Source organism: Megascapheus bottae, chromosome 30 (genome assembly GCF_031878675.1).
Source record: "Megascapheus bottae isolate mThoBot1 chromosome 30, mThoBot2.hap1, whole genome shotgun sequence".
Classification (NCBI taxonomy): domain Eukaryota; kingdom Metazoa; phylum Chordata; class Mammalia; order Rodentia; family Geomyidae; genus Megascapheus; species Megascapheus bottae.
In genome coordinates this window covers 1,952,149-2,073,001 of record NC_143538.1, presented here as the reverse complement: position 1 = coordinate 2,073,001, position 120,853 = coordinate 1,952,149, and the positions used below count along the sequence as shown (strand labels likewise).

The following is a 120,853-nucleotide window of genomic DNA, read 5'->3' as shown; positions in this document are numbered from 1 at the left end:
TCTTGTCCCCACGCACTTATCATAACACGCCATTGTCCTGGTGAATTTGGGGTTTTCTTTTCATCGAGCGCCTTTCATTGAGAACAGCTGTTGTCCTTAGAGGACCCCCACAATCCTTTCCAAGTGCATTGTACTGAACCAAAAAAGGGGGAGGGGGCAAGAGAAGCATGTTCTAGGCCTTTCTGAGCAGGCAGAACACCTGGGGACTGTAAAAGTTTTACTACCGAACAATAGCCCAAAGGCGAGGCTGAGAAACTGGGTCTTAAAGTTGCTCATGTGGTATAGTGCCTGCCTACCGACTGAGAGGCCATGAGTTCAAACCCCAGTCCCACCAGAAAAAACAAACAAGGAAAATCACACTTTTCCTAACAAGCTAAAAGGCAAACAACTGGGGACATTAACTGTAGTTCTTCAAGGACTGATTCCCCTAATATTTCAGGACTCATTCATTTATTAGAGTGTTTGAGACCAAGTTTTGATGTGGAGCCCAGGTTGCCTGTGAGCTCACAATCCGACCTGGGCCTCCCAAATGTAGACCCATTATGGGATGGTTTCCGTAATTCAAAAATCTGTTTCATGGCAGGAAGCTTTCTGACCTTTCTGCCCAGAGTATCCAGAAACTCAGAAAGCAGTACCAGGAATGATGCAAACAAAAAAAACCACCCAGCTTTGCATAAAGTTAAAGCCAGGCCCCCTGCCTTTACCATACACAGCCAAGGAACTGTGTGTGTGTGTGTGTGTGTGTGCGTGTGTCTTCCAGAGAGCACCCACATTCTGTTAGAGTACACACGAGCCCTTCTGTCTATCTGCTTTCTTGCTTGCTCAGTTAATAAAGTTCCACGACCAAGTGTACTTACTATATAGTGACTTGTCCAGAAATTCTTATTCTGTGATTGAAGCTAAGGACCCTAAGTGTCCATATATTTAGAATGAAATTTCTCTAACCCTCACCACAATCTGGACACTCTACTACACTTGGCTTCTCCTCCATCCCCCGCTATCCCCTTTCCATCGTGCTGGGGATCGAATCCCAAGACTTTTTTTTTTTTTGCCAGTCCTGGACTTCAGCTCAGGGCCTGAGCACTGTCCTTGGACTTTCTCAAGGCTAGAGTTCTACCACTTGAGCCTCAGCACCATTTTCAGCTTTTTTTTTTCTATGTATGTGGTACCGAGGAATCGAACCCGGGTCTTCATGCATGCTAGGCAAGCACTTTAACCACTAGGCCAAACTCCCGGCCCCCCCCTTTTTTTTTTTTTTCTAGTCCTGGGCTTGGGCTCAGGGCCTGAGCTTTATCCTGGGGTTTTCTCAAGGCTAGAGCTCTACCACTTGAGCCACGGCACCACTTCTGGCATTTTTTTCTAGGTATGTGGTACAGAGGAATAGAACCCAGGTCTTCGTGCATGCTAGGCAAGCACTCTACCACTAGGCCAAACTCCTAGCCCAACATTTCTGGACTCTTATCTCCAATGAACTGGTAATAAAAAGCCAGAAGTGGAAGTATAGCTCAAGTGGTAGAGTGCCAGCCTTGAGGGAAAAAAAAATAGGTCAAGGGAGAGAATCCAGGCCCAGAGTTCAAGTCTCAGTCTTGGCACATGCACATCACACACACACACACACACACACCGCAAGCTATTTTATAGATAGGAAACTGAGAAGTGCAAGGTCAGAGCCAGTGCTAGGGTTTCTCTTCCTGCCTTGTTGCCCCTACAGTAGCTCTTTTCCAGGGGTGCAGAACCCCACCCTCTAGGCAGTCACCCCTCCTGCCCCTGGGCACAGCACACCTTGAGATGAGTGCTGGCTGACGGTGGGCTGGTGTCTAATAGCTGTTTCATTACCTGGCCTGCCATTGCTTCCTTTATTAATAGCTCCTGGTTTCCATGGAGACACAAACATCCACCGAGTCACGCACTTGGGTCCAAACAATGAGCCATGGAGCCAGACCCTGGGTGACGCTGGGCTGTTTACACCAAGGGCTTCCTGGTGGAACCAAATAGTCTAGAATATTCCAGCCAGGTGTGTGTACCACCTGGGGGAGGGGGAGGGAGAGACCGGGAGGCCAGGAGAAAGATCCAGCTACAAGAACCACCAGGTGTCTCATGACGAAGGGAATTGTGGGAGTTGATGTGGTGTGAGGGCTGTGGGCAGCTGGGGGAGTGGAGGTCAGGGCCTTGGGTTGGGGGGACAAGCAGAGGATGTGGTGTGGTCGGGGAGCAGTGGCCCCTTTTGTTGCTGTGGGGCCTGGCGCTCCTGGCTTCTTTATCTGTGGAGATTCACCATAAGAGGTCTTGAGATTGGGGGACCCAACAGACTTCCTTTCAGGCCTCAGGGTTCCTGAGAGAAGGAGGGACAGCTCAAACGTCCTTCCATTCCTGTGGGCCAAGTAAATGAAACACTAGCAGGTTTCCATCGGAGGAGTGGCTCAAGTGGTAGAGCGCCAGCCTTCGACGGAATAATAAAGCTCAGGAGCCTGGCGAGGTGGCTCACACCTGTAATCCCAGCTACTTGGGAAGATGAGATCTTAGGATCCTGGTTCAAAACCAGCCCAGGCGGAAAGATGGGGAGACTCTCATCACCAGAGCCAGAAATCGAGGTGTAGTGGGGCTTTCTCTTCTTGCCCAATTTTGGGACACAGTTACTAGTAACAACAGCATTCAAGACTGAGCCAGCTCCTGTCCTCTACTTACCTTGTCTTTGATTCTGAAACTTTTTATCTTCCCTATTCTTAGGGGCAAGCGTCTCAGGTGTTTTGTTTGTTTTTGTTTTGTTTTGTTTTGACCCACCTGCAGTTAAGTCTTCCCATCTTCTGTAAAACCCAGTAAAATACTCAGCCCCACTCACTCTCAGTAGTGGTTTCAGTTCCTTTTGAAACTGTTCTGTAGAGTCACCCTCTGAGAGGGCTTGGCTTTTCCAGCCCACATGGGTCAGCCGGGGACTGCTCTCTGCCTGCCCCCCTCTCTCCATGCTTTACCACCTGAGCCACAGCTCCACTTCTAGGTTTTGTAGATAAGAGCCTCATGGACTTTCCTGCCCAGGCTGGCTTTGAACTGTGATCTTAAGTCCTGGGTCGTAAACTCAGGGCCTGGGCACTGTCCTTGGACATTTTTTTTCTTGTATGCCAGTCCTGGAGCTTGAACTCAGGGCTTGAGCACTGTCCCTGGGCTTTTCTTTTTCCCCCTCAAGGCTAGAACTCTACCACTTGAGCCACAGCACCACTTCTGGCTTTTATTGTTGTTGTTGTTGTATGTATGTCACACCTAGGAATCAAACCTGGGTCTTTGTGCATGCTAGGCAAGCATTCTTACCATTAGGCCAAACTCCCAGCCCCTGGCCTTGGATACTTTTTGCTCAAAACTAGCGCTCTGGCACTTGATCCACAGAACCATTTCCAGTGTCTTCTGTGTATGAGGTACCAAGGAATTGAACCCAAGGCTCTGTGCATGCTAGGCAAGCAATCTACCACACTCCCAGCCCCTGATAGGGCCCTTTTGTGCATACCAAGCAAGTGTGCTCCCTTACTGAGATCTTTCTCCAACTCCTTTCCAACTTTTTTTTTTCTTGGTGTCTGTCCTGGGACTTGAACTCAGGGCCTAGCATTGTCCTTGAGCTGTTTCACTGTAGGCTAAACGTCTACCACTGAGCTGCAGCTCTACTTCTGGCCCTTTCCTAGTTAATGGGAGATCAGTCTCATAAGACTTTTCTCTCCAGCTGGCTTTGAACCACAATCCTCAGAAAACTCTGAGTCTTCTGAGTAGCATGGATTACGGGTATGAGACACTGGTGCCTGTCCAATTATTGACATCATATTTTCCATTAATTCCTACCAGATGCACATTAGTCTGTGGGCTAGGTCAGGTGTGAACCATGTCTCCCTGCCTCAGTGCAGGCCGCTTCCTTGTTTCTCTTCATGCGTCATAGTTCCTTCTGGATTATGTTTTCTAACATCTAGGTTACGTTTTGCTTTACTTTCATTTTTTAAAATATTTTCCCGGCCAAGTGCTGGTGGCTCGTGCCTGTAATCCTAGCTACTGAGGAGCTGAGATCTGAGGATTTGTTGTTCAGAGCCAGCCAGAGCACTGAAGTCTAGGAGACTCTTACCTCTAATCAACCACAAGAAAATGAGGTAGGGTGCTAGCCTTGAGCTGAAGAGCGTATGGCCAGTGCCCAGGCTCAAAGTTCAGGCCCTACAACCCACTAAAAACAAAAACAAAAAACAAAGGACCAGCAGTGTGGCCTAGTGGTAGAGTGCTTGCCCAGCATGCACAAAGACCTGGGTTCGATTCCTCAGCACCATATAAATAGAAAAAAGCTGAAAGTGGTGCTGTGGCTCAAGTGGTAGAGGGCTATCCTTGAGGAAAGCCCAAGGACAGTGCTCAGGCCCTGAGTTCAAGCCTCAGAACTGACAAAAAAAAAAAAAAAAAAGCACCTGAGACTTTTGTCCCCTGCTCACTTCAAACCACCATCCTCCCATCTTAGCCTCCTGAGTAGCGAGGGTGACAGGCTTGAGCCACTGGCCCCAGGCAAAATCTGAAGTTTGCACCTTCTGTTTCAACACGTCTCCGGTTTTGTGGACAAGACTTTCAGTTTTCCTTACCAGCCCACTCTGGTAACGCCGTCATCCGTGACTGAACTGGGAGGTGACTCTGGGACCCACTGGGAGGCAAGAAGGAGGACACAAAATTCCAGTCTCCTTTGACAGGTGACTCAAAGTTCTAGAAGTCCCCCCCCCCCCCGCAGGCATTGTTTGCTTCTCATTCTGTTGTTTGCCTTTGGTTCACTCCTAGAGCTCTGAAAATGTTGAGATTCCTTCAAACTTGATGTATTCAGGTATCTATCCAGAGCCAAGAAGAGGAGGGAGAAGACGGGGGGACACAGAGGGTGAGAGATACAAAGTAGTACTCACTGATCCCCGAAGCCTGAAGGCAGCAGGGGGTCAACCAGTAGTGGGAGAGCCAGGTCCACAGCTTATCTCCATTCATCTCTTCTTTTCTTTGTGTGTTTGTGTGAGCGTGCCAGGACTGGAATTAGCACTTAGAGCTTGAGTGCTGTCCCTTAGCTTTATTTTTTATTTATTTATTTATTTTGGCCAGTCCTGGGGCTTGAACTGAGGACCTGGGCACTGTTCTTGATACTTTTTGCTCAAGGCTAGTTCTCTGCCACTTGAGCCATAGCACCACTTCTGGCTTTTTCTGTGGATGTGTTACCAGGGAATGGAACCCAGGGTTTTGTACACACTAAGCAAGCACTCTACCACTAGGCCATGCTCCTGGCCTCCGTTAGGTGTTTTCCCTCAGTGTTGATTCTCTACTACTTGAACCACACCTCTGTTTCTGGCATTTGGGTGATTCACTGTAGATAAGATTCTCACAGACTTTTCCTGTTCAGGTTGGCTTTGAACCTCAGTCCTCAGTTTCTCAGTCTCCTGAGAAGCTGGGATTATAAATGTGAGCCAGCACAGTCTTTTAATAAAGCAAGCCAGGCTGGGCACGGTGGCTCACGCCTGTCATCCTAGCTACTCAGGAGGCTGAGATCTGAGGATCAGGGTTCAAAGCCAGCCTGGGCACAAAAGGACCTGAGACTCTTATCTACAGTTAACCTCTAGAAAATTGGAAGTGGAGCTTAGCTCAAGGATAGGGTGGTAGCCTTGAGCAGAAGAGCTCAGGGACAGCGCCCAGGTCCAGAGTTCAAACCCCAAGACCCACCAAATAATAGTAATAATAACAAATAAATAAAACAAGCAAGTTCTTGCTTGAGGTCAGTGTGACTGTGGTGACAGTCACCCCGTGAGGCGATCCTGGGTGTTGTCAGTGGGGGGGAGTCACGTGGCTCATATTTCGTGGCTCACTGGCCTTTGGGGAGTGGATGCCGGAAACAGTTGGAGGATACAGATATCTGAATCCACTGCACCCAGGCACTGAGGAGAAAAGGAGGAACCAGAAACTGGGTCAAGGGTGACAAGATGTGCTCTCCACTACAAAAATGTCCAGCTAAGCCGGGTGCCGGCCTCAACCTGTCATCCCTGCTGAGATAGGAGGATCAAAGTTCTAAGCTAGGAAAATGTGAAAGAGATTCTTTTCTTTTTTTCCTCCTGTTTTTTTTTTTTTCTTTTTGCCAGTTCTGGGGCTTGAACTCAAGACCCGGGCACTGTCCATTCAAACCACAGCACCATGTCTGGCTTTTTCTGTGCGTGTGGTACTGAGGAATAGAACCCAGGGCTTCATGCATGCTAGGCAAGTATTGTAACCACTAAGCCACATTCCCAGTCTTGTGAGACTCTTATCTCCAATTAATCACACACACACACACACACACACACACACACACACACACACACACAGCCAGAAATGGCGCTGTGGCACAAGTAATAGAGTATTAGACTTGAGCAAAAAAAAGAAGCTCAAGGACAGTGCCCAGGCCCTGAGTTCAAGCACAGGACTAAAAAGGGAAAAAGAAAAAAAGAAAAGGAAAGAAAAACTTAATAGTTGAGTGGTGGAAGAGCTTAAGGATTCTCTGGTCACTCAATGAGATTTTGGCCTTTCTGCTGGGTATATTAGTGTCGCTCTGTGTTAGGAATGTTTCTGGATGTCTCCAGGTTCCCTGTGCGCCACTCAGGCAGAGGTAGGTCAGTCTCCATGCTGGGTTCTTTCCCTTGTGTTTCCCCTAGGGCACTGACCTTTGAGAAGTCACCAAATTTGGAAGAGGCGTGGAGTCTTTAATAATCTCCCAGCCTCCCTTTGACCTTTTTTTTTTTTTTTTTATTTTTTTTATTTTTTTATTTTCCCAGTCCTGGGGCTTGGGCTCAGGGCCTGAGCACTGTCTTTGGGCTTTCTCGAGGCTGGAGCTCTACCACTTGAGCCACAGCACCATTTACCATTTCTGGCTTTATTTTTTATGTTTGAGGAATCGAACCCGGGTCTTTGTGCATGCTAGGATAGCACTCTACCATTAGGCCAAACTCCCGGCCGCCTCCCTCTGACCTTTCTTTCTCTTCTCCAGTGGAGAAGGCTTTCAGGAATAGGTCTGGGAAATGACCTCAGTGTACTGGGCTAGGGACGGAGGAGAGGGAGGTAGAGCCAACAGGAGCTGACTCATGGAGGTACCCTGATGACGTTCCTACAGTCTTCTAGAAATGTGGCGGGGCAGGGGGAGAGGGAAAGGGGGGGGACAGCTTTTTTTTTTTTTGGTCATGGTATACTTGAACTCTGGGCCTGGGCGCCATCCCTGAGCTCTTCAGCTCAAGGCTACCTCCCTACCCCTGGATCCACAGCTCCACTTCCCATTTTCTGGTGGTTAATTGGCAATAAGAGTCTCATGGACTTTAGTGCCCAGGTTGGTTTTGAACCGAGATCCTCAGATCTCAGCCTCCTGAGCAGCTCGGATGACAGGCGTGAGCCACTGCACCCAGCTGGGGCGGGAGTTTGGCCTAGTGGTAGAGTGCTTGCCTAGCATGCACGAAGCCCTGGGTTTGCTTCCTCAGTACCACATACACAGAAAAAGCCAGAGCTCTACCACTTGAGCCACACTTGAGCAAGCTCTTAGGCTGTCTTTCCCTCCTGTTCTCAGCTCCACTGTCTACAGCCTTGGCAGTGAGGTCGCTGAATCATGAGCACTGCCCACTGGCCTGGCAGTGGGCCCCTGCTGCCCTCACCATCCCGAAGAATGCTCTTTTTTTTTTTTTTAATTAACCATTTTCTTTGCAGAGCCTTATGATTTCAGCATGTGCAGTGCAAGAAGGAACTCAGAAGCGGGGCATGGAAGTGCATGCCTGTAATTTCAGCCCCTGGTGAAGCTGAATCCCCAGTCCTGGGCCATATACTTAGGGCCTGGGCACTGTGGCAGAGCTTTTGCTCAAGGCTAGAGCTCTACCACTTGAGCCACAGCACCACTTCTGGCTTTTTCTGTGTATGTGGGTAGTGAGGAATTGAACCTAGGGCTTCATGCCTGTGAGAGAAGCACTCTACTACTAAGCCACATTCTCAGCTCTATTTAGTTTTTTTGTTGGTGGTGGTAGTGGTCATTCAGCTTTAACTCTGGGCCTGGGTGCTGTCTCTAAACTCTTCAGCTCAAGGCTATTACTGTACCACTTTGAGCTATCGCTTCACTTCCAGTTTACAGGTGTTTCTTTGGAGGTATGACTCGCACAGACTTTTGTGCCAGGGCTGCCTTTGAACCACGATCTTCAGATCTCAGCCTCCCGAGTAGCTGATGGGGATGAGCGGACGGTGTGTGGAGGTGGGTGGCAGACCTGGAGTCTAAGAACCCAGCTTTCACACAGAGGAAGCCTACCTGTAATTCCAGCGTTCTGAAGGAGGCTGAGGCTGGAGGACCAGTCTGGGCTACAAAGCCAGTGTCTGTCTGGTGAAAAGGACAACAAATGGTGACTTCCTTTCAGCTACATGGGAGACCATGGCTGGGACCAGAACTCAAGAGGGCATCACCTGTCACCCAGCCAGAAGCCAGGTCCATTACAGCTCAGGAAACTGGAGCTGGTGCATATTCTCAGCCAGCATGGAGGAATCCCCCTATCAACTGTCAGGGTTTAAACCCCAGTCCAGATTAAAGATCCTCTTCAAATCCCCAGGCCTTGGAGATAACTTGAGTGACTCACCTCTGCTTGCTCCTGTGTTGACTTCCTGTGAGCCAGGGAGTTTTCATGATAGGAGACAGATTTCCCTAGCTCTTGTCACTCCCCGCTGGGCTTCAAAGCTGTTCACTCAGGCTGGACACCCACAGTGGCTCCCGCCTGTAATCCCAGCTACTCAGGAGGCTGAGATCTGAGGATTAGCTCCAAGCCAGCCCAGGCGGGAAAAGCCTGTGAGACTCTTATCTTCAATAAACCAACAAAATGTTGGAAGTGAAGCTGTGGCTCAAGTGGTAGAGTACTATCCTGGAAGAAAACAAAGCTTAGGGACAGTGCCAAGGCAATGAGTTCAAATCTCAGGACTGGCTAGCACTCTACCAATTCAGCCCACAGTGTTACTTCTGGCTTTTTCTGTGTTTGAGCATTGAACCCAGGGCTTCATGCATGCTAGACAAGCATTCTACCACTAAGCCACCTTCCCAGCCCTTGTCTCTTCTTGTCTTTTTTTTTGGGGGGGGGAGGGCAGTCCTGGGCTTGAGCTCAGGGCCTGAGCCCTGTCCTTGGGCTTTCTCAAGGCTAGAGCTCTGCCACTTGAGCCTCAGCACCACTTCCAGCTTTTTTCTATGTATGTGGTACCAAGGAATTGAACCCAGGTCTTCGTGTATGCTAGGCAAGCACTCTACCACTAGGCCAAACTCCCGGCCCCTCTCCTTCTCTTTTTTTATGCTAGTACTAGGGCTTGAACTCAGGTTCCCTTATCTTTTTTTTTTTTTTTTTTGTCAGTCCTGGGGCCTTAACTCAGAGCCTAGGCATTGTCTTTGGACACATTTTCTCTCTTTCTTTCTTCCTTTCTTCCTTTCTTTCTTTCTGCTTTTTCTGTCGGTCATGGGGCTTGAACTTTGGGCCTGGGTGTTGTCCCTGAGCTCATGAGCTCCAGGCTACTGTCCTACCCCTCTGAGCCACAGCCCCACTTCTGATTTTCTGGTGGTTAATTGGAGATAAGAGTCTCACAGACTTTAGTGCCCTGGCTGGCCTTGAACCGTGATCCTTAGACCTTAGCCTCTTGAGTAGCTAGGATTACAGGTGTGAGCCACTGCGCCTGGCTCTTGAATAAGGCTTGGCCTTGCTCAAGGCTAGTGCTCTGCCACTTGAGCCACGGAACCACTTGCAGCATTTTCTGTGTATGTGGTATAAGGAATTGAACCCAGGGCTTCGTCGTGCCTGCTAGGCGAGCACTCCAGACCCATGGGTTCCTTTATCTTTTTCTACTCAAGGCTGGCACTTTACCACACGAGCCACGCCTTCACTTCTACCTTGTTGGTAGTTCATGGGAGGTAAGTCTCACAGACTTTCCAGTCTGACTTGGCTTCACACATCTGTCTTCAGATTTCAGCCTCCTGAGTAACGGAGGTTACAGGCCTGAGTAGCCACAGGCGCGCCAGACTCTGACTTTGCCATTACATCACCAAGTACAACTTCTATTTAACCGACAGAAAAGACGTTTTCTGAGGGGGAAGGGGGTGATGTCACATGACTCATCGTGTTTCCCCACGCCCAGCCCCCTCCTGCCAAAAAGGACAGCTGACAGCCTCAAATGATCCCAAGCCCTGGGAAAACCTTTTGTGGGCTACTCAGCGGGGCTGGGGTTAAGGCACCCAGACAGGAAGAATCCAGGCTCCTGGAATGCCACAACATGGCCAGAACCCTGCACACATCGGTTCTGGTCCCCTTTTCCTGGAATCTCTTCCTCTGACAGGGCTGGCTTCCTGAGCAGGCGCAGAGTGCCCGATGGGGCCCCATGCTGTACCCTAATCCCAGCTTCTCAAGAGGCTGAGACCTGAGGATCAGGATTCGAAGCCAGCCTAGGCAGAAAAGTCTCCTCACCAATGAACCAGCAAAATGCTGGAAGTGGAGCTGTAGCTCAAGTGGTAGAGCACCAGTCTTGATTCTAAAAAGTAAAAGGACAACACCTAGGCCCTGAGTTCAAGCCATAGTAACCAAGCACCATGATAACAGCAAAAATAACGATGAAGCCAGGTGCCGTTGGCTCACACCTATAATCCTAGCTACTCAGGAGGCTGAGATCTGAGGATCACAGTTCAAAGCCAGCCCAGGCAAGAAAGTCTGTGAGACTCTTAGCTCTAACTAACCACCAGAAAACTAGATGGGGTGCTGTGGCTCAAAGTGGTAGAGCACTAGCCTTGAGCTGAACAGTTCGTAGACAATGCCCAGGTCCAGATTTCAAGCCCCACCAAAAAGAACAGACGCTTTTTTTTTTGTTAAGTTGAATGTGTGTGTGTGTGTGTGTGTGTGTGTGTGTGTGTGTGTGTGTGTTCTAATAATGGGGCTTGAACTCTCTGGGCCTTGACACTGTCCCTTAACTCTTAGCATTGTTTTGTTTTTCCTTAAGGCTGGAACTCTACAAATGAAGCCTGCTTTGTTCTGGTTAATTAGTCGTAGACTCTCATAGACTTTCCTGCCTGACTGCCTTCACGTGTCAGTCCTCAGATCTCAGCCTCCTGAGCAGCAGGAATGACAGGTATGAGCCACTGGCACTGGTGAGACATGCATTCTTATTTGGCAGTCCTGCCTGATGGTATCTTTCTGATATCACTCTCAATCTAGACTCAGCCTGGTTAGACTCCCCTTAATAGTTCTGACCATTCCCGAATTTGCTTCTCCTGACCTGGGTCTCCCCACAAAATGCTGAGCCCCTGAGGGCTGCAGCAGGGACTACTACACCCTACAAACATAGCTTCTAGCAGGTTCCTCATTAATTGGGAGCTGGAATTGTCTGGTGCAGATGAGAAAAGGCCCCATTTCCTACAGGATTCTGGCCTAAGGGAGGCCTCAACCCATTTTTCTTGCTTTACTGCCAACTCGGCCCTCTGTGCTCTCTTGTTCTAGCCAGTGGCTAAAGGCCAAAACTATCCCAGACCAAAGCCAAATATAAATTTGTTTTGTTGACCTGGAACTCACATGAGTATATTTTGTTTTTTCTCAAAGGTATTCTACTGTGTTTTTGTTTTAAAAGAACAGTTAAGCCAACTGACCTAGAAATTCTCACATCCAAAGAGGACTAGAGCCATATGAAGGCACAAGGAGCTCACCCTGGGCCCAGATATGAGGACCTGGAAAGTTGTAGGCCCAGTATGGTGTGTGTGTGTGTGTGTGTGTGTGTGTGTGTGTGTGTGTGTACGCGCGCGCGCACGGGCGTGCACAAGGATCAGGAGGAAGAGTATTTCTGACATCTACTCAGCCATTCATTCACTTAGCCATTCAATTGACCAGCCATCCATTCACTCGGCTATCATCCAATCCAGCTTTCCATTCACCCAACCATCCATTCGCTTGGCCATCCACGCCTCCATCCATCCATTTGCTCCTCTATCCACCTATCCAGAAATCCATTCTCTCAGCCATCCAAAACAGGGGTAATAGAGAGAAAAGAGTCAAGTTTCTAGTCTTACTTGGCTGGTACGAGGGTTTGAACTTTTAGGGTCTCATTGTTTGCTCAGCCAGTGCTCTGCCACATAAGTCACATCTCCAGCCCTGTTTTTTGCTGGTTATTATTATTTTTTTGCCAGTCCTGGGGCTTGAACACAGGGCCTGGGCACTGTCCTTGGACACTTTTTGCCCAAGGCTAGCACTCTGCCACTTGAGCCACATCGCCACTTTCAGCTTTTTCAGTGTATGTGGTTCCGGGGAATGGAACCTAAGACTTTGTGCATGCTAGGTAAGCACTCTACCACTAGGCCACACCCCCAGCCCTGTTGGTTATTTTTTGAGATTGGAAGTCCTGTGCCTGGTGGGCTTCAACCCATGTTCACCTGTGTATCAGCCTCCAGAGAAGTTAGGATTATAGCATGAGCCACTGGCATCCAGCTTGAAGTCTCTAATTTTTTTTTTTTTTTTTTTTTTTTTTTGCCAGTCCTGGGCTTGGGCTCAGGACTTGAGCACTGTCCTTGGACTTTCTCAAGGCTAGAACTCTACCACTTGAGCCTCAGCACCACTTCCGGCTTTTTGCTATATATGTGGGGTACCGAGGAATCAAACCCGGGGCTTCGTGCATGCTAGGCAAGCACTTTAACCACTAGGCCAAACTCCCGGCCCCTGAAGTCTCTAATTTTGTTTTTGTTGTTGTTGTTGTTTTCCCTTCACAACCTAGATTTAATACTGCTGAGGTGTTGATCTTCTTTGGAATAAAGCAAAATCCATCAAAAAAAGAAGGGAGAAACAAACAAAAGGCATCCACTTCATTCTGCTAGAAAGAAATCCCAAAAGCTCTAAGAAAAGTCTAAAGCTCATGATTATAATCATAGCTACTCAGGAGGCTGAGATCCGAGGATTGCAGTTCAAAGCCAGTCTGGCCAGAAAGGTCCCCGTGGAACTCTTGTCTCCACATAACCACTCAAAAACTGTAAGTGGAACTGTGCCTCAGAGTGGTAGAATGCTAGCCTTAAGCAGAGAGCTCGGGGACAGCACTCAGGCCCTGAGTTCAAGCCCTGTGATTCACAAAAGAAAGGAAGCTAAGGAAGGAAGGAGAGAGAAGGGAAGGAAAGAGAGAGAAAGAAAACAAAAGGAAGAGAGGGAGGAAGGAAGGAAATGCAAGCAAGCAAGCACTTCCAGACCTCTCTGTGGTGTCTGGCTACTGGCTCTCCACACCAGAAAATGTCCAGACCAGTGGACCTGGGCCCTGACTTTGCAGAAGGTGCTGTTGAGGAACGAGTGGAGTCTGGGCTTTGCATACAGATGGTTAATGCTTGGCTGCTCGCAGCAACTGGAAGTACACAGTGGGGGAGGAGAGGAGTGAGGAGCAAACGTTTTTCTAGTCTCAAGACTCAAAAACAGACTGTTTTGGGAACTGGTCCCAAACCACAAACAGCCCAGACAGAGGGATTTTTAAACCTGCCCCAACCAATCAGCACAGCTTCACTCCAGTGACCCTGCCTCTGAGAGCCAGCCATTCAGCAATGGCCTTACTCCAGTGACTCTGTGAAGGCCAGCCAATCCCCAAACAGAAGGCAGAATGTCTGCCAGGTCCTCAACACTGAGGCCGAACTTGATTGGGCAATCCCTAAACACCATTTCTGAACACCGGCCAATCCCTCCACACCAAGAGCTGAACGTCAGCCAATCCCTAAACACCATCTCTGAATGCCAGCCAATCCCGAAACACCAAGGCTGAATGTCAGCCAATCTGCAAACACTCAGGCTCTGTGGACAGTGGCCGATGCAGAACGCCATGCTTTCCATTCTCAACCTCAGCTCTGGGCTTGCTTGGCTCCTGGGCTTTGCTTTTTCGAAGTTTGCTTTCTCATTGTTGTGGTTCTTGCTAGGAATTAATTCAGCTTCATCTTTCCCCATGTGTGTCCTATCAACGTGACCCAGTGCTTATCGACCTGTCCACAGTACTTGATGTATGCACCTCCCTCTCCCCCACGCCCCCCAAGGCCATCACAGATTCTCTGGGTGCCTGGCAGCCTCTCTGAAGAGCGGCTTTTTTTTTCATGGTGGGAGGGGGACCAGTCCTAGGGCTTCAACTCTGGGCCTGGGTGCTGTCCCCGAGCTTCTTTTCCAAAGCTGGCACTCTACCACTTGAGCCACAGCCCCACTCCCTCTTTCCTGACTAGTTCATTGGAGATAAGAGTCTCATGGAGTTTCCTGACTGGGCTGTCTTCGAGCCTGCTATCCTCAGATCTCAGCCTCCTGAGTAGCTAGTATTACAGGCGTGAGTCACTGGTACGCCTGTACCAGTGAGCAACTCATCTCCAATTAACCGGCAGAAAATCAGAAGTGGAGATGTGGCTCAGACCGTAGCAACACCAGCCTTGAGTAGAAAAGGCTAAGGGACTGCTCCTTGGCCCTGAGTTCAAGTCCAAGTAGGCTGTAGAATCTGAGTGGTGGATCCAGCCTGCTGTGAGGATTCTGGAACACCTGCCCGATGTAGTCTGCCTTGCCACAGGCTTCCTGGATCCCCCCATCTCCCTCCCATCACAGCTACACACCCAACCTGGTTCTTTCCTACAAGTCTAGCTGCAGAGTCTCGCTCCTTGGGTTTCCCATCCTCCTTCCCTCTCTCCTCTCTCTCTCTTCCAGGACCATGCAAACCTCAATGGGATTGATTTCCATAGCATTTTGCCTGTGTTTCCCTGGTGAGCTCTATTCCTCCCTTCACAGGTGGGGAAGACCCCCCCCTCCCCACGATCAGGCTGGGGTGGGGGAGGGCTGCAGTGAGAAACACAAGATCAATAAGGTGCTGGGGGGTGATGCCCGTGGTCCTAGCTGCTCCGGAGGCTGAGATCTTGAGAAGGATTGTGGTTTGAAGCCAGCCTGGGCAGGCAAACCTGTGAGACTCTTTCCTCCAATTAAACAACAAAAAGCCAGAAACAGAGCTGTGGCTCAAGTGGTAAAAGTCTTGAGTGGAAGGCTGGGAAGGTGACTCAGTGGGAGAGTGCTTGCCTAGCATGCGTGAAGCCCTGAGTTCAAGTCCTCAGTACCACAGATACAGAAAGAGTCAGAAGTGGCGCTGTGGCTCGTGTTAGAGCGCTAGCCTTGAGCAAAAGAATAAACTCAAGCCTCAGTACTGGTGCACATGTGCACACACACACACAGTGGGGAATGAAAGAGGACGAATAAACCCGAGGTTTTAGGGGGGCAGTGTATAACCCAGTGAAGTTTCAGCAGAGAGCTCTGATTGGTGGACTTACCACAGGCATCTGGACACCGAGGCTTATCTGAGCAGCCCAGGCAGGGCATGACGGGGGCGGGGGGGGCATGGTGACCCCTGAGAGTTTTATCTGGGTGCCCCAAAGGGAGGAAGGTATATAAAGCAGATATCTCAATGGCACATACTCAGGAAATGACAAGTGAGTTGAGACTGAGTGCTGCTCTGTCACAGCACCAACTGATATTCAAAGTGCACGCATGGGAAAGGCCAGGAATTCACTGGCCTCCTTCTCTGTAGCTGGGTCTCTGTGGTCCCAGGGAACAGAGCTGTCCCCAGTGGCAGGGTAGAGCTGGTGTGTGTGTTCCTTCAATGTTCCAGGCCCAGCCTGTTGTGAAGCCTGGATTCACTGGCAGCTGGCAGCCCCCTCCCTCCCTGTCCTTGGCACCCACGGGCAGGGCCTTGTTTCAGGACAGCTTTCTTCACTATTGTTAGAGAAAGAAAAATGACAGACAACACAGCTGGCTGAAGGCTGTGGGCCTCTCCCTGATTTGTGGTAGCGGTGATCCCTAAGTCCTTGCCTTTCCCATCTTCCCCATGGGTGGAAAACACCAAAGAGCCATCAGCCAAAACTCTGGCAGGCAAACACACAAAGCAAGCAGGCTGCTCCCTTTTTATCCCTAGAGCAGCAGGCCCCGCCCCCTGCTCCAATTGGCTGAGCTCAGGTAACCTCCACAGCACAAAAGGATGTGACTGCAATTAATATTCATAACATTGTAACAGGATGCCTTTTTTTTTCCTTTGGTCTTGGGGCTTGAACTCTAGGCCTTGGCACTGTCCCTGAGCTCTTCAGCTCAAGGCTACTGCCCTACCCCTTGAGCCACAGCGCCACTTCCAGATTTCTGGTGATTAATTGGAGATAAGAGACTCACTGACTTTTTTGTGCCCTGGTTGGCTTTGAACTGTGATCCTCAGATCTCAGCCTCCTGAGTAGCTAGGATGACTGGTGTGAGCCCTCGAACCTGGTCTTAACAGGATGTCTTTTAAAAAACAAAAACAAAACAAAACAAAAAGATAGCAGGAAAAGGATGCAACTGAAACTTAATTCACAAGGGCCAAGCAGGAACTTTTTCAGAAAAACAATTCTCCTAAGATTGGCATAAAGGGGCTAGGATTGTGGCCTGATGGTAGAGTGCTTGCCTAGCATGCACAAAGCCCTGGGTTTGATTGCTCAGTACCAGATACACAGAAAAAGCCAGAGGTGTGGCTCAAGTGGTAGAGGGCTAGCTTGGAGCAGAAAACGCTAAAGGACAGCACCCAGGTCCTGGTTTCCAGCCCCGGTACCGGTACCGTGGTGAGCGAGTTGGGAGCCAGAGTGGAATCAAATTGTACCTTGATTTGCATCAGACAATGGCTTTATTGTCTTATTGTTTTATGGCCTTATTCTGTTTAAATGACCTGAGATTTACCATATGAATGTAACAGCTGGAAGTTCCCTGGTTTCAAGAAGGGATAGAAGCCTGGAGTTGACAATAAACGAGATGGCAGTTTTTACCTGGGCGGCAGACCTCCCGGACCCAAAGTGTTTGTCTCTCTTCTATTTTTTCCAGTCCCTGCCCCCTATTTCAGGAACCCCAGTTTGCTGCCGGTAGGCCCGGCACCCTCCTAGGGGCCCCTGCTCACAGCCAGGCTCAGGAAAGACAGGATGCTTCCATGCCAGGAACTGATTGGAGCTCAGGGACACAGCCAGAGGACAGTTACAGGGGTCCTGGAGTGCTGGGATCTTGTCTACTCTGGGTAGGAAGTGGCAAAGACCTATGCAAATAGGATGCAAATCAACTCTGCTCAACTGGGCCCAGCTGGGCCTGGCTTCCTCCTCCCTCCTGCCAGCAGCAATCCCAAACTTCCAAGATTCTGCCCATCAGGTCTCCAGTCTCTCCCTGATAGCCAAATACGCAGAAATGAAAGCCTGGTGGTGGTGGCTCTCACCTGTGGTCCTAGCTACTCAGGAGGCTAAGCTCTGAGGATCAGGGTTCGAAGCCAACCCAGGCCAAAAAAAAAAACAAAAGGCCACAAGACTTTTTATTTTTGCCAGTCCTGGGGCTTGAACACAGAGCCTGAGCACTGTCCTTGGGCCTTCTCCTCAAGGCTATAGCACTCTGCCACTTGAGCCACAGCACCACTTCCAGCTTTTTCTGTGCATGTGGTACTGAGGAATTGAACCCAGGGCTTTGTGCATCCTAGGCAAGCAGTCTACCACTAGGCTATGCTCCTGGTCCTTTTTTTTTTTTTGCCAATCCTGGGATTTGAACTCAGATCTCAGATTCTGGGCACTGTCCCTGAGCCTCTCTGTGTTCATGGCTAGCCCTCTACCACTTGAACCTCAGCACTACTTCCAGCTTTTTCTGTGTATGTGGTACAGAGGAATCAAACACAGGGATTCCTGCCACTTTACCACTAGGCCACGCCCCCTGCCCCCCCCTTTTAACTGCTGTGTGTGTGTGTGTGTGTGTGTGTGTGTGTGTGTGTGTGTGTGTTTTCTTTTTTGGTATTGGAGATTGAGCCCAGGGTATTGCAATTGCTAGGCACGTGCTTCTCCATTGAGCTACATCCCAATTCCACTGAAATTCTTCCCCCACACAGTCCTGAGGCTTGAACTCAGGGCTTAAGCACTGTCCCTGAGCTTCTTTTGCACTGGATAGCATTCTACCACTAGAGCCACAACGCCACTATAAATAGCCAATCAGAAGGGAATAGCCAATCAGAAGTAGCCAGTCAGTAGAGACTAGCCAATCAGAAGTAGCCAATCAAAAGTAGCCAATCGGAAGTAACTCAGCCAAAGGCATAAACCATGCCAGGAACTGATTGGAGCTCAGAGACACAACTAGAGGACAGCCACAAGGGGTCCTGGAGTCCTCCCAATCCTGTGTGCTCAAAGGCTTTGTTGGTTAGATGCGTGGTGTCGTCTCAAGCCAGCTTCATATCCCAATCAAGATACTAGTAAAATAATCCCATAACTTTGTTGAATGCAGATGCATTCACCTTTCTTCCTCCTGTTCTCCTGTCTTAGGAAATCCTTTTATCACGATGATCTCTTACTGTGTCATCAGCCTAGAGGAGGGAAATGTTAAGGAATATTCCAGTATGAGACTCAAATATGCTAGGTATGCTACAGGTTTGTGCAAGTCTGCTCCAAGAGCCAAGGCCAGGGCTTCTCCAAGGCAGGGGTGTGACTATGACCCAATCAGGAGAGAGGACTGGAAAAGTGGACAGCCCCTCTAAATAAAGGAATGGCCTGGAACCTCCAATCCGGAGCTCTTCAGAGCAGGGGCCCCACCCATCTCAACTCCAGGCGGGTGCATGAGGTGTCTCTGGCTAACCCGTAGCAGCCACACCTCATGGCAGTGGGGAGGAAAGCAGAACTGCTGGAAGGTTCTAGCTTATCCCTGAACAAGCCCTGATAAGGAGCTTCCTCTAAGCCCTCATTTCAGCTGGCTGAGATGAACTTCACAAGGAATGGGTGACCCCAGGGGTTTTTTCTTTATTTTTATTTTTTAATAAAAACTATTCTCTCCCCACTCCCAACCCCTGAGCTATGACTTGAATTCAGGGCTTCAAGCTCTCACTTGACTCTTTTGCCTAAGGCTGGTACTCTACCACCCGAGCCATAGCTCCGCCCTTGGCTTTCTGTTGGTTAACTGGAGATAAGAGGAAAAAAAAGCTGGAAATGATGCTATGGCTCAAGTGATAGAGTTCTTGCCTTGGAAAAAGCCCAAGGACAGTGCTCAGGCCCTGAGTTCAAGCCCCAGGACTGGCAAAAAAAAGAAAAGAAAAGAAAAGAAAAGGTGTGTGTTGGGGGGGTAGTTTGGCCTAGGAGTAGAGTGTTTGACTGGTATGCACAAAGGCCTGGGTTCGATTCCACTGTACCACATACATAGAAAAAGATGGAAGTGGTGCTGTGGTTCAGGTGGTAGAGCTGTATCCTTGAAAAAGCCCAAGAACAGCACTCAGGCCCTGAGTTCAAGTCTCAGGACTGGCAAATAAGTAAATAAATAAAAGTCTTAGAGACATTTCTGCCAGAGCTAGCTTTGAACCTCTATCCTCAGATTCCAGCTTCATGGGAGCGGAAAATGCAGGCGTTAAACCTCCAGCAAAATCAAAAAGTCTCCTGGCCCCCTCAGGCAGAATTTTTTTTTAAGCTAAAGCGTGGTCTAATGGTAGAGTGCTGCTTGCCTAGCATTCATGAAGCCCTGGGTTCAATTCCCCAGAACCACATACACAGAAAAAGCCTGAAGTGGCACTGTGGCTCAGGTGGTAGAGTGCTAACCTTGAGCAAAAAGTGTCCAAGGACAGTGCCCAGGCCCTGAGTTTAAGCCCCAGGACTGGAGAAAAATAAAACTAAAGCATGAATGCCAGCACAGGTCTGTTTCTGAGCTATCCTTATCTTCCTGAAAATAGACCTTCCCAAAGGAATTCAACTACCATAAATCAATTCCCGAAGGCCTCAGTATTTCTCAACCAGAGAAGACAGACTCGGGTCACCAGACTGGAGGCAAAATTTCACCAAGATAAGTAATTGTCAGAACTGACACTGTGGTAAAATTATTATATCTTTGATCTGCCCTCTTTGGGGCTCCTTCTCTTTACTAAGTCACATGTTTTCCTTTAAATGACCTTTCTCCTCTTCCTCTTTCTTTGGTAGGATGGGATATAAACTCCAAATTCCAAGGCCAGGAGTTTGACCTACCAGTAGAGTGCTTGTCTAGCATGAATGAAGACCCGGTTCGATTCCTTGGTGTCACATACATAGAAAAAGCTGGAAGTGGTGCTGTGGCTCAAGTGATAGAGCTCTAACCTTGAAAAAGCCCAAGGACAGTGCTCAGGCCCTGAGTACAAGCCCCAGAACTGGCAAAATAAACAAATAAACAAACAAATAAATAGCTGGATGTGGTGGATCACACCTATAATCCTGGCTACTTAAGAGGCTGAGATCTGAGGATCACAGTTCAAAGCCAGCCTGGGCACTAAAGTCCCTGAGACTCTTATCTCAAATTAACCACTAGAAAACTAGAAGTGGTGCTGTGGTTCTTAAAAAAAAAAATTCTAGACCCTTCCAGGAGCCACAGCTTTTCTATTTTAAGAGCAGAAGTGTGTGTGTGTGTGTGTGTGTGTGTGTGTGTGTGTGTGTGTGTGTGACTGTTGACTTGAGCTCTGGTGTTCCACCGGTTTTGTCCACTGCCTTGCTGGGTGGGTATCTTTGGGCCAGTTGCTTGCCTTTACTGAGTCAATAATACCTTGCTCTCTTCTTCTCATCCTCATTCGAGAAGAGAGGTCTTAGCTGTGTCAGCTTGATGCTTGCTTGCTGGAGAGCCTAAGACTTCAGGAACGCTGGGTCTCCAAGCCTGGCTACGTTTAGGAGTGACTCAATGGTTTTATCTTTACATGGTTGTGGAGGTGGCCAGATTTGCAAGTTTATCAGATCGCCCACTAGATTGGAAGGGTAGAGTAGCAACTCGGAGAAAAGTCTTATCAGTATTGAGAACAATTGGGTTGGAATGTGGTTTAGTGGTAGAATGCTTCTGAGCATGCACCAAGCCCTGGGTTCAACGTTGAGCTACTATATAAACATAAAAAATACTATTAAAGCGGCTGAGAGTGGGATTTAGTGGTGGAGTGTTCACCCAGCATGCACAAAGTCCTGGATTTGATTCCTGGGTACCACGTACACACAGAAAATATCAGAATAAGCAGTGCTGTGGCCCAAGTGGTAGAGCTCCAGCCTTGAGAAAGCCCAAGGACAGTGCCCAGGTCGTGAGTTCAAGCCCCAGGACTGGCAAAACAAAAAAATACCATTAAATGAGTTACAATTTAGAAAAATGATGATCGTTGGGCACTCTGGCTCATACCTGTAATTCCAGCTCCTCAAGAGGCTGAGAGCTGAGGATTGGTATTTGAAGCCAGATTGGGCACAAAAGTCCATGAGTCTCTTGTTATTTGTTCTTTTTGCAGCTGTGGGATTTGCAATCTAGGCCTGGGCGCTGGTCCTGAGCTCTCCAGCTCGAGGCTAAAGCTCTACCACGTTGAGCCACCGTGCCACTTTCCATTTTCTGGTGGTTCACTGGCGATAATGATCTCATGGACTTTCCTGCCCAGTCTGGCTTCGAACATGATCCTCAGATCTCAGCCTCCGGAGTAGCTTTGTCTCCAAGGAACCACCAGAAAACAGGAAGTGGTGCAGGCCTGGAGTTCAAACCCCATGACCAACCAAAATAAAAATAAATAATTCTTTACCTTTCTGGAGGACAGGAAGTCTAAAGCCAAGTGCGGCCCCTATGTGGCCTCTCCACCCTAGTTCTGATGGTGGGGGGTGTTGGGGTTCCGCGGACGTTCTAGCCTGGAGTCCTTTTTGTTTTCCTTCCAGTTCTGAGAATGAAACCCAGGGTCTTCCCCACCTGGCCGGGCAATCTACCCTGCTCCTGAGCATCCGGCTTACAGGAGTGAGCGCCAGCCCTCGGCTTAGGTGTCTTTTAAATGAGGCCCCCAGAACCCCGAAGAAGCGAAATCTCCTGGCCCCCCCTCACTGCTTTCCCTGCCCTTGCAGAGTTATCTGAGGACACTCAGGAGAGTAAAAGCCGAAGCACAAAACACTGTGGGGACAGAAGCAGGTCCACTCTCGTGAGGATTTACAGGACACTGCAACTTTGTCACGACTCTGTGAATCAGACACACAAAACCCAGCCTCGAGGGAGACAGATCAACTCTCCCTTCCAGTTCCTTTGCATTCTTTTTTTTTTTTTGCCAGTCCTGGGCTTGAGCTCAGGGCTGAGCACTGTCCTTGGACTTTCTCAAGGCTAGAGCTCTACCCCTTGAGCCTCAGCACCACTTCCGGCTTTTTTCTATGTATGTGGTACCGAGGAATTGAACCCGGGTCTTCATGCATGCTAGGCAAGCACTTTACCCACTAGGCCAAACTCCCAGCCATTCCTTTGCATTCTTTCTGAAAAATAATGTTGGCTGAGTGTCAGGGACTCACATCTGTCATCCCAGGATTGCAGTTCAAAGCCAGCCCAGGCAGAAAAGTCTATACGATTCTTAGGTCCAATTAACTAGCCAAAAAAAAAACCAAGCAAACAAACAAACAAAAAGAACCCTCTCAAAGGTCGAGAGGCTCAAATAGTAGAGCACCAGCCTTGAGTGAAACAAAGCTAAGTGCAAGGTTCTGAGTTCAAATCCCACTGTTGGTTGTGGGGCTTGAATTCAGGGCCTGGGTGCTGTCCCCATTCCCGAGCTTTTCCTCAAAGCTAGCCCTCTACCCCTTGAGCCACAGCCCCACTTGTGGTTTTCTAGTGGTTCATTGGAAATAAGAGTCTCACGGTCTTTAGTGCCCAGGCTGGTTTTGAACTGCGATCCTCAGATATCAGCCTCTTCAGTAGCTAGGATTACAGGCGTGAGCCCTAAAAGGCCTGGGAAAAAGGAATCTGATGCCAGTAGCCAGTACGGCACTAACTCCCCTCACCCATCACAAACTCTGTGCCCACAAAATTAAGAAAGGCCCCGGGAAATGCTGATTTGTTTTTGTTTGTTTTCGAAGGCAATCTATTTTTTGGGGGGGGAGCAAAAAAGCCCCCTTCCCACTTCCAGTGCTAGAATGGCACTTGTCCTGGCACAGCACAGACTTCTTTCTCTCCCCAGCCTGGTACCAGTGGCTCAGACCTGTCATCCCAGCTACTCAGAAGGTTGAGAATCACAGTTCAAAGCCAACCGAAGCAGGCAAGTCCAAGAGACTCTAATCTCTTCCAATTTAATCACCAGGAGACTGGAAGAGGGACTAGGGCTCAAGTGGTACAGTACTAGCCTTGAGCAAAAGAGCTCAGGGACAGCGCCCAAGTACTGGGTTCAAGCCAAGATGTCAGCTTCCAGAGTAGCTTGGATTACAGGTGTGAGCTACCCGCGTCTGCGTGTTACTTTGAGATGCTCTGGGGCTGTGGTTCTGGCAGAGCTGCCCTTAGCCCCCACACTGCTTGGGGTCTCCATGCTAGGTGTAGCAGGAGGTAGTACTGAGCGATAGCCGGTGCAATGGCCGTCACTTTGGCCCTGGGAGGAGTGAGTAGCAGGCGCTCAGGTAAACATGCAAGGAACGCCTGGGGGTTGTTCCTCCTGCAAGCCAGGCTCTGAGTTACATCAGGGCTCCCCAGGGCCTTCCGCCCTGGCAGCCAGATCCCCGTGGCCCTGCTGGTGTCCAGAGCCAGCAGAGGGCTGGCAAGGCGCCAGGGCGGGAAGCCTGACAAGTTTTCTCCCCAGATACATTTGGGAAATCAAGTTTGGTCTGCCTTGGGCTGGAAGTGGGGGGGGGGGGGTCTGATGGGGGAGCTTCAGTTTCCCCTCATGTATGACATCAGGCTGCTGTGTTAAGACCCTGCGCCTCACAGCAGGGGTGGGGGACAGAGAGAGGACATGGCTTTCTGTGTGTGTGTGTGTGTGTGTGAGAGAGAGAGAGAGAGAGAGAGAGAGAGAGAGAGAGGATTTCAAACGTTGTCTCCTGCTCCCACATGCTGAAGAAAGTACAGTGATTTGTTTTTCCCACTGGTCTGCTTCCTTCCTCCCCTGCTCCCTGAAAGAAGCCTTTAACAGCCAGGGCTGTTATCCCAGCTACTCAGGAAGCTAAGATTTGAGGATCACAGTTCAAAGCCAGCCCCGGCACAAAAGTCCAAGAGACTCTACACTAAACCACTAAAAAAAAAAAAACCTCAAATGGGGGGCCGGGAGTTTGGCCTAGTGGTTAAAGTGCTTGTCTAGCATGCATGAAGACCCGGGTTCGATTCCTCGGTACCACATACTTAGAAAAAGCCGGAAGTGGTGCTGAGGCTCAAGTGGTAGAGCTCTAGCCTTGAGAAAGTCCAAGGACAGTGCTCAGGCCCTGAGCTCAAGCCCAGGACTGGAAAAAAACAAAAACAAAAACCCACAAATGGCTCTGTGGCTCAAAGGGTTAGAGTACTAGCATTGAGCTGAGGAGCTCAGGGACAGCGCCCAGGCCCTGAGTTCAAGCCCCACATGCAACAACAACAAAAAAGCCTCTAACTTTCATCTCACTTTTGTTTAACTGCAGGCCCCACAGTAGGGAAACTCACACACAATTCCACATGCGGCCCGAGCCAAAAGAACTTACACAATCTCATTATTTCATATAACAATGGATGCCAAAGAGCCATGCTCTGTAGAGACAGTGAGTTACATTACATCTATTACTGAGCATTCTCTTTCTTCTTTTTTTTCCCTCTTTTGATAGACTTTCTTAGTCTCTTCTAGAAAAATCTCAAATAACATATGGGCACCTGTTAGGTTTTTCTTGGCTTAGGGGTATTATGTGTCAGGTGAGTTTGTATCTATGGTTTTTTTTTTTTTAAACCAAGAAACATCAGCTTGTTTTTCTGTGAACTGGATGCTCCGTGTCTCGTCCTGGGCATCTTGGGCTTGGGGAGGAGGAGGAGAAAGGAGAGGAGGAGACACAGCGCCGGTTTTCGGATGGCTGTTAAGCCCCTCTTGGCTTCCAGCTCAGCCTGGCCAAGCCATCCAGCCTCACTTTTTCAGGAGAAAGATCAGCGCAGGAGAAAGTTGAATAGAGACTTCTGAAGTTTGCCAGGAAGAACTGAAGAGCCTCCTTGTAGAGCCAAGGAGATAGAGATAGAGATAGAGAGTTAGAGAGAGAGAGTAGTTCCTTAGAGCTCAAGATTTTCATGGTCTCTCCTGCCTGGGCTGGCTTTGAACCATGATCCTCAGATCTCATCTGAGTGCCTGGATGACAGGTACGAGTCTCCCACCAGTGCCTCTACCAGTGGACCAAGGATTCTGAGGACAACGTGGCCGGCCAGCAGCCAGAAACCACGGCTGGCCCTGACAGCGGTTCCCATGATCACAGCCCAGCCTTTGGACTGCCCAGCTTTTACTGGCCAGCACTACCTGGCAGGGGTCCTGGCAGCCGAGCCCTGTGCCTGCCCTGCTGGCTGGAGCCAGAGCCACCTCTCCATCCTGCCTGCCCTGCATTCCCAGGCCCGGCTTGATTACAAGATTTTTCCCTGATAGTCAGTCAGGGATAGAAGCTGAGGTCTAGGAAAAAACACTAGCTCAGACTCCAGGAAAAACAAACAAACACGGTTCCGAGGCTGGTCTATCTTTCCTGGTCCTGAGACTTGAACTCAGGACCTAAGCACTCTCCTTGAGCTTTTTTTTCCACTCATCTTTACTACCCGGTTTCTGGGGGTTCCATTGGAGATCAAAAGAGTCTCATGGTTTTTCCCCAGTCCAGGCTGGCTTTGAACTGTGATCCTCCGCTCTCAGCCTCCTGTGTAGCTGGGATGTCAGGCGCCTGGGGCAGGTTGGTATTTGAGGTGACAGCCCACATCTGTCATTTTAGAGTGACCTTCCTGGTTGGTGTGACCCCAGTTTAACCTCAGGGAGCAAACATCAATGTGACACCTTTATAACCCGTAAAACTAACCAGACCCAGGCGAAAACAGCTTATCTACCATTCCTTTTTCCTCTGTCTATAAATCTGCTTCTAACAGCTCACATTCCTGACAGACACACGTTTACCTTCTGCTAGGGCACTGGTGCTAAGAGCTTCCTGTATTCATCCATCCACCAGCTCATTCATTCATTCATTCATTCATTCAGCTTGCAAGTCGGGGCAGTGAGACATGGAGGTATAGAAGGTCCAGTGACTCCGTGGAGGTCCCACAGGAAGAAAGGCAAAATGGTACTGGCTTGTAAAGTGGAGTGAAAGAAAAGAGGAAACTCGAGTGTGTTTCAGATGGGAGAGCGAGAGGGAGGGGAAAACCCGGAGGCTGGGGGCTCACCGCGGCCTGGCCTGGGTGGGGCGGGACAGGAAGCTGCCGTGGCTTCTCACGAGTCTCTCTCAAATGTGGTTCCTCTCCAAAACCCACCTGGAGCCCAGCAGCGGTGGAGGCTGGGATGGGAGGACTGAGGCTGGAGGGCAGTCTGGGGCAGGAAAGTCCCTGGTTCTCCAGTGAACCACCAGAAAACCAGAAGTGGCACTGTGGCTCCAGTGGAGAGCTGGAGCCTTCAGCAAAAGCAGCTCAGGGACAGCATCCAGGCCCTGAGTTCAAGTCCCAGGACTGGCAAAAAGAGCTTTTGGGCTCAAGGCTAGTGCTGTACACCCCTCCACTTCTGGCTTTTTTTTCTTCTTCTTCTTCTTTTGGTATTATAATTGAAGAGCAGAGTCTCACAGACTTTCCTACCCAGGCTGGCTTTGAACTCTTATCCTCCAATCTCAGCCTTCCAAGTAGCTAGGATTAGAGGAATGAGCTACCACGCTCGATTCTAGTACTCATTGTGGAGACGCCCTGCCCTGCATTAGGAAGAGTGGGCAGAGAGTGACAGGGAGACTGACTGGGGGCTTTGCCAGCCTAGACTTGCCCAAGCTGTGGGCTCTGAGGTCCCTGGCCCTGAAGCCCTCTTCCCAGGAGAGCTGCTGGCAGGCAGACAGTTCATTCCCCGCTAATTGAGAGGAGCTGCAGCTGGCTGGGCCGATGGGAGGGGCGGGGAAGCCGGGAGGAGAAGGAGGCTGGCCAGTACCAATGGCCGGAGCTTTCAAATTCATCCTTGGCATTATACCTGGGACCTGGCCTCTGTGTTCTGAGGCCATTGCTTGCTAGCAAGCCTTCATGGGACATGGGTGTCAGCTCTGGGGAAGATGATCTAGAAAGAGCCAAGCAGATTTTAGGCCTGCAGTAGTCCAGGCAGGCGCAGTACTGTGTGTGTGTGTGTGTGTGTGTGTGTGTGTGTGTAACTTGGCCATGTTTAATAAACTACCTGCGAGCACTGGTGGCTCACACCTGCCATCCCAGCTACTTAGGAGACTGAGATGTGAGGACCGTGGTTCAAAACCAGCCTGGGTAAGAAAATCCATGAGACTCCACCAGAAAACCGGAAGTGGAGCCATGGCTCAAAGGGCACAAGCCTTGAGCAAAAAAAAACAAAAAAAGCTCAGGCACGGTGCCCAGGCCCTGAGTTCAAGTCCCAGGACTGATACTTAGGAGAGCCTGGGTACTCCAGACTCCAGCTTCTCAGTGGCTGGCATGGGAGGTCACCCACTGACTCCTTTCTGCCCACTCTCAGCTCCACCTGCTGGAAATGGTGCAGCCACAGGGCCCCTGCCCCGCCATGCCACACAGCCCAGACAAGGGGCGGAGGGGGGCGGGAACCAGACCTGCTGGGTGTCTGGAGAGATGGGAGGTGACCAGGTGACTGCCACTCTCTGCCTGTGTGCCTCCTCCCTCCCCCGAGGCTCCCAGACTTCAATAAGGAGAGCCTATGATTTGGGCTAATTAATAGTTTAATAACTAGAAGGATGATTGCTTCAATTTTATGAATCTCTATTATCTGAGCCAGGCATTGTGTGAGGCGCTTTGCAGGCAGGTCTCTGCAATGCAGTACCCCTGGGCTGGAAGTTGCCTTGTCCTCACTCTTCAGTGAGGAAACAGAGGCTCAGAGAGCCTAGCCAGACCTTCCACATCACACAGCGTGTGTGTGTGTGTGTGTGTGTGTGTGTGTGTGTGTGTGTGCAGGTCCTAGGACTTGAATTCAGGGCCTGGGCTCTGTCCCAGAGCTTTTTGTTGTTGTTGTTGTTGCTGAAAGCCAGCGCTCTACTGCTCGAGCCCCAGCACCACCTCTGGCTTTTTTTTCCTGAGTAATTTATTGGAGATAAGAATCTCATTGACGTCCCTGCTTTGGCTGGCTTTGAACCCTGATCCTCAGATCTCAGCCTCTTGAGTGGGTAAGGCCTGAGGCTCTATACTGAGTCTCCAGTGCTCACGATGAGAGGGCGGTTGTTATGATTGTCATTTCTTTTAAAAATCAACTTGTTTCCTTCCCCCTGTCCTTCCTCCTAACAGTTATCTTGTGCCTGGTGAGTTTGCATCATTACTGGGGCTCAGGGGTCCAATTAGGTGATGCCCCCGAGGAGAAAGAATGAGGCAATCCCTGCCCCCAGAGGCCTCCCAGAGCTGAAGTTTTAATTAGCCTGAACTGCTCTTCCTGAAACTCTGACCTACCGCTGGCTGTGCCAGGCCAAGCTGCCAGTGCCAGGGACAGGGTCAGAGTCCAGTGCAGGGTCCAGGCCTGGGGGGGGTGGCTGCCCCCCTCTCCTCCCCTTCCCCTTTCCCTCCATCCCCCCACCTCTGCATTACTGAATTTAATCCCATAAATGGACTAATAAAATAGATTAAGTGACTTAATCCATTAAATGAATTAAATAAACAAGTTGATATTTGAAAAAAGCATTTTAAACCATTCCCAATCAATAGGACAAGCTATAAGTGAGTATTTATTAAATTACAAAGAAAAAAAGAAGCAATTCAGCTGCACAGCAGAGGCTCACCCTGTCATCTCAGCTACTCAGGAGACTGAGGTCTGCAGATCAGAGCGTAAAGCCATCCCAGACAAGAAAGAGGTTATCAGAGTGATTGTTTTTCTTTTCTTTTGTAGGTCACAAGGCTTGAACTTGGGGCCTGAGTGCTGTTTCCTGAGCTCTTTTGCTGAATGGTGGTGCTTTGACCACTTTGGGCCACAGCTCTCCTTGTGGTTTTCTGATGGTTCACTGAAGATAAGAGTCTCTCAGACATAGCCTGGGGCAGTGGCTCACACTCGTAATCCTAGCTACTCAGGAGGCTGAGATCTGAGGATCACGGTTCAAAGCCAGCCCAGGCACTAAAGTCCATGAGACTCTTATCTCCAATGAACCACCAGGAATTCTAGTCCTGAGCTTAGGAGATCAGAGTTCAATATTTATTACTGACAAAAACAAAACGAAACAAAAGAAAAAAGAAAAAAACAAACCTCAAGACTTCTCCCACCCAGGTTGGCTTGGGGTCGGGATCTTCAGATTTCAGCCCCCTGAGAGGAGCTGCTGCCTCTGGGCTTCCTCAAGGCTTTTGTGCCCCTTTGGCCTCTAGCCAGTGGTTACCAGCCCTTGTCTTGAAAAGGTCATCCAGGATGGGAAACCACAAGTGCAAGATCCCAGGACAGGATTGCAACTCAAAGCCTGAACCTTGTACACTGGAAAGCTCAACTCCTGTTTTCTCCATCTCAAGTCTGTTCCCCCAGGCAGAAAAGGGGACAGAAACCAGGGGCCAGGGAATCATGCTGTCATCCTCTCTTACTCAGGAGGCTGAAATCTGAGGATCGAGGTTAGAGGCGAGTCCAAGCAGGAAAGTCTTGACTCTTATCTCCAATGAACCCCCAACAAGACCTGAGGATCAAGTGAGAATAATAAAAGACTCAGGAGTAGTGCCCAACACCTGAGTTCAAGCCCCAGGACCAGCACGCGTGCGCACGCACACACACACACACACACACACACACACACACACACACACACACGAGGGGTGAGGGTCTGGGAGTTTTCATCCACAAAGACCCAGGTTCAATTCCTTGGTACCACATCCATAAAAAAAAAAGCTGGAAGTGGTGCTGTGGCTCAAGTGGTAGAGCTCTGTCCTTGAGAAAGCCCAAGGACAATGCTCAGGCTCTGAGTTCAAGCCCCAGGATTGGCAAAAAAATAAATAAATAAAATAAAGGGAGGTGGAAACTAACTCCCCCTGCTCAGCTTGGGCTTCCACTTCTCCTCTACCTCTAGGAAACTTGAGGGCTCTGAGTTTGTATCCTAGGCCCCAGGGACTGGAGTTACCGTGAAAGGATGACAGGGAGCATCCAGGCCATGCCCCTTCCCCTGGCGGGGGGGAGCTCCTGACCATGACCTTGGCAGCCGGCTGCCAGCATCCCTCTGCCTCTTACCCCCCACGCCCCACTGCAGCCTGCTGTAGTATCAGCCTGGAGCCAGAACCCTTGGGATGGGACGCTGTTGCCTGGCAACAAGCCCTGAGCAACAGAGAGCCCAGCAGCCAGCTAATGAGGGGGCAGGCAGTGGCCAACCACTGGTCAGATTCTGCCCGCCCCGGCTGACCACTGGAAGACAGTCCTCCTGTCTGCACGGTAGGAGGGCAGGTGTCCAGCCCAGGGCGATAGATGGGGTTGGCAGGCCCTCGGAGCCTTTGAAGTGGGATGGGGGTGGGGGAGGAGAGGGGCTAGAGGCCAGGGCCTGATCAAAACCAGGAGTGGACTGTGGCTGGAGAGAAGAGTTTCACAGCCTTTCCTGCCCAGGGCTGGCTTTGAACTGCGATCCTCAGATCTCAGCCTCCTGAGTAGCTAGGATGACAGGCGTGAGCCATGGATAGCTGGCTTTTACTGGCTTTCTCTGCTTGAAGATGGATGAGTCCTGCTTGCTTCAGTTCAGGGCTCCCCAGCTCTAGCCTGACCCCCCTCACCCAAGTTGGCATCTCAGAAAGATTTAGCTGATTCCCAGCCCCAGGCCCCGAAGGGAAACCAGGCTGGAAACCAAACCACGGGGAGGACCGATGGCTGCACCTAGGCTGGAAGGCGGTCATATCCATACATGGCCCAAACCCAGCCTGGAACTCAGGGCTGGCCTCGCTGGCCGAGGGAGGCCTGCATGAATCAGCCAAGGAATGCAAGGAAGAGACATGTTAGCAACTGAGTGTGCACGGGGAAGCTGGGCCAGTGCTGTCTGGGGAGGGACAATCAGGAGACGGGGACAAGCTGAAGGTTCTACTAGAAGAGGGACTCCTGGAGGGGGGGGGCTTGCCCAGCCCATCCCTAGGGGGTCTCTTAGGTCTGTTCCCTCCCCACCCTTGGTCATCTGCACAGCTTTGAGCTCAGCGTAATGGCCACAGGCTCTACTTGTTTGACTGGACACAGGAGAGTTCCCATGGTAAAGTGGTGTGTGTGTGTGTGTGTGTGTGTGTGTGTGTGTCACAGTTCCCAGGGGACAATCGGGTACCTCTATTTCTTGGTTCTCTGGACCAGCTTCCTCTTGGCTGCCATCCTGCCATTGGCTGAGGGCATCAGAGCCTTGTGACGTCACAATCGTGCCTATTTGACAGGTTGAAGGGCTTGCCTGAGTCACAGAGGATTTCTCTTCCTCCCCCCCCCCGCCCCTTCCTCCCTCCTCCTTTCCCCCTCCTACCTCTTCCTTGCTTCTGTCTTTGCTTGTTTCCCTTCTCTCTTTTTCTCTCTGTTTCTTCTCGAGACAGACTCAACTTGGTCATCCAGGCTGGCCTCAAACTCATGCTCTTCCGACCTCGCCTCCTAAGTGTCGATGGGATTACCGGCACAAACCCGTCTTTTTGTTTGAACTCGTGTTTTTGTTTGGCCTTTTCAAACTCTTGCTTCATCCGGGAGTGAGAATTACATGAGGTGAGCTCTCCTGTAAGCGGCTGGCACGGAATCAATGTCCCAATTAGGCATAGCCCCACCTGCCAACACCGAACTGGTCTTCTTCGGAGGACGGCAGAGATGGAGAAGGGTTGCACGGGCAATCTGGAGGCCTTCCTGGTGGAGGCACCTTCCATCGCTGCTGGGTCTGAACAGCAATTTTGCTATGTTGTCCTCTGGACAAGGCTCTGCCCGACTCTTTTGCTGCCTACGGGGGCATCCACCCAGGTCCCCCTCTCTCTTCTGTGGGGTGAGAGACAGCTCTTCAGAGACAGGAAAGGTATTTGTAGACAGCAGGTAGGGTGACCTCATGGGCGGGGCATTATGAGGAGCCATAACAGGGGCTTAAGTTCAGGCTGTTGACCTTTCACCTCACCTTTCAAAGGGAGTCAGGTGACTGCTGTGTGTCTGGGGCCGGGAGAGGCCGCCTGTGCTCTCCCAGGGTGGACTGTCCGTGCAGGGTTGGGGTGCAGGGTTGGGGTGCAGGGTGTATAAGCTCCTTTGAATTCCACTATCTACTTCTTCGTTCCCTCGGCCCAGGAAGCACAGCTAAGGTCAGACTCTTGCTCTCTGACCAGCCATTCCACCTGCCAGACCAAATGTGTGTGTGTGTGTGTGTGTGTGTGTGTGTGTGTGTGTGTGTGTGTGTGTGTGTGTACTGGGACTTGAATTCAGAGGGCCTGGGTGTGTCCCTTGGTGTTTTTTCCTTTGGCCAGACCTGGTGCTTGAACTCAGGGCCCGAGCACTGTCCTTGGGCTTTTTCCTCAAGGCTAGAGCTCTACCGCTTGAGCCACAGCACCACTTCCAGCTTTTCTATGTACGAGGTACCGAGGAATGGAACCCGGGTCTTCATGCATGCTAGGCAAGCACTCTACCTCTAGGCCACACTCCCAGCCCCCACCCCACCCCTTTTTTCTTTTTTGCTCAAGGCTAGCATTCTACCACTCAACCCACACCTCCACTTCTGGCGTTCTGCTGGTTAACTGTACATAAATGTCTCTTAACTTTGTCTCCTCCTGCTCCTCCTCCTCCTCCTCCTCCTCCTCCTCCTGCTCCTGCTCCTGCTCCTCCTCCTCCTCCAGTGTCAGCTGCTCCCCCACTTCTGGCACCTGCATGTGGCCCAGGCCTGTCCTGCTCTGCCTCAGCCTTGTCCTGACTTCCTGTTTCACGGGGGTGGCCTGGGTGCTTTTCTGACCTCATGAACTTGCTTTGCCTTTTGCCCTGTCCACCTGTCTTCTTCTGCCCTGCCTGCCCCTGGCCCTGCCCCTGCCCCTGCCCCTGGCCCTGCCCCAGCCCCTGCCCCTGGCCCTGCCCCTGGCCCTGCCCCTGCCCCGGCCCTACCTCTGGCCCTGGCCCTGCCCCTGCCCCTGGCCCTGCCCCTACCCCCGGCCCTGGCCCTGCCCCCGGCCCTGCCCCTGCCCCTGCCCCTGGCCCTGCCCCTGCCCCTACCCCTGGCCCTGGCCCTGCCCCTGGCCCTGCCCCTGGCCCTGGCCCTGCCCCTGGCCCTGCCCCTGGCCCTGCCCCTGCCCCTGGCCCTGCCCCTGGCCCTGGCCCTGGCCCTGGCCCTGGCCCTGGCCCTGCCCCTGCTCCTGGCCCTGCCCCTGGCCCTGCCCCTGCCCCTGCCCCTGGCCCTGCCCCTGCCCCTGGCCCTGCCCCTGGCCCTGGCCCTGGCCCTGGCCCTGCCCCTGCTCCTGGCCCTGGCCCTGCCCCTGGCCCTGGCCCTGCCCCTGGCCCTGGCCCTGGCCCTGTCCCAGCCCCTGCCACTGGCCCTGGCCCAGGCCCTGCCCCTGCCCCTGCCCCTGGCCCTGCCCCCGCCCCAGCCCCTGCCCCAGCCCCTGGCCCTGGCCCCGCCCCCGCCCCAGCCCCTGGCCCTGGCCCCGGCCCTGCCCCTGGCCCTGCCCCAGCCCCTGGCCCTGGCCCTGCCCCCGCCCCAGCCCCTGGCCCTGCCCCCGGCCCCGGCCCTGCCCCAGCCCCTGCCCCCCTGGTAAACCGATCCCTCCAGGGAGAGAGAGGTGGGAGTGAGGCAGGGGTCGGGGCGGCTGCCGGCAGCCCAGTCTCCCCCGCCCCAGCCCCGGGCTGCACCTGCCCAGGCTGGCTCTGCCGAGGGGGGCTGGCTCGACTGTCCCACGGTGGTCCCAGCCGCCCCGCCACGTCCCCTCCGGGACGGGGACAGCGAGCGCAGCCCCGACAGCCCCGGCCAAGAGCGAGGCACCTACGGTGCGCCCGGCACCGCCGCGCCGCGCGGGTCCGGGGCGCGGGGCGCGGGGCGCGGGGGGCGGAGGCGGGGCGCGGGGCCGCCCGACGCCAGGGCCCCCGGGCCGGCGCGCGCCGAGGCCGGGCACGCGGGGCCGGGCGCGGCGGGGGCGCCGGCACCCGCGGACCCGGGGGAGCGCAGGCTCGGCCCCGGCCGCCGCCCCGCCCCGCCCCCGGCCCGCCCCCGGCCCGCCCCGCCCGGGACCGCAGACGGCGCCCGGCGGCGGCGCGAGCGGCAGCGCGGCGCGGAGCGCGCGGAGGGCGCGGGGCTCCGGCGCGGCGGTGCCCGGGCGCGGCCGGGCGGGACCGGACCCCGCGGCTCCGGAGGATGCGGCCGCGGCCCCGCGAGGCCCTCAGGTAGGGCGCGGAGGGCGCGGGAAGTTGGGCCGAGTTGGCGGGCTGCGCCCAGGGCGCCCCTGCCGGCGGGCGCGGGGCGGAGCGCGCGGGGCCCGGGCTCGGGGCCCGTGGCTTCCGGCGGCCGCGGGGCCCCGGCGCGGCCGCCGTCCCCGACTTCCTTCCCGGCGCCCGGCGGGGCTCACGTGGGCCTCCGGGCGGGGCGCGGGGTCCCGGGCCGGGCGCGCACGTGCGGGCGGGCCGGGTGTCAGCCGCGGGGCGCACGTGCGCCCCCCGCCGCGGGGACGCGAGCCGGGGACCCGGGGTGCAGGCCGCCCTGCCCGCCCTGGAACGCCGCGCCGGGGGCCCCCGACCCGCCGCGGCCTCCAGCCGGGGAGCCGGGGCACAGCCGTCGGCCGCCCCTGGCCGGGGTGCCCGCTTCGGGGCGCCGTGCCGGGGGCCCCGGCCTCGTGGAAGCCCGATGCCACCCCTGGGCTTGTGTCTGGGAACGCGGTCCCCGCATGGTGGCTGCGGTCCGGGTGGGTGGGGCCCCCCTTCCTTCTCCCCGCCTTTCAGACCCTCTGGAGGCCCCCCCCAGCCTCTTGGGGATCCCCAGTGGCCTCCTGTCTATTGTCTGGGTGCCCAGGGGTGTCTGGAAGTCTCCAGAGCTGAGGGCTGGGCTGGGCTGAGCCCAGGGGGAGCAGCAGGCCCCGGGGGGCGCTGGGGGAACCGGGCCCCGAGCCAACACTTAATTAATCCACAGCTCCCCAGGGTGGAGGGGGGCTTAGCACCCTCCACACTGTACAGGGACCCCTTCTTGTACCGTGCTGTGGTGTGGGAGGGGGCACGGCTAGAGAGCGTCCGCTGTCCCGTCGTCTCTGGGCCTCTGGTCTTGTTGCTATCAGACGGTGTAGAAGGGTTGACATCCTCACCACAGGATTGTGCGTGCGTGTGTGTGCGTGCTTGCGCTCCTGGGGTTCGAACTTTGGGCCTGCATGCTGTCCTCTAGTGTGTTTTTATTCATGGCTGGTGTTCTTACCACTTGAGCTCTTTTCTTCTTTTTTTCCCTGCTGGCTCATCAGAGATAAAGACTCCCACAGACTTCAGATAAGAGTCCTGACAGACTTTCCTGGCCTGAGCTGGCTTTGAACTTCAGATCCTCAGATCTCAGCCTCAGCGCGCCAGCCATCCACCCCCTGGCTTATTCTTGCCTTTACTTGTCCCCTTGCTGATCTCACTTAATTCTGATCCCCTGGCTGTCATTGGCCTGGGGCCTCCAGGGAGGAAAGGGAACAGTTCTCGTTGGTTGGTGACAGAAGCCTGTGACACTTGGCCTGGGTCCTGATGGCGGGCGATTGAGCTGATTCATCCTTTCTGAGCCAGTGTTTGAAGGAACTTGGACAGGGACCTTCAGCCTGGCGGGGCTGACGGGATAGACGGCTGCGGCGACTCCTTGAGAAACCCTGTTCTTCCCCTCTGACCGCTCTGGGTCTCGGGTCCCCATTCTTTCTTGGCCTTGCCATCAATGACTTCCATACCGGTGGAAGTAGCTGCCCTCCAGCACTCTAGAAGGCTTGCAATGGCAGGGTCAGGGGCCTGGGGATGGAGGCCCGCTCTCCTCCGCCCTCCCCGGGTCTGGGGCCTTCCTCCTGACTCAATAGCACCATCTGGTGGAAGGCCTTGACCCTGGGGGGGGCGGGACTTTGTAGACAGAGCCCCAGCTGTGTCTCCCAGGGGACTGCCCGCCCTGGCCTGGCCCGGTTTTATCAGTGCTGCCTCTAGGGCCTGGATTTGAGGCTCTGTTTTGCCATTTTTGACAGGACCAATTGGGGAAGGGGGGCAATCAAAGGAGTATCAGGGGAAATCTGAGTTTGTAGACAATGCTCAGATTCCATGTCTGGGTTGTTAGGGGGTGGGGAACCTGTGACGATGACGGGAGGCCTGTTTCTGGCCACATCTCTTCCATCACCAGTGTCTTTGGGTCCCACGTGGTAGAGGAAGAAGGATGAGGCAGGCCAACTCTTTGCTCAGCCCTCTTGAGCAGTCACACTGCCGGGCAATTAGCAATGCACAGGAAGTCATACAACAGAACTTTCTACTGCTTAAAAAAATGGGGGGGAGGAGTTTGGCCTAGTGGTTAAAGTGCTTGCCTGGCATGCACGAAGACCCTGGTTCGATTCCTCAGTACCACATACATAGAAAAAAGCTGGGAGTGGTGCTGTGGCTCAAGTGGTAGAGCTCTAGCCTTGAGAAAGTCCAAGGACAGTGCTCAGGCCCTGAGCTCAAATCTGGGACTTGGAGGGGCGGGGAAAGATAGGGCCCCAGTGGCTCACGCCTGTCACCCTAGCTACTCAGGAGGATCATAATTCAAAGCCAGCCTGACACAAAAGTTTGTGCCTTGAGCACAAAGAGACTCAGGGACAGCGTCCAGGCCCTGAGTTCAAGCCCAGGTACTGGTACACACACAAAACAGAGTCCTCTGATTATACGGTTTTTGTGGAAAGCATCCGGAGTGCCCCAGTTTTGGCGGCTCCTTGCGGCACAATGGTGGCTGAGCTCCTGAGCGCCCCAGCTTCTCCCTCTCTCCCCTAGGTCAGTGGTGCAGTAGAGAAGGCTCTGGAGAGTTTGCCACCTTCCCCGCCATGGCAGAGAAACGGCCTTTGGGGACCCTGGGGCCCGTGATCTATGGCAAACTGCCCCGCCTGGAGGCCGACACGGGACCCGGGCACAGCTTACCTCTCTCTGTCGGCAGCCAAGACCCCTGCAGCTACAAGGGCGCCTACTTTTCCTGCCCCGTGGGGAGTACCCCCAAGGCAGAACAGTTGGCATCTTGGACCCCATATCCACCCTTGTACCCGGCTGGCATGGCCGGGTCTCCACTCCGGACGGATAACCTGTTAACCAACTGCCTGCTCTACCGCCCACCCACAGAAGGTTCTGAGAAGATGCCAGCCTCTGCCGCCGAGCTCCTGCCCTTCGCCCCCCAGGGTCACATGTACCCAGCACCCCCGCTGGCAGTGCCCAAACCCATCTACCGAAGCCCGCTGTGCTACGGGCTCCCCACGTGCCTGGGGGAGGGCTCGGCCAAGCGGCCCCTGGATGTGGACTGTGTAACCGGACCCCTACTGCCCTCGGCAGACCCGCCCTGCCCTCTGGCCCCGGCTCCTCCTGGCACATTTCTGCATGGAGGACCTGCCGGGGCACCTGGCAAAGATTCCTCTGTGAACTTCTCGGCGTGCCAGGCGTTCCTAGAAAAGTATCGGACGGCGCATGGCACCGCGTTCCTGCCTTCCAAATTCACTGCTCCTCACTACGGGGACCCTAAGCCAGCCTTGTCGGAGGGGCCGTCCAGCCCTTGGACTCGACTGGCTCAGCCCCTGGGACCACCTTGCCAGGAGGCAGTGCCCACCCACTACCCTCTGCCCCCTCTCCCCCAGGCCCCGCCTTGCCCTCCCGCCTGCCGCCACCCCGAGAAGCAAGACGGTTACAACTCCGTACTCTCCCTGCAGCCCCTCGGGGGGCACAAGGGGGCTCTGGGCAGCCCCTACCTAAGGCAGCCTGCAGTCCAGGCCCCCTACATGCCCCCGATGGGGCTAGACACCTATCCTTACCCCCCTGCCCCCCTTCCGACTCGCTCACCAGGCCTCAAGCTAGAGCTTCCTCTTGCCCCCCGGTGCCCAGTAGACTTTGTCCCTCAGACTCTGGGTTTTCCCTACGCCCGGGATGATCTGTCTCTCTACGGGGCGTCTCCCGGACTGGGGAGTGCCCCACCTTCCCAGAACAGTATGCAGCCTGTCACCCAGCCCAGTGCCTTCCCGAAGGCATGCCAGTCGTTGCCAGGCAGCCAGCCCTGCTCCAAGCCTGTGAAGTCTGCAGACAAGCCCGCGCGGGGTACAGGAGAGAAGGCCTGGGGGCCAGGCTGCAGGAAAGAGCAGTGCCAGGCACAGCCCGGTGAACCCCTGGGGGTTCCTATTGTCATCCCAGACAGCCCGGGACCACGCACGCCACCCGCACTCCGTCCCTGTGCCCAGGAGTGCCTGGCTCCTCCACAGAAGGAGAGTTCAAGGTCCCCGGGCTCTCCACCTATGCCAGTCATCGATAATGTCTTCAGCCTCGCGCCCTACCGGGATTACTTGAATGCACAGGTACCCCCGGCCTCAGCCACCAGAGAGAGCCAGGATGCAGACTCCAGGGGGAGCCCGCCTGCCCGGCAGGGGCCCCCAGGGGCTCACTGCCGTGTACGAGAAGAGGTGGCCCTGGATCTGAGTGTGAAGAGGCCCGTGGCGGAGGAAGCTGCCCCCGGCAAGGCCCCAACGCCTGAGCTGCAAAGCAGGCCCACGGCAGCTGTGCCAGAGGTGGGCGACTCGCCCTCACGTCTGCCAGGCCTAAAAAAGACCACCACGGAAGCTCCCACGCCACCGGGGGCCCCTGACGACGCACCACGGACCAACTTCCACAGCTCCGTAGCCTTCATGTTCCGAAAGTTCAAGATCCTTCGTCCCACGGCCTTACCCGCCTCCGTGGTGCCCTCCACGCCCACGGTGGCTCCCGCTTCCACGCAGACCGTGCCCACGCCTCCCTCCACGCCCGTGGGACTGCAGATCCTCACACAGCCTTTGCCCGTGGCCTGCTTCAACCTGGCCCTGCCCAGCCCGCCAGCCCTCACCATGGCTTCCTCAGGCCCGGGACCAGCTGGGTCCCCGGCCCCCACCCCTTCTCCAGCTGCAGGCCCAGCCCCCCCGGGCACCCCGCCCATCTCTTCTGCGCCCTCCAGAGTCTCCTTGGAGCAGCACTTTACCGGACTGCACGCGTCCCTGTGTGATGCCATCTCCGGCTCTGTGGCCCATTCCCCACCCGAGAAGCTTCGCGAGTGGTTTGAATCCACGGGGCCGTGGGGCCGGGCGGCGTGGCAGGAGTGCCAGGGCGTGCAGGGGCTGCTGGGTAAACTGCTGTCCCAGCTGCAGAGATTCATGTACACGCAGCAGTGCCCCTTCCCGCACGTGGTACGGGCCGGCGCCATCTTCGTGCCCATCCACCTGGTGAAGGAGCGGCTCTTTCCCAGGCTGCCTCCCGCCTCCGTGGACCACGTGCTCCAGGAGCACCGCGTGGAGCTGAGACCCACGACGCTGTCGGAGGAGCGCGCGCTGCGGGAGAGGGCGCTGCACGGCTGCACCTCCCGCATGCTAAAGCTGCTGGCGCTGCGCCAGCTGCCCGACATCTACCCCGACCTTCTGGGCCTCCAGTGGCACGACTGTGTGCGACGCCAACTGGGTGAGCACAAGCCTGCCCCGTAGCTGAGGGCCAGAGTGAGTGATGGGGTGTGCCTCTGTGTGTGTGTGTGTGGACACCAGGACTTGAACTCAGGGCCTCATGCTCTTGCTTAGCCTTTCCTGCTCGGGGTTGGCGCTCTACCACTTGAGCCACAGCTCCATCCATTTCTGGCTTTTAAGTGGTTCTTTGGAGATGAGTCTCACATCACAGTCTTTCTAGCCTGGACTGGCCTTAGATCGCAGCCTCCTGCACAGCTAGGATTACAGGTATGAGCCACTGGCGTTCCGTTATGTGGTTGGTTTTGAATGTTGTGGGTTCTTGAGTGGCCTCCAGGCACTTAGAGCCACAAAAGTGTCCCGTGACATGTAGGGTTGTTCGTTTGCCCTTTTTTCTCCCCGGTTCCTAGAGGGTACACAGCATGGTCTCTTTAGGTGGTAAGGGCAGACACCCACTTCTTTGGCCAGGACTTAGGGGTGGCACTGCTTCTTCTGAGTCACTGTGCTGCCCTCAAGGCCCTCACTACCTTCTGAGCCCCTTCTCCCACCTTCCCGCCACCCTGCCTCTATCCAAGCCCTTGAAGACCCTGTCGTAGTCACCTCGCCTCCTAGCTCTGGGCTTCCTCCATCGAGGCTCTTGGTGAAGGTGGACACAGGCTCTGATGGCTTGTCCTCGGTCACTAAGGAAGCTGTGGCTCATGTGGTAGAGTGCTGGCCTTGAGCAAAAGAAGCTCTGAGTTCAAATCCCAGGACTGGCTAAATGAATGAATGAATGAATGAGTAAATAACCAACCCATGTAGGAAAATCAGAGTGAGACTTATCTCCAATGAACCACCAAAAAGTCAGAGCGGAGCTGTGACTCAAGAGCATTTGAACAAAATAGCTTAAAAGGCCAGTGCCAAGTTCAAGCCTGGTACACACACATAAAAATTAAAAAAATTAAAAGTCAGGAAAGAGTTGTCAGAGGAGTGGAAGGGAGTGAGTGTTGTGCCATGTGTGGTCGCCTTGTTGAGGCCCAAAGAAGGCCGAGATGGGCCTGTGTCCTGGCTCTGACGGCATTCCGGATTGGGTCTGGCTGGGAAGTGGTGGCCTGGCTGCCTGCTACTGGCTAAATTTGGGGGAGGCCCTGTCCCCCTCCCTCCTTGAGCTGTAGGGGACCCCCTAGAACGTTACTCACTTGGTTTCTTTTGGATTCTTGGTTCCCTCCATAGTGGTTTTTCTCTCCAGAGTATCATGGTTCAAAGCCAGCCCAGGCAGGTAAATCCAAGAGATGCCCAATTTGCCAGCAAAAAAAAAAAAGCTGGAAGTGAGAGGCCCAGTGCCATGGCTCACGCCTGTTATCCTAACAGATCTGAGGATCACAGTTCAAAGCCAGCCCAGGCACTAAAAAGTCTGTAAGAGTCTTATCTCCAGTTAACCACCAGAAAACTTCAATTGGCTCTGTGGCTCAAGGGGTAGTGCGGTAGCCTTGAGCTGAAGAGCTCAGGGACAGACAGCACCTAGGCCCAGAGTTCAAGTCCCACAACTGCCAAAACAAAACAAAAAAAGACGCAACTGGGAATGGAGCTGTGGCTCAAGGGGTAGAGCCTTGAGCAGAAGAGCCAAGGGAGCATGGGAGGCCCGGGTAGAGAGTCCAGGGTGGTTTGGGAGCCTTGGACCCGTGTGGGGAGCCCGCAGTCTGACCTTGTCCCTTTTCCAGGTGACTTAGACGTGGAAGCTCGGGCTGTGTCCCCCTCACAACCCACGCTGGCCAGAGAAGATGGAGACAGCCTTCCCGCAGCTCAGAAGTCGCCAGCCCCCAAGGTCAGGAAGCCAGGGAGGAAGCCACCCACCCCTGGCCCAGAGAGAGAGGCCGCCTCTGGGGGTGGGTCACGTGGTCCCTCACCCCGCCCAGCCACCGATGCCAGCCCACCCCACCCTACACTGCGAGCTCGCTTCCGAAGCCTTCTGGAAACTGCCTGGCTCAATGGCGCAGCCTTGCCCACTTGGGGCCACAAGGCCCCGGGACCAGCCCGGCCCCCGCCGCAGCCCCATCTGCTGGGCAGTCCAGGCCAGCACCTGTAGCTCTTTCTGGAGCCAGGAGGGCGCCATCTTGTGTCCTGCCCAGTTGACTAGAGCCAGGAATGGAAGCTGGGGGCTGGGACCTGCCAGGCCGGGCCTAGAACCTCTGACCTTGGAATATTAGAAAGGACTCTTTCTTCTTCCCTAGAGAAAAGCCGTGGGCGCTGGAACTCCCCAGACCTGGCCTTGAATCCTGGCTGCTGTGTTCCTGGCCGCAAGGCGTGGGCAGAGGCCTCTGCTTCTCTCTCGAGCACTCGTTCCCCGTTTGTAAACAATAGGACAACAGCCTACCTCACTGGGGTGTTGACGGGGTGATGACCTGACTCGTGCTCATGGCGATTGTGACTCTTGTTTCTCCCCGTGGTCAGGCCCTCACTGTCAGCCAAGAGCCTGGGTTGGGAAGCCGGGGCTGGGACCGGCAGGCCCCTTTTTGCTGAAGGTCTCGGTGTGTCTTAGGATCTGGTTGTGTTTGAGCGGTACATTGTCTGTCTGTCCTCCTGGCCCTGCTGGGGTCCTTGATCTCTCCTGATATCAGGCCCCAGGCCTGATCTGAATTCACAAATTCACATCATCCAGCCATTACCCCAGGAAAGTTGTGGGGTTTTTTTTGGTTTTTTCTGGAAGGCACCTAGCCCCAAGGACTCAGGGACTGGTGCCCATATGGCAGGGGTAAGAGGGGCTGCTCTGTCCCCACAGGTCTCTGAGCTCTGGGTGGGGATCTCCGGGCTGAGAGCTGGGGTCCCTGGCTTTAAGGTTCTAGAAGCCTGTGCAGCCCTGGAGGGCAGGCTATTAAAACCTTTGCATTGTGTTTTGGAGCTGGGACCTGGCTGTGTGCGTGAGGAGGGACTGTGAGCTCATCTTTAATCACCTCTGGCCTCGCTCTGCCCTCCCTGCTCTCAGCCCTGCAGTCTCAAAGAACCCGCAGCACTGAATATCGTTAGTTACATCCATATTCGTGTATATACATCCATATATGTGTGTGTTGTTACGGCTGGGTGTCTGTGGCTCACGCCTGTATCCTTAGCTACTCAGGGGGCTGAGTTCAGAGGTTCGAGGCCAGGCTGAGTAGAAACAGCTGCTAGATTCCATCTCCAAAATAACCAGCAAAAAAAAGTGTAGGGGTTGAGGGGTGGCTCAAAGGGTGGAATGGCAATGGAACAGACACAAGCTCCCCAAGGTCAAGTCTTAGCACTGATAACCAAAAACAAAACACATCGTGTTGCTGAGAGCTGATGGGCCAGAGAGGGTAGGAATTTCTATAGCCCCAGAAACCAAGGCCTACTCACCTGGGCCTCTAGCCACCCACCCCCACTCCAGTTTCTCTTCAATCCACTGGGGTTGCTAGGCTGGGCCTAGCCAGGACTTCTCAAATAGAGCCACTTGGGTAAAATCTCCCCTGTGGTCCTGTTTAAAAAAATGTCTTAAAGGAAGCTGGGCTCCAGTGGGTCAAACCTGGCATTGTAACTACTCAGGAGGCTGAGATCTGAGGATCATGGTTCAAAACCAGCCTGGGCTTCATCTTGAATTAATCACACACACGAAGTTGGAAGTGAGTGTGGCTCAAGTGGTAGAGGGCCAGCCTTGAACTAAACAGCTAATATGAAGCAGTACTCAAGCCTTGAATTCAGGCCTTGCCACACATGTGACAGAGGGCAGTGCCCAGTCCTGTCCCCAAGGCCTCCCTGGAGGCCTGTTTTGGTTGGTCTGGCCCTCTTGGTTGGATGACGCCAAGCAGGATCGTGGCCTGGCACTGGGGTGGGGCTCTCCTGCCCCACCCCCTCCAGAGATGGAGGCATGTCTTTAGCCCCAGCCTGATCTGTTACCCCACTGGGAGTATTGACTGGCATGTGTCCGGTTCCTCGTGGGTCATCCCAGCCCTATAAAGTGTCCCCCCACAGCTCTGTCACCACGCAGGCCTGATACCCCAGCTCAGGTGCTTGAGCCTAGGCTCCTGGAGTGGGGTGCTGGCTGCCTTCTGCCCCGATGGTCTCAGGAGGGCTACACAGAGCCCATCTCAGATTGGGATGCACCCCCAAGTCCTCTGCTACCTGGCTCAGAGCCTGGGACTCCAGGCTTAGAGGCTTTCTCCCTGAACCCCACTGTTGCTCCTCTCGGGGGTGGAGGCTAGGCCCCAACACCCCACAAATCACCTGGGCCCCCAAGAGCCCCGCAGCCCCAGAGCTTTCTCCACACACCTAGGGCTCTGCCTACCTTCCCATAAGTCTGTGCATGTTCCCTGGGGGAGGGGGGTGAGGAGCTAGAATGGCACCATCCAGCCTTTGAGAACACTTCTGAAAGGCCAGGTTTGCTTGTTTAATGCCAGGCCTTGGCTTGAGCTCGTCAGGGCCTAGACGGTGTCCCTGAGAAAAGAATTCTGCTCAGGGCTGGCGCTGTTATACTTGAGCCACAGCTCCACCTCCTGCTTTTGTGTGGTTAGTGGGAGATGAGTCACAGGAACAGCCCGGCACTGGTGGCTCATGCCTGTAATCCTAGCTACTCTGGAGGCTGAGATCTGAGGATCAGAATTCATAGCCAGCCCAGGTAGAAAAGTATGTGAGACTTCTTTCACATGCTTTGGCCGTGAACAAAACTGCTAAGGGATGGCATCTAGACCCTGAGTTCAAGCCCCATGACTGACAAAAAGACAGGGCCAGGAGCATGGCCTAGAATGCTTACCTAGCATGCATTCCTGGGTGCCATTCCTCAGTCCCACATACAACAAAAAAGCTGAAAGTGGTACTGTGACTCAAGAGGCAGAGCCCTAGCCTTGAGCAAAAATTGTCCAAGGACGGTGTCTGAGTGCCCTGAGTTCAAGCTCCAAGACTGGCAAAAGAAAAAAAGACTTGCTTGCCCTGGCTGGCTTTGAACCATGATCCTCAGATCTCAGCTTCTTGAGGATTACAGGTGTGAGCCACCAGTCTTGGCCTAGAAGCATCTGACTTGAACAAACTCCCCCTGACTTGTGGGTCTCCCTGAAGCCATCCATCAGCAGCAGCTGAGCCTGGCTGACCAGAAGCTGGACTCCAGTCCTCCCCTGTCCTGGGCTGGGGCCTCTTTCTCTACGTGAATGAAGAGCCAGAGGCTGAGTGAAATCCCAAACCAGGACCCCACGTGAACACAGAAACCATAGCAAGTTTTCTTCTGACTTTTATGTACCGTGGAGGTGGGGCACAGAGGGCAGGGAGACCGGTCTGAAGAAGGGAGAAGGCCACAGGCCTTGTGTCGGATGCCTGGAGACCCGGCTCCTTCAAGGTGGAAGCCCCAGGCGGGAGGAACAGGGAGAGAGTGGGGTTCAATGGAAGGAGAAGCAGCTCCTGCAATGCCTGGAGAGGAGGGAAACACTGAAATCCCAAACACACACACACTGCCACCTGCCCACTCCTATGTGTGTGTGTGTGTGGGGGGGGAACAGGGCAGGAGACCTAAGGGGAAACTGAGCTAAGCTACTTGGAGACTGGCACCTCCCCATCCCATGTCACCTCCTCCAGCCAGCTGCACCCGCCTGGCCAGAGAAGGGTCCCCATACCTTGTGAGGCGGCACCTGGGTGAGGCCTTGGTACCTCAGGCTGGTGGGGGCCCCTCTACTTCAGCTCCTGGGGTGACAGCGCATTGCAGGGTCACACGCCCTGACTTACCATTCCGGTAGATTCCATTTGGCTCAAAGGCCAAGCCCGGATGCCGTCCCCTCCCCCCCAATAAAGTGTCCCCTCTGCCTAGCTGGACCTTTGCCAAGATGAGGATGACCACGGCATGCAGGACACGGAATGTGGAACTGGGGACTCCAGGTCCAGGCAGGCTGGATGCTGTGGAGCTGGCGGCGCCTGGAGCAGAGAAGCCATGTGTCAGATGGGCCTCCATCTTTGTAGTTCTGGGGTTGAGGAGGAGGCAGGGGTATGAGCTAGGGGTGAGGGCAGAAAAGAGGGAAGGCACTGACCATGATCTGGGCCGGTCACCTCCACCCAGAGGCCCTCAACTTCCGCTGGACATTGCAGGACCCTGTGCACGGACTCCCAGACGAGGGCCCGGGCTGGGGCCGGCGTGAAGAAAATGACCCCTACGTTGGCAGTCAGTGGTTCTGGCCTGGAAAGAAATTCCATGACGGGCTTCTGGGAGCTGGCGTCTGGCTTTCTGCCACCAATCCCCAGAGCCAGAAGCCAAACCAAACCATCTCACCAGAATTCCTGCACCACCACTTGGGCAAAGTTCCGCAGAGGCCTGAGGCCTGGGGTTAGCTGGGGTCAGGAGGAGAGGGCAAAGGTCACGGCTCTCTGCCAACTGTCTGGCCCAGTTGCACCCCTCCCCTGCCGCCCCCCTCCTTTTCTCTGTCTCTCTCCCCTTTGTGTCACCCATTCAGTCAGCTGCAGCTGAAGCTTCTGGAATTCCAGGCTGGTTTTGTTCTGCAAGGCCTTGGTGAAGGGTCCGCCCTGAATCAGAAGCCACAGCTCATACAGCTCCAGCTTGGCCTTCTCCCCTAGAACCGCAAGAGAGGGCTACAGTATCCAGGACCCCAACACCCAAAACCTGGGGTCAGCTTGTTTATTTTAATGTTGGTATTAGGGCTTGAACTCAGGGCCTGGGCACTGTCCCTAAACCTTTCTGTGCTCCAAGCTAGTGCTCTACCACTTGAGCCACAGCACCACTTCCAGCTTTTTCTGTGTATGTGGTACCAAGGAATTGAACCCAGGGCTTTGTGCATGCAAGGTGGTCTACCATTAGGCCACACTCCCAGCCCTGGGCTCTACCACTTCAGCCACAGTCCCACTTCTGGCTTTGTTAACTGGAGAGAAGTCTCCTGGACTTTTCTGCCCCAGGGCTGGCTTTGAGCTGTGATCCCCAGATCTCAGCCTTCTAAGAAGCTAGGATCACATGTGTGAGCCATTAGGGCCCCAGCTTTCCGGCTAACCCTGAAGCTGTCATCCTCCTGCCTTATTCTCAGGAGTGAAAAGTAATTTTTTTTCTTAATAGCACCAGGGTTTGAACTCAAGGCCTTGTACTTGAAAGTTAGGTGTTCTACCATGTGAGCCATGCCGCCAGGCCTGAAGGTCTTAGTTTTTCAGAAAAGGTCTGTCTTTTTTTTTTTTTGTTTCATACTATGACCCTCTTACATTTCTGCCTCCCCAAGCTGCTGGGGTTACAGGCATGTGTGACACAGGTGGAATCTTCCGTGGTGTGCCTGTTGTGTGTGCTGTGCACATTTCCACGTCCATAAATAGGGTTTTGCTAGAGAAGAGCCAGGCTCCCTTATGGATTTACCATCTATGGCTGGCTGTATATTCTCAGTGTGGGCAAGAAGCTTGGTGAGATGGCTTGGGGCTGAAATATTTTCTCTCTGGACCTTTGCAGCAGAGGTTTGTCAGCTGCTGCTCTTAACTTCATGATCACAGCTGGGTATCTGCCCTGCTAGCCCAGAATCCACCACAGTGCAAGCAGAGAGCTGGCTTGATGGGGCATTGGCTGTTCTAATGTTCCATTTTCTGTCCCTGCTCTGATGCGCGAAGCCTGGACATTCCCGGGGCCGCCCCAGCTGGGAGGGAGAGGGCTTTGCTGCAGCTAAAGGGGGTGGAGAGGCCCCTAGGGACTCAGGGTGGACACAGCCTGCCCCAGCTGCCAGGGGCCCGGCCAGGGAGTGGAAGAGAACATTCAAGGCAGGCTCATGGAAGCTGGGAGTTCTTGAAACACCCACATGAAATCTGCAACCGAACGCCGGCAGCTCACGTCTATCATCCCAGCTACTCGAGAAGCTGAGATCTGAGGCCCTTGGCTGACAACCAGCCCGGGCAGAAAAGTCCCCGAGACTCATTTATCCAATTAACCACCCCAAAAAAGCTGGGGCTCACATGGTAAAGTGCCAGCCTTCAACAACAAAAAAAGCTCAAGGACAGAGCCCATCCTCTTGAGTTCAAATCCCAGAAATGGCGCGCATGCGCGCGCACGCACACACACACACACACACACACACACACACACACACACACACCATATGCATGCATGCACACACATGCAAACAGGCATGCAGTTCTAGAAGGGACAGTACATTCATGCAGTTCTAGAAGGAACAGTACATTCTAGAGGTAAGAAGCTGCTGGCTCAGAATGGGCTCTCAGCCAGCCTCACCGTTGGCCTCCAGGCTGGATTTCAGGAGCGCCAGATCTGTGCTGCTTCGGGCCAGGTGATTGGCCAGGCCTCGGAGGTGGGCGGGGACAGGGCTGTGGAATTTGTATTCCAAGTCCACGCTCACCCATTGGTCCACATTGCTAGAGGAGGGCGAGGCCAAGGGTTGGCAGGTGCTACAAAGCATGCTTTGTGCCCTGGGTGTGAGGGGGTCCATCCCCATCCTAGGACAGATCCAGATGGCTCAAAAGCCTTCCCAAGTGACCCCAGGCCTCTGCCCCCCAGTTGTGCAGACAGGAGGGGGACACCACACACCCAAAAAGGACCAGGGGCCTTTCTTGAAGTTGCTTCTTGTAGAATCCAGACACGAGCGGAGTCAGCTGTGGGGAGGCAGGGAGGTTGGGGCTCAGAGGCCCAGTGTGGGGCAGGGCAGGCCCAGGTTCAAGTCCCAGGACTGGCACAAAATAAAAAAAAGCCCCAGAGGCTTATTGACAAGGCAAGCGTCCCAGGGGAGCAAGGCGACCTCACCTGCTGGAGAATCTGCTGCTCTAGCAGGACGAAGGGCTCCGAGCGGGGCAGGAGGAGCTGGGGCAGGAAGGGTGTGAGGATCGTAAAGTGGAGGCTAATGGTCTCTAGGCTCAGGTCAGTCAGGTTGAAGCCTGCAGAGTCACGGATGGAGTCAGGAGCCCCTGAGGCCCCCTGGGAAGTATCCTCCATGGCCCCTGGGGAGGGGAAGGGGCCCGGGTTGTGGGTGGATCCTGGAGGACTCACCATCAGAGGCCAGGCTGTCCTCAGCCAGAGACAGACTTCCCAGCATCCACCTGGACGCCTTGACTTCACGGTACAAAGTCCAGAGGACTTGGTGGGCCGAGGGGCCGAGCTGGCCCCCAAACACCAGGGTTGCAGTCACATCTGCGGGGCCAGGCCTGGGCCGGGTGCAGGAGGGATCCTGGCTTGAACTGACGTCCTGAGGGCTGTCCCTGAGCTTTTGTGCTCAAGGCTGGTGCTTCCCCATTTGAGCCATAGCCCCTGGTCTTTTGACTCAGGGCTGTACGCTTCCTTGACTGATTTGCTCGTACCTGGCGCTCTACTACTTGAGCCATACCTCTCGCCCAGCTTTTGGCCTAGCATGGGCCAGGTATCCTGATATTTTGGCCATCCCTGCCTCCCTGCTGGGCTCAGGCTGGCCTAGCTGCACTGTCTGAATCCAGAAGCTGAAATCAGAGCTCAGCACCGGAGGAAGGTTATCTGAGGTCACGCATCTGCTGCTGGAACCAGATGTGAGCCTCTGCCCTCCCCCGCTTCCAGACCCTGGCAGAGCGAACCAGCAGCCTGGGGTGGTGGGGAAGGGGACCCCAAAACACGGGCACTCACCCGAACACCAGGACGCCAATGCCCTTAAAGGTGGGGAAGTCCAAGTGAAAGATAGATTGGAGCTGAGGACAGACAGACAGGCATGGCGTGGGTCCCTACCCTCCACATTTCTGACCCCTTCTAGCAGCTCTGGTTTGAACAATGTGGCTAGGCTCTGCCCAAGCTTGTGCGCTCTCTCTCCCTCTCTCCCTCCCTTTCTCCCCCCCCCTTTCCCCTCCCCCCCCCCCCGTCTCTCGGCAGTCCTGGGCTTGAACTCAGGGCCTGAGCACTGTCTCTGAACTTCTAGCCTTTGAGCCACAGCACCGCTTCTAGCCTTCTTGCTGGTTTACTAGAGGTAAGAGAGTAGCTAAGATGACAGGCGTGAGCCATGTTCAAGATACTTTCTACACAAGCAGCCTCCGATCTAAAGTCACCCCAGCTAAAACCAGAGGCGGTGCCAACTCCTGAATCGCTTTTCAATGCGGTCACGCTTGGCTCTGCCTCCCAACAGCTGTGGCCTGGACCTCCCCGCACCCCCAATCCCTCAGCGCCTCTCCCTGTTATTTTTGTTTTGGAGGAGCTTGCACTCAGGCCCTGGGTGCTGTCTCTGAGCTCTTTTGTTCAAGGCTAGCGCTCTACCACTGTGAGCCACAGCTTCACTTCTGGTTTTCTGGTGGTTCATTGGAGATCAGAGTCCCATGGACTTTCCTGCCTGACTGGCTTTGAACCTCGATCCTCAGATCTCAGCCTCCTGAGTAGCTAGCATGACAGGCGTGCGCCATCATTCCCCAGCCCTCTTCTAGCTACCTTCTCTCCTCTCCAGTTAATATTGCACACCTGCCAGGCATGGAGGCACAGCCTCGGAATCCCAGTACAGAGGAGGTTGAGGAAGGAGGATCTTGAGTTCAAGGCCAGCCAGGGAGACCCTGTCTCAATGAAAAGAGGCTGGGGAGGTAGTTCAGTGATAAAACTCTTACTCTGTCACTGTCTGTTTTGGTCTGGTTACTAGTTCTGTCTCTCAGGAGACTCCCCAACGCAGGAGTTCTGCTTGGTTTTTCCTCTCTATTGGTCTCTCCCAATGCTTGGCGCAGTGCCTGGTTCAGGAGGCACTGGACCCGAAACAGGTTAAAGAGGGAAGGCGTGGACTAATGGCCATGGACAGGGACGCAGAGCGCCCCCTGGCGGACAGGTAGGAATATACACGTTCTAGACCTGCCCTGGTGGCTCACACCTGTATTCATGGTCACTCAGGAGGCTGAGATCCGAGGACCGGCACCTCCAACAACACAGCAAAAAGCCACAAGTGGAGGTATGGCTCAAGTGGTGAAGCACCAGACAAGAAGGAAAAAAACTGCCAGGCATGGTGGCAGGGAATGGGGTGCTCCTACCTGGTGGCAGAGATACCCGCGGAGCTGCTGGTGTGACACAGATGCTGGGCTTTCCAGAGCAGGGAAGCCATGGGTGACCCGGAAGGTCAAGGAGCGGGTCACGTGACCGACTCCTGAGGATGCAGAGCCTGAATCCTGCAGAGGGGTGAACTGGCCAGGATGAGGGGAGGAGATGGGCTGGGTGGGGTGGGAGTTCCCTAGGGTTCTCGGGGAGCTGGGGCTGGAGGGGAGTTGGTGGGGGAGGGCAGCAGGTGGGGATGGGCTGGCAGGGAGCCCTGGTCCTGGCTGGACTGTCCCGTGGAGGGGAGCTGGCTGGGGATGCCCTGAAACCTTCAGGAGTGGCCGGGTTGAGGGGGGGCTGGAGGCGCTGGGAAGTGAGGGGAGGCTGAGAGGCAGGGGCAGGCACAGACAGGTCCCAGGGTACCCTGGCTCTGCTGGGGACAGAAGAGATGGGGGCCCGGACTGAAGACAGTGACACTGGTGCTGGGAGAAGCGGCAGGGATGGCAGGGGCGTGCAGGACTCAGGCCAGGAACGGCCAGAGGTCCATGCCATGGGCACCTGGGCAGTGGCATTGGAGCTATGTCTATCCCAGGCTTGCCCTGGCCATCCTGAAGGTCCAGGCACAACGGAAGGGGAGGTGGTGGAGAAAGAGGATCGTGTGGGCTGCCTCAGTGGTCTGGGAACAACAGAAGCCAACCTCACCTGGGATCCTGGCACCACTGCAGCCAGAGCAGAGCTGGGGATCCAGGCTGTGGGCATGGTCACTGCAGAGGGGTTTGGGGCAGGGATGGCTTCGCCTGAGACCCCAAGACTTCCCCAAGAGAGGGGCTCCCGGGACTCAGCTTGAGGGACCCGCTGCCTCCCAGATGCCCTTGAGTAAGGGGGGCTGTGGATGTTGTGTTGTTGGTGAGGCATCTTGCTGCCAGCTTGCAGTTCTGCTGGGCCAGAGGCCAAAGGAGACTCATCAGAGGCCGAAAGAGACTCGTCAGAGGCTTTGTGAGCCAGAGGCAGCGGTAGGACAGGAACTGAGGCCACCAAGACAGCTGCAAACCAGGCCGGACCTTGTTTATGATGGGCCCCAACCTCACCCACCCCCACTGCGGGCCTGGGAAGCGTCAGACCCAGGTCACTGGAACAGGTGCTGGGGGTTCACGCCTGTCCTCCTAGCTACTCGGGAGGCTGAGATGTGAGGATCGAGGTTCAAAGCCAACCCAGGCAACTAAAGTCCATGAGACTCTTATCTCCGATGAACCACCAGAAAACTGGAAGTGGGGCTGTGGGAAGGCCTGATGTTCACTGAGAGGACGCCCCTGTCCCTTCCCACACGTGAGGACCGTCCCTGGGCCATGCCCTGTCCCCACTCCCTTACCAGCCAGGAGAATCCCAACAGCTGGAAGCCACTGTGCAGCCAGGGTCGGCATCAGGGACAGAGGGGAAGTCCTGAGAGCCTGGTGGAAGGGACAGGTGGGGGGCCCTGGTGCAGTGCTGAGCACCTAGAAAAGGGAGGGAGAGAGAAGACGAGAAAACCGAAAGGAGGTAAGAAAGCTGGACACCGCCTGGCATGCCAGCTATTCAGGAGGCTGAGATCTGAGGACAGGGAGGAAAGTCTAGAGGCTCATTAGCCAGCAACAAGTCAGAATTGGAGCTGTAGCTTAAGAGGTAGAATACCAAGGCTGGGAATGGGGCATGGTGGTAGAGTGCTTTCTTAGCAGGCATCAAGTCCTGGGTTTGATCCCTCAGTATCACATAAACAGTCCAAGCTGCACGTGGTGCTATGAATTAAATGGTAGAGTGCTAGCTGCAGCTCTCAGCCTCCCGAGTAGCTGTGATTGCAGGCGTGTGACTCGATTTGTGAGAGGGAAGAACCTTCAAGGCTTCTCATAGCTCCCTGCCACGCAGTCCCCAACTCCTGCTGCACAACCAGAGGCTGGCACTTCCACCTCTACTCTTCCTGGGTGAACAGTTAGGGTGCCAGGCCTGCCAGGCACCATGGGGGTGGGGAAGAGGAGCCCTCCATTCAAAGGCACTGAGGTCTGAGCCTTTGGCAACTTCCTCCTGAGGCTGGTTTCACTGATGCCAGGGCTGGGCTGGCCAGCCCGATCTGGCACCCCCCGATTCTGCCTCCCCTACCTGTGCCCCCAGGATGCCCAGGTCTTACCTGGTAGCCCTGGTACTTTCAAGAAGACTTCCGTGTTCCTGTCACAGCCCTGACCAGCCGCCTCCTTCCCACACGCCCCTGACTCAGGGAAGTTCTGCTTTCTTATGGCACAATTCTAGTGCCCAGGTCAATCTGTGTCCCTGGGCATAGAGCAGTGTGCCCACACCCAAAGAGTCCTGAGAGGGACACGGACGGATAGCAAGGGGTGAGGAGCAGACAGAGATGGGGCACCCTGTCCAGGGGCATATTTGCCTAGACACACGGGCAATGGGGCCAGCGGATGCCAGCTTTGCCTATTCGCCTTCCAAGATGGGCCTCCCTGGCTCCGGGCTGAAGGGGGCCCAGTGCCTTCAATGTCCCCATTAGCAAACAGAAACTCTGCCCAGCCAGAGTCAACTCATGGGAGGAAGGGGAATGATGCCCTTGGCCCCAGAAATCAATTCACCCCAGCCAGACACTGAGAGCTGAGGGTTGTGGTTCAAAGCCAGCCCGGGCATGAAAACCAGAAGTGGCACTATGGCTCAAAGGGTAGTGCGCTAGCCTTGAGCTGAAGAGCTCAGGGACAGAGCCCAGGCCCTGAGTTCAAGTCCCAGGGTCAACATCAAGCAAACCCATAAGAGTACATTCCCAGGACCCTGCCTGCATGAATTGAGTCAGACTTCTGGGTGAGGTCTGGCAATGTGTGTTTTTAACAAGTTGTCAGGGGTTTTGTATCTTGCCAGCCTTTGAGGACTGCTGCTCTAAATAATCAAACAGTCTCGATTTGTGAAACAAATATCTGTAAAATGGCATGAAAAGGACATGCCACCACCCTTTTGCCTTCCAAATTTAAATAGTTTGCCTGTCTCAGGTGACTTGTCTGATGTTTGATGTTTTGCTTTTCAAGTAGTCTTATTAATTTAAGGGCATTTTAAGATCTATAGTTTTTGGTCCTCCTATATATATATATATATATATATATATATATATATATATATATATATATATATATATAAAGGATTTTCAATGCCAGGTGTAGTGGCAAATGCCTGTCATTAGGTAGATAGCTGTAGGCTGGCCTGGGAAAAGTTGCCAAGGTCTTGGCTGAAACAAAACTGAAACAGGAAGGGGTGTGGGCGGGGTACAGGGCTGCCTTTACACATAAATATATATATATTTTTTTCTTTTTGCCAGTACGGGGCTCGAGCCCAGGACCTGGGCACTGTCCTTGCACACTTTTTACCCACTTGAAGCAGAGTGCCACTTCTGACTTTTTCTGTCTAGGTGGTTCCGGGTAATGGAACCCACGGCTTCGTGCACTCGACCACTAGGACAAACTCCGGGCCCGACATATGTAATCTTTCTTTTCTTTTCCTTTCTGTGGGGAGGCTAGCTCGTCAGTCCTGGGTCTTGAACTCAGGGCCTGGGCCATAGAGCCGCGGGAGATGAGAGTCTCACCAGCTTTTCTGCTTCGAACCGTGATCCTCAGATCTCAGCCTCCCGGGTAGCTCACCTCGCGGCGGCCTCACGGCGGCTTTGCCCTCGTGAAAGTGGGGCCGGCCATAGATGATGCTCCCACGAGGGGGTTCTGGACGCCGAGGGCGGAGCCCCAGTGCCTCAGAGCCCAGACACCTTCAGTGGGAGCTGATTGGCTCCCTGGCCACTAAGCCCGCCCCGCCACTCACCACGCCCACACGACAGCCCCGCCCACAACAGCAACCCCGCCCACTTCCAGCCACGCCCGCTGCCCATCGACCACGCCTTCCGTTCCGCCACGCCCACTGCCTCTCACTGGCCCACCGTTCTCCATCGCCCCGCCCCCGCGTCGTGCGTCCGTGTCACGTGACCGCGCAATCAGCTGATCAGTGCGCGTAAAAGAAGATAACTCGTGGGCCGGGCCTCCCGGCAAGATGGTGAGGCCGCTCGGCAGGCGCGGGGCTGCGGGTGGCGTGGCGGGAAGGGTGTGACGGGGATCCCGGCGGCGGGGAGGCAAAGTGGCCGGCCGTGCAGACCGACCGCGCCGAGGAAAGGCCGCCCCGCCTCCCGCCTCCGGGAAGGGCGGCCGCCTGGGGCCCGGCGCGGGCCTCCCGCGGGGCCGGGGGGGAACCTGCTTGGGACGCGCCGTCCGCAAGCCTGGCCGCGCCCGCCCGAGTCCCCCGAGCCCCCTTTTGGGTGGGCGCTGCCCGCCGGGCGTCCACGCCCCTGGCGCACGCGCGAGTTCCAGGGCCCAGCTCGCGCCGCACCGCGAGGGCGCGTGTCCTGCCGGGCCCCGGAGCCCGGCCCGCGCTGCACCGCGCCCGGCGGCAGCGTGGGGAGGACGCGCAGACCTTGCGGGGGCTGTGATCGCGCTGGCCCCCAGGTTTCCGTGTGCAGAGGGCCCTCTAAAGCCGGGCTCGAGGCCTGGGAATGGGGTTTACTGGCAGCGCACTTACCTAGCGTGCATGAAACCCTGGGTTCCATTCCTCGGTACCACAGAAACAGAAGTGCGCGTGTGGGGGGGGGGAGCTGAACGTGACTGTGGCTCAAGTGGTAGAGCGCTACCCGTGAGCAAGAGAAACTCAGGGACAGTGCCCAGGCCCCGAGTTCAAGCCCCAGGGCTGGGGGAAAAAAAAGGGCTTGAACTCTGGGTGTTGGGCTCCTGCTTGGCTTCTTTGCTCAAGCCTGGTGCTCTTACCACTTGAGCCGCAGCACCACCGCAGTCTTTTTGCTGGTTAATTGGAAATAAGACTGTCATAAGCTTTTCTTTCTTGCCTGGCTGGCTTTGAACTTTAATCCTCAGATCTCAGCCTCTCCAGTAGCTAAGGATTACAGGCCGGAGTCACTGCTAAAAGGGGGGTCAAGAAAGGCCCGTTTGAGGAAGTGTCCGTTCAGCCTAGTGGGGGGACAGGATGAGACAGAGGAGGCCTGTAGAGGGGACAGCAAGAGGCCAGTGGGAATGAAACCGCGGTAACAGTAACAGCCGGAACATTGTTGTCAATGGACCTGTGGTGAAGAGTGGAGAGAAATCCCCAAGTCCACACATCCAGTGACTTCATTTTGCCCCTGCGGTGTCCCCAGCACTTAGCTTAAGCTTGCCTCTTAGGAGTCCCTGGATCGATGATACCTGTTGAGGGATGGAGGCGTGATTCCCGCACAAACACCAGATGCTGGGTTCAAGCTCCATAGTGCCAAAAAAATAATAAATAAAAATAAAGTTGTGGAATAGACAGAACAAAGTCTAGTGCTGTTGGTAGAGAGCAGTGGCCAGAAGGTGGCTCTCTTGGACATAAATTTTGGCCACTCTGCTCTCTGACTGTCCATCTTGTTTCCTGACAGAGGTTCCGGTTCTGTGGAGACCTGGATTGCCCTGACTGGGTCCTAGCGGAGATTAGCACACTGGCTAAGATTGTTGAGTGCCCGGGTCCTGGGGGGGGGGTGGAGAAGTGGGGGGGAGGGGGGAATGGTCTCCTTGGGCCTGGGGCTAGCAAGCTGTGCGGGGTGAAGGGGAGGTGGCTGAGTCAGCTGATTTGGGGACTTCCCTTCCAGTCCTCGGTGAAACTGCGTCTGCTGTGTAGCCAGGTGCTGAAGGAGCTTTTGGGACAGGGGATCGATGTAAGTGTCGGGAGCCCAGCACCCCCTGTCCCTGACCTGTGGTCCTAGGGGTGATGGTGCCACCTCCTGACCACCACCCTTCTCCGCAGCCACAACCCGGAGGCAGGGGGAGGTGGGGGTGGGCGATGGTGGTGGGGGGGGGGGCCCACAACTGCTCAGGCGTTTCTTTCCCCATAGTACGAGAAGATCCTGAAGCTCACTGCTGATGCCAAGTTCGGTGAGTTGCCGAACTTGCCTGACCTGCCTTGATCCTTCCCTGATCCTTCCCTGGGCTCTGGGAGCCCACGGGCCTGAAGCTGAAGACCATGAGGTAGCTGGGAGGTGACTGGGGGCCACAGAGACACCCCCATCCCCTTGCCCCACCCCCTGCTCTGATCTCCAGAATCGGGTGACGTGAAGGCCACAGTGGCTGTGCTCAGTTTCATCCTCTCCAGTGCGGCCAAGCACAACGTGGATGGCGAGTCTTTATCCAATGAGCTTCAGCAGCTGGGGCTGCCCCGAGGTAGAGCCTGCGGGTGGGGCAGGGGCCCTGGGGTGGGGTGAGGCCTGGCCTGGCGGCCGGGGGATGAGCCCCTCTCCAGCCACTCTCAGCCCAAGTCCTTCTCTCCCCAGAGCATGCTGCCAGCCTGTGCCGCTGTTACGAGGAGCAGCAGCGCCCCCTGCAGGAGCACCTGCGGGCCTGCAGCCTGCGCGGTGTGTGTGGCTGCTGGGCTGGGGTGGGGGTGGGGCTTGGTGGGCAGTGCCAGTCTTCAGCCAGAAGCCTTAAACGCAGCTCCAGGTGCAGCCACGGTATCTTCTGCTTGATCTTAAAGGTTTTTTTTTTTCCTTTTTGCCAGTCCTGGGCTTGAACTCAAGGCCTGAGCACTGTCCTTGGATTTTCTCAAGGCTAGAGCTCTACCACTTGAGCCTCAGCACCATTTCTTTCTTTTTTTTTTTTTGTATGTAGTACTGAGGAATCGAACCCAGGTCTTCCTGCATGCTAGGCAAGCACTCTACCAATAGGTCAAACTCCTGACCCCCCCCTTGTTTTTTCTTCCCTTTTGTTCTGGTACTGGGGCTTGAACTCAGGGCCTGAGCTTTCTCACTCAAGGGTAGTGTCCTTGAGCCACAGCTCCATTTCTGGTTTATCTGATAGTTCACTGGAGATAAGGAGTCTGGGTCTGGGCCTTGAACTGCAGGCCTCAGATCTCAGCCTCCTGAGGAGCTGGGATGACAGGCGTGAGCCACCATGCGCTGCTTATTTGGGCTCATTAGTGATTAAGCACTTGCCCTGCATTAGGCCTGGGCCAGAGCGTAGAGGCCGCGGGGGCTGAGCTAGCCTTCCTGAGTGCCCTGCCTCCCTTACAGTGAGCAGGCTGGCCGCCGTGGGCTGGCGTGTCGACTACACGCTCAGTTCCAGCCTGCTGGGCTCCGTGCAGGAACCCCTGGTGCATCTGCGGCTGGAGGTGGCGCCGGCCCCCGGGGCCCCGGTCCAGCCTCTGTTCATGGCTCTCTCAGCAGACAAGTTCCAAGTTCTGCTGGCAGGTGAGGACCAGCCCGACCTAGGGGGGCACAGGGCTGCCCAGGCCCCACTGCTCCCCACCTGCCACCTCTTCTTCCTTCTGTTGCAGAGCTGAAGCAAGTCCAGACCCTCATGAGCAACTTGGGTTGAGCCGGCAGAGCCTCCTTCCCTACCCTCAGCTCCTGCTTTCTGCCTTTCCCAAGGCGGCGCTGGCCTTTGGAGCTCTGGCTGTCTGGCTTCCCACTTGGGACTTGAGGAGAGGGACTCTGGGGACCCTTCTAGGCATTGCCCTTCCTCGAAAAGGCACTGGTCCACCCTTCTCTCGGCAGCAAGAATAAAGAATATAAAGGGGTGTGGAGATGTCAGGGTTTCTTTTTGGGTTCCAATCAAGGGAGTTTGGTTTTTTTTTCTGTTGGTGCTGTACTGGGGCTTGAACTCAGGGCCTTGCAGTCTTGTTTAGCTTCTTCACTCAAGTCTGGTGCTCTACCACTTGAGCCACAGCTCCATGTCTGGCTTTGTGATGATTGGAGATAAGTCTCACAGACCGTTCTGCTCCAATTTGTTTTGAGCCGTGATCCTCCTATCTCAGCCTCCTGAGTAGCTAGGATGACGGGCGTGAGTCCTTGGCCGTAGTTAAAACTTGTTTATAGAAGAATTTCATCTCACTTGTAGGAATACCAAGCTTTATTTGAATAAAAGCAATGGATGATTTTGTAACTCCCAATTAAATGCTTAACTGGGGCCAGAATAACTAAAGTTGAGGCTGCCAAGACCGTTGGGTGAAAGATGGATGTGAAACCAGGTATTTGCATGGTGCTAAATAAACCCCCAGAGAAATCCCAGGGCCCTTAGCTGGTGAGAAAGGCAAAGCAAATCAGCTGTGCATGGAGTTGTGACAGGAACCAGCTGTGAGCAGGACAACACATGACAAAGCCTTGCGCTTCGTGCTAAAAGATGAGGATGGGGCCATGTGCGGAAGACACAGCACAGTTCTCAGTTGTGGCAAGGAACCTGCAATCTGCCCAAGGAAGATTTTGCTGTACAGAACAATGTTAACAGTTGGGCTGTGGACTCATGCTTGTAATTCCAGTTACCTGAGATCTGAGGGTCGTAGGTTCAAACCCTCTTTCGTAGGCAAGAAAGTCTGTGAGAGCCACCAAAATAGCAACTAAGGGACGGTGTCCAGGCCCTTAGTTCAAGCCCCTGTCTTGGCACAGAAATTTTTTAAAAAATTAAAATGCTCTGTTATTTATCAGGGAGTGTGGTTTCACATGCCTACAATCCCAGCTACTCTTGGGGTAGAGGCTGGAAGATCTCAGTCCAAAGCTGGCCTGGGAATATGGCTTAGGGGTAGAGTGCTTGCCTAGCATGCATGAGGCCCTGGGTTCAATTCCTCAGTACCACCTAGCTAGAAAAAGTTGGAAATGGTGCTATGGCTCAAGTTCTACCCTTGCCTTGTGCAAAAGAAGCTCAGGGGGCTGGGAGTATGGCCTAGTGGTTAAAGTGCTTGCCTAGCATGCACGAAGACCCGGGTTCAATTCCTTGGTACCACATACACAAAAAAGCCAGAAGTGGTGCTGAGGCTCAAGTGGTAGAGCTCCAGCCTTGAGAAAGTCCAAGGACAGTGCTCAGGCCCTGAGCTCAAGCCCAGGACTGGCAAAAAAAAAAAAAAAGAAGCTCAGGGATAGCACCCAGGCCCTGAGTTCAAGCCCCAAGACTGGGACAACAACAAAAGACTAAAGCAAAAAAGGCTGGAGGTGTGGCTCAAGTAGTGCTTTTAAGGCCTTGAATTCAAACCTGCTGATTCCCTCAAACCCCTCCCCCCAAAAAAACCAAAACAACTTGGTTGATTCCTGGGCTACTGCTGTGCCTCCTCCCCCTGCCTCCTGTGACCTGGGCCTGGGGTCTTCACTGCTGGCTGGCCCGCACTGCACAGCTGTGTGCTTATTAAAAATTGTTGCTCTGCATGTAAATGACACCTTCAAAAGAGAACAAGAAGTCACCAGCCCATGACTTGGCAGTCCACATTGGGGCCCTAGCCAGGCTTTCCCTCCACCTCGACCAACCCCTCCCCCCATCTCCCACCTGATCCCTCCCCCCTCCCCTCATCCCCTTGCCCCTCCTGATTGCTCCCTCCTCCCTTCATCCCCTCTCCCCTACCTGGTCTCTCCCATTTCCCACACCTGATCTCTCCCCTCCCCTCAACCCCCTCCCCCACCTGATCTCTCCTCTCCCCTCCCCTCATCCCCCTGCCCCTCCTGATCTCTTCCCCTCCCTTCATCCCCTCTCCCCTACCTGGTCTCTCCCATTCCTCCCTCCTGATCTCTCCCCCTCCCCTCATCCCCCTCCCCTCATCCCCTGCCCCTCCTGATTGCTCTCTCCCTTCATTTCCCTCTCCCTTACCTGGTCTCTCCCATTACTCCCTCCTGATCTCTCCCCTCCCCTCATCCCCCTGCCCCTCCTGATCTCTTCCCCCTCCCCTCATCCCCCTCCCCCACCTGATCTCTTCCCCCTCCCCTCATCCCCCTGCCCCTCCTGATCTCTCCCCCCTCCCCTCATCCCCCTGTCCCTCCTGATCTCTCCTGCCTCCCCTCATCCCCCTGCCCCTCCTGATCTCTTCCCCTCCCTTCATCCCCTCTCCCCTACCTGGTCTCTCCCATTCCCCCCTCCTGATCTCTCCCCCTCCCCTCATCCCCCTGCTCCTCCTGATCTCTCCCATTCCCCCAGCTCCTGATCTCTCCCCCTCCCCTCATCCCCCTGCCCCTCCTGATCTCTCCCATTCCCCCAGCTCCTGATCTCTCCCCCCTCCCCTGATCCCTCCCCTGACCCCATCCCGCCCCTCCCCTCCAGACCACGCCCCTCCCGGCCCCGCCCCCCGCCCGGCGAGGCCCTGGCGGAAGTCCCCGCTCCAGAAGTCCCCGCTCCAGCGCTACCTGCGGGTGACAGCGACGACTTCGAGCCCCAGCAGGTGATCGCCCCACTTCAGCCTCCGAACCCCCTCCCTGTGCCCCGACTCCTCCCGGCCGGACCCCTTCCCCTGGCGCGGCTGGGGACCCCCCACCCCGTGGGTGCGAGGCCGCACTGCGAGCGCTGTGAAGTGGGGCGGGAGCGCCGTGGGCAGGTGGGAGAGGCAGGATTTGGGGGGTTCCTGGGGTGCCCAGTTACCGAGGGGCAGGGAGGCCCGTCCCCAAGACGCCCAGGCCCGCTGGGACCCGAGGGGGCCGGGCACAGGCCCAGGACCGCCCTTCTGGGGGTCCTCTGGGGTTCCAGGCCCCGAGATCTGCCGTCACCATCCGCCAGCGGCCCTGCCCTGCCGCGCTGGGGTGGAGGTGGGGCTCTGCCCTCATATGGCAAACTGGCTCCTTGAGGGGGCTCAGCACCACAAGGGGTGACCCTGAGACAGGGCAGGGGCTGCAGGGCAGGGGGAGGGGAAGCTGGGGGGACTGTGTGTGTCACAGCCCTGCCCCCCCCCAGCCTCAGGCTGTCTCTGTCTCAGGGAGGCAATGGGGTCCTGGCCAGTCTAGAGCTTTCCTCTGTTAGTCCCAGGTGATGGCCAGGTGCTCATCCATGTAATCTTAGCAACTGAGGAGACAGAGATGAAGAGGGTCTGGGTTCAAGGCCAGCCTGGAACGAAAGTTCTCGAGATTCTCTTCTCAGGGCCGGGAGTTTGGCCTAGTGGTAGAGTGCTTGCCTAGCATGCACGAAGACCTGGGCTTCTCAGTACCACATACATAGAAAAAGCTGGAAGTGGTGCTGTGGCTCAAGTGGTAGAGCTGTAGCCTTGAGAAAGTCCAAGGACAGGGCTCAGTTCAAACCCCAGGACTGGCAAAAAAATAGATTCTCTTCTTAGCCCATAGAAAGCCAGGCATAGTGGGGCACCCCTGCCATTCCAGCTATTTGGGGAGCACAACTAGGACCAGCTGGGTTTATATATGAAACAAAAATACTAAAGCCAAAATGGGCTGGGAGGCCTGGCTCAAGTGGTGGAGCACCTACCTTGCAAGAGAACAAAACCGAGAGGACAGAGTGCCGCCTCACCGGATGTCCCCGGCCTGTTGAGCTGTCCCCTCTGCCGCAGGATGCCCGAGGGCCCCGAGCTGCACCTGGCCAGTCTGTATGTGAACAGGACCTGTGCGGGGCTGGTGTTCGGCGGGCGTGTGGAGAAGTCTGAGGTCAGCCGCAACCCCGAGGTGGCCTTCGAGAGCAGCGCCTACTGCATCTCGGCCACACCCCGGGGCAAGGAGCTGCGCCTGACCCTGAGCCCTCTGCCCGGGGCGCAGCCCCCGCGGGGACCCCTGGACGTGGTCTTCCGCTTTGGCATGTCAGGCTCCTTCCAGTTGGCCCCCGCCCAGGCGCTGCCTCGACATGCCCACCTGCGCTTCTACACCGCCCCACCCGGCCCCCCGCTCGCCCTGTGCTTCGTCGACATCCGCCGCTTTGGCCGCTGGGACCCCGGTGGGCACTGGCATCCAGACCGCGGGCCCTGCGTCCTGCTGGAGTACCACCAGTTCAGGTATGGCCGGCGCCCGCTGGGGCTCAGCTCTCCCATCTGTGCACCCACACATGTCATGGCAGGGAGGGAAATCCAGAGAGGGTGGCTGGACCCCAGACCCCAGGATGTCCCTGAGCATTTTTCCCCTTAAAGCGGGTGCTCTACCCCTGGAGTCGTAGCTCCGCTCCAGCTTTTGGGTGGTTCACTGGAGATAGGCGTCTCAGGACCTTTCCCACCATGGCTGTCTTTGAACTGTGATCCTCAAATCTCAGCCTCCTGAGTAGCTAGGCTGACAGGGGTGAGCCAGGACAGGGTCACCCCAGCTTCTTTTCCCTTTCTCAGAGTTTGTGTGTGTGGGTGTGGGGGGTCTCCTGCACGAGGCTGTGTTCCCCCAGGGAGAACGTGCTAAGGAACCTGTCGGATAAGGTCTTTGACCGGCCCATCTGCGAGGTCCTCTTAGACCAGAGGTTCTTCAATGGCATTGGAAACTACCTGCGGGCGGAGATCCTGCACAGGTGGGCAGACAAGCCTGGGCACAGGTGGGGCGGCCCAGGGCTGTGCCCACACCCACCCCTTCACCACGGCCGCTCCCCCAGGGTGAAAATCCCCCCGTTTGAGAGGGCCCGCACAGTTCTGGAGGCCGTGAAGCAGCGCCGGCCGGTGAGCCAGGGCGTGGGTCAAATGTGGCGAGGAGTTTGTGAATGACCCATCTTGAAAGCGGGGCAGAGCTCAGCAGGGGAGGCCTGCTGGCTCATGCTGACCCCGTCCCCATGCTGACAGCTAGGCCCTGCCTGTCCTCCCTCAGAGCCCCGAGCTGACCCTGAGCCAGAAGATCAGAGACCGGCTGAAGAATCCGGACCTGCTGGAGCTGTGCCACTCGCTGCCCAAGGAAGTGGTTCAGCTGGGTGAGGGAGGCCTGGCTGGCCGGTGGCCTCGGGCGAGCAGAGGTCTCCCTGGACAAGCTCTGCTTCCGCCAACCCCCAGGGGTGCCTGGTGCACACTCGTGAGGAGGGAGGGGGCAGCTGGTGTGGCCGGGGTCCAGGACCTGTCTGGACCCCTGATGGCCTCTGGTCCCTTCTCCAGGGGGTAAAGGCTACGGCCCGGAGCCAGGGGAGGAAGACTTCGCGGTGTTCCGTGCCTGGCTGCGGTGCTATGGTGTGCCAGGCATGAGCTCCCTGCGGGACCATCACGGCCGCACCATCTGGTTCCAGGTCTGGTTGCTTACAGCTCACATAGTCACCCAGAGCCCCCAGGGTGGGGTAGAGGCCTGGGGTCCCATCTCCCTGGGGTCCCTCCCCTCTGTGGAGCCCCAGGGTTCCAGCACAGCCTGGCGCACCCATGACGGGGCAGGAGACACCGATGCCAGGCCGCTTTGGCATTTTGTGGTTAACCCTACCCCCCAGGGAAGCAGTCCCGATGGATGTCAGTGTTGTCTTCATTCCATTTCAGGGGGACCCTGGCCCCATGGCCCCGAAAGGTAAGCAGCCACTCACTTAAGAGGCCAAACCAGTGGATAGGACTCCATGCTTTCCAGGCCTCGGCACCTCCCCACCCGGCCCCTCTCTGTCCCGGGGTCACCCCAGAACCCCCAACCCCAGCACAGTGTCCTGCAGGCGGCAAGTCCCGCAAAAAGAAGGCCCAGAAAACCCAGCAGGTGCCGGGGGATGGACTGGAGGTAGGCCAAGTTCCTAACCAGTGCTCTTCTAAGGGGCGGGAGCCAGGTCTACGGTTGGTCCTGATCCCCAGTGGACGGCTCCCCACGCATTGCATCTTTCCAGCCCCCCCCACCACCCAGGATGAAAAGAACCCAAAGACGCTCTGGGAAGAAAGCCACACGAGGGGACCTGCCTCCCACAAACTCTGGAGGCTCCTCTGGGCCAGAGACCAAGCTCCCCCACACCTCAGAGGCCCCCCAGGGTCCAAAAAAAGGGAAGAGGAAGGGGCGCCATGCAAGTGCAGGTGGGTTTCCTGTGTCCTCCCTGGACTGGGGGGACCTGAGGGGGAGGGAGAAGAAGGGTCCTGTGGGGGCCCCTAGCCAGCTGCCTCTGCTGTCTGCTCTCTAGGCCGCTGCAGACCCCAGAAGACCAAAGCCAGAGAGTCAGGGGGAACCCCAGGCTCTTAGCAGGGAAGCCTCCTTGCTTGAATCGCCCTCCCATTTCCTGGCTGTTGCTGTGTCTGGACTTGGAGGAGGGGTGCGGGAAGGGCTGTGGGCCCCGGGCCTGTTCGCTGCATCCCTGTGGTGTTTGCAACCATCCATACCCTGCCTCCCACAGTTTTAAAGCCTTTAGAATGCTATTTTAAATAAACTATTACATTTGGACTTGATGCTTTTTAGCCCTGGAGAGAGGGCTCCAAGGCTCTGGCTCTAGGGGGCCCTGCCTCTCCTCTCAGGGTGGGATTCTTTGGGGCTGCCCCTCTCCCAAGCCTGGTTCCATTTATTCAGCTTTTTTGGGGGATCCTCCAGGGCTCCTTCCTAGCTCACAGCCCAGGGAACTGTTCATCTTTTGGTTCCTTAGCTCAGGGTCACAGTGGATCCGGTTTCTCTCTCTACGGGCCCAGGAGGCCTGAGCTCCCCTGTAAGTGAAAGGACAGACTTCTGGTGTCCCTTACTGACATGTGTCCCGGAGTGGCGTGATGAATATCCACATGGCGGGTTTATTGTGCCAGAGGCTCAGGAGGGGAGGTGGACACCAGGAGGCGGCGGGGGCTCAGCTGGGTGGAGGCTGCAGCACCAGCAGCAGGGACCTCACTTGGAAGGGGGAGAAGCTGAGTTTCACGCGGGAGTCCCGCAGGGGCAGGTAGCCTGCGGGGTCCAGCTGCTCCAGGAGGTCACAGCTGCAGGGAGGGAGGGTGGTGAGGGCCTGCAGGGGCGGGCCTGCCCTCTCCCGAGTGCCTCCCCCTCCCCCCGGCCCCCACTCACAGGAAGGCCTCCTGAACGGGCAACGAGATGTGCAGCCAGCAGTCTACATGGCTGCCGAAGGCCTCGTACAGCCGCAGCACCAGCGTGCGGCCCTGGGGACTCCGCTCGGCCTGGAGGGAGGGCGGGGCCGGGGTGGGCGGGACCGCGCGATGCCCCGCCCCGGTCTGCTCAGCCCCGCCCACACAGACCCCGCCCGGTCTGCTTAGCCCCGCCCATGCAGGCCCCGCCCCTGCTCGCTCGGCCCCGCCCCGTAGGCCCCGCCCTGTCCACGCAGGCCCCGCCCCGACCTTCTTGACTGTCTCCAGCACCACGGCGGGTGAGGACACGGAGAAGGCGCTCCAGGCGGCAGCGGGCGCAGGCCCGGGGACAGGCAGGGTCAGCAGGGGGAAGTTGAGGCTGTAGGCAGCTTGGATGACGCCGGCGTCCTGGAAGGAGCCTGGGGAACGAGGAGAGCGGGATGAGGGCAGGAGAACGGTGGTCTCCCATGGCGGGGGGGGGGGGGGGGCACCCCCGGCCCCACTCACCCTGGTGTGGCATCAGGGCGTAGGTGAACTCGTGGCGCCCCATGTCCGCCGTGGCGTCGGGGGCCTTGGGTGCCCGCAGGCTGGCGTGGGAGGGAGGAAGGGAGGGACGCAGTGTGGGGGAGAGCTGCAGGGGCCCCGGCTCCCCCCATCCCCCAGGCCCCCACTTACAGCGAGAGGCTGAGCACGCTGCCGCGCACGGCCGCCCCGTACTTGCAGTCGTTGAGCAGCGCCAGGCCGAAGCCGTGCTCCGACAGATCCACCCAGCGGTGCGCCCACACCTGCGAGCCAAGACCTGGTGGCCCCACTTTTTCCCTCTGTCCCCTGGTCCCCAGGGCCCTCGGCCACAGGGGCCAGCAAGCCCTAGAGCCCCCAGACTGAACGCAGTTGTCATGGGTTAGGAAGCTATGGGCTGTGCCATCGCCTGGCTCAGCCTCAGTTTCCCCATCTGTGAGATGGGACCGAGCGGCCCCTGGCACCAAACTACGCAGGAGACGTTTAGCACCCTGCCTGATGTGCTGGCAAACATCACCTTTCCTCTCATTGTGAGGTGTCCGTCCCCCCCCTCCTTCCCCCCCACTTCCCAGGTCAGACCTCAAATCGGGCCCAGTCCCAGGAGGTGTTGTAGTGAGTGGGCCTCTGCAGGTGTCCAAACTGGATCTCATAGGTGGCCTGGGGGCTCCGCACGCGGGCAGGGAACTCCACCTTCAGGAACTTGTGCGCCTCGTGCCAGTGCACCTGGGGCGGGGGGAGGAAGGAGCCCACCCACAGGTTGGGGCTGGCCCCTCCTGGGGCAGCATGGCCACCCCCGCCCCCCGCACCTGCTACCTCTGTGTGGAAGCGGACATAGGGGCAGCCAACGTCCAGCACAACCTCCTGTCGGAGCCGACTGTCCGGGCTGAACTGCAGCTGGAAGCAGGCGCTGCCCCGGAGCCCCCCCTCGGCGCCCACCGCCAGCGTCCCTGCCTGGCCCGGCACGGACTTCCTGTGGAATGCAGATGGGGAACCCTGAGCCAGGCCGGGCAGGAAGTGCCCGCGCCCCGGGTCATCCAGCCGGGTGCTCACCGCGTCTCCAGGTGATAGTCCATGACGTCCCACGCGTCCCAGTACAAGGGCACGTCGTCAAACAGCACGAACTCGTTCCCCAGGGCGCCGTGCGCGATGGCCTCCCTAGGGACGGGCCACCTGTCTCTATCCACTCAAGGGACAGGGGACCTCCCTCCCATGTGGTCCTCCCGGGGCACTGGCAGGCGGGGGCAGGAAGGGGAGGGCCGGTCACCTGCCGGAGGGCACGAGGACCAGGGACGAGACTCTGCCGAAGGGATCCAGCTTTACCCGGAGGATGCCGTTGTCCAGAGTCACCGCGCCGTCAGTCTGGGGTGGGAGCGGCCTGGGGCTGAGTCCATAGAATCTTCCCATGCCCCCCTCCCCAGCTGTGGGCTGGAGGTTCAGGGCCCCCAAGCTCCCAGGCTGCCAGGACTCACCTCTTGCACTACACACACGGGCTGCAGGGGCTGCGGCGGGGCTGGGCTGGGGCCTGGGCTGTGAGCCGGGGTGTAGCCCATGCCGGGCACAGTCACCTGGGCTGAGGACAAGGCCGAGTGGGCATCAGGGGCACCTGACCTACCTGAGACCTTGCTTGGGGTGACCAGGGCTGGGGACCCCAGGGCCTCTGGGGCGGCTCCTACCTAGGCTGTGGGCCCCGCCGGGCCTCGGCGGCAGCAACAGCACCTCGGTGCGTGGCCAGGGCAGCGTGTTGACCACCAGGATGCCATCAGGGCCCGGCTCCCCCACGCACAGGGCAGCGGCCGCGGGGCCCAGCAGCGCCTTGCCATGGGAACGGATGTCTAAGGAGAGACTGAGGGGTCACGGTGTGTGTGGAGGGCAGTGGGTCCCCCAAGGGACCCAGCCCTGAGGGCGGCACCACCTTCGTAGGAGCTCAGGGCCTCCTCAGCCACCAGCTGTATGCAGCTTCCGGTCAGCACGTCATGGAACTGGTTGAGGAGCAGGATCCTGGGGTGAGGGTGGGGGGTTAGGGCAGGAATGGGAGGGGCAGCCATGCCAGGCATTGTCAGGGTTCCAGGGGTTGTTGGGGGGGGTGGGCTGACCTCCATAGGCGCTGCAGCTGGGATGCTGGGTACAGGAAATGTGCACTGCGGGCCAGCGCCAGGCTGCTGAGCAGCTCCACGTCGTGCAGGATCTGCTCGCACTCGCGGTTCCCCTTCTTGAGCTGTGCGCGGAGCGGGGTACACCACAGCAGAGTCTGCATCCCGCGTGGGGTGCCAGCCACCTCCCAGGTGCACCCCTCCCTGGCTGCCTTAGGCGTCCGGGACCCTGGCCTGACAGCAAAGGAGAGGAGGAGGCTTCTCTCTCCTCAGCCTCTCCCTGCACGCTGGGCCTGGCAGCCTGGCACTGACCTGAGCCTGGGTGGTGTAGGTACCATTGTGCAACTCCAGGAAAAGCTCCCCAACCCATGTGCACAGCTGGCCGGCGTCTCTCTCCAGGGCCGAGAAGAGCTGGCCTGGGGATGACAGCTGCACCCTGAAGGAGACCACAGCGTCGGCCTCGCAGCCCGGGCCTCCTGCTGGGGGCCTGTGGCTCGTCCTTTCTCCACTCAGAGCAGAGCCAGCCCCGGTGCCGGAGCCAATCCAGTGGGCTCTGTGGACACCGCGCTGGCTAGGGCGCCCCGGTGGCTCTACGGGGTGAGGGGCTGGGGCAGGAGGCCAGCTGACCTGGGCAGCCCGTCCGTGTTGCTCAGCCGCTTCAGCCGGTCCAGCATGGCCTGCGTGGGGCCACCGCCCCCGTCCCCAAAACCAAAGAGGAAGGCACTGTGGTTGACCCGCCCCTTATCCCGGTTGTTGGTCACTGTCTTCAGGATCTGGACGGGTGGAAGCAGATGGGCCCCGGTCAGCCTGGGCTGGGATGTCCAGCCCTCTCTGGCTGCCCCCCACCCTGGCCACAGGGGTCCCCTTACCTCCTCCACGCTGCCCTGCATGCCGTAGGAGTCCCCCGGGGGAAAGTGGACCAGCACTCGAGAACCATCCAGCCCCTCCCAGAAAAACGTGTGGTGCTGTCAGAAGGGAAACGGAGGCAGGGGAGAGGCCGGTCAGGGCTCAGGCTGCGGGGACCTTGCATGTGGGGTGCTGCCTTGTTTTTCATCCTGGTGGAGATCCATAATTTTCTGGGTGGGAATTTTGTGGGTTTTTATTTTTGTCAGTACTGGGGCTTGAACTCAGGCCCTGGGTGCCATCCCTGAACTTCTTTGCTCAAGGCTGGTGCTCTGCCACTTGAACCACAGCACTGCTTCCAGCTTTTTGCTGATCCACTGGAGATCAGCGTCTCACGGACTTTTCCTGTCGTGGCTGGTTTCAAATCACGACCCTCAGCCTCCTGAGACGCTGGGATTCTGGGGTGGCCTTTCTAGTGCGCCTCGATAACCGGGGGGTGGAGGGGGGCGAGCCCTGAGCGGCAGGCTTGTGCTCACAGGGAACGAGTTCACCAAGTTCCAGCTCAGTTTCTGGGTGAGGAAGCGCCGTATGCCGCAGCCGCGCATTATCTGGGGTAGCTGAGCTGAGTAGCCAAACGTGTCTGGCAGCCAGAACTGTGAGGAAAACGGGGAGGGGGGGTGGAGTTGCCGATGAGGGGGCCCCAGCCTTCCACCCCACCCCACCCCGGGCACCCGGGGAACCAGCTACCTCAGAGCACGCCTTCCCGAACTCCTCGAGGAAGAAGGCCTGCCCGTGCAGGAACTGCCTCACCATGGCCTCGCCACTCGGCAGGTTCCCGTCCTGGGGGTGTGTGGGGGGTGCTCAGGGCTATGAGTCTTCACTGGAGAAGCCCATGGGTGTCACCCCCCCACCCCGGCTCCTGCCATGCGGACAGCCTGGCACGGTGCCCAGCTGCTTTCCCTCAGAGGGGCCCCACTGTGGGAGGCACTGCATGCCAATGGCCACAGATGGCCAGGCCGACCAGGGCTGGGACCACTCACCATCTCCACCCAGGTGCCCCCCACGGGCACAAACTGCCCGCGGCAGGCGAACTCCTGGAGCCGGGCGTACAGACCAGGGTACTGGGTCTTCACCCACTGGAGCTGCTGCGCCTAGGGGGTCACACAGAGGGGAGAGTAGGGGGAGATGGTTCCCCAGAACAGGACGAGGACCCCACCCAATCCTCAGCTTCTGGGGCCTGGGGGGGGGGGTGGTAGGCAGCTGCGGCCATCACCCCCCGCCCAGCCGCCCTCTGACCTGGGAGCAGGCAAAGATGAAGTCAGCATTCTCCTGCATAAGCTGCACAGCCGTGGTCCAGCTCCGGGCACATTTCCGCACAGTCTCCTTGAAGGGCCAGAGCCAGGCTGGAAGGGTGCAGGGGTGGGGCTGGAGGGGGTGGCCCTGCACCCACGCCCCAGCCTCCAGACGGAGCCCCCAGGCCCTGCAGGAGCGCAGGCTCCCCCACCCATGTTACAGATGGGGAAAACTAAGACCCGAGTCCCTTGTGCCTCCAGAGCCCCTGCCTCTCCGGTCTTACCCGTGTCGATGTGGCAGTGCCCCGTGGCATGGATGGTGTGCTGGCTTTCACCTCCTTGTTGGCTGAAAAACCTGGAGGCCAGGGCCTGGGCGGCTGGGAAGGTCTCGGGCCGGGCGGGGTCACACACATTCACCATGTGATTGGCCGTGTACAGGGCCTGGAAGCTGCGCTGGTTGTCTTGCCCAAGGCCCTGCAACAGGCTTGTCCCTTTACCCCTGCAACAGGGTCCCTCCATCCCCCCCCCCCCCCCCAGCAAGCCCACTGCAGCACAGGCTGTAACTGAGCCCCTGGCTTCCCTTTACCCGGAAGCTCCGTGTTCTCAGAATCCTCGTCGTCTGACATAAAAAAAGCCGTGGACGAGGGCGCCTGTAATCACGCTGCTGTCCCAGCCCCACTGGAAGCTGAGATCCCAGGATCACAGTTTGAAACTAGGCCGGGGCTAGAAAGTCTGTGAGACTCTTTATCTCCAATGGATCATCAAAAAGCTCACAATGGAGCTCAAGTGGGTAGAGAGCTAGCCGTGAGTGAAACAGCGAGGGGGACAGCACTCAGGCCCGGAGTTCAAGCCCTGGTGCTGGCACAAAACAAACCCAAAGTGCGAGCAGGGGAGTTCCGGAGGGGCTCCGGTACCTTGGCGATGCCCAGGAGCAGCTCCAGGTCCATCAGGAGCTGGTGGACATCCCGGCGGAACACGGCCAGCTCGGCCCGGCTCAGCTGGAAGGTCCTGTCAGGGTCCGGGGGTGCAATCATGCTGTCTTTGCCAGCTCCCAGGAGTGAGTTGCAGGCCACTTCCACGTACAGGGTGAGGCTGCAGAGATGGCGGGAGGAGGGCCTGGGGCTCGGGGAGGGGCATGTGGGACATATCCACCCAGCCCGCCCATTCCACCGTGGGACATCCATCCATGTGTGTGCACACGCGCATGTGCACACATGATGGGAAAGACACCAGAGCAAATCTGTGCTCCTCAAGAGGGTCTGGCTTGACATGGCCTAAGAGCCAAACGATGCTAGCAAGAAGACCTGGACAGTGCTGAAAGTGGCAGCTGTCACCACAGCTACTGGGGAGGCTGAGATCTGAGGATGGCAGTTTGAAGCCAGCCTGGGCAGGGAAGTCTGTGAGACTCTCATCTCAAATGCAGCATCAGAAAACTGGAAGTGGGGCTGTGGCTCAAGTGGTAGGGTGTCAGATTAAGTGAAAAAACTTAAAGGCAGAACCCAGGCCCTGAGTTCAAGTCCTAGTATTGGTACGTGTGCACACACACATGGGTGCACGGCTGAATTTCCAGTTGACTGTGGGAAAGTGCTTCTGAGATTACTCAGGACTCAGCTCTTCCGCCACCTGCCAGCGTGCAGGGACTCACTTCCGGGGGTCTCCATCGCCCATCTTCTCAGTCAGGATGTAACTGGTCTTCTCACCCTCTTTGGTCAAACCCTGGTAGAAGGGGGGAGAAGAAAGACAGGGCCTTGATGCTCTCTTCTCCCCGAGGCTGGCCCATGAGTGACAACCCAGGGCCTCTGTCATCAAGTGTCCACTGTCCACGTGTGCCAGTCCCCTAACCATCAAACAACACCTATTTGCTGCAGAAAAATCCCATGGTCTTATGAGAAATGACCTAGACAGGGGGCCAGAAGGCCCAAGAATGGCTTCTGTGCCTCCCAAAGGAGAATCCTGAAGGGAAGTACCACGAGATGAGCCAGTCACAGTAGTACATGTCTGTAATTCCAGCAATCCCGCCAAAAAAAAGCTCAACGTGGTACAGTGCTAGCCTTGAGCTGAAGAGCTCAGGGACAGTGCCCAGGCCCTGAGTTCAAGTCCCAGGACTGGCACCCCTCCACCCCACCCAGTTTGTTGTCTGACAACCAGGGAGTCGCCACACAGATGTCCCAGCGGCTTACTTTCCTAGTCCAGGAAAAGCCATTCAGCTATAGCTTCGGCAGGGCTGAAGCGTGGCCCGCACCTGGGCCCAGGACAGGCCCTCACCTGGACAGGCTCCCCATCGCGCCAGACCAGGCCTTCTCCGTCACTTTCCCAGCAGAGGTGAACTTCCTGGCCCACCCACGCTTCTGGAATGTTCAGCTCCACGCGGAACCAGCAGGTCCACCACCTGGAAGAGAGCCACGGGTCCTGGAGGTGGGAATGCTGCCCTCTGGGCTTTCTGTCCCCCGAAGCCTCCAGCAGAGGGCGCTGCCCCGCCCCATCTGTGTCCGAAGAGCGCGACGAGGGGGCGTGGCCAGGGCGGTGACGGGCATACAGGGGCGGGGCTTCCTCCTCTAACGCGGGCAGAAGGGGGCGTGGCCACGGGCGGTGACGGGCAAGCCAGAGGAGGCGGAGCTTCCCGGTCATCCCTGCCCGGAATGGGGCGGGGCTTCCCAGGCGGGGCGTTACCCACGTGGGTCCGAAGCTGTCGCCGACCTGAGCCGGGCGGAAGTCCCGCTGGATCGCCTCGTGGTACGGAAGTCTCTCGGACGTCAGGAAGCTCGAGAGCGCCGCCACCGGGCAGCTGTCGCCGAAGAGCCTGGGCGAGAGGAGCCGGTGGGCGCGCCGAGGCCGCCCCGCCCCCTGCCCTCCGCCGCGCCCCGGTCCCGTCCGCGGCGGGCGCCCGGCCCCTCCCACAGCCTCCGGAGGGGAGGCCCCGCCGGCGAGGCCCGCACCTGCCGCGGAGGTTGCAGTCGGTGAAGTAGAGCGGCGACACGAACTTTTCCACCCGCTCCAGCGTGGTTCTCCAGTGCTTGAGAGCCGGCGCCGCCGCCGCCATCGCGCGGGGTTGCTCCATTACGGGCCCGGAAGGCTGGGTGCTGCCGGCGCTGTGCACGGCGCGGAACCAAAGGTTCCGGCTTCGCGCGCCGGGCCGCTTTTCCGGGGACGCCGGCGGCGCGCATGCGCGGGGCGGGAGCTGGACGCGGAGGCTGCGCTCCCGAGGCTCCCGGCCACGAGCAGGTAAGCTGGAGGCCGCCGGGACCGCGCCCGCCCGCCCGAGCCCCGCCGCGGCCGCCGGGCCGGGGCGGGGGGAGGCTCCGGCCGCGCAGGCTCTGTGCGCACGCGCATCCACGCGGGGTTTTGGACTTCGCTCCAGCCCTCCAGTTCCCTGTCCTTCCATTCCGTGTCCAGCTTAGTTCTGGCATTTTACTGGAAATACTATCAGGTCTGTAACATTTCAAGGGCAAGTCACACGGGGAAGTGACAGCATAGAATGCCATCGTGATTTACAAATTAATCTCTGCCAGATTCAGTAGTCCAGGCTGAGAGCCTGAAGCTCAGATGTGAGATCGCAGAAGGACAAACATGGCTTGTAGCCAGGTGCTGGTGGCTCAGGCCTGTAACCTTAACTACTCAGGAAACTTAGAAGCTAAGGATACAGTTTTAGAGTCATCCGCCAAGGGAGACAAAATCGTGTACCTCACTTCTCCACCTTACCTTCAAACATCCACAAGTGCAGTTGTGACTCAACTTGGAGAGCCAAGCAAGGGATTGAGGCCTTGATCTCAAGCTCCAGAAACACATCACACACACAGCCTGTAAAACTCTTGGCTGCAAGTAAAGGTGTACATTTTATTTTTGCTGCTTTTTTGTTTTTTTTTTTGGGTGGATCATGGGGCTTGAACTCAGCCTGGGCGCTGTCTCCGAGCTCTTCAACTCAAGGCTACCTACCACCCTACCCTTGAGCCAAGCTCCACTTCCTTTTTCTAGAGGTTAATTGGAGCTAAGAGTCTCAGATCCTTCTGTGACTGGGATGGCTTTGAGCCTCGATCCTCATATCTTGGCCTCCTGAGCAGCTAGGATTACAGGTGTGAGGCACCACACCCAGCAAGGCACCCATTTTTAGCAGTTGCATTATGCTGGAAGTTTCTCCTGAAGTGGTCTTGAAACTCTAGCCTATCAGCTGCTGCAGTCATGAACTGGCAGTGTACCTGTCCAGTGATGCCTGGGGTCACATCCAGGCTGACATGGTGTTCCTGGAGGAAGCACGCAAATTGCTGTGCTCTGGCATCACCTTGGCCTCTCCTTTCCCCACACGCCATCCCACACGCATATCCACAATGTGCATGATGCATTGTCACAAGAAAAGCCTGAAGCAGAACATGGGAGGGGATGTATGCAATCTAAGGCTCAGGACCCAGGTTGAAGGTTGACCTCAGCCAGTCTCAGGCAAGCACTGATTATGCAGCCTGATGATCACCAAGAACGACTAAGAAGAACTGTATCTACTTTGTGTTTGTAAAAATTCAATAGCCCCAAAAAGTTGTTTTTCCTCTGTGGTGGTGTTGGAGATTTTTCAGTTTGGCCCAGTGGTTAAAGTGCTTGCCTAGCATGCATGAAGACCCGGGTTTGATTCTTTGGTACCACATATAGAAAAAAGCCAGAAGTGGTGCTGAGGCTCAAGTGGTAGAGCTCTAGCCTTGAGAAAGTCCAAGGACAGGACTGGAAAAAAAACAAAACAAAAAAAACTACAAGGTGATGGCTGCTTGGAAAATACATACCAGCGTGCTATGAGGAACAAGCCAGTCCTGAAATCCCAATCATTACTACTTGAACATGCCATTTTAAATCTGTTTTAGAAGTGTGCGTGTGTATACAGGTTTCCTTAGCAACTACGAATAGCAGCACACACTTTATTCACTTTTTTCAGCTCCTGGTTTGGTATTTTACCTTATTTACTCTTACTCCCAATAAGGATAAGAATAAACAAACAGAAATACAAACCAGTAAGTTGTCAATAGCTTGGCAACGCAAATATAAAATATTCCTAAGCTGTTGCACGTGGGGAGTGAGGGAGAATCATGAGGTACCCTCTTTAAATCTGAAGACGTGTGCAGAGCAGGGAACGAGACGCCTGCCTTGCCGTCGTGAGCACCAGGGACTTAGATTGCATTTATTCCTTAAGAACCAAGCTTTATTTATTTACAAAAAGAAAAAAGAAAAAAAAAGTCGGGGCAAAGGGGAAGACAAGTTTTACACAAAAGCACTACAATGGCAAGTCCCTTTGGTAGAAAGTGTAACGAATGCCTTGTACACCCGCCATAGTACTAAATCCGAAGCACACCGCACCACGGCACACAGGAGCTACAGCGCTTATGCTAGCACATCAAAGCATAGTTCTTTTAATAAAAAATTGACAATATGTACATTATTTACAAAAGAAAATCCAAAGTTAAAATTGTGTGTGTGTGTGTGTGTGAAAGAGAGAGGGAGAGAGAAAAGCTGGTGGGTGGGCTGGGGCAGACTAGTAAAGAAGCAGGTACAAAACAGTTCGGCAGGAGCTAGAGAGGACAAGGGATTTGAAGAGGTTGAGTGGAGCGGCAGGGGGCGGGCGAGGCGGGCATCACATCCACAGGCCATCTGTTCTGAGGCCGTGCGGCCAGCCCATGAGAAACCCACGGCTTATCTCAGATGTGCTCGCGACAAGAAAACAAAACCAAAGCCCACAGCTAGTCTCTCCTGTGGGGACAGGGGAGGGGCTGGTAGCGGTGTCCGCCTCCTGGTGCCCGTGTGAGCAGTATCCCGCCCGCTCCCTCCTCAAGGGTGGCGGCAGAGACGCTGGTGGTTGGCTGCTGGTGTGGGCAAGCACGGCTGCAGGTTCTGCGCTCACCTGGACCGCGTCCCCTTGGGCGACTCCAGTGCCAGCGCCAGCTGTCAGGTGCCCTGTTCCTATTCATATTCGGCTTGATGCCGGGAGGCCCCGGGGGGCTGGGTTCCCCTGGCCCCGGGGTCAGGGCGCCTTGAACGCTGGCCCGTATTTCACACGGTACTTGTTAATGCTGACGAAGTGCAGGGTCTCGGTGTCGCAGGTGGTCGTGCAGGGCACCAGGCCCTCCAGCCCCTCGCCCATGAGCCACTTGGTGGTCTCCGCCGCCATCTCCCGAGGCACGTGCTCCTTGGTCCATTTGTCCACCCAGGCCTGGAACCTCTGGTGCAGACGCTTGCTCACACGTTCATGGGACTGCAAAACAAAACGGACGCCATGTGAATAGGAGCAGGCCGGGTGAAAACGCTTCAAAACAGCGGAGTAAGGTGTGGCTCAACCTACTACTGGTTTAAGGGGAAAACAAAGGAGGCATGGTTCAAAAAGAATTGTACTTATGCCAGGTGGGGTGGCTCACGCCTGTCACCCTAGCTTCTCAGGAGAGGCTGAGATCTGAGGATTGTGGTTCAAAGCCAGCCCGGACACCTAAGACAGTGAGACTCTCAACTCCAATTAAGCACTAGAAAACTGGAAGTGGGTGGTGCTGTGGCTTTGGGGGCAGTGCCCAGTCCCAGAGTTCAATCCCTATGACCCACAAAAGAACTGTACTCATTGCCTGATTCACACAACTGCAATCCCTCTACAGCACCACTACAATAACAGTTAAGTAATAGCAAAAAGGAAACGCAGCGGGGGACCGTGTTTAAGTGGACAGATTCTGAAGGAAGATGGAACCCCTCACCCTCTGCCACCCACAAGCAGCTCCTTGGTGCATGCCAGGGTCCTAGCATGTGCTCTGGCGGTGTGCGTGTGCTGGACGGACAGGTTGGTTTCCTGAGTGAGAGCGCTTCCTACATCTCACCATCAATCAGAGTGTGGAATAAGCCCTGGCGCCTGGCCCACCCTCTCCAAGACCCGCAGAGGGGCTGGCACCGAGCCGGGGCTGCCTCCATGCACACAGCTTGACAGGAAAACCGCCATTTACCTAGGGAGGGGAACCTGAGCAAGCGCCGCCTCCCCCGTGGAGCCGGCCTCACCTGGTGCGCGCGCAGCAGCGCGGTGCGGCGGTACATGTAGTCCTCCGACTTGATGACGTACACCATCTTGTACGAGTTGAGCTTGAACCTGCACTCCAGCTTGTCCAGGCTGTCCACGCTCTCGGCGGGCTTCTTGCTGTTCCCCTCCTTGCCCTCCTTCTCCTGCTGCTCCCGCCCGCGCTGGCACTTCCGGATCCGCCGCAGGTTCCTAGGGAGCACAGGGCCCAGCATCACCCCACGGGATCCTGCAGGGACCCCGCGAGGCCCAGACCCAGCACCGGAGCCGTGAGGTGGAGGAGGACAGGCAAGGGCTTTCATGGACCGAACTGACCATAAGCGTGGGTTTTTGGGGAACCGCTCTTGGCAGCAGCCTACGTTAACCTGGAACTGCGGAGCCTCACTTCTGCCTTTGCTGACACTGCAGAAGCACCCCCATTCCCAGAGGAACCCATCTAACCTTCCTATACGATGGGACTCTTCTTTCCTGGTTGTGGGGTTCACTCAAAGATGGCGCACGGCACCACTTCTGGTTTGATGCAGTTCACTCACTGGAGATAAGAGTCTCAGGGACTTTCCTGCCTGGGCAGGCTTTGAACTGAGGATACCAGCCCTCAGTCTTCTCAGTAGGTGGGAGGACAGGAGGGAGGCACAGGCGCCAGGCTGCTCCTAACACTTGCTTTCATCTGAAGTTGGGACTGTCACGTGCAGCTGTCTTCACAGCCAGTCCAACAAGCCTGCCCAGAGGGAGTGTCTCCCTGAGCGTGGAGGAGTAAGGGAGGGTGAGGAGGGGAGAGGTCCTGCTGGGAGGACTCTGGGCCTGGAAGCTTCTCTCTGGCTTCCTCCCCCTTTCCCCTTGGCTGCTCTGCTCTGGTTTCCGTGAACATGACAGATGCCGGTCCTCAGGGCACTCGGTGGTCCCGTGCAGAGGCATGCCTGGTAACGGCTGAGCTAGGCACTCTCAGCCCAGATGCCAACGCCACAGACTCCCCACCGCACATGGACAAGCTTACCTGGGGAGAAACACTGGTTTCTGTGCCAGGTGTTCTCGAAGCTCAGGAGAGGTAGTGTCGGAGTTCATATAGCGCTCCACGTAGTCCGACCAGCGCTAGAAGAGACACGGGACATGCATAAGAGTTCAAAGCCAGCCTAAGCTATGTAAGGGCTGGTGGGACGGCTCAGGGTGCACTATTACATAGCATGCACCTGCTTCCAGCACCATAAAAGGCCCACAAAGTCCTGCTAACTAATGGCATGTTGGCTACTCGGTACAGAAAACAGATTTAAAGCCAGTGCCAGTGGCTCACGCCTGTTATCCTACTCAGGAGGCTGAGATATGAGGACCGGGGTTCAAAGCCAGAAAGGGCAGAAAAGTCCATGAGAGTCTATCTCCAGTTAACCACCAGAAAAACGAAAGTGGCACTGTGGCTCAAGGACTAGAGCAGTACCCTGAGCTGAAGCGGTCAGGGACAGCGCCCAGGCCCAGAGTTCAAGCCCCATAACCGACAAAACAAAACACAGATTAGACAATTCTTTCAGCTACTAGCTGGCTAATGACTAGCTCAGAGATGGCGGTCAGAAGTCGTGAGTGGGCAGAAACGGCTCATGACAAGGTTTCTATCCCTCCGTGAGCTTTTAAAGAAAAGGTACACAGAGACCGTGTCTGCACCCCAGTCTAGCATGGCACCAGGGTCAAGTGAATGCCTGGCACGTGCCAGCCCTGAGTTCAGACCCCAGTTCCACCCCACATCTGCATTTCTGGTATCTCTTGTGACAGGTAAAAGAAACATTCCACACCGGAAGCCAGTGTTTTCCTGTCCCCATCCTCTACCCCACAGCCTGTGCCCATACACCTGTCTCTGCAGGCCAGCTGTTGTGCCTGTTCAGCCAGTCCTCACTCCTGGCTGCTCCAGGGAGAACGGAGCAGGACATGGCTGTGACACTGCACCACCAGAGGGCCCGGGGTGCCTGGAGCTGCTCCTTGTGCAAGAAAGCTGCCAACTGCGGATTCCTCAGTGAACAGAGGAGAAAAAGGACCGGGTGGCTGTCCTTCTCTGGTGAAAGGGCCTACACGCCAAGCCTCCAGCCCCTGAGTCCCCACGGGGACAGGGCTGCTGGGCAGGCTGGGGCAGCAGGTTTCGTGGCACACGACGTGGTAGACGCTTGCCCGTACCTCAGCCTCCACGGGGTCATCTGAGTTCTCCTCCTCTGTGTCCAGAAGCTCAATAGTCAGCTGAACCTGGCCTTGACTTTGAATGAACATAAGCTGTAAAAAGAGGCCAGAGTGTCAACAAAAACACAACTCCATGAGTCATAACGTAGCCTTACCCAAGCTATGGAGGCAAAGGGGCTACAAGATTTAGGTCCAACAGCAAGGTGGAAGGCATTTAAAAAATGCTGGGCTGGGAATGTGGCTTAGGGGTGGAGTGCCTGCCCTGGGTTCGATTCTTCAGTGCTACATACACAGAAAAAGCTGGAGGAGGCTTGCTGGCTCAAGGGGTAGAATGCTAGCCCTGAGTAAAAGAAGCTCAGGGAACAGTGGCCAGAGAATTCAAGCCCTGGGCCTGGCAAAAAAACAACCCAAAACCCCCCCAAAAGTTTGGATGCCAGTGATTATCACAGTCCAATCTTGCTCCTATGAAAACAAAACGTGTAATTTTTTTTTTCCTTCTGGTTGAGCTCAGGTCCTGGGCACTGAACCTGAGCTTCTTTGTGCTCAAGGCTAGCACTCTACGGCTTGAGCCACAGCGCCACTTCTGTTTTGTGAGTGGTTCATTGGAGGAAGAGTCTCACAAGGATTTTTCTTTCTGGGATGGCTTCAAACCACAATTATCAGCCTCCCAAGTAGTTAGTATTACAGGAGTGAGCCACTGGTGCCCGGCTTAAATGTGCATTTCTTTCTTTTTTGGTGCCAGTCCTGGGGTTTAAACTCCGGGCCTGGGCACTCTCTTGAGCTTTCAAGGCTAGTGCTTTACCACTTGAGCCACAGCACCATTTCCAGCTTTTTCTGTGGCTAGGTACATGTTAGGCAAATACTCTACCAGTAGGCCAAACTCGTGGCCCTAAAATGTGCCTTCCTGCCTTCCTTTTTTTTTTCTTGCCAGTCCTGGGCATGGGCTCAGGGACTGAGCACTGTCCTTGGGCTTTCTCAAGGCTAGAGCTCTCCCACTTGAGCCTCAGCACCATGTCTGGCTTTTTCTATGTATGTGTTACTGAGGAATTGAACTGGGGTCTTCATGCATGCTAGGCAAGCACTCTTCCACTAAGCCACACTTCTGGCCTGCATTTCTTCTATGAACTGGACTAATAACTAAATTGTTTTAAAAGGTAAATGTCAGGTGGGTGATGGTGGCTCACATCTATAATTCCAGCTACTTAGGCTGAAATCTGAGGATCACAGTTCAAATCCAGCCGGGGCAGGAAAGTCTGTGAGGCACTTGCGTTCTTGGCAGTGCCTCTCCAGGGAACTCCTGAGAAGCTGCAGGGCTGTGTCGGGAGCGATGCATACCTTGAAGCAGTTCTCCTCCGACATGAGCTGCTCCGCCTTGCGCTGGTAGGTGGTCTCCAGCATGCTGCGGGCGCTCTGCGTGCCCAGCTGCCCTCCTGTGGCCCCGTTACTGTTTTCTGCCAGGTAAAGGTCCGTCACCTGCACGCAGATCTCATCGCTGACGATGTGCTGCAGCTGCAAAGACACCGTGCCGGGTTCCGGTGAGACTCACCAGTGCCACACTTGAGGGCCGGGGCCAGGGCTGAGCACGGGAGCGCGACATGAGCACTCTACCGTGAGCCGCCTCCTGCCACCATCAAGTCATTCTCAATGCAGCCCAGCCATAACCGGCACTGGGTGGCTGCCCTCTTCCCCAGGGCTGGGGTTCTAACGGAGGGCCCCGCGGGAACACGCGGTCAGTTATCACACCATCACACCTTCAGACAACCTCTTCCCCAAGGTCACAGGCTATTTCTTAAAAAATAAAGTGAAGTCAAATAAACCCGCGCTGAACATCAAACCTGACACATGGCTAGGCAAGCGTACTACCATGCAGCTATGTCCTCAGCCTGCTAGGTCTTTTCCTGCCCTCCCACCAGGATTTGAACTCAGGGCTCTGGGCTTGCTTGGCTGACTAAGCTCGACCAGTTGAGTCTCTAGCCCTGCCATGCTAAATATTTCTAAAATGGAGTCATGGAGGCCCGGAGTTCAAAAGAAGGAACAAAAATTATGAAGCACAAGAAAACTTGAAATAGCCAAGCACGGTGACCACGCCTGTAATCCTAGCTACTCAGGAGGCTGAGATCTAAGGATCAAAGTTCAAAGCCAGCCCAGGCACAAAAGGACCTGAGACTCTTATCTCCAATTAACCTCTAGAAAACGGAAGTGGGGCTTGGCTCAAGGGATAGGGTGGTAGCCTTGAGCTGAAGAGCTTGCACAGCACCCAGGCCAAGTTCAAGCCTCATGACCCACAAAAAAAAAAAAAAGAAAAAGAAAAAACTTGAAGTGGCGCAGTGGCTCAAGTGGTAGAGCACCAGCTTTGAGCAAAGAGAGCTTAGGGACAGCGCAGAGCCCAGGCCCTGAGTTCAAGCTCCACGACAGGCCGAAAAACAAAACTTAATAGACTTTGAGAATGTAAATATCAGGTAAAGTGGGCCCAGTGGTAGAGTGCTTGCCTAGCATGCACGAAGACCTGGGTTCGATTCCTTGGTACCACATACATAGAAAAAGCCAGAAGCGGTGCTGCAGCTCAAGCGGTAGAGCTCTAGCCTTGATAAAGCCCAAGGACTGTGCTCAGGCCCTGAGTCCAAGCCCAGGACTGGCAAAAAATAAAAAAATAAAAAAAATCAGGTAAGAAAGCACAATGTAGCTAGAGGCGTATGCCTGTAATTCCACCTACTCAGGAGGCTGGCACATGACGGCTAGGGGTTAAAATAAGCCAGGTGAGGAAAGTTCGAGAGACTTGTTATCAAATCACAAACTAAAAAGCCAGAAGTAGGTACTGGTGCATTCATGCACACACACACACGGAGCAAAATGTCAAATTTCACTATCAGTTCATCTACACTGAATTTTTTGTAACCACTAACCCACCTATTTTTAGGAAGTGACATTCTTTTAAGGTGTAACCATGACAACTACTTGGTTTTTCACATTAAACAGTCTTAAACGACAATGTATGTATTTGAAGGTAACTGGACAAGGCAAATGCAGAAAGGCAAGTGACAAGAACTGGATGGGAGACATTGCCCTGGGGGTGGGGGGGTGGCGTGTCACCATTCACACGACACAAAGCTGCCTGGTGACCGTGAAATCTAAGGTGCATTGCCCTCCTACAGTATTTGCAAAGGGGAACACTACAAATCCAGTAGCGTGGTTGGCCACAGTGCCAGCCACGCTTTCTTCAGAGGATTGTGTGCAGGGAAAGGGCGTGAAGCTGGCATCAGGAACTGCCAGATCTCACAGGGATAGAGAAGCTCGAGCAGACACTGGAGGTCCACCCGCAGAGAACTGAGGATGGAGAGACAGCCGGGACCGAGGGGAAGGGGTCTCCCCAGCCTGCAGCCACGGTGTGGTCCTGGACTCCCACAATGTCTGGTACTCCTTTACAACTCATCTCCCTTGAGCCAGTCTGGAAGACATCTATGCCTTGACCTGGACACACCGGCTCTCCATCCAGTCAACAAGGAGCTTGGGGTACGGATGTGGGAAGAGAAGGTTCTGAGCCTTGTCTGAGTTCATGGATGGAAGAACGGAGGGTAACACTGACCAGAGGTGTTATAACCTGACTTGAACTGTAACCTCTTTGTTTAACTACTCAGTAATAATATAAAACAAAACAAATAGAGCCGGGCGTTGTAGCTCACGCCTGTAACCCTAGCTACTCAGGAGGCTGAGGTCTGAGGACCATGGTTTAAAGCCAGCCCAGGCAGTACAAAGCCATAACACTCTTATCTCTGATTAGTCACTAGAAAACGGGAAGTGGGGCTGTGGCTCAAGGACTGGGGGTGGGGGGGGGGTGGGCCCCCCGTGTTTGCCTTGAGCTGAAGAACTCAGGGATAGTGCCCAGGTGCAGAGTTCAAGCCTTGTGACCCACAAAAACAAAAAACAACAAAAAAAACAAGTAGTATGTTATTAATGCAAAACGTGACACCACAGTCTCAAAGTTCAATCTGTTAGAAGTATCTATCAGTTTCATTGCCCCCTTTCAGTTAGGGGTGCAGACACTGGGGCTCAACTCCATCAGGGTCTGTGATCTTAGCTTCCTCACAGCTGGTTCTCTACCACTTGGGCCACACCTCTAGCCCAGCATTTTGATAAATGACTGGAAATAGACTTTTCTGCCTACTGGCTTTGAACCTTAATCCTCCAGGTCTTAGCCTCCTGAGCAGCTAGGATTACAGGCTTAAGGCTTTTACTGCTTCTTTTGGAAGCTGCTGGGAGGGTGGACTCTTATGGAAAATGAAGCCAGCTGCTATCCAATAAGCGATCCAGGCAGTCGGCTCTCAAATGCCTTAGGGACGGGCAGGGAACATTTCAGGGTGAAGCTGTCCACTTGGCAGCTTCCGTTACAGGAGACGTGTGTGTACAGAATGCCCGAGTCTCTTAAGAGCGGATGCTCCTGCCATGCTTGCATCTCAGACAAGGGAAGAGACGGCTAGGGTTGGGGGTGGAGAGAGAGCAGCAGGACCCATGCAACGGGAAGAGACTACACCAGGGGAAGGGCCGTGAAGGCTGTCAGGGAGCCTGAAGCATGGATGGAACGGTGAGTCCATCCCCTAACCCCCCGCCTGCCTCTCCCTCCCCTCCCTCTACTCCGGCCCTCGGCAGCCCGGCCCGCACGCATGCACGCAGGCCCGCACGGCGCGCACCTGTCTGACGATGCTCTGGATCAGCTTGTCCATGGTGAAGGCGATGTAGGCGTGGATGGTGAACATCTCCCTCAGCGAATCCTCGTACTGCGACGAGTCTATGTTGCCGTCCAGCAGGCTCCGCACCATGTCCAGGAAGGCTGGGTAGTAGTCCTCCACATCCACGTCCACTGTGGAGGACAAGGGACGGACAGGTGAGCTGACCCGCCCGAGAGGAGATGGGAGGACGGAGGGCAGGGCCAACCCGACAGCCGGAGCACGGATACCGGACCAACCGAGCCGCAGCCCCGAGCCAGCTGGCAGCATGGGGCAAACTCACCAACAGAACCCAGTGAAACCCCTTATGAATGAATAGAGGCCATCTCCATCCGCCTGAGCTGCAGTGCGCATGCTCTACGCACAGGAATCACTTCAGCTACCCTGAATCCTTTTGATATTTTTATTTTCCTGGATCCTGTTTTTCTTTTTTTTTTTTTGCTCAAGGCTGACACTCTACCACCTAAACCACAGCTCTACCTTTGGCTTTTTGCTGGTTAACTAGAGAAAGTGCCTCTCTCACAGACTTTCCTGCTGGAGTTAGCTTTGAACTTAGATCCTCAGATGCCTACCTCCTGAGTAGCTAGATTACAAGCGTGTGCTACTGCACCCAGATTTGAAATCATTCTCATCAGAACTTAAAAGTCACGTGGCAACCAGCAGAGAAAGGGCCAAGGACTGGGCAGAGCAGAGCTCCTTTGAACTTCCTAAATAGCGACCCATACTCACGGCTGAACACTAAATTCTATGACTGAGACACAGAAGACACCGGAGTCTTATTATGTTGCTTTTGTCTTTTTTGCTTGACCTGGTGCTTAAACTCTGGGCCTGGGCACTATCTCCGAGCATCTCAATACTCAAGGCTACTCTACCACGTGAGCCACAGCATCATTTTTAACTTTTTGAGCAGTTTACTGGAGATAAAGCGGCTCAGGGACTTTCTGCCTGGCTGGCTTGGAACTACGATCCTCAGATCCCAGTCTCCTGAGGAGCTGGGATGACATAAGTGTGTGCCATCAGTGCCTGGACGTTATGTTTCTCCCTAATCTCTTTAACCACAAGTATGTTCACTAAGGAAAAATTCATTTGCATCGCAAAACTATAATCCATATACTTTCCAGTATATAGGTTGTGCTTTCAGTACAAGCTGACTGAAGTGAATTATGTGCGGATGGCTCACACCAGCACTGTGGCCTGCTTGGGCGGCCCGGGCTGTGGAAGGAGGCTTGGGGCCTGTCACATCCGGGGCTGGGGTGGGGAGCCGACACTGGTGAATCCATGGTCCAACCTTGCACTAGTCTTGGGGCAAGAATGGATCTCAAAACATGACCCGAGCATAAACGGGCTGGAAGGCACGGCTCAGAAACAGATGCGTGTCAAGTAAACGCCAAGGCCCCGAGTTCAAACACCCCAACACTCCCAAAAATGGAGGAAAAAAAACTTGACTAAAATGGAAAAAAGAAATTAGATAAAAGAAGTTCACTAACAAGCAAACATACCAATCCCCGTTTATCCCAAGTGTGGTGGAAAGCTCCACAGATGAGCATGGATGACAGCCTTTGAAATAGGAAGTGGTCACAGGAAAAAAAATTGCCTTTATGTGAGTATAACTGGTGAAAGCACACCTGTTCTTGTACGCTATGTCGAGTGTAAGGGTGGCTCTGGCTTTATCACTCAAGATCATAGATGTAAGTTAAGCCTTAGACCAGGTTAAGCTTTGTTAGGTCAGTGGTTAAGCCAGAAGGGTGCCATCTTTTAATTCCTACCTATGCAAAGGAGGCACCACAGTTAAAGACCATAATTTCTTTTTCTCAAGCTAGAGCTAATGCAGACAAAGGCTGTGAGAATGAATTGCCAGTGTCCTTAGCGGCACATGAACGGGTGGCAAGCCATAAAAAAAAAAGAAAAAAAAATGAAGCCGGACACTGGTGGTTCACACCTGTAATCCTAGTTCAACAGGAGGATAAGATCTGAGGATTGTGGTTTGAAGCTTATCTGGGAAAAAAGTCTGCGATTTCATCTCCAATAAGCTACTCAGAAAGAACTGGAAGTGGCACTATGTTTCAAGCAAAAGCAGCTCAGGGACAGCACACTGGCCTGGCGTTCAACACTTAGGATGGGCACAAAAATAAAAATGAAGAGAAAATAAAGAAAATCTGGTCCCTCGGATGTGCTATCTCCTGAAGAGCTTTGGCTCAGAGCAAGTCCCTTGGGTGTGAGCTGAGCTGTGGTACAGACAGCCTCAGTGGGGCTTCCCCAACCTGCTTTTGTCACCCCAGTCCCAATTCCATTTTCCTTTTTCAGAAAATGTTTCTACGTATTAGGAACAGAGTCGTGGGAAGGAATAACTAGAAGCTTATCCCGTCATGGAGTAGCGCCATGTCCTATGAAACGCTCTGTAGTACTGACAATTGGGCAACTGATGCCCCATCTGTGGTACCAACCACCGAGTTCAGTGTCCATGACCCAAGCATGGCACGAGGTGTGCTCGCTCTCACTCATGCCACCACCCCACCCGCCTCGGTGCCAAGCACTCCAGCCACCCATGAGGCAATAATTAACACCTCCATTCCTGAGCCATTGGCTCACTGGATGTCAGACCGCCCAGCAGTAAGCTGCAGAGACAGAGGAGGAAATTGGCTTCAACCTTCGGGTCTAGACTGCACGCGGGCAGGCAGCCCCTGCGAGCCCACAGCCCAGGCACTCACTAGGTTCTTTGAGCCGCAGCTGGATGGCAGGGCTATCACTCTTGTCTCGCTTGATGCCCAGCACCTCCCGTTCCCATTCTCTCTCTCGGTTTTCCTCCTCAATTTGCCGCTCAGCTTGGGAGCAAATGCGCAGCAGCCGCAGGCAGAGGATCTGGTGCAGCCGCATGAAGATGTACCAGTTGTTATTGACGTAGAAGAGGTTGTACACCTCGTCCAGGCCGCGCAGCTTCTGAGCGGCTGTGTTACTGAACAGGAGCTTGGACTTAGGGGGACTGCCCCCAACACCGTTGTGCTTCTTGGCTGCTCCCGTGGCTTCATCTACTTCCATTTCCTCCTCCTCCTCTTCCTCCACATCGGAGAGGTCACCTCTCTGCGCAAACAGCAGATCTGGGATGAAATGATGCATGATCTGCTTGATTTTATACTTGTCCTCCTTCTGGATTCCCGTTTGCCTCTTCACGTGGTGAATGATCAGAGAGGCGGCGTCTTCCAGGATCTGCTTGTCTTCGTAGGCCAGTGAGAGGTGCGGGCCCGCGGGGACGTTCGCATTCTCCTCTGTGGCTTGTTCTTGCCTCTGATGTGACAGACAACAAAGTATGAGGTGACACGGCTACAGCAACCACGAACCCACAGGCCACACCAGCCGCATACTTTCTTATGAACCACAGGGGCAGGAGTGCGTGCACGGGATATTCTCGCAATCCCAGCACATTCTATTATGAGGCGTGGAGGCAGCTGTGTGAGTGAATGTGTGTGTGTGTGCGCGTGTGTGTATACACCAGCAATCCCAGCACATGGGGGAGGCCAGAGCATCAAAAATCATGGAAGCAGGCTGGGAGTTTGGCCTAGGGGTAGAGTGCTTGTCTAGTATGCACGAAGACCCAGGTTCCATTCCTCAGAACCATACACATAGAAAAGAGTGGCTCAAGTGGTAGAGCCTGGCCTTGAGAAAAACTGCTCAGGGACAGAGCCCAGGCCGAGTTCAAAAAAAAAAAAAAAAAGTGAAAACCATGGAGGCATCCAACCCTGGACTCAACAGTTATTGTTATTGTCAGGGTCTTCTAGGCACTCTCACATTCGAGAGTTCAATGTAGAACTTGGGGGGATTGGGGGAGGGTGGAGCAAGGGCCGCTGGAGTTTGGCCTACCAGTAGAGTGTTTGTTTGCCTAGCATGCACAAAGACCCAGAGTCAATTCCTCGGTACCATATACACAGAAAAAGCCAGAAGTGGTGCTGTGGCTCTAGTGTTAGCCTTGAGAAAGCCCAAGGACAGTGCTCAGGATTGAGGTTCAAAGCCAGCCTGGCATTAACGACTATGAGACTCTTATCTCCCATTAACCACTAGAAAACCAGAAGTGGTGTTGTGGCTCAAGGGACAGGGCAGTCGCCTTGATCTGAAGAGCTTAGAGACCCCATCCGGGCCCAGAGTTCAAGTCCCACGACTGACAAAGACAAAACAAAACAAAGGACTCATCTTATTCATCTTTAGCTCCAGGACTATTTATAGTCCTGCTAAGTATGCCGTGTCAACAAGGATTAGGAAGAGTTTGAGGTCAATGACAAGTTTTACAGCTGTGGCAAAGAGCCATCGTCTTTAGAATAATACGTCAGAAGGCAGTAAGTGTAGACTGAAACTAGAAGGGCCACTTGGGAACTGCGGAAGAGGGTAGGTGAAGAGTGAGGTTCAGGTGGCTCAACAGAAAAGGCTATGATAAATAGGCACGAAGCAAGACTCGGCAGGCCCTGCAACGTCATAATGCCTCGTAACAAAGAACCTCCAGGAACCCCCACGGAGGCCCGGCCTGCCACTCACCTCATCGTATATGCTCTCGATCTCATTGAGCAAGCTCTTAGACCTCAGGACCTTGGTGTCGTTCTGTTTGAAGTTGATGCCCTGGTGGTCTAAAGACTTCAAGTAGTATTTTTCATTTTGTTCTCGCCAAACCTTGTTAAAGCCTCTCTGAGCTTCTCGCCACTCCTCCTCTTTCATCTTCAACCTGTTTGGAGCGAGGGGGATGTGAACACCATGTGGAAATCCAGAACAGGAAAGAGAGAGACCCTCTGATGACTTTATTCCAAAATTTAAAGCTATGCAAGATCTGGTGGGAAGTATTCCACCTGATGTATTTCCAATAAAATACTAGGATGACAGGTAGTCATTCTCACCCAGGACTTACTGTGCTTAAACTCAGGATCTTGAGTAATCACTCAGCGTTTTCATTCAACACCTCCACTTAAACAGACCCGGGTTCGATTCCTCGTTAACACATACACAGAAAAGGCTGGAAGAGGCATTGTGGCTCAAGTGGTAGAGCTCTAGCCTTGAGAAAGCCCAAGGACAGTGCTCAGGTCTTGAGTTTAATCCCAAGACTGGCAAAAAAAAAAAAAAAAAAAAGACAAAAGAAATAATATTGGCCAGGAGCTGGCCTAGTGGTAGAGTGTTCACGTAGCATGCACAAGGCCCTAGGTTCGATTCATCAGTACCACATACTCTGAAAACCAGAAGTGATGCTGTGGCTCAAGTGGCAGAGTGCTAGCCTTGAGCAAACATTATTCAAGGACAGAGTTCAAGCCCCAGGACTCAGTAAGGCAAGATCTGAGGATCACAATTTGAAGTCAGCTGGGACAGGAAAGTTCATGAGACTCTTATCTCCAATTAATCACGAAAAAGATAGAAGTGGAGCTGTGGCTCAAGTGGTACATCGCTAACAGGGAACAGGAAGGTTAAAAGACAGCCCTCGAAACCCCAAGTTCAAAGCACACATACATCCATGCGTGTGTGCATACACATGCAGACATGCTGTGATGAAGGACCATTGCTCACGCACCTTTTGAGAACAATTGGAACAGCAATGGAGGGGTTCTTCCTCAGCCCGTCAATGATGTCGGCCGCCTTGTCGGCGTATATCCTCTGGAGGGCTTTGCGGTGGATGACTTCCGACGTGCCCCCAAGTGTGTTGTCCAGGCGGAACTTGGCTTGCTCCTCAGCGGACAGGCGGGACAGTTTTTTCTGTATTGTTTCCAGAACTCGGATTGTTGCCAGATTGGTTTCTAAGACCACATCAAGCTAGGGAAGAAAACGGTGCTTAGGATTCACACCAGAGTGAAGCAGTGCTTAGAATGAGGTAGGGCTCCATGCCGTCATTAGGGCCACACAGGGGCTAGGAATGTGGCACAGTGGTAGTGCTCGCCTAGCGTGCATGCATGGAGCCCTGCGTTCCATTCCTTGGTACCATATATAGAGAAAAGGCTGGAAGTGGCGTTGTGGCTCAAGTGGTAGAGTGCTAGCCTCAAGCAAAAGAAGCTCAGGGACAGTGCCCAGGCCCTGAGTTCAAGCCCCAGAACTGGCAAAAAAAAAAAAAAAGGTAAGGAAAACATAAAGGCTGATAAGACTCATCAGTCAAACTCTGTGACATACTGCTCTCATGCACTGCTGAAGGCGGGTGAGTGGTTATCACTGTGATCCCGGCCAGAGACAGGGCTGGCTTAGGAATGCCAACCTGAAGCCAGGGGCCTAGACAGCAGAGACCCCGCTCTGCATGCCACTCATCACCTAACCTGTGGGCACAGGTAACAAAGAGCACTCTCTTCAGTTCGATGCAATGTTCCACACAAGCCAGCCTCCATCATGGGTATTCACTTTTGTGAAATGGCTGAAAAGCTCCTCACAGGCGCTGGGGACAACTATGGCTAGCCACCCGCCAGGGGCTGAGCAGCGTATGACTCTTCCTTCAAGACATACAGCAACAGCTGAACTAACTCGGAAGGGACAAACCTGGCAGAGCCCATTCCATTCAGATTGTTTTCTTTAAAAGCTATTAAAAACCCAAAAGATTATTATTCGATCATTCATGATATGTTTGCTCTACCAAGCACGACAGCTCACACCTAGAATTCTAGCTACCTGAGAGAGAGATCAGGAATTACAGTCCAAGGCCAGACAGGCATGAAGGAAGTACGACCCAACCTCACCAATAAAAAGCTGGACACAGTGAGCACACCCACGAGAATTGCAGTCCCGGCTAGCCTAGGTGTAGACACAAGCCTATATCCAAAACTTAAGAAAGGTGGGGCTGAGAGCATGGCACTAACGAAGCTCTGGGTTCGATTCCTTGGTACCACAGAGAAGCCAAAAGTGGTGCTGTGGCTCAAATGGTAGAGCACTAGTCTTGAGAAAGTCCAAGGACAATGCTCAGGCCCTGAATTCAAGTCCAGGTCTGGCAAAAAAAGTAGCAAAGGTTTTAAAAGCTGCAAGCATGGTTCAAGTGGAAAAGTGCCAGACAAGCCAAGTATTATTACAAACCTAGGACGGCCAAAAGGAGGAAAAGGGTGAGTGTGGCCTAGACAAGTGGATGACATTCCTGTCTGAGGGTGGCCGCTGGGGCAGCAGGTGCAGCAGAAGACTGGAAGGCTTTGCTTCGTTAGTTCAGAGGTTTTTTTGTTTTGTTTTGTTTTTTGAATTGTGGGTCATTGGGCTTGAACTCTGGGCCTCCGTGCTGTCCCTGAACTCTTCAGCTCAAGGTTGCTGCCCTACCCCTTGAGCCACAGCATCACTTCTGGTTTTCCAGTGATTAACTGGAACTAAGAGTCTTACATTCTTTATTGCCCTGGCTGGTTTTGAACCTCAGAGCTCAGCCTCCTGAGGAGCTAGGATGACAGGAGCGAACCAGTCTGCCCCACTTTTATTTTGGTCAGTCATGGGGCTTGAACTCTGGGCCTGGGCGTTGTCCCTGAGCCCCTCAGCTCAAGGCTACTGCCCTACCACTTGAGTCACAACTCCACTTCCAGTTTAATAGGACTTAAGAGTATCTTGGACTTTTGTGTGGCTGGGCTGGCTTTGAACAGCCATCCTCAGATCTCAGCCCCCTGAGTAGCTAGGATGACAGGCGTGAGATACCAGCATTGGCTTTGGTTCTTTAAACAGCCCATGCTCACTACGATATTTAAGATACCTTTTTATTAATCTCATCCTCACCCATTGCCCCAAGTTCACACAACCCAGGAGCTCATACCTCAAAGCGTTCATCTTCACACCGGTAAATGTGCTCCTCATACTGAGTCTTCTTAGAACTGACGAAGGTGGAGTCCTCAGACCAGGAGGGGAAGGAAACCCAGGTATCATTTAAAACCTTGGGGCAGAAAAAAAAAGACTGAAACAAAAGCCTACATATGCTTCAGTTCTCACTAAAGAGAAATAAGAAACTGAGCACTGGTGGCTCACACCTGTAATCCCAGCTCCTCAGGAGGCTGAGATCCCAGGATCACAGTTCAAAGCCAACCTGGGCACAGGAAAGTGCATGCTGGGGCTTACAGTGAGTGCTAGAGTGCTAGTTTTGAGAACAGAGCTGAGGAGACAGCACTCAGACCCTTGGTTTAAGCCCTAGGACCAAAAAAAAGACGCTAGGAAGCGAAGCATTTTCAGTGTGGGTTGAAAAGATTTTCTCCAGAAGAACAGAGAAAGTCCTTGATCTCACCACGCATGCAAACGACTTGACTCGTATGGCACTACCCGAGGGGGAAGCAGGGGTCCAGGCTGACCCTTACCCACCTCTTTGCAGAGTGGAGTCCGTCCTGTGCACTTGGGCTGCTGGTAGCTTTTTGGCAGGGCGCGATAGCTGGAGCCCAGGCGCTTGCAGGACGCATAATCGATCTCCATGGCGATACCCTCGGTGGCACGTTCTTTTGGATAGCTCTCCAGGTGGACAGATTCCTTGTAGCCCAGAAAGTTTTTAAACCAGTTAAACAGTTCGGGGAATTTCCTGAAGAATCAAGTGGAAAACTCGTGAGCCACGAGGCAGGATGAAGTGATTTGTTGGTTAGAACGCTGCAATGGAGAACGCTCATCTTCTAACTCAGCGGCTCGCTCCCGAGGGTGAGGATGCCCTTTCCTTGCAGAAGGCTCTGTGAAGTGGGTGATGCAACACGGCACCCCCACCAGGCCAAAACCAGCCCTTCTTTGGATCAAGAGTATTGCTTCTGTGCTAACCTAATTCTTAGGTTGTCAAATGCAGTCAAGATTCTAGAAGCCTGAGAGCGATTTGTCTTAAAACATCCAGAACTGGCCGAATGACCAAAAGATCCTTATTCCTGGCAACCAGTCAACCATGACATTGCAACAGACATTGGGTCCATTTTACTGTATTTTTTTTTTTTCATCTCGAAGAGACTAGATTCTATACTCACCTGGGTAAGCTACCATTACCTCAGTTAATGTTGCCTATTACATGTTCTCAAAAATCAAGACTACCTTGTGTCCACATGAGAACGAGGTCTGAGGCCCTCAGTTCACGTACCCCAGAAAAGGAGAGACCAGCTGCACGAGTTCAGCTCTGGAGATGACTTCCTGGTTGAAGATGACAAGACAGCGCAGGAAGTTTTCATACGCTTCGGCGCTGCGCAGAGCCTTCCGGACCTACAGAGCAATGCAGACACACAGTTACACGGGGCAGGGAGGCCCTCCCCGTTCTTTCTCTTTGCTGGTTGCCTTGGGGATTGAACTCAGGGCTCACACTCTACAACTTGGAGCCACCCTCCCCAGGCTGGCTCTTCGCTGAGATCCTCAGATCTCAGCCTCCTGAGTAAGCACTGGTACCCAGCCTACATGACTTTTAAGCATCAGGAAAAGTGAGCTGAGTGCTGGGTTCACATACCTGTTGTCCTAGCTACTTAGGAGGCTGAGCAGTAAAGATAAAAGGTGGATGCCAGCCTAGGCAGAAAAATCCAAGGAACGCTTATCACCAATTAATCAGCAAAATGCTAGATTGGAGGCTATGGCTCAAGTGGTAGAACACCAGCAATGGCAGTCAGAAGAAGCTGAGCAACAGCACCAGAACTGAGTTCAAGTCCTGATATAGCACAAAAAGAAACATTTTAGCCAGAAAGATGGTGCCAACCTGTAATTCTAGCTACTTTGAGGGCAAGATCTGGAAGCACACAGTTTGAGGTCAATGTAGTGCAAAGACTCTTTCTCAACTAAGGACTAGGTCCAGTGGCACGCACTCAGCACTCAACTCTATAGGAATGCACACATCAGAGGACTGTAAGTCCAGGCCAGTCTGTGCATTCAGGAGACCCAATCTTGGACACTGCCAATGCCTAAAAGGCTGGTAAAGCCTCAAATGGTAAAGCCTCTGCTGAGCAAGCACGAGGCCCAGAGTTCAAACCACAGTATCACATACACACCTCTACAAATACCCACACAACATGTCTGCAGGGAAGCTCACATATGCAGAGACAGAAAGCTACATGAAGATAAAAATCACAGAGCCTCTGGGGCTGGGAGTTTGGCCTAGTGGTAGAGTGCTTGCCTAGCATGCACGAAGACCAGGGTTCAATTCCTCGGTACCACATACATAGAAAAAAGCCGGAAGTGGTACTGAGGCTCAGGTGGTAGAGCTCTAGCCTTGAGAAAGTCCAAGGACAGAGCTCAGGCTCTGAGCTCAAGCCCAGGATTGGGGGGGGAGGGGGGGGAAGGATCACAGAGCCTCAACAATTGTGCAGAAATCTGCACTCAGCTATGTCCAGACATCTACAATGGGAAATGCCTTCTAAAAGGAACACCAAAGATTTTTAAGATTCTGTCTGGTTACATCATGGAAAATGTTATGGGACAAGGGACTTCACAAAACTAAATCAGAAAATGCTATTTATTTACTTGTGCTAACAGCTGTAGAAGACTAAAAGGATCCATAATGTGGAAACATAAGAAGACAGAAAAGCCCTAGGACTCGTAGATGGCACATTGGCAGAGGCTTTGCCTACACAAAATAAGGAACAAAACAGAAAAAAAATTTTTTTCTAGACCAGCACCAGTGGCTCATGCCTTTAATCCTTGCTGCTGAGGAAGCGGAGACAGTTCAAAGCCAACCCAGAAAGTCCATGAGACTTTTTGTTTTTTTCTTTGCCAGTCCTGGGCTTGAGCTCAGGGCCTGCCCACTGTCCTTGGACTTTCTCAAGGCTAGAGCTCTACCACTTGAGCCTCAGCACCACTTCAAACTTTTTTCTATATATGTGGTACCGAGGAATTGAACCTGGGTCTTTGTGCATGCTAGGCAAGCACTCTACCACTAGGCCAAACTCCCGGCTTCCATGAGACTCCAATTAACCACCAAAAAGCTCAAGTGGAGTTATGACTCAAGTGATAAGGCACTAGCCTTGAGCAAAAAAAAAAAAAAACAAACCCCAGGCCCAAGTTCAAGCCCCAAGACCAGCACATTGTACACACTCTTGAACAGCTTGATCCTTTTGAAACGAGACCTCCCTGGAGATTTTGAGCTTTTTGTTTATGTCATTTACATCCACAGCAATTCCTTTTTTTTTTTTTTGGGGTGGTCGTGGGGTAGGGCTTGAACTCAGCCTAGGTGCTGTCCCTGAGCTCTTCAGCTCAAGGCTAATGCCCTTCCCTTGAGCCAAGCCCCACTTCCTGTTTTCTAGAGGTTAATTGGAGATGAGAGTCTCAGGTTTTTTTTTGTGCCCTGGCTTTGAACCTCGATCCTCAGATCTCAGCCTCCTAAGTAGCTAGGATTACAGGTGTGAGCCACCCTGCCTGCCAGGCTTGACAGCAATTCTTATCCACTACTCACCTTATCAAAAAATAATGATTCCGTCCCCACCCCATGCTTGCCGGCATCTACCATGGAGGAATCCTTTAGACTGAGGAGCTTGGGTTTTTTCTGTGGAGGAGAAGATGAACATGTGAGACTCAGAGAACGAGTTTCCCTGGGTTTTGTTCCATATCTGTGGAAGTGTCCCATCACATAACCTACCACGGATGAACAATCTGTAACCAACAAGAGTTCAAACCACCAACTCACTGACACCCTAAGAGAATGTTTCCCTCAATTTAGTTTTCCAGTCAGCTTTTCCTTATTAAATGCTCAGAGCATTCCACTCTCCCAATCTTTAACCTTCTTTAATAACACTGTAATTTAAAAAATTTAAATATACAAAATATCTTATTATCCTCATATCCAAATAGACTTAGTCTTTTTTTGGGGGGGGGTGAATCTGGGGCTTGAACTGGGCCTGGGCACTGTCCCCGAGTTCTTCAGCTCAAGGCCCTAGCCTTGAGCCAAGCCCCACTTCGTTTTCTAGAGGTTAATTGGAGACAAGAGTCTCAGGTCCTTTTGTGCCTGAGCTGGCTTTGAACCTTGATCCTCAGATCTCAGCCTCCTGAGTAGCTAGGATTCCAGGCATGGGCCACCACTCCCACTCCCAGCTTAGTACTTCTTTGGTAGTTTGAATAGGTCCATGGCAGGAGTCCAGCAGGCATCTCTCACAACTCTGGGAGAAGCAGCACTCTGACTGCAGCCTTCAGAGCACGTGTTCGTGGGGCCTGAGGTCTCGCTTACACTGCCCACAGGCCACAGGTGGAGAATTTATATCCCCCCAACTGCTTCTACCTGTGGGTTGACGAGCATGGGAGGAAGGAGACCAGAGCAAAGCCCACCTATCCAGATGATTCTTTTCTTTTCTTCTTGACTGATTGTGAGGCTTAAACTCTGGGCCCGGGTGCTGTCCCTGAGCTCTTCAACTCAAAGCTAACCTTCTACCACTCCCAGCCACAGTGCCATTTCTGGTTTTCTGGTGGTTCATTGGAGACCAGTGTCTCACAGACTGTTACGCCTGGGCATGACGGCCTCCCAAGTAGCTAGGATTATGGGCGTGAGCCACCAGTACCCAGCAGATTCTTGCTACCCACACACTGCAACATGATATCTGAGCCTTCCACGCATTGACTGGTGCTCTACCACCTGAATCATGCCTCCAACCCCAGTCCTAACAGTCTTTCTGCACTGATAAAACATTACATAAAGCCGAAAGAGAAGTCCTTCAAGTGTGTTGACAACACCTAGTGTATCACCCACTCGGTCAATGTGTCTCTAAGTTCTGCTGGCATGTCATCTCTTCGCAATTACACCCTGCTTTAGAATTCTCAGAGACACGGGACATTCAATTATCAACCTAGCCCATTCCACAAAGCCAGAAAGTTTTGGTAAGCAAACAAAATAAGATGACCACTCTTATCAAAGAGAAATAGTTTTAAAAGCACCCTAATCCTCATCCTCTTTCTGGAAAGGCAGCAAGGCAGCTTGGCGATGGCCTTTGTGAGCTCTCCCCACCAGTGGCTCTGGGTGTTTAGCAGCTGGCCTGCACCCGCAGCCTCGCACACAGGGCCACGGTGGCCCGCTCACCTTCACAGGAGGGGTGGTGCCCGTTCCGGAGTGCCTGCGAATCTGGCAGCCGTTCTGGCTGGGCCTCTGAGGCTTGTTGTTCAGCTGTGGCTTCTTCACGGTACCTCCGTGGTCATTCCTCACAGAATCCACCTTCTCAGCTGTGGTTTTGCTAAGAAGCTGGGGGAGACACGTGCAAGAGATAAACACTTCGAGAAAGCAGCTTTACAGTTCAGGGTTTCCGACTTAGCCAAGACACCAGTTTTCAGTGCTGTAGTTGGTTGAAACAGAACTTACCACGGAGCTGTTGGCGTCTGGAAGGAACTGTCCGAACTCAGATAGCAGGTCCTCTTGGTTTTTGAAGAGCCGGGCTACCTGGGCGTATACCTCCTGCTCCGTCAGGGCTGGAGTGTAGTTCCCTCCCGCCTCCTTGGCATTGCGTTGCTCTTTCTGAGGAGTCATGGGCAAGAAGACAATGTGTGAAGACCACCATTTTCAACCACAGATGCAGAAGGCCCTGGGACCGTTACTGCACCTGTGGTATGCTACCATGTGGGCTGCATTAAACAAAGTCTAATCTTCTTTTTTTTTTTTTTTTGCCAGTCCTGGGCTTAAGCTCACAGCCTGAGCACTGTCCTTGGATTTTTCAAGGCTAGAACTCTACCATTTGAGCCTCAGCACCACTTCTGGCTTTTTTCTATGTATGTGGTACCGAGGAATTGAACCCAGGTCTTTGTGCATGCTAGGCAAGCACTCTACCACTAGGCCAAACTCCTGGCCTCTAATCTTCCTTCTTTTATTCTTGCTTTACTGGCCTGGAGACTGAATTCAAGGCCCTCATGTTACTAGAAAACGGGAAGTGGGGCTGTGGCTCTAGGGGTAAGGTGTCCTTGAGCTGAAGAACCCAAGGACAGCACAAAGGTCCAGAGTTCAAACCCTATGACCCATCAAAAAAACCCCAGAAAACAACAAACATACAGAGCTAGCACGACGGCTCACGCCTACCTAGCTACTCAGGAGGCTGAGAGCTGAGGATCGAGGTTCAAAGTTACCCTGGGCATTAAAGAATACGATTTTTTTTTTTTTAGAGGGGGGCAGTCCTGGATGTGGGCTCAGAGCCTGAACATTGTCCTTGGGTTTTCTCAAGGCTAGAGCTCTACCACTTCAGCCACAGCACCACTTCTCGTTTTTTTCTATGTCCGTGGTATCGAGGAATTGAATCAGTCTTTGTGCATGTTAGGCAAGCACTCTACCCCTAGGCCAAACTCCTGGCCCCAGAACCTGACACTCTAATCTCCAATTAATCTCTAGAAAAAGAGAAGTGGGGTTGTGGCTCCAGGGCATAGGGTGGCAGCCTTGAGCTAAAGAGCTCTGTGGCAGTGCCCAGGCAGAGTTGAAGCCCCACGACCCCCTCCCCCCCAAAAAAATTACAGGAACAAAAAACTACAGAAATGGCGGTAATCTTAGTTAATTCAGGAGATTGAGAGCTGAGGATTGTGGTTCAAATCCAGCCTGGCTTTGAACCCCATTACCTACAGAACATAAGTGCCTCAACCAATAAAAAGTAACTAGGGAAATTTCTCCTTCCTCAATCGAACTACAGAAATCGACCTTTAACTGATGGCTCTCACATGTCGTCTTATTACTCAGGAGCGGGCTTGAAAGGACCTGAGTTCAAAGCCAGCCTGGACAAGCAAACCCAAGAGACAACCTCTAATTAACCAGCCAAAAACTGGGAGTGAAGGCATGGATCAAGTGGTCGAGACTTGGAGGGAAGCCTTTGGCTCTAGCCCTTAGACAGTCACACACCAAAAAAATCCTTCCTGATCGCTGCATGCAAGTAAAACTTGCCTCGTCAAGCACACATCAGCTTGGTGTTTGAGCATCACGGCCATCAAGTTCTAGGGTCCGCTGTCCTCAGAGATGGCATGGGGAAGTGTAAAAGAGCAATTCCCTTACCTGGTACGTGTGCAGAATCTCCAGGAATGCTTTGTAGATGTCTGGCTGGCCCTGGAAGCGGTTCTTTATCTTATTGACATAGTTGATGGCATGATTAAACTCCACAGGCTGATTGTTCTGCAAGGATGGGGCTGAGCTCAAGGAGATTGTCACTGGTGTGTGGGGCTGGACGGGCGGAGAGCGTGGGGACGCATATGGTGGCAGCGGGGGCGTCTGTTGGCTGGCTGGAGTATGTGCTTGGAGTTGGGAAGGCTAAAAAGAAAAAAAGTCTTCATTCTTTCCTGGAAAATTCATTTAAATTAAAAAGGAACATGTGTCTGCTGAACGGATTCCCTTCAGTGAGTTTTTTGCGGATTTTTTTTTTTTTTTTTGAGGGTTAACTGGAGAGCCAGAGTCTCAAAAACTTTTCTGCCAGGTTGGCTTCAAACCACAATTCTCAGATCTCAGTCTCTTCAGTAGCTAGGATTACAAGAGTGCGACACTGGTGCCCGGCAGAACCTCAATTTTAACCCAACTCAAATCACACTACGTAGCAGGAGATGTAGAAGGTCCACACATTCTGATAGGAATATCTCAGTCTTAAAACAGCTAAGCACTGCCAGGTGCAAGTGGCGCATGCTTATTATCCCAGCTACTCAGGAGTCAGATCTGAGGATCAAGGTTTGAATCCAGCCAGGGTGAAAAAGTCCCCATGAGACTTATCACCAATTAATCACTCAAAAAAACTAGAAATGAGCCGGGGCATAGTGGCTCAGGCCTGTAATCCTACCTACTTAGAAGGCTGAGATCTGAGGATCAAGGTTCAAAGCCAGCAGGGCACAAAAGGACCTGAGACACTTATAGAAAATGGGAAGTGGGGCCTGGCAAAAGGGAAGGGCGGTGGTCTTGAGCTGAGGAACTCGGGGACAGTGCCCAGGCCCAGTTGACCCATGACCCACAAAAACAAAACAAAAACAAAATGGACCTATGCCTCCAATGGTAGAACACTAGCCTTGAGCACGAAGAGGCTCACAGACAGCACACAGGCCGAGTTCAAGCTCCACAACCACCACCACCAAAAAAAAAGTCCAAATACCTTAAAATTAGCTCCACTTCCAATAACAGGAAAGAATTTCTCATATGCATTTGAGTTCACTAGCTCAACAGGTACAAATTAAAAAAAAAAAAGATATTCTACACAGAACTTTAATGCCAAAGATGATAACACCCCCACTGTGGCAGAGCCTTCACATGAAACAAGCTCTAGGCCAGCCCTCTGCAAAGCTAGTGCCTAAGAGGCTGGAAGTACTCCTCCATGTGCCATTCTGTGCCACAGCCGCTAGCCGTTGTGGCTGAGTACATAAACTGTAGGCAGAACAAATGAAACTTATTTAACTTAATGTTTATCTTGCCAGTACCTACTATATTATCACATGATGTAGTTATTAAGAACATCCCATCATCAAACTTTCTACTAATTGGATATGTCCCAACCTGGCAATCAAACAGCTTTTAGAAAGTGATGGTTGGGTGGGCAGGAGCCTAACTGACCACGATTAAGATGCTTGGGTCTCAAGCTCTCATTCACGTTTTTCTGCCTATCCCTAGAGACACAGCTCTACTTCTGCCTTTTTGTCGATTAAAGAATCTCTCATTTTCTGGGCACTGGTGGCTGAGATTTAAAGATCACAGTTCTAAGTCAGGCCAATGAAACTCTTACCTCCAATTAACCAAAGGAAAACTGGAAGTAAACATGGCGCTATGGCTCGAGTAGAGTGTACTAGCCTTGAGCTGAAGAGCTCAGGGACAGCACCCTGGCCCAGAGTTCAAGATCTCACGACCAACCCCTTCCCCGCTCCAAAAACAAAAAACAAAACAAATCTTATATTTTTCTGCCTAGAGGCAGGTTTGGAACCAAGATTTTCAAATCTCCCAAGTAAAATAATAAAGAAACATAGGCTTCTGCTTAGATTCTACCTGAGGATCACGTTCAAAGCTTGAGACAGGCAAGTCCGGGAGACTCATCGCCAAATAGCTCCCTTTTGGTAGTTAATTTCACCTGAGTAGAACTGCAGCTCAAGTGGTAGAGCGCTACCTTGACCAAAAAAGCTCAGGGACGGGGCAATGGACCCAGTCATACAGATAGACACACACGATTGCACATCACTCTTGTACTTTGCGCTCACCAGCCCCTCCCCCACGCTGGTGTTCCAGCTGCCATCCTACCTCAGCAAACCATGCCTTGTTTCAGGCCCAAAGCAATGGGGCCACAGGACCATGCACTCAGACCTGAGTGTGAACTATTACCTGCTTTAAATGGAAAAGAACTATACACAAAGATCACCACCACCTGCTAGCATGCGCGTGATCTAAGGAAGCCTGAAGAGCTGGAGACGGAAGACGGTGGCTGCTAACATTTAAGCACGTTCAAGGGAGACTTGTTTCCACGCGCTCACCTTGCTGACTTTGGTGGTGGGGGGCTGAGGGCTCGGCTGGGCAGGAGCTGGGGTGGACTGCGCTGAGGGCTGGGAAGGATGCTGGGGCGTCGGCTGGGGCTGGGGCTGGAGGCCATGGGTGGGGATCTGATGAACCTGGCCAGGAGTTGTCACGTTCACCATGTCGTTGGTCTGCACCTCGATTTTATACCCAGGAGGCAAGAAGGTGTTAAAGCCCATTATCAGGTCAGGGTGGCCCTTGAACAGCTGTGACACACGACTAATCACTCCCGGAGTGTCGATGCTGGGGATAAAAGAGGAAAGTGAGAAATGACCATCTTAACAAGATCCTCAAAGGAAAAGAAAAAGAACGACCTTCATGACAGTACAGCGAATCTAAAGGTGCACTTTTCAACCAAAACCCAATCTCTGATCTACCAGTAGAAATCATTTACTGGCGTCAGTCTACGTGGCTCAGATTAGTTTATGGTTTACATTGGTGAACCATGCTACAATACAGGGTATCTTTGTTTTTTAACTTAATATACATCTTAGCATGCTTACTTTCGGTCACACATACATGAGTATTTAATGTATTTATAAACATATTTAATATGTTGGTTTTGTTTGTTGGGGGGGCCTTGAACTCACTACCCTCCCTCAATGAAACAAGACAAAATTCAGTGGAAATTTATCAATAGGGAGGAAAAAAGTTCAGTAACTAATTTATATGGAAAAGAAACCCAATTTTTTTTTTTTTTTGGTCAGTCGTGGGGCTTGAACTCAGGGCCTAGGCACTGTCCCTGAACCACAGCCCCACTTCCTGTTTTCTAGTAGTTAAGTGGAGATAGGAGTCCTATGGTCTTTAGTGCCTGGACTGGCTTTGAACTGTGATTCTCAGCCTCCTGAATAGCTAGGATTACAGGTGTGAGCCACTGGGCTGATTTAGGGTAATCAATTTTTTAAAAAAAGTTGGGAGTGGTGGCTCACACCTGTAATCCTAGCTACTCAGGAGGGAGGCTGGGATCTGAGGATCAAGATTCAAAGCCAGCCTGGGCACAAAAGGACCTGAGACTCTTATCTCTCATTAACCTCTAGAAAAGGGGAAATGGGGCTTGCCTCAAGGGTAGGGTGATAGCCTTGAGTTGGACAACACTCAGGCCCAGAGTTCAAGCTCCATGACCCACAAAAAAAAAGAAGAAAAATAAGAAGAGAAAAGAAAACAAATCAGTCCTGGCCACGCCAGCCACAGCACCACTTCTGGCTTTATCTATGTATGTGGTACTGCGGAATTGATTCCAGGTTCTTGTGCATGCTAGGCAAGCACTCTACCACTAGACCACGTTCCCAGCCCCTAGGTAACCAATTTTTAAGACATAATCCTGGGGGAAATAAAAAAGGCAACCCTGAAAAAATATGCAGATTAAAAAAAAGGTATCTATCAATATGTCACGAACAAAAAACCACAAGCAAACCTCTCACCTTTGAGATTTAAACTCCTTCATAATGTCAAGGAAATCATTGTAGACCTGCGGCTGACTGCCAAACTGCAGCTTCACCTGGTCCAGATAGGACAGCGCATCCTCCACCTGAGACGACAAACCCACCGTTACAGTGACGGGGACCACCCACGTAGCCACCCAAGACAACCATGCGTGAATGCAAGAGAACGTGCATAACAAGCAGCAGAAATCGATTCAGATGCCAGTAACGACAGTCGATCTAAAAAATCAACTCATCAAATTACACTCTGCCTCAGACGGTTGTGGAAAGAATAACCCGTGGTTAAGTCACATTGCGCAACCATCAAGTATTCTTCTAAGCTTCTACTAAACTGGAGCGTGGCAGGCCCCGTGCAGGCACTAGAGAAGTTCGAGGCTCTGGTTGGAAATCCTGTGCACTGGGGTGGACAGATGACCACTGAAGTATTGGCAGAAAGAGTAGAGTCAGACGAGCAGGACCTACATCCTGAAAGGACTTGTAAACTTTGCATCTTAAGATTTTTATCATATATATATATATATTTTTTTTTTTTCTTGTAGGGGGGGATGTCTGGGGCGTCAACTCAGGACTTAGGTGTTGTCCCTGAGTATATCTGTGCTCAAGGCTAGTGCTCTACCACTTGAACCATAGCACCACTTCAGGCTTTTTCTGAGTAGTGTATTGGAGATGAGAGCCTCATGGACCTTCTTACCTAGTCCATCTTTGAACTGCAATCCTAAGATCTCAGCCTGGCATGAGCCACCAGTGTCAGGCTATCGTATAAATTTTCATGTACTCAACTTGGCCACCAGAAGCCAAAAATTGACCACAGTGGCAATAAACTCAGATGAGATTAGGGGTTTAGTAAAGTAACCGAACTTTCAGATTCAAGTTTCTTGGAAAAGATGAAACAGCTGGGTGCTGGTGGCTCACACCTGTAATCCCAGGTACTCGGGAGGCTGAGATCTGAGGATTGTGGTTCAAAAAGCCAGGTGGGGCAGGAAAATCCCTGAGACTCTTTTCTCCAATCAATAACCAGAAAACTGGAAGTAGAGTTGTGGCTCAAGGTGGTAGAGTGTTAGCCTTGAGCAAAAGGGTTTAGGTTCTGCGTTCAACCCCCATGAACAACAACAACGAAAGGGGCTGGGAGAACCAGTAGTGCACCCTGTTGCCCTCCTACCATGTAGAAGGGCACTTTGGCAGAAGTACCTCAACCACAGGTGTGTTTAAATAAACTGGCTCAGGCACAAAGAACTGACCATCGTGAAATAATGTATGGGTCTTGCGTTCTACAAGATTTATTTCTATGAGAAATAAATGTGGGCTATAAATCACTCAGTTTCAAGTATTCTAATAAAGCAAGACCAAGGAACTGAGAAGAACGTCGTTACAGGCGAGGGTGATGGGGGACATGTGTTCCCAGGTCTTCAGGAGGCTGAGGCGGGAGGATCACAGTGGCACAGGAATTCAAGGCCACTCTGGGTGACATGGAGACTGTCTGAAAGTTAATGTTACCCAAATTCCCACTGTAGTCATAGCTGCTTGACAGAACATTTCAAATTTTAGAGAGCAGATAGTGCCCAGGCCCTGAGTTCAAACCCTAGGACTGACAAAAAAACAAAACAGAAAACCCCCAAACACTTAGATGATACTAAAACTGAGCTCAAGGCCAGGAGTTTGGGCTAGCATGCTCGAGGACCTGGGTTCGATTCCTCGGTACCATATACATAGAGAAAAGCCGGAAGTGGTGCTGAGGCTCAAGTGGTAGAGCTCTAGCCTTGAGAAAGTTCAAGGACAGTGCTCAGGCCCTGAGGACTGGCAAATAAATGAATAAATAAAAACTTTTGATTCTGGTCTAAGGATCACGTATTCATTCTTGAGTATATTCTTCTTTGGATCAGGCACTGGTGCTAAAACGGGAAATAAGCGTAAGTTTTCAAACTTCTTGTCATTCAACCTGAGGTTAAGTTGTGACACACCACTCACACGCTGAAGATCACTTCCTGCTGAAGAAAGACAAAAAAGGAGCCGAGCATCACCTTAAGCCTCTGAAACTGTTGCTGTCCCTGCACCGGTGCCACAGGCGGGGTGGGGTGGGCGTGACTCTGCACCACCTGGCTTCCATGGGGCTGGACGGCAGCCGGGTGGTGGTGGCTGCTATGGACGGCTGCGATGGCGGGCCCGTGACTGCCAGAGCTCTGGGGCACAGCTGAAACCTGAGGGGCAAAACACACACATCTCAGGCTGGTGCATCGTTCCCCAAGGGCACCTACCTATGCATAAGGCAAGTTTGCTGGGGGCATGGCACGCACAAAGACCATGCGTGAGGAGCCCAAATTCTCAAAGCCAAGGGACCATGTGTTAGGTACTGGGTTCAAATCCACATACTGCCACAAAACAAACAAGCCAGCCTATATTTTCCAGAAAAGAACCATAGCTAAATAAGTAACAGCCCATCTTTATTGCAGAAGTTTTCTTCAACTACAAAAATTATGTAATTTAAACAGTGAATGAAGCACTTGTGGTGAAATGTCAAGTTTTCTTTTTATTTCTTCCATGTCATCTTTAGTGGGATGCTGGGGATGAAACCCAAGTCTTCAGACAGCTAGGAAAGCAAGCGCTCTCCTATGCAGCTACGCTTCTGGCCCCCGCCGTTTCCTTCAATGTCAATCTGTCCTGGGTATCATCATGGCTTGTGCTCTTGGCACTTGAGCCACACCTCCAGTCTAAGCCTTTACTTTAATAAAATGCCAGGTAAATGAGTTACTGCTAGAAAAGTGAAATAAGGGCCGGGAAGGTGGCCTAGTGGTAGAGTGCTTGCCTATCATGCAGGATGCTCTGGGTTCGATTCTTCAGTACCACATACATGGAAAAAGCCAGAAGTGGTGCTGTGGCTCAAGTGGTAGAGCTCTAGCCCTGAGAAAGCTCAAGGACAGTGCTCAGGCCCTGAGTTCAAGCCCTAGGACTGGCAAAAACAAAACAAAACAAAACAAAAAACCCAAAAAGAAATTCAGGGATTAATGCCTAGGTCCCAAGATCAAACCCCAAATCACATAAGCCCATAATTCTCAATATCAAACTTTACAGATATAAAATGATGTCCACTCACGGTGGCACATCCTAGGAATCCCAGCTCAGGAGGCTGACGCAGAGAATCAAGTTTGAGGCCAGCCTGGCTACCTAGAGACACACCTTGTCTCTATTATTTTCATGACTGCAGCAGTGAGCCAGCATCGCACTATGACAGATGCACAAGAATGTGCACGGTAGCTGGCACAGGCCTGTCATCCCAGCTACTCAGGAGGCTGAGATCTGAGGATCGCGGTTCAAAACAAGCCCGGGCATGAAAGTCCATGAGACTCTTATCTCCAATGAACCAAGAGAAAACCAGAAGTGGCACTGTGGCTCAAGTGAGTGCTAGCCTTGATCCGAAGAGTTCAGGGACAGTGCACAGGCCCAGAGGTCAAGTCCCACAATTGAGAAGACAAAAAAAAAAAAAAAAAAAAAAGAACTGTTCCTGACTATTCTTTTCTATAGTCCCATTGTAGAATGGATATACACACCAAATACAATCACATAATTTATACTAGAGTGAAAAAAATACAATAGCCACCAAAAAAACTGGAAGTAGAGATGTGGCTCAAAGTGGAAGAGTGCTAGTCTTGAGCAAAAAAGCACAGGGACAGCGTCCAGGACCTGAGTTCAACCCCATGACCAACCAAAAAGAGCTGGATATGATGTTACTATAATACCTGCTCTTAAACAGGTGAAGACAAGTGAGTCTCCAAGCCAAGTTATTTTTCTCAATAAGTATAAAAGGAAAAGAGGAAAGTCACAACTCAAATGGCAAGACACCTGCTAGCAAGTGCAAGACTGAGTTCAAATCCCAGAAACACTCAGAAAACACCCATACATGAAGGAAAATGGAAAGGGAAAAACCTAAAAAGATACAGGTAATAAGGCACCACAAGTTCCTATCAGCCGCTATGCCTATAAAGGGAAAGGAAAGAAGGAATCCGGAAAAGACCAAGTGAAATTCAAAGGCCAGGACTTGATGTTGCTGTTGTTTAAATTAAAAAAATTGTGTGTGTGGGGGACAGTCCTGGGGTCTCTCTGTGCTCAAGGCTAGCACTCTACCACTCGAGTCACAGCACCACTTCTGGAGCTTTGTGTGTATGTGGAGCTGACGAAGTGAACCCAGAGCGTTGAGCATGTTCCACTAGGAAGCCCCATTCCCAGCCCCTCGGTGCTTTTCATCTTAACTGTATGTGGTCATGAGTGCACAGCACAAGTGCACAAAGGGTATTCTATTGTTTTATATCTTGAAGATGTCAGCAGCCCGTGTCCTTCCCGCCACTGCCCCAGCTCACCTGGTAGCTGGGTGTGACTGAGTACTGGATCCCTGTGGCCGACTGCATGGCCTCGGAGACGGCTTCATAGACAGGAGGGGCGGGGGCCAGCACCCGGTGCTGGTGAGGAAAGGCCTCCGCGCCACCAGGGAGCCGACGCTGCTGGGCCGCATACACCGGTGACTCCTGGTCCTCCAAGCGCCGCTTCATTCTGCACTCATGCTCAGGAATGCACCACAAACCTGCAGGAAGCAAATGCAGCCGGCCGGTGAGCTCTCACCACAGCAGGATGAGGACAGCTTAGGTCCCCTGGGGCCCGAGTTCACCAGAGCTCCACCTCCCACCCGGTCTGCGTCACCTGGGGGTCAGAGACTGCTGGGCGCCCATACATTCATGTGTCCACATGTGTCTACTCAAATGCCACCTTTCCTAATATTTCATTAAAAACAAAATCCATTTCTCTTTTCTTTTTTTGCCAGGCCTGAACCTTCAACCCAGGGTGTGAGCACTGTCCTTGGAGCTCTACCACTTGAGCCTCAGCACCACTTCTGGCTTTTTCTAAGTATGTGGTACCAAGGAATCGAACCTGGGTCTTCGTGCATGCTAGGCAAGCACTCTACCACTAGGCCAAACTCCCGGCCCCAGAAAATTATCATCCTGTAAGTCAGGTAATAAGTGTATTTCTTTTTTGTGAAAAGTGTTATCCCCTCCCTTTTCCCCAGTTTTCTCCTCCTTCCCTGCCCTCAAGTTACATAGATCATTATTATTTTTTTTATTTATAGGCTCTCCTAAACTAGTCTAGGCTGATCTTGAATTTGCAATCCTCTTGGATTAGACTCTTGAATGCTAAGATTTTAGGCTTGTGAGACCACATTCCTCTGGGATCCGAATTTTTACAATAGTGTTGAGATAAATGTATCACACACGAAAAGGAAGGGTTCTTTAGCTCACACCACCTTTGGCGAGGCTATTTCCTTCCATCAGGACACACAGTCTGATAGCAGCTTGCCCGGAAGCTGCAGCTAAGGCGTTTCCAGAGCTTGCCCAACGTCAGTATGACTGATGTATGATGCACCATATAAGTATAATGCACCATAATTAAGGCAGAAGGTTCCAGTCATCCAAAGACATGAAGGAACCAAGCTTTCCCATGTTTTCAGTAATGACAACTCTTAAATAAAATATCACTTCTATTTTTTAAAAAGATAAAATTCTCAGTAATAGTAGAACATTTACAACCTATCCCCTCAGCTGAAGTAAGACTGTAGATCTAAAATACAATTTAAGGGCTGCAAGTGTGGCTTAGTGGTAGAGTACTCGCCTAGCATGCATGTAGTCCTGGGTTTGATTCCTTGGTACCACATACCAAGGAAGTGGTAGAGTGCTCAAGTGGCAGAGTGGCTCAAGTGGTAGAGTGCTAGCCTTGAGTACAAAGAAGCTCGGAGACAGTGCCCAGGCCTTGACTTCAAGCCCCAGGACTGGTGCAGATAAATGAAATAAGACTTAAAAAAAGGAAAGAGAAAGAAGCCTTTGCCTATAGCTCTCCCTGGGGAGAGAGCCAGCCCTGAAGAGGAGCAGTCCTCACGACTGCTAGAGGCAGTGCCACCTCTGCTCTGTTTTAACCACACCTTCCACCCTTAACACGGAAACGGGATTTCAGGTTCTCCTCATACCTTATAAATCCACGATGTATGCAAATGTGAGTGCTGGTCGTGAGGCTTGAATTCAGGGCCTGAGCATTGTCCTAGGCTTTCTTAAGGCTACACTCTATCACTTGCGCTGATTTTCTACAACATTTCTGGCTTTTTTCTATGTATGTGGTACCAAAGAACAGAACCTGGGTCTTTGTGCATGCTAGGCAAGCACTCTACCACTAGGCCAAACTTCTGGTTCCTCCCTGAGCTTTTTCACTAAACACTTGAGGTCCACTTTCAGTTTATTTGGAAATAAATATCACCAACTTGGTGACCCAGGCTGGTTTTGACCCTCAGATCTCATCCTCTTGAGTAGCTAAGATTACATGGGTTACTCATCTGTGTCCAGCTAGTATAAGAACACACATATATGTAGTTATATTTTATACCCCATAACCCACAAATATGCTATGGTCTATGAAGAGCTGTTGCCTAAGTTTGTGTGTGCTAATATGGTGTTGAACTCAGTTAACTAGAGCTGACGGTCTCTAAGGGGAAATAATTTTAAATGCCTTAACTGGTTATGTTTCCCTAGTATGAAATAAGAGTATTTAGTTTAGTATTTCAAAAAATTTCAGATGCATTAAGGGGTTGGAAATACAAATTTACACATGCCATTTGAAATCTGAAGAGCCACCTGTCATTAAACTTCAACCTATTTTGGGATGAGGAACTGATTTTCATAAATGGATGGACTAAAAAGCCTTAAAGACTTCTCTGTGGCTTCTATCCATGCCTCAATGACAATTCAATCTGTGTTTCTACTGGTTAAAAACCTAGATATTTTAACTCCTTTAAGACTAATCTGTATAAACACCTTTAAGATTAATCTCTTGAAACAAAAGCCAATACTTTATAAGCAGTAAACCAAATATGTATTAGCAGTACAACAGGGCTATAAAAAAAAATACTAGGGTATCAGCTTTGAGTAAAAAAGCCAAGCAAGAGTGCAAGGCCCAGAGTTTTAACTCCAGTATTGGGAACATATGCATTCATGTACATTCACACACTTAAACATTTAAATGAGGGGCAGGGAGTTTGGTCTAGTGGTAGAGTGCTTGTCTAGCATGCACGAAGACCAGGTTCCATTCCTCAGTACCACATACACAGAAAAGCTGGAGGTGATGCTCTAGCCTTGAGGAAAACTCAAGGACAGTGCTCAGGCCCTGAGTACAAGCCCAGGACTGGCCAAAGAAAAAAAAAAGGTAAAATACAAATCTGTTGGTCTATGGACTGGCCTACAGGAAAATGGGGGAAGAGGAGTCATTTTGAGATCATGCTCTTTTTTTCTTTTTGCAATTAAGATATCATTTCCTCTATAAAGGAACTGTGGTTTTGCTTTGAAACTTTTTTGTATTTAGGTTTTCGTGTGCTGAAACTGGGGCTTTTTAAAGTAAGGGATGTCCCTTAGCTTGTTATTCCTTTTTGTGGTTTTTGGCTTGAACTCAGGGCCTGGGCACTGTCCAGGAGCTCTTTTGCTTTAAGCTAGCCCTCTACCACTTTGGACCACAGTGCAACTTCTGGTTTTCTGGTGGTTAACTAGACATAAAGTCTCACGACTCTACGGCTTGGGCTGGCTCTGAACTCTGATGCTCAGATCTCAGCCTTCTGAGTAGCTAGGATGACAGGTGTGAGCCACAGCTCCCTTAGATTTTTCACCCAAGGCCATAGCTTCATTCTGGCTTTTTGTTGGTTGAGAATGTGGCTTAGTGGTAGAGTGCTTGCCTAACATGCATGAAGTACTGGGTTAATTCCTCGGTACCACATACAGTGAAAAAGCTGGAAGTGGTGCTGTGGCTCAAGTGGTAGAGTGCTAGCCTTGAGCAAAAGCAGCTTAGGATCAGTGCCTGGGCCCTGAGTTCAAGCCCCAGGACTGGGGAGAGGGAAGGGAGGAGGAAGAGGAGGAAGAGGAAGAGGAGGAAGAGGAGGAAGAGGAAGAGGAGGAAGAGGAGGAAGGAGGAGGAGGAAGAAGGGAGGGGGACGGTGATCATCTCATGAACTTGCCAGTTCAGACTGGATTCTGTGATCTTCAGGTCTCAACCTCTGAGTAGCTCAGATTACAGCAGTGAGCCATGGGCTCACTGATTTTTTTTTTTGCCCTCCTGAGACAGGGTCTCACCAGTGCACTACCACACCGGCTCTACCCTCCATTTTATATAAGAAACTGAAACTAAAAATTAAATGAATGGCTCAGAATTGTACAACTACTGAGGCAAAGATGGGATATAAAGCTGTAAACCCACCTCCAGAGGATGGACTTTAAACCACTTCATAACCCAGGAAGGAGGAGTCCCTTTACTTATTCAAAGCACACTCGTGTTGAGCAACGTCAGCTTTAACCTGTCACACACTTAAACTAACGCTTCCTTTCTGTAGGCCCAATCTACTAAAAGAGGAATGTTTTGTCAGCTTTCATTCATTCAACTAAGCAGACAGGAAGGCAGCTCACAACACCAGTCCTTGTCCTCTAAAAACTTCAAAATGAGTAGAAAGCAAAGAAACGTAAAGACAAAAAATATATATACCAAGTCAGGCACAGTGGCTTATGCCTGTGATCCTAGCTACTCAGGAGGATGAGATTTGGGGATCGTGGTTCAAAGCCAGCCTGGGCACTAAAGTCTGTGAGACTCATCTCCTCCAATGAACCACTAGAAAACTGGAAGTGGGCTGTGGCTCAAAGGGTAGTGCGCCAGCTGCCAGCCTTGAGTGAAAGAAGCTCAGGACCAACACCCAAGCCCAGGCCCAGCCCCACGAGCGACCCCTCCCCCCCAAAAAGGAGAGATATATATAATGTATATATATATATAATATACATATTATATATATGTGTGTGTGTGTGTGTGTGTGTGTGTATGTACACACAACTCATAGCCACTGGCAAAAATTAAAAGTTGGTACTAACTAGACGTTATGTTGAAAATGAACTGTACAATTTGTGGGTGGGGACAGGAGGCAGAAACTGGGAAAGAACAGGCAAGAGATGACATTGTCCAAAAAAAAAGTACTCTTTACCAGACTTAAGTAACTGTCACCCCTCTGTCCATCACCTTTACAATAACAATAAATCAATTACTTTAAAAATTATGTGGTGGAAAATAATTGGTATGGTTTATCTGGTTGGTAACTTACAGGCATCCATAAAAGTTCAAATGGAGGGGCTGGGAGTTTGGCAGAGTGCTTGCCTACCACTCACAAAGACCAGCATTTGATTCCTCAATACTACATACACAGAAAAAGCCGGAAGTGGGCCAAGGATGGTGGCTCATGCCTGTACTCCTGGATACTAAGGAAGCTGAGATCGAGGTTCAAAGCCACCCAGCCCGGGCACTAAAGTCCACGAGACTCTTATCTCCAGTTAACCACCAAAAAACCAGAAGTGGTGCTGCGGCTCAGGGGGTAGGGCAGTAGCCTTGAGCTGAAGAGCTCAGGGACGGTGCCTAGGCCCAGAGTTCAAGCCCCGGCAGGGGGTGGGGGGAAAGCTGGAAATAGTGCTGTGGCTCAAGTGGTAGAGCTCTAGCCTTGAGAAAGCCCAGGGACAGTGCCCAGGCCCTGAATTCAAGCCCAAGGACGGAAGGAAAATTAAAAAAACAAAACCAAAAAACTTCAAATGTATACATTTCCACTTCTAAGGGATCTGCCAAGTGCATGTGCTGCAGCAAGCATGGCATGCTGAGTCCATCAGCAGATGCATGAACTGACCCATGTTTCGGAAAACTACAATTAAACGCAAGAGAAGAACAAGCTACCGAATGCATACATTCCACAGTGTGTTAGCGTGTATGTGTACACAACACACAACCATCCCCTGTACAGGACACATGCGTCTCATACATTCTGCAACTTATCAGGAAACACAAGAAACAAGTTTGGATTTACAGCTGGACAGAGGAATCTAGGAATAGACATATAATGGATGAGCAGACAGTACAGGAAGGGTAACAGAGCTGGAGCTGGTGACTGGAAAGAAATTGTGAGCCAAAGTCAGCCTAGGCAGAAAAGTCTTTCAGACTCCATCTCCAAATCACCAGCAAAAAAGCAAAACTGGAGGGGTGGCTGCAGTGGTAAGAGTGCCAGCTAAGCCAGCTGTGTGAGTGAGCGCAAGGCCCTGAGTTCAGCAGGAAATCAGTGTCACATACATGCCAAGTCTATAATTTACTTACTGTGATTCCTAAATCCCTCCGAAGTATTAGAACGATCAGTTCTGCAAACTAAAGCAAGCAAAAATCTCTATGCTGGAAGATGATTTCAAGAGAACCCAGTGTCCACATGAAACACAACTGCCACAGTGCTCTCCCCAGAGGCTTTCAGTGAGATGACTGGGGACACTGCAGGACTCATTCCCAAGGCCCTGCCATTTCACACCTGTCTCTCCTTACTTGCAAGGTGGCCTGTCCCCCCATTCCCCATCCCTAAGGACACAAACACTGGGTTCTTGTGGCACCTGCCCTCACAATCTGCTTGCCTTTCCTTGTAAGAATGTTCACTTCAGGCTGGGAGCATAGCCTAGTGGTAGAGTGCTTGCCTAGCACGCACAAAGCCCTGGGTTCAATCCCACAGTACCACATACATAGAAAAAGCTTGAAGTGCTGCCGTGGCTCAAGTGGCAGAGTGCTAACCCTGAGCAAAATGTGTCCAAGGTCAGTGCCCAGGCCCCGAGTTCAAGCCCCAAGAGTAGCAAAAAGAAAAAAAAAAGAAAAAGAGTGTTCACTTCTTGGGGACAAAGGCTCTTCCTTCATTAGCCTAGGTAACCCTTAAAGCAAAACTGCTTTCAAAAGCTCACTGGTGATGTGGGTAGTTTGGCCTACTTGGTAGAGTGCTTGCCTAGCATGCACGAAGACCTGGGTTCGATTCCTTGGTACCACATACATAGGAAAAAGCTGGAAGTGATGCTGTGGCTCAACTGGTAGAGCCCTAGCCTTGAGAAAGCCCAAGGACAGTGCTCAGGCCCTGAGTACAAGCTCCAGTTGTGGGGAAAAAAAAAAAGCTTGCTGGTTATTCCTCCAGTAATTAAACATAGAACTCTCATGATCTAGCAATTCCATCTTTGGGTATACACAAAGAGAATGAAAAGCAAGGAGTTCAATAGTTTTTGTGCACACAGGTTTATGACAGAATTATCTGTAATAGTAAAATAGGGGGAAAGGCCCACTGATGTGCACACACACGCACACACATGCATAATGGAGCATTCCCTGTCTATGGACACACATGTACACACACATACCTGTATAATGGAATATTATTTAGCCTTAAAAGGGAGGAAATCTCACAGAATGCAACGTGGATGAACCTTAGCAACATGGAATAAGTGAAAAAAGCTGGTGAGTGTGTATGAGAAATTTAGATGAGGGACACTGACTGCCACAGCAGTGAAATCCATAGCACAAAGTAAAAGTGGAAAATGGACAAGTGACAAGTTATTAATTCACAGATGGAGAGTGGGGAAGACAAAATGGATAGTATTAATACAGTCTTAAAAATTAACAGGATGGTAAATTGTGTTACATGAATTTTACTATAATTAAAGCATTCTTAAAATACATTGCTCTTTCTTTGCTGCCTATCCTTAAACCAGAGGCAGTTAGAATATGACACTCCGGAGCCAGAATGCCTAGGTTCAGACCCTGGCCGGGCCACATACCAAGCTTGAATGCCTTTGTGCCACTGTCTCATTGTACTCACCACCCAGAGCTGCTGTGACAATAAAATGAGTTAGTAAATGGGCAGTGCCTTGGACACAATAAAAGTAAGTCCATATTACTACTCAAGAGGGAGGAGGCTATGGTTTGAAAAACTATGTCTGTCACCTTCAAGAACACGCAGAAAGAAAAGCTTTACAAGTCATTGGCTGGGGGAATTATCCAGAAGAACTGGAAAGCCTGCATTAGACTACTGAAATGTCATCCATATAATCTTTCAATTCTAGGCACTGGAGTACAAATGTACCAGAGTGTGGGCCTACCAGACTCTGTAGAAAATTATTTGCACATAAACAGGAAAATGTGCTTTGCCAGGAATTCTGTCAGATTACGTCCCACTTCTTTCCTTAAAGAAATCTGTTCAGGTAAACTATCAAAACCTTCTGAATGACAATGTCAATGAATCTAATGCATGTAACCTTGAACGAACCTGTAGCACCTAATAGTGGTATCTGGAGTGTTGATGGTAGTGTGACCTTCGCACACAGACAATGTAGTCTATTTTCCAAAGCACTGGAAACAACTAGATTGGCTAAGCTGTCCTCAAAACCAAGTCACTCTTCACTGCAGCACCAATTTACAGCACGGGAAAGAACGCCCAGGTTTTCTGCCTGCACACCAATTCCATTAGAATCACTCAACTGCTACTTACTGTGGCTGCAACATCTTCAGTGGAGAAGGGGGACTGACCCAGTTCACGTGAGAGTAGAGCGCAGGGCACCACATTTTTAGCGTCTGCTGAGCCAAATGACAAATCTAAAACTCAACGCCAGTTTAACTAACCACAGGATCACTCAGAGGGTCAGCACATAAATAACACGTTTAAAATTACGCATTAAAAGTTCACTTTCTCATGAAAAAATGCTGATCGCTTGGCACAGCAGTCATGGTAAAAGCCTGGTGGAAGTTGTGACCTATATATGGCACCTGAGATGTCCTGAGGCGACTCTCCACCACAGGCTGGAGAGCAGGAGCAAAGTCCCACACCGGGCTGTCCGCCCCAGCCCTGACTGCACTTGACTGCGTTTCAAAGGGGACGGAGGAGGCGAGCAGGCGTTCCGGGGCGTCACTAGAAAGTGCTCCACAAGACCTCACAGTAGACTTCCACCCGCGGTTGGCTACATTGCAACCCATTTCGATGTGAAGCCGACACCACGAAATCACACGCGGGATGGGAGATTTCAGACCGCGTCCCGTGCGCAAGAAATCCGGGGGCTTTCTTCCCAGCTGGGCTGGGGCAGGGAGTGCGCTCGGCCTGGCAGTCCTCGGGGGGCGCGGGGGTGCCCCGGGTTCAACCCGCGCCCCTCCACTAGAAGCAAAACCCAACCAGTGTCCACGAAGACCCCTCCCGTGACCGGCCTCAGGCTCCCCGGAGCCCCCAGGACCGGGGAGACAGCGCTCCCGACGGCCTCCACCGCCGGGACCCCGAGCCGGGGCGGGCCGCGGGCTTTCCGAGCACCGCCTCCGGCCAGGGAGGCCGGCGGGGCGGAGGGGCGTGGCCGCGCCCTTCGGGCCGCCGGGGATCCCGACCGGGCGGAGGAACGCGGGGCTCCACGCCCCCCCTACACCCCCCCGCCCGGCGGCCGCGCCCTGGAGCCACGCGCGGGAGACCCGCGCCCGCTCCCTCCGCGCCGGCCGGCCGAGCGGAGCCGGCGTGGAGCCCGCGCGCGGCGGGGCGGGGCGGGGCGGCCGGCCGGGCCCAGGCTCCGCCCCCGGGGGGCCGGAGGGGGGTCCGCGACGCCCGGCGCCCCGCCCCCCTCCCCTCCGCCGCACGCGCGCCGGCCCCGCCCCTGGGCGGCGGGGCGAGAGCCCGCCCCTCCGCGCGCACCGGGACTACGCTCGCCTCCCCCTCCCGCACGGAAGGCGGCCCCGCTCCGCCCTCCGCGCCCCTCACACCGCCACACGCCTCCCGCCCGTCCGCTCTACGGGAAGCCGAGGAGGTCAGGCCCCCCCCCCTTAAAAATACACGCCCTCGAGTCCCGCGCGACCCGCCACCCCGACCCCCGCCCGTAGCCCGACCCGGCGTGCGCTCACCGCGAAGCTCCTTCGGCCGCTCGGCACTGCGGGTCCCGCTCGGCGTGAGCCTCGCACTCGGCGGGGAGGCCCCGGAGAACGGCGCCGGGCACAGGCCCGCCGGGGCGAACTGGCAACCTCCTCTGCACTCCCCGAGCACTCGCAGGCCCCGGTGCCCACACTGGGAGGAAGGGAGGGAGGGAGGGAGGGAAACTCCGAGGGGGAAGGGGAGGGGGGAAGATGGAGAAACCGTCTCCGCCGCCTCTACTGCCGCGGCCGCTTCTCTGTTACCCGGGAAATCCCGCCCACTCCCCGGCCCGCCCCGCCGGGGGAAGGCTCAACCTCGCTCCGCCACTGGACGGGCGACCCGTCCGTCAGAAACCGAGCCAATCACTGCGCCCTGCCCGCCGACTTCCCGCCCCTTCCCCCGGCTGAGAGGAGAGGGGGAGCGGCTCACCTTCTCCACGCCCCTATTGGCGGGGAGCGTCTCCAACTCAACCCCGCCTATTGGAGACGGAGTGCTGAATCCCACCCCCAGGCCGCGATACGATTGGAGGAGGGAGGGAAGCTCTTCGCACTTCATTGGACGGCGCCGCAAGTCCCGCCCCACACCGCCTCAACCACAGGCCTAACAAATGGGCTCCCGCCTCCGCGGGCCGTCGCATTGGAAGGCTACCTCGGGCTCTTTCACAGCCCCAGGAAGGTAAGTAACCGATGTGGGGCAAAATGTCCGTAAGTGAGGCTGGCTCCTCCTACCGCACTGCCGGGCCAGGCCCCGCCCCCGGCCGTGGGATTGGGTCTCCCGGCGCCGGTAGGAGCCTCCATTGGACGCGGCGCCCGTCCGGGAAGGTGCCGAGTCCTCCCAGCGCGGGGAGGCTGAACCTCCGCAGTCCTTTTGTGGAATGTTTACACTAGAGACGAGCGCGGCGTTCCAAGGTCCCGGGGCCACGGCCCAGGCCCGCCGGCAGCGCCTCCATCCCGGACCACCCCGCCAAACCCAGGCAAGAGGACCCCGTCGCTCCCAGTGGCTTTCACACCCGCTGTAAAAGCCGGCTGGCCGGCCAGCTCACCAAGCGTAGTACAGAATACAGACCCGAAGCCCTGTCGGACACCTACACACCTCCAGGGGGTTCCAGCCCGCCCCTAAGGGCGACCGCACGGTCCTAACTCTCGACCCTCCCTAGCTGAACCCCAGTAACGCAAGCCTAAAAAAGAGCGGCGATAACGAAAAGGGCGGCCCCCCGAAGGCCACCGCCCTGGCCAGCCTCCGAAAGGCGGAGCGGGAAGCGAGGTGCATCCGCCAAGTTCTCCCCCCTCCACTCCGCCCCGGAGGGTTTGGGGACAACCCCGGGCTGGGGGGAGCCGAGATGCTGAGGGAAAGATGAAAGCAGGCCCCGGTATCGAGGGAAGTTGGGGATAGACTCAGCACCGCAGAACAAGGATGAGAATTCCAGAGTTGGGGGAGGGGAGGGTAAAAATACAAGCAGGGCCGCGCACGGACTAACGCCGGTAATCCCAGCTACTCGGAGAAGGCAGTAGATCCCTTGAGTCCAGAATGGAGGCCACACGAGACCCACAAAGGAGAAGAAAAGCAGAGAGGTCTGTTGCTGCCCGAAGTGTGTTCATGGCAGTCCCCCGGCCCTCCGCGCACGTAAAATGCCTTCAACACGGATCAAACTTTCCTAGTTGCTTTGATTAATTCACCAAATAGGGTGTGGACCCGAGGCTGGCTAGGCTTGGGAGGGGGGCGGGGGGAAGGCGATGCTTCCAGGCGCCAGGACAGGGGGCGGGACTAAGCCTTCCCGCTCTCGAGCAAAGAGACTGGGCGGCCCGGGGAACCGGCGACTCCTAGGTCCAAGGTTGTCCTCCTTCCGCAATCCTGCGGGGCCTGGCAGAAACCAGTGCTGGCAACAGGTGGGTCTAACTCACCGGTAGCCGTGCCAAGCCCTGCCCCAGGCCGGGGCGCTAAAAATAAGTCACCCCCCCCCCCAAGGCAGACCGCGCGGAGGTTCCGAGCAGGCGGCACTCCCACAGAACTCTCCGAAGGCTACCTTTTCGCTCCGCAACCCTGGGCTGGGCGCACTCCACGGGCCCCAGGCCGCCGGAGACGCGGCAAGCTTGAGACTGCGCCCACTGAGCAGGGGGCACCTGCCCGGCCTGGAGCAGGAGGGTCGCGGCCGGCGCCTGATTCTGCAGTGTACCCGGGCTCAAGGAAGTCAAGGACCGCGGCGCAAACAGCCAAACCTAGGATCAGTACGGGGGTGTGTGGGGGGGACCAGGGCAGACAGCAGACCCCAAACGTTCTGCTCAACTCCGGACCCGGGCTCGTCCGAGGGCGGCCCGACCTCCAGTCCAGCCGCAATCTTTGTGTCGCCTCCCCGCCCCCTTCGCCAAGGGCGCCGAGCCCGGGACTTCCGGGCGGGAGGGCTGCTCGGAGCGGCCGGGCGGACCTCACACATGTGCGCGGCGCGCTCCCGAGGCGCGGCGGGAGGGGGCGGGGAGGACTTCCCCCGCCCGGCTCGCCCCGGACGGAGGGGGCGGGCCTTCCTCACTCCGCCAATCAGGCGCGGGGGCGTGGCCGCACGTTTCCAGAAGGTCCCGGGAATCCTCCCTCCGCCCTCCAAGGGGAAAAAAAAATGCTAGCAACTTAAACTCCAGCCCGGCCTCCCGATAGGCGGAGCACTGGGGAATCCCGCCCAATCCGCACGCGGGAAGGGAAAAAGGGAGGCTCGCCCAGCCAATGGAAGACAAGAGGAGGCGGGGCCTCCAGGGGAGCCCAGGGTGGGTGGAAGGGAGGAAGCGGCCCCGCCCCTCGGGTCCCCTCCAGGCCGATTGCACAAGCCGGCGCTGGAGAGATAGTAAACAGTCTGGGCCGCGGAGTGACGGCGGGGGCTGCCCCGCGTTCCGGGGACCCGCTCTGCGCGCCCCGCCGCGTCGCCTGGCGCGACTCCGACACCCCGCGGCCGCGTCCCACCCCTGCCCGAGGCCGTCATCCCGGCTGACAGGCGCGCCCCTCCCCGCCCACTAATGCATTTCCTTTTCCCGAGACCAGGGAGTGTTTTCCCAGTTTCCGACCTTCACGGCCTGCTCCCCCCTCCCCCGTCTGGGCCACCCCCCCTCGCCCCTGTGGGCGTGCACTCGCGCCCCAGCCCCCTCCGCCGCCCAAGGGCCCGCAGCGGCCCCTCGCGGGAAGAGGAAGCCCCGACACCGCGCGGCCCGGGGAGGGGAAAGCCGGCGCCGACGCGGCCGCCGCGCGGTGGGCGGGGAAGGAGGCAGCACCATTTTTGCAAAGGGATCAGCTGGGGCCGCGAGTCGGATCGGCCGAGTTCCGGGAGGTTTTCTACACTGCCGGCTGGGGGGCTCCCCGGACGATCGCAGCCGGGAGGCGAGTCCAGACGACGCAGCCACTGCCCGGGAGTTCCGGGAGCCCCGAGCGGCGCGGGGGGCGAGGTACAAGGGCGCTCGATCCCCAGCTCTCCCGCCTCCGGGCCCCCGCCCCCAGAGTCCTTAACAACCGCGGGCCTCCGGCGCCCGCGCTCCTCCCCGGGGCGCCCACTGCCCCCTCTAAGTTTGCCGGCAGAAACAAAACCCTCGGGGCAGCTACCGCCGTCGGCCGGCGTGGTTAGCGGGGACCGGCCGCGGCTCGCTCCTAACTCCACACCTCCACCAACTCCGGACACCGAGGGCCCGGCCCGCCCGGCGCCGGCCGGGGCCCCCAGCCAGCCCACGCGCCGCAGCCCCGCCGGGGCCGGGGTCCAGTCGGGGGGTACGAAATCCCCACCCCATCCTTTTCTTTTCGGTATATATATATATATATTTTTTTTTTAAAGAAAAAAGGGATACACGGGAGCGGTCTCCAGTCGGCTTATTGCCCGACGCACCCCCAAAACGTTAACGAACACCCCTCCACACACACACACACACACCCAGCTCCGAGAGATGAAGTAGGCGGCGGGGCGGGCGCAGGGGGCGACCCCAGGCCGGGCCGCCCCCTCCCCGCAGCTCCAGCCCGGCTTGGAAACACACACAGGCGAGCAGGCGGCGCCAAGCGCTCTCCTTCCTGGCCTGCCCCTCGCCTACCTCGGCCGCGGGACTCCGCGCCTCCCCCTAGCCGGGTCTGGGGACCCACGGGGTCCCCACCGCTTCGGTCTAACCAAAACGAGGGTCCAGCCAACTAGCCCCCCAAAATGCCCGAGATTAAGGGGGGGACCAAATTAAAAGCAGCTGTTTAACATACCTTCCGAGCCAGGCGAGGAGTCCTGAATGGGGAGGAACGCCCCCCACCTGCCATTGGTCCCCGGCCGCTGACGTCAGCGCCTCGGCCACGCCCCCACGTCGCCCCGCCCCCTTCCCCATTGAACGTCCCCTCCCTCCAAAAAAGAATATAAATAAATAAATTAAACCGGGGACGAGTGGGAGGCGCCCGCCGCGCGTGGCCCCGGCCCCGCCAGCGCCCGCGCCGCCCGCCCCGAGCTTCCCGAGGCCTTCGGGCCGGAAGAAGGGCAGACAGCATGGACGCCCGAGATGGTCCCGGCCGGGCTGCCGGGATTCAGTGTAGACTCAACCGGGTCGGCTGGCGTCAGGTGCCTGGAAATCCAGCGGTGCCAGCGGGGGTCGCACTGTCCTGGGCCTGCCGTGGACAGACCGACGCGTCGGGAGTCAGGCGGGAACAACGACGGCGGTGGAAAGAAGTCAGCCGTGGACAGTGCGAGGCGGGAGCGGCCTTCTAGCCAAACCGAGGGAAGT

The 120,853-nt window shown here is 54.1% G+C and overlaps 6 protein-coding genes across 13 annotated transcripts; 3 read left to right on the top strand and 3 right to left on the bottom strand.

Moving 5' to 3' along the window:
* The first annotated feature begins 30,149 nt into the window (after positions 1 to 30,149).
* On the top strand, positions 30,150 to 42,083 carry Prmt2ip (PRMT2 interacting protein). 5 transcript variants are annotated; one of them, XM_090321820.1, is made up of 3 exons: positions 30,150 to 30,255; positions 36,733 to 39,411; positions 41,108 to 42,083. In XM_090321820.1, exons 2-3 carry the CDS (start codon positions 36,783 to 36,785, stop codon positions 41,470 to 41,472), a joined length of 2,994 nt encoding a protein of 997 aa, XP_090177946.1. In that variant the 5' UTR covers positions 30,150 to 30,255; positions 36,733 to 36,782; the 3' UTR covers positions 41,473 to 42,083. The 5 variants fall into 5 exon arrangements, with proteins under 5 accessions (XP_090177946.1, XP_090177948.1, XP_090177945.1 ...); XM_090321822.1 differs by lacking the exon at positions 30,150 to 30,255 and adding an exon at positions 31,283 to 31,536 and having other exon boundaries at positions 36,738 to 39,411; XM_090321819.1 differs by lacking the exon at positions 30,150 to 30,255 and adding an exon at positions 31,283 to 31,536.
* A 2,640-nt stretch (positions 42,084 to 44,723) lies between these two features.
* On the bottom strand, positions 44,724 to 51,081 carry LOC150044097 (taste receptor cell protein 1-like). Its single transcript, XM_090321424.1, has 14 exons — positions 51,025 to 51,081; positions 50,322 to 50,456; positions 49,911 to 50,078; positions 48,955 to 49,016; positions 48,352 to 48,506; positions 48,109 to 48,302; positions 47,896 to 47,960; positions 47,584 to 47,723; positions 45,816 to 45,940; positions 45,643 to 45,701; positions 45,404 to 45,549; positions 45,193 to 45,290; positions 44,996 to 45,062; positions 44,724 to 44,792 (listed from the first exon to the last, which is right to left on the bottom strand). The coding sequence occupies exons 1-13, from the start codon at positions 51,079 to 51,081 to the stop codon at positions 45,051 to 45,053; spliced, it is 1,416 nt and encodes a 471-aa protein (XP_090177550.1). The 3' UTR covers positions 44,724 to 44,792; positions 44,996 to 45,050.
* Positions 51,082 to 54,290: 3,209 nt separating this feature from the next.
* Positions 54,291 to 58,026, top strand: Commd4 (COMM domain containing 4). The gene is made up of 8 exons (XM_090321552.1): positions 54,291 to 54,372; positions 55,775 to 55,846; positions 55,985 to 56,050; positions 56,228 to 56,267; positions 56,433 to 56,552; positions 56,663 to 56,743; positions 57,398 to 57,574; positions 57,661 to 58,026. Exons 1-8 carry the CDS (start codon positions 54,370 to 54,372, stop codon positions 57,699 to 57,701), a joined length of 600 nt encoding a protein of 199 aa, XP_090177678.1. The 5' UTR covers positions 54,291 to 54,369; the 3' UTR covers positions 57,702 to 58,026.
* A 3,358-nt stretch (positions 58,027 to 61,384) lies between these two features.
* On the top strand, positions 61,385 to 64,347 carry Neil1 (nei like DNA glycosylase 1). The gene is made up of 9 exons (XM_090321794.1): positions 61,385 to 62,064; positions 62,439 to 62,558; positions 62,640 to 62,703; positions 62,849 to 62,948; positions 63,127 to 63,254; positions 63,493 to 63,520; positions 63,657 to 63,718; positions 63,822 to 64,002; positions 64,107 to 64,347. Exons 1-9 carry the CDS (start codon positions 61,631 to 61,633, stop codon positions 64,163 to 64,165), a joined length of 1,176 nt encoding a protein of 391 aa, XP_090177920.1. The 5' UTR covers positions 61,385 to 61,630; the 3' UTR covers positions 64,166 to 64,347.
* Positions 64,348 to 64,574: 227 nt separating this feature from the next.
* On the bottom strand, positions 64,575 to 72,870 carry Man2c1 (mannosidase alpha class 2C member 1). 2 transcript variants are annotated; one of them, XM_090321385.1, is made up of 26 exons: positions 72,661 to 72,870; positions 72,399 to 72,524; positions 71,990 to 72,113; positions 71,370 to 71,440; positions 70,639 to 70,816; positions 70,009 to 70,198; positions 69,729 to 69,835; positions 69,473 to 69,583; positions 69,180 to 69,272; positions 68,969 to 69,085; positions 68,459 to 68,554; positions 68,217 to 68,362; positions 67,902 to 68,025; positions 67,593 to 67,714; positions 67,412 to 67,497; positions 67,173 to 67,331; positions 66,969 to 67,069; positions 66,764 to 66,858; positions 66,550 to 66,654; positions 66,313 to 66,469; positions 66,079 to 66,222; positions 65,656 to 65,765; positions 65,488 to 65,567; positions 65,251 to 65,399; positions 64,964 to 65,073; positions 64,575 to 64,878 (listed from the first exon to the last, which is right to left on the bottom strand). In XM_090321385.1, the coding sequence occupies exons 1-26, from the start codon at positions 72,780 to 72,782 to the stop codon at positions 64,752 to 64,754; spliced, it is 3,150 nt and encodes a 1,049-aa protein (XP_090177511.1). In that variant the 5' UTR covers positions 72,783 to 72,870; the 3' UTR covers positions 64,575 to 64,751. The 2 variants fall into 2 exon arrangements, with proteins under 2 accessions (XP_090177511.1, XP_090177512.1); XM_090321386.1 differs by having other exon boundaries at positions 64,683 to 64,878; positions 66,764 to 66,880; positions 66,959 to 67,064; positions 67,134 to 67,331.
* Positions 72,871 to 75,716: 2,846 nt separating this feature from the next.
* On the bottom strand, positions 75,717 to 116,987 carry Sin3a (SIN3 transcription regulator family member A). Of its 3 annotated transcripts, none has more exons than XM_090321538.1 (21): positions 116,784 to 116,987; positions 106,723 to 106,943; positions 104,392 to 104,568; positions 102,353 to 102,459; positions 100,892 to 101,174; positions 98,457 to 98,708; positions 96,795 to 96,947; positions 96,519 to 96,677; positions 94,908 to 94,997; positions 92,619 to 92,737; positions 91,874 to 92,084; positions 91,338 to 91,454; positions 89,154 to 89,392; positions 88,139 to 88,322; positions 86,326 to 86,899; positions 83,582 to 83,751; positions 80,232 to 80,405; positions 78,897 to 78,989; positions 77,737 to 77,831; positions 76,727 to 76,934; positions 75,717 to 75,947 (listed from the first exon to the last, which is right to left on the bottom strand). In XM_090321538.1, exons 2-21 carry the CDS (start codon positions 106,909 to 106,911, stop codon positions 75,717 to 75,719), a joined length of 3,825 nt encoding a protein of 1,274 aa, XP_090177664.1. In that variant the 5' UTR covers positions 106,912 to 106,943; positions 116,784 to 116,987. The 3 variants fall into 3 exon arrangements, with proteins under 3 accessions (XP_090177664.1, XP_090177662.1, XP_090177665.1); XM_090321536.1 differs by lacking the exon at positions 116,784 to 116,987 and adding an exon at positions 116,129 to 116,273; XM_090321539.1 differs by lacking the exon at positions 116,784 to 116,987 and adding an exon at positions 116,129 to 116,273 and having other exon boundaries at positions 101,027 to 101,174.
* Positions 116,988 to 120,853: the final 3,866 nt, after the last annotated feature.

What these genes read in the sequence shown, in the direction of transcription:
- Prmt2ip (XM_090321820.1), top strand. Translation starts at nt 36,783, where the DNA reads ATGGCAGAGAAACGGCCTTTGGGGACCCTGGGGCCCGTGATCTATGGC. An exon ending in CTGTGTGCGACGCCAACTGG is followed by an intron (nt 39,412 to 41,107) that starts GTGAGCACAAGC and finishes TCCCTTTTCCAG; the next exon opens with GTGACTTAGACGTGGAAGCT.
- LOC150044097 (XM_090321424.1), bottom strand. Translation starts at nt 51,081, where the DNA reads ATGCCCACAGCCTGGATCCCCAGCTCTGCTCTGGCTGCAGTGGTGCCA. An exon ending in AGCAGCAGATTCTCCAGCAG is followed by an intron (nt 47,961 to 48,108) that starts GTGAGGTCGCCT and finishes GCCTCCCCACAG; the next exon opens with CTGACTCCGCTCGTGTCTGG. An exon ending in GGTGACCGGCCCAGATCATG is followed by an intron (nt 45,291 to 45,403) that starts GTCAGTGCCTTC and finishes TCTCTGCTCCAG; the next exon opens with GCGCCGCCAGCTCCACAGCA.
- Commd4 (XM_090321552.1), top strand. An exon ending in TTAGCACACTGGCTAAGATT is followed by an intron (nt 55,847 to 55,984) that starts GTTGAGTGCCCG and finishes CTTCCCTTCCAG; the next exon opens with TCCTCGGTGAAACTGCGTCT. An exon ending in TTTTGGGACAGGGGATCGAT is followed by an intron (nt 56,051 to 56,227) that starts GTAAGTGTCGGG and finishes CTTTCCCCATAG; the next exon opens with TACGAGAAGATCCTGAAGCT.
- Neil1 (XM_090321794.1), top strand. Translation starts at nt 61,631, where the DNA reads ATGCCCGAGGGCCCCGAGCTGCACCTGGCCAGTCTGTATGTGAACAGG. An exon ending in CGGGCGGAGATCCTGCACAG is followed by an intron (nt 62,559 to 62,639) that starts GTGGGCAGACAA and finishes CCGCTCCCCCAG; the next exon opens with GGTGAAAATCCCCCCGTTTG. An exon ending in TGCCGGGGGATGGACTGGAG is followed by an intron (nt 63,719 to 63,821) that starts GTAGGCCAAGTT and finishes GCATCTTTCCAG; the next exon opens with CCCCCCCCACCACCCAGGAT.
- Man2c1 (XM_090321386.1), bottom strand. Translation starts at nt 72,782, where the DNA reads ATGGAGCAACCCCGCGCGATGGCGGCGGCGGCGCCGGCTCTCAAGCAC. An exon ending in GGCGATGGAGACCCCCGGAA is followed by an intron (nt 70,817 to 71,369) that starts GTGAGTCCCTGC and finishes CCATCTCTGCAG; the next exon opens with CCTCACCCTGTACGTGGAAG. An exon ending in GTCCTCGTGCCCTCCGGCAG is followed by an intron (nt 66,655 to 66,763) that starts GTGACCGGCCCT and finishes GCCCGTCCCTAG; the next exon opens with GGAGGCCATCGCGCACGGCG.
- Sin3a (XM_090321538.1), bottom strand. Translation starts at nt 106,911, where the DNA reads ATGAAGCGGCGCTTGGAGGACCAGGAGTCACCGGTGTATGCGGCCCAG. An exon ending in GTGAAGATGAACGCTTTGAG is followed by an intron (nt 89,393 to 91,337) that starts GTATGAGCTCCT and finishes TTTCTTCCCTAG; the next exon opens with CTTGATGTGGTCTTAGAAAC. An exon ending in ATGACCCCGTGGAGGCTGAG is followed by an intron (nt 77,832 to 78,896) that starts GTACGGGCAAGC and finishes TGTCTCTTCTAG; the next exon opens with CGCTGGTCGGACTACGTGGA.